This window comes from Labrus bergylta, chromosome 6 (assembly GCF_963930695.1).
Source record: "Labrus bergylta chromosome 6, fLabBer1.1, whole genome shotgun sequence".
In the NCBI taxonomy this organism is placed as follows: domain Eukaryota; kingdom Metazoa; phylum Chordata; class Actinopteri; order Labriformes; family Labridae; genus Labrus; species Labrus bergylta.
The window spans coordinates 8,777,569-8,921,747 of record NC_089200.1 but is presented as its reverse complement, the minus strand read 5'-3'; the positions used below and the strand labels follow the sequence as shown (position 1 = coordinate 8,921,747).

At 40.3% G+C, this 144,179-nt stretch overlaps 1 protein-coding gene across 1 annotated transcript; it reads left to right on the top strand.

The window, feature by feature from the left end:
* The first annotated feature begins 25,472 nt into the window (after positions 1-25,472).
* On the top strand, positions 25,473-89,107 carry LOC109986579 (BMP/retinoic acid-inducible neural-specific protein 3). Its single transcript, XM_020637291.3, has 9 exons — positions 25,473-26,256; positions 50,030-50,395; positions 67,035-67,225; positions 70,449-70,639; positions 77,509-77,614; positions 78,299-78,535; positions 81,099-81,321; positions 86,122-86,464; positions 87,789-89,107. The coding sequence occupies exons 2-9, from the start codon at positions 50,172-50,174 to the stop codon at positions 88,557-88,559; spliced, it is 2,286 nt and encodes a 761-aa protein (XP_020492947.1). The 5' UTR covers positions 25,473-26,256; positions 50,030-50,171; the 3' UTR covers positions 88,560-89,107.
* Positions 89,108-144,179: the final 55,072 nt, after the last annotated feature.

Here is a 144,179-nt window from a genome sequence, read left to right as displayed (position 1 = left end):
CATCTACAATAGAACAGCAACGACAAAATGAAATATTACTCGATGGTATCTCGCATTTTGTGTCAGTTTGCTACAGCGCCCAGTGGGATACATCTCAGTGGAGGAAGACAGCCAATCACACTAATCAGAGTTTGTTTGTTGGTGGTCATGTGATGCTTCAACATCAAACTCTTCAAGATGGCAGACAAGGGATTGATTCTAAACTGTTGGAAACCATTGCAAAAAATTGAGTACAATAGATAAGGTCACAAAATTATTATTTTTTAAAGATTATGTTTGTGCCTTTTTTGGAGAGACAGGAAAGTGGACAGTGTTGGTAATTGGATCGAGAGAGTAGGGAAAGAAGATAACAAACCACAACTCGGATTCGAACTTGGGGAAGCCCGCTCCGAGGACCACAAACTCTGAACGTGGGGCGTGCAAAATAAACCACTCAACCAGTGGCGCCGCACAAACTTACTTTTGGAAAAACTCGCCATTTAAAAATCGAAGAGATCCTTGCAAGATCTTGTTTAAGATTATGGAAGATTATGAAAATGTTCTCAGGCTTTCTTGAGTTTTGAGTATGCCAGAACGTAGAGTTAGAGCTTGAATGGCAATGAATGGCATTGCTTTAAAAAAAAAAAAAAAAAAGGGACTCAATAATACAGAGCCTTTTCTGTGTGAACAAATCTCTGAACTCTTCGGCAATCTTCGTCTGATGTACGACATGTGCTTCAGGAAACAGACCTGAATTCCTCAGTAACTCCAGTGAAGCCATGCAGCGTTAAGCGTTAATCTACTTGCAGGCAAGACTTCCTCTTCTGTGTTGTATTTCACATCTGAAATGTACAGTTAGTTCCATTAATTATTTGTCCATTACATCCTGCATAGCGCCCCTTCATCTGTTGAGTCTCATTTCAAGTCAGGCTCACTTTAGCAGATTGATCCCGAAAAATGCACTAATTTGCATGTGATTTACCTGCAGTAAGGGATCCAATCCAATCCAACTTTATTTGTTAAGCACTTTAAAACAACCACAGTTGACCAAAGTGCTGTACAGAAGAATAAATAAAATACGCAACATGCAATAAGCGATAATTAAGTTTACAGAATAAACAACATCATTATGCAGATTTGTCAAAAGTCAAGCTCTGCTGGGTCTGTCCTCAAGAAGAGCAGAACAATACTGGAATTTTTGTTGAATGGAGGTCGGATCAATAATTTCTGAAACTTTTCAGGCAGTCAGTGAGTCTAAATGTGATTTGCTTTCATGTCACAGCGTCAAGCAGATGTGTTGAAATGTTTAATCAATATTAGATTATATTGTTGGCTTCATTTTATGCACATATCTGTCTACAGAGACAAATAAATAAGAATACTGTTGATGAGAGCTCATATGTCATAAGCAAAAAAAAAAATGTTTTGGCTGTGGTGTGTGTTTGACTTCCGGTGTTCCTGGATCCAGCCTCAAGTGGATACTCGACGCACTGCGGGGCTTTGCACTTCCGTATTGGCTACGGTTTTCAAGACCGGAGGTTGCTGCTTGATCTACACCAGGGATGTCAGACATACGGCCCGTGGGCTGTGTCCGGCCCGACAACAGGTTTCATCTGGCCCGCGAGACATTTTGGGAAGAAGGAAATGTATTGAAAAATATTTTGAGATTTTTTTTTATATTTGTAATACGTATTTTCCCCAAATTGTAAAATGAGCAACGTAAAGGTTGATATCATGAGACGAATATTAATTAAACGGGGCACTTTGAACGATCTTCTCAGCAGGGAGTATCACGAGCTGCTCCTGCATTACGCTGGTAATACATCACATCAGAAAACAGGCTGAACACCTAAAAGAGGTGACACAGAATGCAATTTCAAGAGAGATCGAAGGAGCAATATTTCTTTAGTTTAATTTGCTCACAAGTTGCCAGAATTTTATCAAAGCTACGGGACTTAACCGCTGCACTGCGCGCGCATCACGACGGTCTTCAGTTCTGTGCACACTTCTTTCCAGTTTCTCCTGTCTTCACTGATGTAAAACAAAAGTTTTGGCTGATAATAACAAAGCTTCCTATGGAGTGAGCCACAAAGAGCAGCTTGTGCAAATAAAAAACAATCATCTCCGCCATGCGTAACGGCCAAGACCGTCTCCACACATCCAGACTAAGTGTAGGCTGCGGACACTGGCATTGAGCCTGATGCATCTCCCGACTTATTTTACCTCTGGTTATTGTGGAAACAGTAAATTAAAATGAATATTAACTGATTTTATCTACAGATGGTTCATTTTTAGGTCACCCAGAGGTGAACTTGTTGTGTTGATCACCTAAAAGTTTCAGCGCAACATCACTTCTAAATGCAGTTGCCTGCTGTTGCACCTTTATCACCATCTTTCATCAGACCGTAAAAATATAACTGTTACTGAACATTTAGTTCTTATCCAAAAACGATATCACGCACAGGCTGCCAGATCATACAGAGGTCCGCTGGTTTAACCGAGGAGCAGCATTAAAATGCTTCCTTGAATTACGCAGGGAGATGGCACAGATTCATGGCGCATAAAAAGTCAGTGACAGAGTTAGATCACGATAGTGCGGACACGTCGAAGAGCGGACTGCCAGACTCCGTTCAGACTCCGTGCACTCCACACGGAGCTGATCAGACTGCTGCGCAATGCTGAAGGATCAATTCAAGTCTTTTGGTTTGGAAACATGTTATTATTTTATAATGCCTCATACTAAAATACCTGAAGATGCATCAAAGACACTCGTGAGCAGGTTTTATCTGTAATGAACCTTAACGAGTGTAAACTGTGCTGTGGCCTGACACACACAGATCTAAAGTCTCTCTCTCTCTCTCTCTCTCTCTCTAATGCACTGATCCCAGGGCAGGTAGAATAACCTGTGTCAAAGTTTCTATAACCTTGAACAGCAATATTAAAACATAATATAATAATCTCAAACAAAACATAATTATTGATATTTTCTTCTGTGATGTGGTAAATTTAAATGTTTCCATGTGCCAACATGCAGTTTGCAATGATAGTTAACCCCTCTGCTTAATGTTAATGTTAAAGTTTTCTATACAATCATACATTAGCCTATATATCCATATAAAATTAGTCCAGCCCACTTGAGGTCTCATTTGAACAAATCCGGCCCCCGACCCAATAGAACTTTGACATCCCTGGTCTACACCAAAGCTTGTTGATATGTGATTGGTCAATACAGCTGAAACAACAAATTTACTACAAATGGTAACCAGAACACCACACATGCTAAAAAAAAAAAAAATCACACAACCTGTTTTCAGATTCTTATGTAGAATTTGTAAAAAGAGATTAAGTTTGAACCAACAACAAATGAAAGATGATGGATCTACGTCTGACAGCCTGAAAGGAAGACTGTAATCACACATCATGAGGTGCATCTGTTGGAGTTTTGCTTGGTAAACAGGTGTTTTCTCTTGTTTGGGCTGATTAAAGCTCATAGCGTTGAAGACATGGCACAGACAGCGCTACACTGACATCTTCCCCAATGTGTTCATTGTCATTTTTTCAGGCAGGAAAACGTATGCCAGGTTCATATTACAATCTTTTTAAACAATTTATTTGTTGGGCTTTTTGTGCCTTTATTCTAGAGATAGGAGAGTGAAGAGTCGGAAATCAGGGACAGAGAGCTTGGGGAATAACATGCGGGTAAGGAGCCAGAGGCTGGATTTGAACCCTGGCCGCCCGCCTGGAGGACTACAGCCTCCATACATGGGGCGCGCACTAACCACTGTGCTAACGGCCCCTATATTACAAGATTTTTTATCACATGTTATGTCGTCATAACTTGTAAAGTCATGTAATATGTTTCTGAGCAATCATTACTTACCTTTTCTTTTTTTTTAAATGTTATCGATACATCAATGAAACTAATGCCTTTTTTCAATGCTTTCTCTCACCTTTAGTTAATTGCTTTCTTAAACCAACTTACAATCTATTGTTCTTTGGACAAAGATACATTTTTAAGAAAACATTTCTGTGTTGTTGAAAAAATTATTCTCCATCCTTGCCTGCGGAAATTACTTCATTTTATTTATTTTTTTTAATTCAAATGACCTGCTGAGCACTGACTAAAAAGTTATGCAAGAAAAAGCTGTCGGATTATTATTTTCTTGGACCCGTCCCAAACGCACACTGCCAATTTTCTCTACAGCTTTATACCAAATTGTTTTCTCCTTTACAGAAAACTAAGTTCATATTAGTTCCTCTCTGGGAGATGCATCGGGAACCTGAACAATGACACGTGTCCAGTTTACAGCAGACTATGTGAGCTCCAAAATTATACATATTCATCATCTAGATGCTATTTTAACTCGTCCTGCATTATTTGATCCCCATTTCATTTTATGCAATGCTTTATTTATGGCCAACATCAAGCCTAGCAGAGATCTAACCAGCCTGAAATGAGAAATCCAGTCTGGGCCATTATTATGACATACTGTGAAGCTAAAACATGCTGGTACTGTCTTCCAGATTAAAGGATCTTGTAAAAAAAAAAAAAAATAGATACAGTGGCAGCCCCTCTGCAACTCACTCTCTGCTATGACTTTACTTGCATTTCAGAACAGGCCTTATGAATATTTGATGTGGGTCCCAGGGGAAAGCTTTGACATCAGCAAAGCAATCAGACAATGGCCACTTGTTTACTCACAGCTGGCCAGAAGAAGAGACAAGAACAGACCCCTTTTTTACATACCCATCAAATTCAGTTTAAAATACATATTACACCCGGCTGCCTTCTGTGCTCTCTTTGCTGTTAACGTGCATTGAGTGACATTTGCACAGGCTTGTGACTATGGCCCGGGTCAAAAACTACTTGCAAATCAATCTCACTTTTGTAAAAAATCTGTGTGCACTGCGTGATGGCAGGGATTTACTGCACCGGCACAATTAAGACGGTGTCAGCAAAGGCGACGGGTTGTCAATCACCTAAGAATGTAATAAAGTGACTTTCAGATACATTCCTGTTACTGTCAGAATCTAATTGAATCACTCCATGACACGCTCAAATATTATGACACTTAAAACAAAGAATGTTTTCCAGAAAGTGGATATCGATGTTGAAATTTCGGCACTGAGGCTTTTCAGTTGCAAGTATTTTGTCCTCATGTTCCATGTGCCTGAATATTCCTTGTAATATAAAACAACCCCCCCCCCCACCACCGAAACACAGTCTGTGGATCTTTACAGCAGGGTGACCCCTCTCCTCTTCAGGGGGAACACGATAAAGAGAGGCAAACAACTTAAACGTGTTTTTAAAATCACAGACAGAGCAGAGAAGCAGAGAAAATGAAATTGTATATGTATGTTTTTATGACTTATTTATGAAGTAGATCGAGCTCTATCCAGGGCTTACAGTTAAAATCAAATGGAGTGAACAGATGTATTTATCTCACAAGACAGAATATTCGTAGGCTAGAAAAATGTAAAGACAATACTTTTTTTGCAGCACTGCAACACCAACATACATTTGAATATTCTTGAACTCGAGTGTAATTTTTGAGCGATATAACCAGGACTGAGCATACATCCATTCATCAGTTAATAATTCATTATGGGTGTTAACATTTATAGAGTGGACATTGATTTGTAAAATGATTATCATAACCTTTTAAAGGTGTAAAATGTAGATTTCTTTCAATAAAACATCTTTGGTAATTAAAAAACGGACTAAACCCATGTTATATAGTTGTTGAGTATTCACATTACGTTAAATAATTCCAAACGGTAACAAAGCCAGAGAAATCCTTTCTTTAATCGTTGTAATGCCCCTCTGTAGTGGCAATCGCCATCACAGAGCTGTCATAACAGACATGACATGTTTATCGTTGCCATGGAAACACCAGATGTTACGTCAAAACCCCCAATTTATAGCCATAAGATATTTTGGAAAATTTTTTTGACAAGAAACTTTTGAAGACATGTTTTGGGGAGCTCTGACAATTATTGAAACTGCGGCTGAAAAGGAGGAGGATATGTGACCTTTAGATGATCCACTCATATATTAAAGGAATACTTCACCCATTTGCATTAAGCTTTGCACCATTCGAAACCTCGTAGTATTTTTGAATGGTCTTGCATCCCGCCCTCATTTTCCCCTGAGATAGCAAAGATCCTTATTTCCTTTCCTGAAAAGGAGCTTCTGATCACACAAAAATGCTTGGTAGCTATGCTAACAGGCTCTATAGAGAAAGCTGAGAAAGACTGACAATGGCGGAAAGTATCTTTCAAATTCAAACTGATATGGATGAAGGGGACTTTGAATGATTTGTGCTGGAATCGGATGTTGGTGGCTATCTCAATGAGCCGCAATATAGCCACAAGCAGTTGAGGCTGATGGTGTGGCCTGCGGTGCTGTGCATTCTGGGAGTTGTTGTCTTTCATCCACATGAGCCAGAAAGACACTTTCTGCCTTTTCTCGGTCAAGAAGGCACCAGCTTCAAAATGTATTGCACATTTTCTACTACATGTATGACCCAATGTCAATACAGATTCATGTTTCAAACGGTGAAGTATCCCTTTTAAGGCTCAAACTAATATTAGTCCAATAAATAGGTTTTATTTCCTTGCAGCAATGTTTCATTATATAACAAATCTTATTAGGCATAGTATAGAAAATATTGACTAGCGTGGCATTAAGCAAGTTTAAAAAAACTCAAAGAATCATTATAACAAATACATTCACAGAGCAATCTTTAAGCCTCCCAAAGACCTGAGAGGTTGTGGTATTTCTGGAAAAATTAAGAGGTGTTAAAGAGGCAACACTTTAATTTATACAATCAGACTGAAAGTGTGCATGTCAGAGGATTCACTGGCTCCTACTGTCATCCTCCACTTGAATGTTGGCAACAACACAGAGGCAGGAATAAAACAAACTGGAGAGATAAAGACCCCATAGATTTCTGTCCCTTCCAGTCCTGTCCTCCCTCGGCCTCCGTGTCTGAGCGATGGCTCTCAGTAACTTATGTGACGGCGGAGTTATCGCCGTGATTGATGGAGCCCCAAAGGAATCGATAGCGTGCGTGCCTGAGAAGAGGGGGAAAATGCCTACATATTTCAGAGCCATTAACTGACCACAGTTACCATACTCTGGGCAATGTTTCTCAATTTGACCTGCCTCTTCGTATCAGGAGAGAGGCTGGATATGAAAAATTAAAGAGTCAGATATGGAAAGGTGCATGTGCGCCGCTTCTGCTCTCCGGTGAAATGGTCCAGGCCGAGCAGCACAGGCTGCCCGTCTGTTTCTGCAGGTCAAAGGAGATTTGTTAACAGCGCCGGCTAGATCTACCATCCCATTTAAGTGATAGTGTTTACAGGCAGGGTAGATGATTTATGACCTTGCCTCCCACGATCGTATATCGCTCTCCAATTTCTGAGGTAGCACATGTAAAGCAAAGTCAATTAAATGATTCGGTGACACGGTGTTTTATCAGAGGGGGCACCGATGCGAGTAGCACTACCTTGGTCAGTCATTTGACCTTTAATTATCTTCCCTCAAAACTGGATTAGATAAAGCGTTGCACCCAATGAAAACATGTTGTTATCTATCCTTTCAATTACCCAAGTCCCTTGATGAAGGGAGAGGGAGATTACATTTGAAAGGGCAGGAAAAAAAAGGTCTGGCACTGCCCGTGAGTGAAAGATAGTGTTATTTCAAATTCAATGATTTTCTCAAAGGCGGTATTCACTCGTATCTTACCGTTGTTAACCCTTTCTCATGTTTTTTCCATTCTGAAACATGTGTATGCTATAGCCTCCTTTTCAAAATTGTTTTCCATTATGCATAATCCCAACATACATGTATCTTATAGCTGTTCTTTACTCATGATTCATGTCGCATAACATGATCTTAATCAGAATGTGTTACGGGTGCAAGCTAACTAGTGCTAATGCTAGCATGCTAAAACGCTCATAATGATGATGGCTGTGTCCAAAATTGTGAACATTCGTACGATTCATATCAAGTAATATGTCACAATGAGTATGGCGTGCGTTCCAAAGTTCATAGCATGCAATGTTATCTCTTGATGTTTACTAGATGGGTCATCATTATTATAGTCATGAATTTATAAATATATTTTCCTGGTTTAAATCCACCGTTGCTTTGTTAAAGGAGATTGGCGGCTGTGGCTCAAATGGTAGAATCGTCACCTCTCAACCAGAAGGTCGAGGGTTCGATCCCCAGCTGAGCTGATGTGTCCTTGGGCAAGACATATTCCAATAAAGCATTTTAACTGTGTATTTTTACATCAAAATAACAGTTTTTTCTCTTCCTGTAAAAACATTTCAAATTTCTGATGAACTCAATCAAAGTCATCCCAACGTTATGTCCCACCTTCTGTCTTGTGATTGGTTCTATCCCCTTTCAGTACAAAATATGTCAAGGCATGGCAGTTAGATACTTTCAAAGTTCTGTTTCAATGGGACGTTAAAGTTGTTGTGGATTTTTCTGTTTCTGAAAGATCTCAAGTCAAAGTCTTTTGTCTTTGTGTATTTTATTGCATATAGTAAAGAGTTCTTTTGCAAAAGGGGTAATCAGCTACAAAAGTAACATCAGTCACAAGTGCATCAAAGATTCCCGGGGCAGTCCAGGTTGCAGAGCATATTTATACATTCACAGGGTGTAGGTATATTGCATATAAATGAGTAATACATCGTCATTGGTTTCAGCTTGCCCTAGTGGCTATGCCTTCTGCCATTTTGCCTGGTGATTTATCTCGGCAAGCATCTTTCTATAAAGGTACCTGGTACGGTGGAACACCAACAGAAACTCCTTTGTCAGGAGGGCACTGATTTGGCAGGGGAGTCTCAAAAATTCCACACACAAATGCAGAGAGGTTCACAAATGACAACAGTTTGTAAATGCAGACTGAACAGTTTATATATTTGTGGATTTCTATTACATATATACAAAACTATAAATATTTGTGTGTGAATCAGAAACACATTTGTGAATCTTATTTTTGTATTTGTGGATTTGTTTTACATTCATATAGAATGACATATATTTGTGTGTGCATTGAAATACATTTGTGAATCCTTCTGTGTGCATTTGTGAATATCGAGACTGATCTAACTCCATAAATGAGGAGCGTACCTGTTGAAGATGCAGACCAAGGCCATACAGAGAAACAGTTTTTAATTGCTAAATGACGCACAAACATCGAAGTCTTTTATGTTTAAATGGGGACGACAGACAGACAGAATTTTTCACTCCAAAGTTCACTAGTCGTACTCACGCTTCATGAAGCCAGCCAGAAAGTGGCAAACAATTCAAAGTAACCAAACTGTATAACTGTAACAACAAGTTTTTTAAATGATCAGAAATGTTTAAAATGACAACATTTTTGTATTAGTAATGGATGTTATTGTTGTTGAAGTCTCTTTAGGAACAGATGGTCATGCTAGCTTATCCAACGAATGGATCAGAATGCAAATACATGTCTGATAAAGCACAGGGCCCGTAGTTTAGTATGTTGTTAATGGTATGTTAACGTTAAGATTAGTATGCCGTATGTTGTAAATTGAATTTCATCACATCAAATTAGAATATTTTGTGTTGACAAAACTAGCCACTTGTGTGGCAACTTCCTTTCAAATCTGACAGGACCTGGAAGCCCCCATGAGCCATGATACTAAAAAATTAATCTGAGCACTTTTTTAGAAAGTAATGCCCTTGTAAACAAAATGAACCAAGCAGATGAGAGGTGCAATAAGGGCATTTCCCATCGACACTGAATAATTATTGACACAATAGACACGTATGAAGCAGAATATTTCCTCCTTGGCTTTGTCATGTCTTTTTCGAGACTCGAGCAGCTGGGGTTCTATTAATTAACTTGGCATTAGCAATGTTTGGTTTTTGTTCAGCGCCGAGTGCACCGAGGTGCTTTAGGACTGTTAAATTAGCGTTCGGAAGCAGGGGAATATACTCGCACCAGATTCAGGGAAAATTACAGCCAGTTAAACCACGAGGGAAGACGGCTCTTCTGGAAGCTCTCTGTTATTTAACATGACTGTCAATCACTGTTTCTAAAGGGCCTCTAAATCCCTTGTCTATAGTGGGGATAAACGCCAGGGGTTGGCGACAGCTCTGTTTCTCGGTAAATATTTTCCAAAACCCTGGGAAACAGATGTCCAACAATCAAAGTCTAAATCGCTGTTGATGGGTGAAAGTGTGTCTTGAAAGCAAGCCAAATCACCGCTGCTCAGTGGGCCGATGAAAGCGTTTAACTAGGAGTTGAAAAGAAACTCACTTACTGTATGTTCCTGAGGGAGGCGGTTGTATATAAACTGACATTGAGTTTAGACTTCAGAGTAAAAAAAAAATAATTCAAGCAATGAATTTTTCTTGCTTTCGAGCTGATGACCATGTATTTTTTTTTTAAAGAATTCTATTTAAGTTCCAGTACTCCTCCAAGGATTCAATTCATAGTCATTTAATTAAACTTTGTGCATTTGAAGGTTACCTAATCTTTCAGCAGCTTGAGAAGTCACCAAACTTTCAGCAGCCATGTTTTTCCATCTGGTGCAAGCTTATATGTTCTTGGACTTAAATCTAAACAAAGATGCTGTCTGTCACTTAAATGAATGTCATGAAAGTGATCACCTAGATGTGCAGCTCATTTCAGATACAAAGAGCTCCACAGTGACTTTCCCTTAATGGTCTTTCTGCCAGTACATCTTTACTGTATTGATTCACCCTTAAAGCTTTTTTTTTTTTTTTTTTTCAGCATTAGGGTGTTTAATCAACAAACACGCTCTTAAAAAAACCCTTATGTACAAACTGAAGATGGACACAGTTAGTGACTGGCTACTAAGGATGCAATAATAGTCAGCCCACAGCTTAATACATTTTTTTTGGTGACACTGTTCCAGTTTTTGGTTTGGCTATGTTTTAATGGGGTGGGGGTGGGTACTCTTTAAGGACCCAAAAATGTGATTTATGTCCAAAGTTGCAATTTAAAATACAAACATAATGCAACAGGCTACATTTAAATGCAAAGGAAGCTAAGAGCAGCCTGTTTAATATTTACACAATTATTTGATTTAAACCGTCCCTCATCTCTGACAAGGCACATAGCCAATCAAAGTTTAGGATTTTTCGGCTGCCAAGCAGATTAGGGTGGTTCTGGTCCGCCCCGACTCCGCCCCTGGTACATTGCTATTATCATTTAGCCGGCCAGGTTGCACATTCATCTGCTGGAGCACATTGAAAACATGCAAGATCACATACGCTGCGCTCGTTTAGTCCTGCTGACATGATGATGTCTGCCCATGGCTGGTTCACTGCAAGCTTTGTTCACATAGTGCCTCTGTGCTCTTACCGGTTAACCTGTCAATCAAACATGTTCACCGGCCTGCCCACTCTAGGAAGGATTTGACACTAAAGGATGTATCTCCAAACACCCTTTCTACCTCCTTTTTGAATTATGAAGACAGACTTTTGACAGCAAAAACTATATATATTGTATGACTCCTTTTTGAACTTGAAACTGAAACAAGCCCCATGCAGAGATATAACACAGAATTCTTGCCTTTCTCGGTTGTATATTGTCAAGAAATTAGAGTTCATAAATTATTATAATGAGTTTTGTGAATTAAATTTGTTGTGGGTTTCTACTTTTTAAATTTGCCATTTAAAACTTGAGTTGCTTTATGCATAAAACACAGAATGTAGAGAAGATTGTGAGTGTTGCAATACGAGCTTGTTAACATAGTTATGTAACCCTACAGTAAAAAAACAACAACAACATCAATGCACAAAGCAAAGAAAGTAAAAGTCATGGTTTGATAAAAACTGTTTTGAAGCTGGAAAGCGTTATACCCCAAATTAGGTCTGTTTTTTTTTTTTCTGTCTGTATGTGGTATCCATGAGCGAAGCCCTAATGAATAAAAGTCAGAAAAAGGAGAGAGTGGCTTTTGCTATAAGGCCAAAAAATGCAAATCCATTCGGCTAAGCTCGACTGTAATGGAAGTAATTAATTTGTGCAGACAGATATAAGGGTATTATGGTAATGTTTTACAAAAAAAAAAATCAATTTCTCTGCATAATGTTGGAAGCGCCGTTTTTTTAGTTTTTTTTTTAGGAATACTCCAACAGGAAAAGCCAGGTTTTTGTCATGCTTTTAATTTGTGTGTTTAATCAGGGGTCATAGTCTGCAGCAGAAAGTCATCAGCTTTCTCATGGTGTTGTACACACATTGAGATCACACAGTCGTCCTGCAGGTTGCTTATATATTCCTTTTTATTATTTACCTTTTTTTCCCGTGTGCTTTTATTGGATACTTAAGAATTCTCTTTTTTAGAAAGATAAATGCCTTTCATGGCACGGACTCTTACCTAGCGTCAAGCAGAGAGCATGTCTCACTCTATCATCTGCACGGGGAGTTCTGATGTGATACCTGTCTGCCTCTTTACCAGTACAACAAATACAAAAGGGGGAGGAAATCAGTTTCAAGTAAAGAACTTCCTCTGGTTCTACTTGTACTAGTTACTTGTTCTTAAGTTAAGTTTACTTGTATAGTACGTTTAAAAACAGCCTCAGCATTTTTAAGTATTATGAGCTAGGTTTTAGCTCATTTCAAAGGCCGGGTCAGTCTGGTCGTCTAGGTTACCTGTTCACAGTTCTCACTGGTTGAACAAGTAAACACTTGAACATAAAAACAGAAGCTTGTTACCTGTCTAGAGTTTTCTTACGTTGTACTGGTTAAGCCCCGCATACACTGTTACGATTGTAGAAAAGTCGTGTAAAAAATATCAGCTCACACTGCACGTTTGAATCGGCGCTCAATGACGATCAATGGACAAAGCGAGACTTTTTAAGTTTTAAGGAGTTCTTTATGTGAGTAGGATTTTGGTAGCCTGTTCAGAGTCCTCTCTGGTTCTACTAGTTGCCATCTGTCCAAACCATTACTGTGGACGTTGTTAAATCTTTACAGGGAAACAGTAAGTATCTGAAAATAGGCCCTATTATTAATTACTCAAATGAGTACATACACACACATCTTCTAGTCCATGCTTCGGTGAGCAGTGTGATGTGCTTCACAGATAAAATCAAAGCCAGAGATTTGGACATTTTTACTGACTGAGGAAGATTCAACTGTGGACTGGGCAGCAGCCTGCTCATCGCTGATAAATTAACTGTGGACAACACAGTGCCAAACCCATCACCGCTTCGACAGCTTAAGTAGTGGTAGGTGTAATAAATGATTCAGTAGTCCCAAGAAGTAGGGTGTCAATTTGTAATGTCCTCCAAATGCCCAGCCACCCCTGCCTACAGCCACAGAGCTTACAGATTTGTCTGAAACCAGCTGTAAATTTTATTTTAATGGTGCGGCACCTTTCGCTGAGTCATGCACTTTCCCCCTTTTTTCTCTGCTTTTCCTCGCTCCTCTCCGCTCCTTTCGACGCTGTCACAAAACAGTCTTTCTCTTGGCCTCGTATTATCTCTGTCAGCAGAGGGCCCATGGATCTATCAGGCCAAGCTGGGAAATACAGATAGTGACAGGGGTAATGTGGACCGGGTCACTTCACATGCCTTAACTTGTCCCTTCATCCAAAGCTCAATCCTCGGCAAACCACAGGTTGAGAATTTATCTTTAAGACTTCCACTCAGCTTTGTGTCATTTGTTTACCCTCTTGAAGGCGAAACAAAAGGTTGGATAAGAAGAGTACACAGAGGATAAAAAGACGAGGGAAAATGCATTTCATCTTTTACTCTCCTTTGTGGAATAAAAATTCTGATCTGGGTTCTGGTCAGGGCGAGAAAAACCTCTGCCTTCAGAAACTGATAAAACAGAAACATGATCACATTCTTGAGTCATTTCTGGGGCTGAGCCACATGTCTATGGGGTGGGGCCTAAGCAGGTCTCGATCCACCACCACTGCTATCTTCCTGATGTTACAGTCTAAGTGAGTGAAACCCCCACTTTCATTGATTTTTATGGTCTTGGTCTCATCTCGGTCTTTATCACTAAATGTCTTGGTCTTGACTCGGTCTCACCCTGCGTTGGTCTTGGTCTTGGTCTTGGTCTTGACTCGGTCTCGATCCCGAAATGACTTGGTCTTGTCTCGGTCTTGGTCTTTATTCGATCGCAATCCCTTAGTATCTTGGTGTTGTCTCAGTTTTGGAGCACTCTGGTGTCGGGCATGTCTTGGTCTCTGTTAGTGTTAAACTAGCATTGACCATGACATGTCTTTAAATATTACAGAAAACAAACAGCAGGAATGTCAGGAGCGTTGATTAACTGAGCAGGGAATGGTAATGGAAAGCTCTATTGGGCCTGATTAATACAGTCAAAAGTTTTTAAGGTAGAGCAGCTAATGAGGAATCCTGCGCTTGTTACTGCAAAAACTACCACTAATGGTTGGACAGGGCTTTAATTGCACAAAGGATGGTTCAATCTGTAAGGTTAGTATTGATTTCTGCAGGACTAAGGCCTGGTGAAGACTCTCCCTGGCAAGTGAAAAGAGAAACAGGGACTGTACCAAAGAAGGAATGTGTCCATCCAGCCTTATGCTCTAGTTCATATGTCCTACAGTGTGAAAAGAAATGTAAATATTAGGCTGACCTCTAACAGCAGACACATATTAAATAAGGGCTGTGGGCTACAAACTTAATTGGGACATCCCTTATGAAGAGGGGTGTGTTAATGGTAGGATATTATTACGCTGTTTTTTGCTCACGGTTGATTTTTTATGCTTTTGGGAAGATGAGTCATCTCTTATGTAAACTGTGTTTAAAGACTGACTTGGGTGGATCATTTGGCGATTTACTGATGGTACTGATGTATTCAAAATAAAATCAGCTGCTATGTGGAGCCCTTGTGAAAGTTTTTATTTTTCAAGATTTCTTTTTGGGCTTTTTTGCCTTTATTTGAGAGATAGGGCAGTGGATAGAGTTGGAAATCAGGGAGAGAGAGAGTAGGGAATGACATGACAGCAGAGGAGACACAGAGCAGTTTATGTCACATTAACATTGGCTTCATTTCTATAGACCTGGAGGTCGCAGAGGTCAATTTGTTTTGTTGACACGTGTTACATCACTTACTCATCATGACTTTTCCCTTGTGTTTTTGATGCCCTTAGTCTGCTGTATAAAAAAGTGAAACCAAAATAATTTCCCCAACTATACACAAGGAGCCTAAAAGAACCTAATTGTGGCCATTACTTTTTCAATAGTTTGACCTAAAGAAGATTGACTCGTATTAGGAGCCAATCCCAAGTGGCCACTTGAGAAACTGCGGTTTTGGGCAATTCCACATTGAACCCTGAAAGTTGCTGCTTGTTTGGGAGAGAGTCCATTAGGCTTCTGGCCATAAATACGCAAAATACAGTTGTAGTTTTACTCTTTTTGTTAGTTTCAGTGTGGAATAAAAGCATTTGCTATAGGAACAGGTACAGTAAGGTACAGGCTAGTGAAGACGCACATCGGCTGCCATTCTCAGAACCCATCACCCATCATCATCTTTCATCGTCTGATAGAGGATGCTTCAAGAAACAGAAGTGAATTACTCAGTAATTCCGGCACAGCAACGTAAACGCAGTCATTTCTTGGTCCATATAACATTCCTGAGTAGTGCCTGTTCATCTGTTTAGTCTAAGTTCAAAAGCGTAAGTTATAATGCTGCTTCAGTGGTAAGAGCGTGGAAAAAAGAAAATGTTTTCTTGTGATTTACTGGCAATTAACTTGGGAATTAAAGTCGCATAAATGACAACATCATGGCGCAGAAATACAAATTTTAAAGAAATAAAAAGTCCAGCCTTGTCAGGTCTGTCTTCAAGTGGAGAAGGAAAATTTTTTTTTTTTTAAATGCTCGTACGTACTGTATGTTGAATGGAGGTCGGATCTGATGCTTTTCAGGGAGTCTGGGAATCTAAATGCCGATCGGCTGATTTGTGAGTCAATGTTTTGATCTAGAAAAGATTGTAAGCCTCACTTTGATGCCGACATCTGTTTATAAGGACAAATAAATCAAAGGCAGAATACTGTCGATGGAAGCTGGTAAGTCATCAAGGCTGTTGACGTTCTGCCTGTTTTCTTGCTGTCCACAGACACTGTTTCTCCTGCATACACCAAAGTCTGGTCAATGGTCAATACAGCTCAACCTACAAATGTACCCCCCCCCCCACCGAAAACTTCACATGCTGACAGTCAAGACCCCCGTGTACAGATTCTATGTATGTATTTCTATGTGGCACAATAGCGATAAGTGCAAGAGTAACCTTTAAACTTCACCTCAAGGGACTGTTGTCGAGTCGGGAGACCTTCCGTCCCATGTCTGGAGAAAAATTGTGTGTTTGTTATTTTCTGTCAGTGCACACACACCACCCCCGAGTAGTAATAGTGTTGATATGAGTTCCCTCGTACAGAGACAAGCACCGACTGTTGTATCGAGAAGAGGGGGCTGTGTATGCGGGGATGGCCATGGGGGAGTTTTCACTTTCATCAACGAGGTCAGCCTCTCAGCAAGAGCTTGTTGCTGCCTAGTTGTTTATCTGCAATACATCACTGGTGATGGATGGGTAATGGAGAAGCCATAGCCTTCTCATTCACAGCACTGTATCATTTCTGATGAATCTCTGAGCGATCTGTTCATTGGGTTTCAATGATAGGCTTCCTACATGCCAGCATACCCATGCTATAAAAAAAAAAAAAAAAAAAGGCACATTGGTCCATCCATGCCTGTCCTCTCAATTTCCCAATTTCTTTCCGGAAGAGAAGTGATTGACAAAGTCTGCACTGCTGGAGTGTGTCACTTTACAGATACACATTCAAGCTGTACTGCTGATCACAAGGGTTACATTTCAATGTTTTAAACTAGGCCTGATAAAACAACATATTACATTCCAGCAACTGGGGAGCAGCTGCATCGGGGAGTTCTTTGTCAAATGTTTAATACAGCTCTGTTTTGTTGGGGAACACAACAGCTAGAAGGGAGCAGTAGTACGTTCAGTGTCTAACCTAAGGGCACTAAGCCGTAGCTGATGTTCAAGTATTTCCTCTTTTTTTCCTGAGCCTTTTCAGGGATTTCGTGGCATAACCTTTTTGTCATGAATTTGGTTCTGTCACTGCAAAAAGAAAATACGACTTGAATTTTGAGTTGCAACTCAAACCTTTACTTAATCCCTCTAAGCATGCACTTCTTATTGTAAAAAGAAAAAAATGAACAGGTCAATATAATGGATCCAAGTCAGTGTTGTAAGTATGGAAATTAATGAGGTTATTTTCAGGTCTGGACAAATTTGAAAAGGAGGAGAGAGTTTGGAGAAATGTCTGTTCCCAGACTTTAGGCTTTGTTCAGTTTTCTTTGCAAACGCATTTAGAGGAAGAAGATTTACTCTATTCAAGTGGAAAGAGTAAGTGGAAATTCAACTTTCCACTCTGTTGTTGAACATGCTGCAGACACACAGGCTGATACACACATACATGCACATACACATACTAATGCAGTCTATTCCATGCAGTAATTTTTCTATTTATTATTATTGTTTCCATGGACACGCTGCATAAAGACCACTTGACTTTAGATGCCGTGAAAATTGAAAAACTTTACTTTATCAACTCATTGTCATTACATGTTAATGACACTATACAACACAGTGGGAACGATTATATAAAACAATGCATTTGATCTGTTAAAATTAAATGATACCTTCATACTAAAGTTCTTCATTAGCTGTTTTATTGCAGGTGGCAAACAGCTTTCCAGTGCACTATTGCCACAGTAGTAAAGTTAGCATTGGCAATAATACACTGTCAGACTTTCTAACTATAAGTGTTGATTAAACAGCACCAAAGCGTAAATCAAAGCATCTGATGTTAATTTAAAACGTCCTAATATAAACCTGATACAGTCATGTTAAAGCTCCTGTGAGGAACTTTCTGTTTGTGTAGATTTTGGCGCCCCCCTGTAGCCAAAGTGATACATCTTGGTCTCTGTTGATACGGTGTAAGTAGTGTTTTTTTTTTTTTAACACAATTCTCATCCTACTTTATTTTCGCTTGGGAAAATGTAGACAAAGATCATTCGAAGCTGTTTCAGAAGTTAAAGATAACAATATTTGAATAGTAAATATTTAAATGGATGGTTTGGAACGTAGAGGAATCTGTATTAATTTAGCTCTTTTTCACAACAATATTAAAAACCCCTCAGAAGAGGTTTAAGGGTGACATTTACAAAAATGTTCTCACATAATATCTAGCAATTACTTGTCTGATGTTGTGTGATTTAGACCATTTTTAACTTGGGAAAGTGTGAAATGATTTTACTGAAAAATCCAAAGGAACTCTGGACAGCTTATTCAGAAGAAAACTCACTGTATCAGTGTTTGATAGGAAATATGATCTGTGTTTACTGAAGGGTAGACAAAGCAGCTTACTTCCTCATCCCCCTCTGCAGATGTTTTATCAATCCAACAATCCCTCCGAATTAGCGGCCACACTGTTAAGCACTGACGCCGCCACACCGTGATAAATATCTGAAATGAAAACACTGATCGCTATCACAGTATTACTGTTGATGCTTCGAGCTGAAAACAAGGTTATCTCACCTTTATCACTCCGCCTTTGGTATCTACTTAATTCCTCTTCTCATCAGGGTCAACATTAAAGCCTCGTATTGGCCATTATACAAAGTGTTGTTTATGGTATTATAAGTACTAAAGAGGGATGCATTTGGGAGCTGGTAATGATATTATGAGGAGTTCCAGTAGATGAAAACATTAACCCTGAAGACTCTCATTAAGTCTATTGCAGCATGCGGTAAGAACAGGAGTCAATGGGGTTGTTCTTGAGATTTTGCCGTGTTCAATCAGGGTAAATAATCATGATTGCAGCGTGACTCCTTAAGAAGTCAAGAGGGGGAGCAGCAGAATTTGCTTTGTGACGAGACAAAAAAAAAAAAGTTTAAATATCCCCTCTGAGCTTTTCAAAAGTTCCCTCTGTTCATAAGCTTTTTGTCCTGTCTATGCAGTGATAAGCACACATCATAATAAACAGGGTGTGATACTGCTGGCAGTGGCTTATACTCTAATACAGAGAATCTGTAGTGCAGCAATGGATAGAAGGTAACACAAGATAGCTTGAGGAAATCAGTATGAAGTATCCATCCCCTGCACCAAATAATCCCCGCTGTTTTAAATATGGAATAGATAACCGCTGGTCTGATGGCATTCTGGGGGAATGATAGAGGGCAAAATGGAGCCAAAATGAATGGGCTCTTGGTTGAACAGATCTAAATTCATTTCACAGGCCCAACGAAATGGAGTTTTCTGAATCTACTGTCCTCCATGGCTGCCTGAGGGATATTGGAGACGGGGAAGGTCAAACTAGAGGGGGGGGGGGGGTTTGGCTTGTGTGTGACTGTAGAGGAATTGCAGAACCCTGACATTCAGCTATATACAGTAAGATCCTCTGAGGTGGAGCTTAAATTGGGTCGGAAAGAAAAATCCTGTTGTGTATTAAAGGGAGTGTGGTCAAAAGTGTTAAGTCAAACATGTATTTGAGTATAGGGTTGAACTGGTCAATGGTCCACAATGCACTTTTGCGGTGAGCGACATAATTTTGCTTCTTTTATTTTTTCTCCAGCCAGCCAGTGGCTATATTCCATGACTACGTTTTCAGAAAATGATGTGGGATCCAGGGTTGAAAAAGAAATGAAAAAGTAACATTGCTGTTCATTTATTTATTTATTTATTTGGACGCAACTACTCTCCCTTGGGTCCACTTAGACTTTTATGTTATAGAGAAATATAAAGCTGGAAGAATGAGTCTTAAAATCTGCAACCAAAATGATAACCAAAGAAATGGAAATTATTCTGAATATGTTGGAACAACCAGCAAGCAGAATGATACAGAGACTTTTGTTACCTACATGTATTTTAACCCACTGTAACTCCACACCATCCCTGCTGTGCTCTCAACTAAAATTGTTTCATTGTTTACTGGCAAACTGCAATTATATGGCTGTGATAAACACTTGATTCTGATTGGCCAGCAACGGTCTTCTAGGGAAGCAGCTCTAATCACAGAATCTGAAGGACTAACTGTAATCATATCAATCGGCAGAAAGAGGTGCAGTTAATTTGACGTTGGTCTGTTTACTGTTGGAAAAGCAAAAAGGAGAGCATAACAACAGGAAATAGGGTAGAAAGGGACCGCAGATGTAAGCTAGCTCAAAGCTAAATATGGTGCAATCATCAATTGGCAACCTAAGTCTTTTAAATGTTATACATGGTCCCTTTACAAATAAATAATATACAATAAAAAGGAACCAAAAGTGGACACAAAGATGGAGAAATCGATGAAACAGAACTAGCCTGTTCCAACATAATGGAACGTGCTATGGGATTCATTTGCTGGCGTTTGAAGATAAACAATAAAATATGAACAGACTTCAGCATTGATGAGGAAGAAAAAAAATAAATCAGTTGCTACTCTGATTCATGCCGATCTGTTCACCTTGTCTCACTTCAATGTTCAATTTAATTTAAGTAATTAGTGCTAGGTTTGCAAGTTTTAAAGAGCCCATATTATGCCCTTTTTTTCGTACATTTAATCTATGTACCTACTTTTGTACGTTCACAATAGCTGCTCCTCCTTGCTCCCTCTCCGCTCTGAGTCCGTCAGCTACACTCTGTTGAGCCCACACTGTTAGACCCCATGTGGGCCAAGTCTGCTCTGATTGGTCTGCCGATCCGCTCTGTCGTTATTGGTCAGTTGCTCAGCACGCTCTCGGAAATTTCAACATGAGCTGCTGGGCTTGCCACAACGAGCCAATGGGCTTAGATCAGCGATCTCACACTGACAATGACGTCACACTGACAATTTTTTATCGAGGGGGGCTAGAACCGAGTGTTACATGCAGCTAATGCTACAGCTAACAGGAGGACGTAGGAGAAGCCGCGTTTCCACGGACTTTGAATTTTTGCACATAGATGTGCCTAAACATGCACAGGACACTTGGAAAACACACTAAAGAGCATATAAAACCAGAAAAAAAGCATAATATGGGACCTTTAAGATGTCCACTTGTCAAGTGGGCTTGTCAAGATCAGCTAGCAAACAAAGGTGAACCGAGAGATCAGGACATCCAAACAAAAGCATCTGAAACTCACTTAATTCTGACCCAATTTTCATGAAATTCAGTTTGTTTAAAAACTGGATAATTTGAACATAAAACAGCTCAAACGTTTGACTTGTGGTTACTCTGATCAGTTATGTGCCTAAACATTACAAATACTTCAAAACTAGAAAATGCAAGCACCCATCTATGAAGATGCTAAATGAGTTAGCAGAATATTTAGATTTCAGATTTTATTTAGTTTCTACCCAACATGTATAGTGTTATAAAGCCACTCTAATTGTAAAAATAATTAAATGATTTCATTAAAAAATGACTTTTTGGTCCCCAGACTCGATGTTCATCCTGTCAGTTCATCCACACATCTTTGGATAACAGCACTTCTAAATACTAGACAGTTGCCATTACGATAACAATCTCACCAATATTATAAATCCTTTAAGTTTAACTTCATTAATTCACATTAGACCCTGACACATGCAGCAAGGAGATGGATTTTGTGTGATCGATGGTGGTAGGGCAGTCTGGGCTAAAATGCCACAGGATTTTTTTTTTTTGTGTTCAAGTCCAAACCTGCATAAAAGTCAAAAAAACATCCCCCCCTGAAAAAAAAAAAAAGGTTATATCTCTGACACAGGGAAGACACTGGCATGGACGTTATCTCCTTTGTGAGCAGGAGCCTGGCATTAGAGAATGAAGAATGACACTGAAAAAGGCCAAATATCACACTTAGCCCTCCCCTTATAGAGGAACATTTCCTGCACCCGTCAAGACGGTGCGAGTGGCAGAGCTGAAAATGAATGTGATTCTCTCCAGACACTCCCAGGTCCTCTAATGAGACTGTGCTTAAGGTGTAAATTAGTTACACAGCCCCGCTCATCACAGACACTGGAGCAGCACATCCACTGGGCTGCTCCACTTCCAGCAGACATGATGGAGATCCATTTCATGAACATCACTCATTAATATGCTAATGGAGGTCATTAATGGTTGATAGCGGAATTAATGGAATTACAGTACTAAGCAGGTCATGGCCAGGAAGAGAGGGATACAGTTTCAAACAGAAAGCCCTTTCAACGTACAAAAGAAAAGGATTTCTATGGAGCAAAGTTTGGAGTGTTTTTGTTGTCGAACAAAAATAGAATATGAAGTGCTTTGTGATTATTATGTTTACTGTTACATGAGGAGGGCTCTCTTGCAAACAGTATTCATCCAATCAAGCGTTTAAGTAGCATATCATCTCAAATTTAAACTTTGATAAACCCAGGAGCTCTGAACAGTAAGAGGCTGGTTATTCAGCACCATGGACAGCTCCACATCCACCACCTTATCAGCATCAACAAGCTCCACACATCTATCTGAAGGGGGTTTATTGTGAATGATAGATGGATTCTGAAGGCAACAACGGTGTTGCTATTCTAATTTAGTGCACAAATGGATGGATGCGCTTTAAAGGAAATGGTTAAATTAATGACATTTTTTCAAACAAGTTGTCACTTTTCGCAGCACCGTCCTGATCGGAATTGACAGATAGGAATATTAAAACCCGGTTCGTGTCACAGAGAATACGGCACCAATCTCTGCTGGGACGCGACATAAATCAACTTCAGAAGCAGGGACGGCCACAGCGCAACACAGCATACTAAATGGACACTGGAAACATGCAGGGGAACTGGGTTAATTAACACCACTATGAGGCTGCTGTGCTTGTAGAATTCCAAGGGGCTGATTGCTTACCGCAGATTAATTTCTGCTGTTTCCGAGTGGATTTAGTTCCTTTTCTTTAGTCCCAGCGGATCTCAGGGGTTGAAAAATTACCCACAGACACCACCCACATTGTACTGTATATGAAACACCAACGTAACCATTAATAAGCAACATGGTTCAGCGTTTATGAGGACTGATAACATCTTCAGTTACATGAAAGTACTGGATGCCGTCAGTAGGGCATTTTGCTTGGACTATTTGTAATTTTTGATCCTTTGTACATGAAAGTAAAAAACGAGTCTCAATCCATATTACAATACATTGAAATTAAACTCTCTTGATACCTTTTTAATGAATCAAGCTTAGTTAGCAAATGTGTGACAAGAATTACCCAGTAATTTCACAGCTCTTTAGCCATTGTGTTGACCACTGATATCCAATGTCCCTGACAGGACTTTATTTGGGATCGTTGCTGATCAAGTTTTGGCTTATGCTGTTGAACTTTTTGTTGAGGGACATTAGCCTCACGACAATACAACACTAGAAATAAAAAAATAAAAAGAGCAGCCCATGCAGGGGAATGTCCAAAAAATAAGCACATTGTATAATACAGCAAATATTGACCTTCTAAAAAAGTATATTCGTTTATGAACTCAATATTTGGCCATGGTTCCTTGTTGCATGAAATACTGCTTCATTGCTGGGTAATATCAGCCTATGGCACTGCTGAGTTGTTATGAAAGCACAGGTAGCTTCGATAGCGGCCTTCAACTCGACTGTTTTGTTATGTCTGGTGTCTCTCATCATCTTGAAAATACCCCTTATATTATCTTTATTATATACCTACAATATATAAGACCTTCCACTTTCAGTCTATTATAAAACATTGAATGTCAATCAGACACGTTGTAAATGCCCCTGTCTTGACTTATTCCTCATTTCAACCACCTAATTGTATATTGGTCTGTAAAAAATGTCTTCATTTAGTTTGAACAGCGTTTGTGAGGTTTTTGTGTGTGTGTTTAGGACTATGGATGAAATGTTGCTAATCCCGGTATATTTCCATTGATGCATACTGTACAGCTGATATGTTGGTTAATGTTCACTGATGACAAAACAGGAGTTCATATGCTAAGGGCTGCACTTCGCTGTAAGACAAAAAGCCAGGCAGAAAGGTCATGCCTGCCTGTGGCCATCAGACTTTATAACTCCTCCCTTTGAGAGTCAGACACTTGGACATTGGACCTTTAACCTGGACTTATTTATTTAACCTTGAAACTGTGCAATCTGTCTGCAAACCGGTAAAAATGTTGTTAATATTGAGCCTTATCAGTACACCATGCAATATCTGTTTAACACAGTTCATTGTGTTTATTCATGATTGTAAATATTGTTGTTATATTTAAGTCACTGCACTTAGTACATAGCTTATTAATCTTATTGCTTATTTTATTATCTCTATTCCATTTTATTTTTACATCTCAAATTATTTCTATGCTTCCTACTTCTGTATTGTGTCTTAGAGCAAAGGTAACAACCACATTTCCCCCTGGGATTAATAAAGTATTTCTGATTCTGGTTCTCAATGTCCATCAACGTATCATCAATTGTGCCTTCACAAATGCCCTACAAAAACAAACAAATGTAACTTCCTATCCCTAAAGTTAGGAAAATGTATTTCCACTCAGATTCATGTGGATACCTTAGGAGACTCAAGGCTTTGGTATGATATGCACATTTACTATTTCAAGCCACATTTTAAAGTCAGTATTAACTATTTAAAGACATGTTTAACCATCAGGGTGTTTAAAACCTCCTAACACTGGGAAATGTTCACATCTCTGGGGATATTTAAATTTAGTTTCACAAGTCTTTTACTTAAAAAAAACCCCTCTTTTTTACTCTTTATGCATAATGATTATCCATTTCCTGTGGAGCAGTTAGATCCCTCCTGACCAGTTCAAACCCTACATGCTCCATGGCTCTGGTTTTGATCAGTGCCACCTGAAATGAAATCAGGTGCCTGGGCGTACAGTTTAACAGCGCTGATCCCTGTAACTGTAATGTGTGCTGTCATAGTCATTATGAAAGCGCCAACATCCATTCATTCACTCAGTGGCTTCACGGTCTCTCTGCTGCATGGTGATTTGAGCAGAGCTTCCTGTGCAGAGCCGCTTAATGACTCATGGTTCATGCATAGGCATGCTCCACTAGACAAAACCTAGGAGGATTCAGCTTCTTTTTTTTTTTCTTTTTTGCTCAACACCTTCTCTCCTCTGACTAATGTGACAGCTGAGACAGAAAAGGACTTCAGTGTTGACGTCCTCTCTCCGGGCGCTTTCTCTGGACCAGCCTGCCAGGTTATCCGAGTTATTCAATTACTGCCATTGCCCATGTCTTTATAAATAACTGCGACATTAAACGAACTATATTGGGGCATAAAGTTAATGAGAAGACTCCCATTTCGCTTAGTGCACAGCCTCACTTAAAGTGAGAAGGAAGAGTGTGAATAAAAAAAAAAAGTCGCGTGTTATCATTCTCTCCACGTCGTCTACCTTATTCTACCCCGCTTTGGCAGCTATTACAGAGGGCTTCTTGTGTCTTAAACATGTGACTAAAAGAGAGAGAGAGAGTGGTGAGAGAGAGAGAGAGAGAGGGGCAGAGGGGAGAGCTGAGGCGCTCATGCCTGTTATCTGCTGCCGGGCGCCTACACTTTCTACAGGATCGGGCTCCTGCGCTCCTCCACACACACACACACACACAAACACACACACACACTGTCACTGATGCGGAGTAGGCGGGTCGTGTTGTTGGGTTGGAATTCATAACGGGATTTTTAACCATCTCGGTGGGGCGGTTGTCCGCGTCCCCCTGTAGCCGCATTCCGTCGCATCTGTCCCGACGCTGGACCCCGCCGCTTTCTGGCTGCAACAAATTGCGCAAACGCGTCTTTTTAATCCTCTAATCGACAGCCCCTTTGCGCTCCTTGAGTCTCTCTCTCTTCTCCTCCTCCTCCTCCTCCTTCTCATCTCTCTCGCTCCTCTTGACTACATCTCCTGCTGGATGATTTCATTTTGTTAACTCATTATCCTCACAAAGGTCAAAGCTTCTAGGAACGTTGAATTGCAGCTGGGATAAGGCGACTTTTTCACCCGCAAGACAAAGTGAAAGTTTCTCGCTGGTGCGGCGGATTGGTCCGGAGCAGCCTTCACCACCCTTCACTTTTTTTTTTTTTTTTTTTTTCCTTTTTTTTTTTGTAACGTCTTACCGGATCCCTGAGTGTGTACTGAGTGTTTTTGGAGTGCTTGTTATTTTGTCCCCCTTCACGGAGTTGCTGCTGATTAACTGTGCCATGAGTTCCTCTACAATTAAATTACAGGGCACCGAGAATGGGAAATACTGAGTTAAACTTTATCTGCTGTTCCAAACCGCGGTGAGTTCTTGTAATTATGTGTTTGTTTGTTTTTCCACTGTGAAATGTCAATATGTGATTACATATTAGAATTCCTACATAAATGTATAACCATCCTGTTGACATGTGCTGCTTATTTCTCTTGAAAAAACACATACCTGCAGTGTACTTGACCTGGATAGCGTTCCAAAAACAAATGTGCTGCGCTGTGACATGTGTGTAATGCTTCCTGAAACTCACACACACACACACACACACACACACACACACACACACACACACACACACACACACACACACACACACACACACACACACACACACACACACACACCTGCACAAGTATGACAACAGACTAAAACAGGCAAACTCTATTTACTGTCGCCTCAAGGAGAGCGAACACAATATTGCTTTTCATGCCTTGTCAGTACATATATGGGCACAATCAGACTCACCTCCTTTGCTTTCTCACTGCCTTCTCCCTCCCTTTCCCTGCACACACACTGCCACCCTTTATCTGCCTCCTCCAACAAACATCTCTAATCTATATTCCTTAGGGTGTATTGGCATTCTAGCCTGTAGAGGATCAGATCTCTAACACTGATGTGTGCACAGTGCACGCTTCGCCAAGCAGCAGCGAGGCAGAAAAAGCCTGCTCGCTTTCAGCCTGGGAAGAAAAAAAAGAAAAAGAAAAAAAAGGGAAAACAGTCCCACTGATTTCATAATTATACATTTCACCCTTTAGCATCACCCTCAAAGACAGCACATGAGTCAGGGCAGCCGTATGGGAGCGTCAGCAGAGGCTCTGATAATGAGCCAAATGCCCTCGAAGCATACAAATAACATTTAAAATGCAATCACGCTGGCCCAAGGGCACCCTGGCATAGGTGTTATTTGTAATATTTAAGAAGTAAGTTAATATTTATGCAGTATCTTAGAAAACATAGCAGAGGCAGGAAGGTGGTTTTGTAGCTGAGCTTACACTGTGGAGAAGAAAAAAAAAAACAGTGCTGTAATTCTCAATGCCACTCGCCACTGTCAGGCAGAAGTGCCAGAGCCTCAGACGGTTTATAGGGCCACAACAGGGCCACTGTTCAGCGGCTGTCCTCATCTATCCTGGGAGACTGGTGAACCCGAGCGTGTCTGGGCCTGAAAGGCACACTGTCTCCTCCCATGAAAAGAGAGATTTCTCTCCCTGTGTCGCTCACCTGCGCCACAAAAAGGGGAAGTTAACAGCTCAACACATTTCTACTTTTCTCCCTGTTAGGATGTCCAGCCAGGGAGAGACGCTTTTGTGTGACTACTTTTATGGTAGATTTACCCGTTTTTGTGCAGGTGTCAATGAGGAGACCATCTGTCTGTCGTGGAGGAGAAGCTGAGCTTTAAAGTCAAGAGTACCAACCACTCTGCAACAATGCCCTTGGCAAACATTATTTTCTCTTAGTTTCTTTGAATGGTACAGCAGTATGTGCTCAAGCACCACTATCTGCTTCTAGAAACCTTACATCTGTGTACAACCAGGCACTAAAAAACAGACAAAAGGCATCACTGTCACATTGAAAAAAGACCCATATATGTTTGGTTATAAAAGAGTTAGGTTACTCTTCAATGTTTCTCTAAAAGTTTCCAAATGGATCGACCATTTTCGGTTCTGGTTCCACATACAGTACATCCTAGAATGGGACAGCAACAGAGGAGCATGTAGAAAGAAAATAGATACTGTAAAATACAATGTCTTATATTCAAGCTTTCCTCATAAAGGGCTGTGGTAAACATAATCAGCTGAGATCAAAAGTAATCGAAGATGTGCTGTAAAATCTTTACAAATAAAAGGATTGGTGCTGACTAAAAGCAACGCTACAATTCTACAATTCACTTAGCAGGCGCTTTTATCCACAGCAATGAACATCAGCGAGTAAGAACAACACAAGCAAGGAAATAGAGAGGAAGGAAACAATGTCAGTAAGTGCAAAAAACTGACTGCATCAACAGCTGTTCTTGAGAGTTCTAATTAGCATCAAAACCATCCTAAATATCATTATCATCATCATCGCTTTCAAGAATTAAGTGCGTAGGTCTTCATGAAAGAGCTGGGTCTTTAGTTTTTTTCTTAAAGGTGCCAAGGGGCTCTGCAGCTGTCGTCATTTTAGGATTATTGAACTCAAGTTATTAAGGTGTTTTGGTGTATTGAAAACAGGTTTTTATGAATATTATGGTGCATTTATTTAATTTAATCATAATACCTGTTGTGCAATGTGTTTTTTTGATATTGTAATGCTGTGTGTTTTGATTACACTGGACGTGTACAGGCCCGACAAGAGTTGAAAGTAAGCAAAAGAAACACCAGCGTCGTGCTCTGTAGAAAGGCTAAATTGCATTGTACCTTTCTTAGAAATTCAAAACAGACATTCAAAGAGGCTACTTGGGGTCATCTATACGTGTCTTAACTAACTCCAACAGGAGGAATTACATGCCTGAGAGGGCGCCTTGTTCTTACGGTTTAGTGTTGGGTGCCTGATTGGTCCAGATCAGGCATTGTTAGTAGGTGTGACGGGTGAGGAGAAAATGGGAGACATGGGAGGAATTGTGCCTCTCTCCTCCCACACTCACTGTAAACACACCACAAGGGAATGAGGAGACTCTGCGGAGTGAGAATGTAGTTTCAGTTTGACACACAATGTTTCTCTGGTGCTGCAGCTTCCTATGGGGGAAAGGGGGAGGGGGAAAGGGGGGGGGGGGGGGTGTAAAGCTAACAAGTGTTCCGACTTAATGAATGAGGGCCCTCGCTGCAGTATATTTGATCATACCAGCTATTTGCTTGGAAGTGGGAGTCAGAGGAGGGAGGTAAAAAATGAAGTCTGAATTAAGTAGATAAGGGGCGTAGAGAGAGAGAGAGAAAGAAACGGAGTATAAAGCGAAGAAGAGGGAAAAAAGATTGACTGACTGTGCAGTTTTTTGGTGGTATTTTGGAGGTCAAGATTTGCCAGAATGTGCCTGTTATTTCATGATAATGAGCGAAAGCGTGGGGTTTGACTTCAATCTGAAATGATGGAGCATACTGGGTGCGAGGGCGAGAGCAGCGGAAAGATGAGAAGATGAGAAAAAAAGAAAAAAAAGGAGGAGAAGATCATGAAAAGAGGAAAAAATGTCTCATTGAGGGATTTGGGACCGACTAGGGCATTAAAATAGAATCTCTCAGATTAAGTGCGACTGGGGCATTAAAGCAAAATCTCTTTGAGGCAACTGGTAATTGAATGTTGAGTCTGAAGATACTGTATAAAAGCCCTCTCTTTCTCACACACACACACACACATGCAGACACACGCAGACACACACACACACACACACGCAGACACACACACACAGACACACACACACACACACGGGCAGACTCAAGATTTTGAGCTCTTATGACAAATTTGCAGTCAGTTACAAAAAGTAACATACAATATTTAATTATATATTTTACTTTTTAAAGGAAGTGAAGACATTCATTCATAGACAAACCATACAGTCGACATGGCAATGCTATATTTCCATTGAAATGTACCTCAGCTTTAAATGCCCATAAGGGGGGTAAAGTGGCTTCTGGGACCTAGTCGCATGGGGGGAGGAGGGCCCTTGGAGTTTAGCAAAAACACGATCCATCCTAATTTTAAGCAGCAATGACCAAATTGTATTTGACACCTAAATACTCACAGTTAATTCTTCAAGCAACAACAAAAAATTTTTTTTGATGTTTTGGTTCTTGAGTAAGATGGACCCTGTTTCAAAATGTGAGCCCCCTCTTCTTAAAAATTATATATTTTTTTTTGTAATACTATGTAAGCGGGTTCAGAGGACGCTAATGTTAGCCAGGAGGCTAGCGCTAAAACAACTGATCAAATGTGCATAAATTGATTTGAATCATATCCTAGCTGGGACCCATTCACTCTGCCTTTTAAGGGCACAACCATTTCTGTTGACAAGCCTGCTACTAATAACATAATTATTGTCATGAAAATCCCAGTAGAAACTCTGTTTAGTGCACACTTGTGAGGTTGTGATTTCCACATGGATGTTATGGATTAAGTGGTTTAACCCTAAATGTAGTCCTTATCCCCCGGAGCTATACCTTTTGTTATATCTCTAAGGTGTGTTACTCTATCAATCTCATATTTCACGACTTTGGATCAGTTTGTTCTCTATGACCCCACATAGGTGTCCTGTGATTATTATTATTATTATGTTTTACACGACTGTCTACTGTATTGAAGAACCCCAGTCAAAAACATCATAATGTAAATGGATAGATGCCAAGGGAAACATGAACTCAGTACATGGTTTAAAGTATTACAGAATATTAAGGGGGGTTTGGGGCAATCAGTCTTTGAGTCATTTTAAGGGCATCAGACAAAGATGCAAATATGTGTCATAGAACTATTACATAATATATAACTATTTAAGTATAGAAACAAGTTCACATTTTGCTAAAGTGGTAAACCCTAGCATTAATTTATCTTTGTGCTTCAGTCAGTAGTCCTAGAATTATATACCATGGACACGTAGGACGGCCGTTACTGTAAAACCTGGTGTATAGGACGCACTTTTTTAAGACATATTTGTCCATCTAAAAAGTTGGCTGCGTGCTGTATACCAGTGTGACCAGTATACCAGTATAAAATGCAGACAAACGTGCAGTCATAATTGAGAGAGCAGCCCCCACCATCCCACACTGCATGGGACCTGAAATGTTTGAAAAGACACCTCCATTCATTATTGCTTGAAAACTGTGGAGAAACATAGCGATGCAGTCCAGGCTGGCAGCGCCGCTTTTTTTAAACATATTTTTCGCCCTTATTAACTCAAAATCATTTTTCTGCTAGGTCACATTAATCGTGCAATCGGAACCCCCAAAATGGTTCTTTTTGTTTTGTAACGTGTACCCAGCTTAAGGGGCTACAAAAGGGTGACAAATTGTGAATTAAAGAAATCAATGGCCTTTCACATTCTTAATAAATACACAGCCTGTCACAGCACCTGAAGTCTCATCTCTCTGATAATCACCAATTATGTTGTTGTGAAAACTCCATCAGCGGATCAGGTTCAAGTGTCCTCTTTTCCTGAACAAGTACACAAAGCTGCATACAGCTAGTGTACACCAATCTTTCATAGCCCACATAGTGTGCAAAAGGTTGAGCTTCAATAATACGACATAACAAAAAAAAAGACTGTTTTGAAAACATACATCTGCTAGACACCCACTGCGACATTTAAAGGATGTGAAGTGAAAGTGGTCGGACATAACGTCTAATTTGTTTCAGTTGATGGCATTCAAGAAGCCGGTATAAAAGCAGAAGACACGCACAAAATAAAGCAGTCGACGGGAATAGCAAGGGAAGAAATGTGGCCCCTTTAATTTAAGAGGCACCTTTGTCCCTGTTTGCACAAGGCCACCAGCAGAAGAGCTCTGTTTGTATTTTACTCTGATTTATAGAAGCTTCACTCCCTGTATTCTCTCGGCCGCTCGATGATATGCAGCCATAAAAAAAAAAAAAAAAAAGCAAGCATGAAGTTTACAGTCTGTAAAGCCATCATTAAGGGGAATTTTGCCACTGTTTGCTTTCAACTCGAGTTTTTAATGTACAATAGCTTCCAATGAATTAATGCAACATCCCTTGTACATTAAAAATGGCACACTTAACTTGCCTAAGTCAACACGTGTACAAACATATAGACACTGATAGAGACCAAGAGCTGAGTAAAGGATTGAATCTGTCTAAATAATTAATCACACACGCTGCACCAGCCATTGAGTAGAGGGAAAAACACACTTGGAAAATAGCCTGACACGCTCTTACATAAACAGTTCCTGCATGCACTCACACAACTCTGATGCTCGTCAGCTGTTGAAAATTGAGATTTCATTGAAACAATTAACATGGAATTGATTGGGTTGCTGCATAGACTGTATAACACATGGATGTATGCTCAGTGACGTCAGGCATTGGTTTCCTGAAGTGGAGTTCTGAAGCCCGATGATGGAGGTTTCCATGTTGGAAATGTTGGGGGCGGCTGTGGCTCAGTTGGTAAAGTCGGTCGTCTCTCAACCAGAAGGTTGGGTGTTGGATCCCCAGCTCCTGCAGCTACATGTCCGATGTGTCCTTGGGCAAGACACTTAACCCCAAATTGTATGAGTGTGTATATATATTTCCAATGGTCACCTAACATAGCAGTCTCTACCATCAGTGTGTGGGTAGGAGTGACATGTGGTGTCAAGTGCTTTGAGTAGTCAGAAGACTAGAAAATACCATCTCAAGTCCATTAAGTCAAGTCAAATTAACGTTTGGTCAGCATAGAAACAGTTAAAGAGGTGGAGCTGACACAAGCTCCTCTTGGAACTCACCTGCCTGTCAGTCAGATAAGCCACACAACTCATTATGCCCAAGTCTTAGGCTTAATGAAATCATAAAGGATATGTTATGAAAATAATTCAGTTAATAATACAGTGTGAACCAATTGAAAATGAGCTTTTCAGACCAAAATCGTTTGGAACCAGGCTGTATCGATGTCTTTTTCTGCTGTCAAAATGGGCATTTTAACATGGGACTTAAAAGGACATCCAGCACTTGTGCAGCCAGCCTCAAGTGGACAGTTGAGTAACTGCAGTTTTTTTTTTTGCCCTTCAGTATAGGCGTCTGTTCTTTTTTAGGTTGCTATTTAGTTTGGTGGCCTTTTTCATCTTTGCACAATAGACTGTGCAACACAATGATTCACATACTTTTTTTTTCTACTGGGCCCCCCTTGAAATGAAAATGAATGAAAATCTTTTCAAACCCGCCCACCCTTCGCCATACACATAAACATAACGACATAAACTAAACTCACTGTCAGTCAAGCATTTTGCGAAAAAAATTCTTGTATTTTTAGAATTCATCCCAAACACAGTCTGCAAAAAGTACAGAACAGCAGATTCAGTGTGACAATGAACTGAAAGAAACTAACAAGCAGCTTTTACAGAGGAAGCATTTTAAATCCTGCAACAAGAAACTTTCAAATTTGCAATATGTACCAACAGTAATGTATTTTTTTACCTGAATCTGTGAAGATGATCAACTACCTCAAAATGAAAATAAATGATGAAAGTCTTTCCAGATTTATACATCCAGTCCTGCAATCATTTCTATGACTAGTGTGGGCTTGTTGTGTGCTTCAGATCTTCTCAAGTCTGTTCATTTCCAATGTCCAGCTTTGATCTGTGTTTGTTGATTGGAGCAACTGCAGAGAAAACTTTCTCACACAGGTAAGTTGTGTCAGAATTCATTACACACTGTTGTACAGTTGAAGTCAAGGGCAAGATATGACTCATGACAACTACTAAAACAAAGACAAGAAAATAAATCTGGTGTAGATATATTGTCAACCTCATGTTTACCTGGAAGTCCTCTCACACAATATGCCATGCTTTGATAGCAGTGCAGAATGGTGCAAAGGGTATTATTTTTTATCTAGCCTTGCCTATGCCCCCAGTCATAACCCCAGGCCCCCCTCTAGGGGCCAAGTGCCTCACTTTGTGACTCTTTAGTATAACACAAGTTGACTTTGCAACAATAAATAATCATTGGTTTTTGAACATCCTATGAAGCATTTTGCGAATGCCATCTTTTTTGGAACAAGTGACTATATTTGGACGATTGGGCCAACACTGATTGTTATGTCTCTATCCTTGCTGATGACATGATGCCATGGTGGCACTTTTTCAACAGCTGGCAACATACTAAAGGTTACTCATCTTTGCTTTTATTTCACTGAAAATGTTCACATTTTCAAAACATCATGTTGTATTACAGAAGACTTGAGACTAGAAATTGAGTGCATAAACTAATAAGACAAATGTTTGCTGTGGTAATAATGTGAGGAGCTTGTGAGTGTTTATCTCATATTCACCTCTAGTTTCTAACAATGAGATCAATGTAGTCGCCCCCTGCTGGTCATTTTTCCTGTTGACTTCACTTTTTAAACCAGATGGTGTGTCCACCTTTTTATTAGAAGTATCTGGTGTAAGGCGACTGGGCTCATTTCTTTCCATCTATCCTCCATAATGAATTGTCACTGTATTAAAAAAAAGGAGGGTTTGCAGTGTTTGTTATCAGTTTATTGCTTCCTCCTCCAGCCAAATGTTCCTCTTTCTTTTGTGAGAGGAAGGATTTGTTTCCCTGATCTGTTTCCAAGCTGGCCGTGGAGATGTTTGCTGGAGAGTTTCTGTGCTCTAACGAACTACTGTATTTTGTAGACAGTGGTAGATGGATTAAAGGGGATTTTACAAAGACAGAGTTTATGCTCTGACGTATGCTTCCTAAAAAGACAAGTCTACTGAACCCCGACTGCACTACCGTAAAGAGTCCCAGAGTGCATTTGAGGCAGTAACACTGGCCGGTTTATTGGCTTATCTGCTTTCTGGCTCCCCTGTTGATCAGCTGCTGCTGTATAAGAGGGAGAAAGCAGAAATTCTGGACCGTTTGGAATTCTTTTCAACAAGCAAACTTTAACACACAACCATAGTAGCCATGCATACAGTGTATATCGATCTAAAGTCTGGAGTTGTGACTCAGCCATCTTTGTCAACATAAACCATTTTTTAATGGCTTGGTACTTTATAACTTTTGAGAATGTAATTAGAATTGCCAATTAACATTGGACATGATGACAAGTTTCAGGATGCCACTGGACCTGGGCCTGGATCAGAGTACACTTGACCCCACATTTTGGTTGATTGGATCAGTGTTAACACAAACTTACCATACTCAGGTAATGTACTCGAGCTCACTTACTTATATACAGAAGTAGTCTTGGGCACAATTCATGTGTACTCGAGTAAGGTCCACAAGGGGTGTTAACACAACGGTGCTCAAACAAGGAAGTAGGACGCTACATGACGTAATTCTTATAGGCTCCTGTAGCTTCGGGCACATTTTGTCCTCTGTGCTGCACGGTAGATGTGAAAGTAGGAAGAGGGTCATTACGGGTGTCTTAGAAATAACCCAAAAATCCACAGTGAGCAGGATGGACTCTGCTTCTTGCCAGATTTGCGAACCAATTATGGGCATACTGCCACTTGCTGTATCGGACTGTGTACATACACAAGTGTACTCAGGCATGGAACGATGTTACTATTGTGAACACTGACCAGAGGTTGAGAGGGGGCTGGGGAGCAATTGTGAAAACACCTCAATACAGAGTAAAAAAAAGCTGCTGTCTTGGTGTCTGTTATCAACACATCCTCATATAAATGCATACATTTTGGGTTTCTCATCCTATGAATGGCCAATGTTTTGTCATCCCTCGCTTGCTAAATCAGGGGTTTAAGAAAGCTAAATCTTAGCCATTAGAATGAGGTCTAAAAATACAGAAGCTCCCTATACCGTAGTGTACATCATTATAGTTGGAGTCCATGTAAATAACTAATATAAATAAGTTTATTTGCTGAGTGACTAACTTCACTTAAACTCATTTACATACAAAGAGGATTATAGGAGATAAGGAATATTGCAGCCAAAATGCAAATCATAGTTTAAGCTAAAATTCAGAGTGATAAAGCGGGAATTATTAAGAAAAAAACAGAGTTAATGTGCGTGAAATTATGCTTCAGAGTGTTCACTTAGTAAATCAAAAGTTGGACTGTAGACCACAGAGCTACATTTTTAATAAATATGTCTCTGGTGATGAAGGGAGAATCTTCAAACACCATCTCGAGGAGGCTCACAGGTACATTTAGCAGTCTACACAGCAACACCTGTACCACAGTTTGTGCAGAAAAAAAACACACACCCTCACACACACTTTAATTTGACCTTCCCTGCAGCAGCTCAGCACTGCTAGGTCCTGAATTATTGCTTTGAGTCTTCATGTCTGCTGTTAGATATGCATGTTTGTAGATGTGTGTGTTTGTGCATGTGTGTAAGCACTTAGTGACATTTTCTGTCTTTCATTGTCTGCTTCCCAGGACACCACGGGAGCTCATCCTTTGTATTTGTTTGCAAGGCAGCCGGATGAGTGCATCTGGCAGTCACATATTATAATTTCACAAAGGCCGTGTTTTACCGCTGACGCTGGTATGAGAGGCATTGTTGACAGTTGTTGGGGGAAAGATAACTGGGTTAATTAGGGCCAAAAACCTCATTAGTCAGCACGGAGGGGAAGATGTAAAGTTTAACAGTTCCTGTTTCCTTACTTTGAGGATGGTTTTGGGGTTGGCTCGGGGACGGGTTACAAAGCTGATCCTGTTTCTCATGAAATGTTTTAATTAAACCCTCCAACCTCTCGTTTATATCTTTTCTTCTACTGTCATTTCCCTCAAATAGCCTTTTTTCACACTTGCACTCCTGAAAATGCATAGAACATTTTAGCAGCCTGCCCCTGAATTATTCTAGAGTTGCTTTTTCACATGTCCCTCACAGTGGGAAGTTTTCAGACGGGAGAGGTATTCAGGGTCTGAGGGGGCGAGCCATGTAGTAAAAAAGAATGTGCGGTGATTGAGGATGAGCGAGAGAGTCCACAATATGATGACAGTTTTAGCCTCAATATCAATGCTGGACAAATTCGCAGCTGAGAGCAGTGGATAAAAAAAAACTGGGGAACAGAAAACTTAATGAAGCAGTTTCATATCATGCATGAAGATCACATCTTGCAGACATTAAGGTACTTAAGGTTATGTAAGAAGAGGGCTCGAGTGTGAGAGATCATAAAAAGAGACATATACATTTGCATATTCGCAGTGCCAGAAATGGGGAACAGAAGGTCCCAACGGTTGAAGGATGAAATCACCCCCTCCCACTCCTTTGCAGGGAATTCTTCTGTATGTGAAAAGCATCAGCATGCCCAGCCTTATCATAAAATATTTACTAGGGGGGCTGGAAGGAAAATTCTATGTAAAGTCTGGGTCTAACTTTGTCTGCTTGTTTTCACACATGCAGCTCAACCCGGAAATCTTTAGACATTTAAAGGAGTTTGGTGAATGTGGGAATGGGACTTGATTGCGAGAGATCATAAAACGAGAGACTCATTTCAATTTGCATACTGGCAGTGCCCACAGAGAGATGCTGTTTGGAAGCTTCCAATTGTGGATAAGGACACACACTTGTACATATCTACACACACATACACTCAGGTGGGTGACCATTACAGCTGGCACCCTACAATAAGTGAGCAGATGTTTGGGGGTGCCGAATGCTCTCTTTTGTGCCGGTCTCCAATGGAAACGGCTGCTGAAATTCTCAAGAAAGATTAGGCTTGGGAGTTCCCACATCTCATCAAGCTTACAGTATCCTCTGAAACACAGGGTGAGACTCAAGATCCAACTCCGCAGTCAGTAGCAAGGCCTGTTTATCTGGAGGAAACATGTAGTTCTGGAAGTTCCACAAAAGTTACCGGAAGTGCTGCAGCAAAGCCCGAAAGATTTTGTGGAGACAGATAAAAATCTATTCATCACAAACAAAGCAGATTAGTACCAGAGGCCCATAAATGAAAGCGTGTTTCGGATGTTCTCTTTAGTAAAATCAATTAAGATATTAACTCAGAGTGGCGACAACTGCCAATTTTGTTAATTCAGCTCAAGAACTCTTAATCAATCACATCCTTTGAAAACAAGAGCAGAAGAATGTCAAGAATATCAGCACTCGTGCCTTCGAGGAAATTATCTCTTTTCCTGAGTGACACATTTGCAAACACTTTATTTCACCCCCCTCCCCCCCAGAGGCTGTTCATTTACGAGACTGTAACAGCAGTATCAGAGGAGGACGTGATGTTTTTCATAGTGTGAATGCGTCCTTTTTGATCATTCGGATGAAAAGCAGAATCACAAAGAGAGTTGTCATCTCACACAGAGGTTCCAAATAGCCAGAGGACATGGCCCACACTGTGTATGTGTCATACCTTAATGTAACCACCAGTAAGCCTCATAATGGAAAATGTCTGACTGGCTGTTTTATTTGCTTTTTTAACATCATGCCTCAGGGAAGAACATTGTGAGATTTGACTAAGCTTTGAGTATGTTGTCCTATTTCTTTGACTACCAGTCTTAACATGAACTCTGTTTTACATGGAAGTAATGTTTGATGTACAGATGAGAACTCTGAATGAACCTGTTGAGTTGACTTGTCCAAGTCTCTTCAGGATTCATGATCAAGGCATACTGGACCATTAGTTTGTCCTATAGTTACTAAAATGTAAAGTTTAGTTCTTACCTGCACAGTGAAAGCCTTTGGAAATACAGAGCTTGAGAGTCTTCTGGGGTGGAAGTCAGGGGCAAGTCCTGTGTGTGCTTGACTCACGCATTGCACCTAAAAGGTAAAGACAGAGTGTGAAACTATAGTGGGCTTATTTTTGAATTGTTCAAAGACTATAAACTTCTGGATGTTTTGAGAAGTGAAGCTAACGAAGAAGTGTCTTAAACCTGCATTCTTATTAAGGCCAGCAGGGGGGAACTACGCTGGTAAAAAGACGTAATTTTGTATGAAACCAGGTGCAAAATTTTTCCTAATTCTGACTTGATTTACTACCTAAGTAAAACTTTATGATGATGATGATGATGATGATGATTTTACTCAGTAGCTAGTTTTAAGTCTTTTTTAAGCATGTTGTTTAGTTTGATCCAAAGTATAAAAAAAGATGGTTACGCATGTAATGCTTCAGAGCGTCACCGACTTGAGTGACACAACACCACTAAAGTGACCTGTAAGCCATGTTGGAGTCATAATAATGGATAGCCACTCTCATGTTGAGTTATTTTTTTATTTCTTCCAAAATGCAGAAACTGAGGTTTCAGAAGAAGGATTCACAAACTGTGTTGTAGTACTCGAAAAAGGCCGGTCACAAGGCTACTTTTTCAAGGTCTTGTCCCGGTATCGGAAGCATTTAAATTATCTGTAAACTTGTATAACATGCTCACTGCATCTTAATCTGTATATTATTAGTATAGCATGCTCACTGCATCTTAATCTGTATATTATTAGTATAGCATGCTCACTGCATCTTAATCTGTATATTATAATCCTAAGAACACACTTATTTTGTAGCATTACTTATTTATAGCATTTATTTATATTTATTGCATCCCATTAATCCAGCCATCCAGATATACCTCATAATTCACTTCTTTTGGCTACATCTGTAAATTTTGCAATTACTGTACATAGCACAGACTCTTGCACTCAATTACTGTACATAGCACAGACTATTGCACTTTCTGCTTATTTGCACTTCTGGTGAGATGCCAAACCTCATTTCGTTACTCTATACTTGTATATGTGTAATGACAATAAAGTTGAATCTCAATCTCAATCTCAATCTCAATCTCAATCTCATCTCTCAATCTCAATCTCATTTTTTACTCTATCTTGTCTCGGTCTTAGACTGGACGGACTCCGGAATTAAAATCAAAACCAGACCACCACTGACAGTCTACTTTTTTACTGTGATTAGAAGGAGAATGCCTCTTTGGAGACAAAACAAATAACTTCAATTCATTCAGAATTAGATTTTTTTCCCCCGCTTATGGCCGCAACCTTCCCGGTGTTACAGTCTACTCAGATTCGCCTGATCCCTAAATGTCTTGGCCTTGGCAATTATATGATGGCACACCATTTAAACATATCTACTTATCCTACCTGCTTAAACGGCAAATAGCTAACCACAGAATGTTAGTGTTGTATTTTCAGTTCCACATAACTTTATCTAACCCTGCCGACTACAACACAGGGCTGCTGGCCTACAAGAGTGACTTTTGGACCACATGGGGTTAAAAACAAAAATGAGTCAGGGAGTTAGGGACTCAAGATGAGAAAGGAGACAAACCCCCCTAAAATGGGGTTCTTTGTACAGAATGGTTTGCTGGTAGCAACCAAACCACCAGGTGGGTATATCAGGAGTAAGTCTAGGGCTGCAGCCCCAAGACTTGTGGGCCCAAGTTATACTACCTAAGATTGTAAACTTTGGTATTGTAGGCTGTAAATTTGTACTTTTAACCTACATCATGTTATATTATTTACATCACCCAACTTAACTAGCCAAACAACAAGCTGCTTTCCAACCCTTACCTAGTACTGACCATGGCCTTGTTTCCAACAAATAATCATAGGACAACCCATTTGTAGGCACCAACTGCCCTGTAGTCTTTAAAAAAAGTAATTGATTGATGTCTTTGGGTTTTGGGGACTATAAGTATCTTTCTGGAAGAAGATGTTCAAAGCTTCTGATAATGCCCACATTGTGCCACCACCACCACATAATGCTGCCTTGCTAATTGGTAAGACAAGGTCCTCATGAAGTATATTTATATTTGATGCTAAATGATGCAGGAAATACCTGTCCAAGTAAGATTATACATATATATATATATATATATATATATATATATATATATATATAAAGCATATAAGACAGTCTTTACTCTTCAGTCAAAAAGCTAATGGTGTCAGGAAAAAAAGAAAGAAGCTGAGACACAGACAGCACTTCTCTCTCCACCATTGATCTTCTGGGCCTTTTGGTCAAGTAATGACGAGACATTAAACCTTGCAAATGATGGAAGTCATCATGGACAAGTTGTTAAGCATTTCTGCAGCTGAACTATTTGATATTCAGTGGTGCTTACTGAATATGGCCTGCCATTATGACGGGCAGTGGGTGTAAAAATGTTGTAGAGTTTGATCCACTGTTGGCTGTGCTTCACTCGAATGGCCATTTGTTAAACACACTTCTCCCTCCATGGAAAAGGCCGAAAAAAAGAGAGACCTCTGAGAGCGATCTTTCTCCCTTGCAGAAATAAACACGACCTTGCCATGTAGTGTCATTTATTTAAAGATAAGTTATAATGTCTGTGCTTCTCTTACGCTCAAACAAACGTCATATTTCTCTTCTCCAAATGTGTTGAACTTTTTTTTTTTTTCAGCCTATGGAAGAAGAATTGGATGTCATATGACAAGGCTGAGGCGATTGGAGAAATTGTCAGCCAACATGTGCAACCATAGACAGCAATGTTATAAACCTTGAGGGCCAATAACAGATGTTTCCAGAGAGCAGGAAATAATGCTTCTGAAGGCTCAAACAGTTTTTAATTTAACTTAACATCATGATTACCTTGGTGCTTGGAGAGTATGTCTGGCATAATTTAGAGGGAGCTTATGAAAACCTTCATAAAAAAAAAACAGTCACTTGATAGCTTGAAACTACATGCTTGATTGGTAAAAGGGCTGTATTTGCTGTTTGATGCTTCATCTCGCCTTTCACAGATATTATTCTTAGCATTTGCCTATTCAGGGAATGTGAGTCCTCATTACATTCATGTGTGAGAAACTCTATTCCTCCCAATCATTTGCACTCCCTTCACAATCCCATTGAGAGGACCTCACAGGAACAAACAGAGCTTTCATTTTATACAGAGGATCCAAACAGCCCCGGGTTATTGCTAGCCCACGTTGTGCAAAATCATATTTGAGTGGATCCACTGGAGCTCCGGCGTATGTCTACTCCTGAAATTGAAAATTCCTGCTTGCTGTATCACCAAACATTTGATTTGTTGTTTCTAGATTATGTGGCTCCTTCCTGCCTCAAGGAGGAGCATTTTTTCACAGTGATGAAAAGCAGTATTTGCATGAGGTTGGAAATGTGACAAAATGGCCTTGTAAAGTGAAAATGGCATGTATCTGATAACACCCAGGCAGCCGATGACAAAGACTTAGTGGATGGCTTTGTTCGGGAGATAATGTGATTATAAGGCTGGCACAGACCTGTCAGAAAACAATGAATGTTTACAGGCAGGACTGTCACATCAAGTGTGTGAAAAAAACATGGAGTATGTGAGTCAGTGGGCTTTGGAGGCATTTCAGAAAAAAAAAATGGAGAAGCAGAGAGTGGGTGGTTTGAGGAAGGAGAGACAAAAGAAAATGACAAAGATGGGTGAGAGCGCAGGGAAAACACAAGGCGGTGAGCAACAGGGAAGAGAGTGAGCCCAGAGTTTTCCTGCCTCAGCTTTTTGGACAGCTGCCTGTTGGATGATAGGATTAAAGAGTCTTTTAATATGACCTCTGCACTCTTTTTTGATATTAACACGCCACCCGCTCCCCTCTGAGAGAGGTCGCTGTATACACAACATGTACCATGTAAATCAAGTCAGTGCCCACCTATAAAATTCAGAGTCAAAGTGAAAGCGTTTGGATTCAGTTAACAAAAGATGCACTTGTAGCATTTTTGTGGCCAAGTCAGTTGCAGAGTGCGCATGTTCTTATCAGCCCTTTTCAGTGCTTCAGTCCCACGCTGGCTCCACTGAAACTGTCTTGCCTTTGTTACTACGACTGAAAACGGGAACAAAGGTGCCATCACTTTGTCCCCCCATTACCCCCCCCCCCCCCCCTCCACGACATTCAGATTGAAGATGAAACGCCACAGAGGCGTAAATTTAGCAGCTTGAAACGTCAGTCTGAATACGGCTATTATCAAGCGAGTTCTCCCTACTAAACTGTTGAATACAAAATGTTGGCTGCTGGCTCAATGTGTCCATCAAGCATTATCTAGCTTTCTTTTTTTTTTTTTTTTTACATGGTGTTAAAATCATTAACTGTAGTACTAATAGCACAGGGCCTAATTTCTCTACAGTAATTCACCATGATTGAAGCTGTCACATTGAATCAGAATCTTGAATACAGTTTGTTCAAAGGAAAATAACAGAAAAATGTTTATGTAATCAAATATAACAGGTAAACTAGTCCTGGTTTTTATCTGGACAAAACCTACAGTATGAAAACGTTTATTTACAACATTTACAAGGTAGTCTTAATAAATTTGTTTTGCAATAGAATGCTGTTTTGCTTCAGTGACAAAGTTGATAAAGTATATACGGCATTAGGACTGGAAAAAGCTAAGGTTTATGTCCCTATAAAATATCTCACCAAATAACATTATTTTATCAAACATTAAATATTTAAACTAAAGTTACTGTAAATATATTTTAGTTTGTGTGGAGTTTGGCGCCCTCTGTGGAAAAAACATGTAGTGCGAGTTCCTCACAAAAGCAATGGTAATCCAGAATTTATAATCATGAACTCTCCTTTTTGGGTCATCAGTTTTCCATGGGAAAAAGTGGTTAAAAGTGAGCTGGATTACCTGACCCTTGGTGGAAATGTTTTTTTTCCAAATCTGGATCATTCTTACCCTGATTAAACCTTCTGACCAACTGCGCCCAGAATTTAAAAGGGATTTATAGCAATTCAAGCATAAAGCATATCTTTCCACAAATCTATACAAGTAATTTATATGCCTAGACATAACTCAGTAGTTTGATTGACTATCAGTTGCAACCATTTCTCAAGTCAAATAATGTTTGTGTTGATTGATTGATTGGACATGCTAATGATTGTTGCATGTCCAATCAATCAATCAACACATATTTGACATAACGTGTTAAGAAACATCAGGCTACATTTAATAAATAAAAAGTGGTCCAACGGTCTACAGTGCACCCTAATTGAATTGCTTTTATTTTAACTGAATGTTAGACACTTATCATATTTCTGTTAGCTTCCTTGACTGCAGAGCATTATGGCACCTTTACTGTCATATTTTGAGTTGGCCACAGCTGGCCAGGCTGCCATGTCTGAAGCGTGATGAGTGAGAATGTGTTGCATTTTATCACAACTTATTTTCAAACCTGACTCTAAACGACAGTAAGACACAACTTTGTGTGTGTTCTGACAAACTCTGACACCACAGTGTAACTCAGTACGCTGTGTGGCCCTCTGGAAGGATGAAAGAGGAAAGTTTGATGTGCAAGCATGGCAGAAGATAACAGAAAAGATGGGAAGACAGCGGTCCTCTGTCTCTGTGCCAATAAAGAATTCAACGCTGCTGGAGCGAGAGCAGAGATTGCTGAAGGACTCGTTGGCGGTTTGACTGCATGAACAACAAAAGAAAGTTAGACAAGACATTGGGAGATTTTGCACCATTTCAGTATAACTCTATTCATGCCCTCTTGTTACTCTTAGATGCTGATCACAGTTGTACCAAATCACTGCCTACACATGATGCTTTAAATGGTATAAAGTTTGATAAATATTTCTTTATCTGCAAACTTAGACTTTGATCTGAAACAGATGGGTATTTAGGTAATATAGGGACTAAACTAAAAACTCCATACATGTTGCATTGACATTATAGCAGCAGATTTCTTTCTTTATTTTTTTTTACATTTAAAGAGTTTTGCACATGGCTATAGTCAAATGGCTGCAAATTCATGGTAACAAAATGTCAACAAGATTCACATTGACATCAGGATTCTTTCAGCCACATGTAGCATCTCAAGAATTGAGAAGAAATCGAGATGACAACGCCTAAACCCAACAGGAAAGTCAGACTTAAAGAACTCTTAATATAGTGTCAGTCCAATACAACTCCAACATTGTTTCCGTACAGAAAGATTGCACCAAAGTACTTTAAAACCTGTGTTTTGTAATTGTAAGTTAAAAAAACTGGAATAAAGGTCAAGTTGGTAAAAAAAAAAAGCAAGCAGTGGAAATGGTACAGCAGCTGGGTGCTATGAGTGGGAATTACTTTAAAATACAAATCCTCTAACCTCTACAATAGCTCCATCTCTTCTAGCTGTCTCTACAGAGTTTGATCCATTCAGCCTTTTATGTGCATTACGTGAGAGAAGATGAGCTAAGATAGAACTGTATTAATCCCTAAGGAAAATCTTGAAGCTTTTGGCTGACATTTTCGGTGCAAAATATCAGCACAAAAGAACAAATTCTGAAGCATGTCCATTTGTGTTTTGGAGTAGGAACAAGAGGTTTTTTGGTTTCCCAGTGTTATAATTTAAATGCTTCTTCTTCAACACTCGTTAGGGTGGAGAATTTTTTCGGAGTACAGAGTACCAAATAAAACCAACACTCCAGGAACCTGGTTGAGAGCTCCACTTTTCTCTTTACTTAGAATTAGGAGCCAAAGATGCTTTCAGTACAAATCTTCACATTAAAGGGGTCTGCATGCGGCAGAAAGCAGGCTACGTGTTCTTCTTCTGCTGTTGGTTTTTAACGGTGGTTTGCATCCAAGGTTTTGCATTACCGCCAACAACTGGAAAGTGCTCCCCGTTTGTGACATCTCCCTTTCTATAGTGCAGACAGTATTGTCTGAGTTTTCCCAAGTCCTTCCCTAAGTTAGACATCATACTCTTACCCTGTTATGTCTACATAGTCCAGAAATCTTTGAGCAGCATCCAACGCCATTTTGAATCAGAAGGCTGCTTGTTCTTCTTCTTCTTTGGGTTTTATTGGCAGCTGGCATCCACAAAGTTGCATTACTGCCATCTGCTGGATTTATCTATCCCTCATATTTCTAAATCCTCCATAACAGACTTGTTCCCAAAAGATATTTAAACAAGCACGTCCGGCCTCTCCCTCTTTCACCACACTCCTATATACTTTTTAAATATCTTTTTACTCGTCCCTCTCTCTCCATTTCTGACATCATGCTCTGCCTATGTGTTAAATACTTTCTACATTTAATAAATACATGTTCAGAAAGCTTCTTGGATCAAACTACAATTTAAATACTTTGTGGTCACACCACATTGCTGCATAAAAAAAGGTCAAATTCAACAAACTATCAAAGCTTAAAAACATAATTGACAACAATATGTCCACTAAGGCATCAAAATGAACAACTTGAAGGGATCTTTAAGCTAGAGTCGAGTGTGAACAATGGTGGGAAATGTTGTTTTGTGTCATCATTCAAGTGATTTTTTTACATTTGGAAATGAGCATACCAGACCTCAGCTACTGAATCTTTATCTCTGCTCGAGGCTATCTTAACATTAAGACATGTGCTAGCGTAACAAGCCCTCTCCCCATCTTCCAGTCAAGTTGTGCACTAATGTAGGTGATAAAAGCCTAGAATAATAAAAATATAAAAGTTTTCACTAGGCTGCATTGATTTGTTCTTGTTTTTTGTCCACTAATTGAAAAAATAGAGTGAAGATTGAATCTACTAAATAACAGAAAAACATTTAAATGCATGAACAGATACTCTTTCACACATTGGGGTCAGACGAGCAGTGTCAGCAACGTCAGACTGAAATGAATTGCCAAATCAACTCATCAAAACTACTGAGGCTCAGATTTCCCTGGAGCTTAGACTTTCAACAATCTACATTTTCCTCTAACTTTTTCTGTAAATGAACAAAAAAACAGTATAACAAAAAATCAATTTTTATTTGTGTGTTGCTGCTGTTCATACCCACCTCCAGCTGTTGTGCACTCTCCACATGCTTCCTGCTGCTTTGTCTGAGAGTCGTGATTGTTGAAACCCACACACACGTGCAAACACACCTACACACCTACATACACACACACAGAGCCGTATGGCTGAGTTAACTTGACAGATTGTCATCAGAATACTGTAATGGGACTCAAACTCGCCCCCCCCCCCCTTCCCAATACCGTAACACCAACACACACACAGCAAAGGATTGTGTCACTGCAGGGGAGATGATTGACAGAGCTTGAGATGATGATGGAGACTAATGTGAGCTCTGGACAACAGTCTGAACAGCATGTCTTCTGATAAAACGCAGCTACCAAGTTTTTTCTTTTTTCTGTCTAAGTGCGTGAGTGTTATTCTCTCTGGGTTTGCCTGTTAGTACTGTTCTTAAATGAATCCGCAATGTAACTGTAAAGTGACACAGCAATTCATTACACAGTTAAAGGTTTAATTCACAGCAGTCCTTCACAGCAAATACCTTGCTGTAAAAATCATCCATCAACTATTTGAACAGTAAAGGAGCAGTAATTATTAGTCTAGACTTTTGTATGAGCATATCTTTGAAAATCACAAAGTGAGCATTACTTATCGTCTCTGCTAAACTTTTCCCATTTAACAGAAATTAACTTCTCGTCTGGTGTAGAAAAACCCGAGCTCGCAAGACGCAATGACTCAAAACTAATGTGAATTTCTAAGCTGTACAAAAAAAGAGAGCTTGATTGTCCTCTTTCTGAAGGAAGACCGATTCACAGCACATCACCTGTGATGTGCTGCGACTTTCTTTTATTTCATTGTGATATTTATTCCCAACAGACCTTGGAAAGTTTGAATTTTTAATAGTGTAGAACTGCGACTTAATATTACTTTTGTTATTATGTAATTTTGTTATTATGTAATAGCTCATATTTTATTTTCACCTTTCATGTTGTCAATCTGTGAAACATATCGAGTAGATTTGCATGATTTGCAATACAAAAAACTCCTTATTTATTTTATTTACAGTATCTTACTGTATACTGGTGTCAGTGAAAACCCCTCACTTCAGCCTAAAACGGTTTGTTTCAGCCGCCGTCTCTTTAAGAACCCTTTCCCCATGTGCCCACTTTATTCTGATTGGCCAGCCTTCCGAGGGCAGAACACTGTAGGGCTGCCAGTGGAGGGCTGCTCTCCAGTATTGGGAGAAGAGAGCCTATGAGGTTTAAAGGGTGAATGTGGAGGCTTGAAGCTATCTCTTGAAAGTCTTGGTTTCATATCAGTTACTATCTGGTGATTTGCAGAACAAACTGTTTAGCGCCCTCTGCAGACTTACCCTGGGATTACTACAACAAATCAAAGCTGAAACGTTGCCCTCGTTTAGAATGTGCATCCTGCTCTGTAACACACAATTTAGTAGTCCCAACAATGATATGATTTATTTTTCCTGTGTACTTTAGTATTTAGTATTTTAAGGGTTTTGTATTTTATGTCTAAAATTAATCCTCCTGTGACATAAGTTTTGGGTTGTGTTGATTTTTAAAAAAAACCCTGTGGACAAAGCTGGACACTCTTTGCTCTTTGCTGATCTCGTCCAGCAAACAGAGTCCGACACTATGGTGACCATTCCTCGCTACGTGTAGTTTGACATATTCAAAATATCAACAAAGAAAAAAAAAAAAACTGGCAAACGGAAAACATAATAAAGCAGTTTAATTACATGCATGAAAGATTGCACGCAGTATACAGTCTACGGTTAACGCCAGGAATACAAAGGAGAAATCCTCCCTGCATATTATCCCATATGCTCTTTTGTAAAGCTTCTCGAGATAACACATATGTTATGAATTGGCGCTTTACAAATAATGAATGATTGGTTGTGTGCCGATTGCAGGATCTAAATGTCATCAGACCCTCCCACACCTTCATGGAGAAATTTTCTAGAATATTTCCTGCTGCATTCGCTCACACTGATTCACACATTTACTAAGGGACATGCAGGAAAATTCAAGCAAAGGTTGCAATAAAAAATGTGGCTGTTTGCAATAAGGTTGAATGCATCTCGCCCCAAAAAAACACTGTTAGTTTTCAGGACTTTTGTGCATGTATAAAAGCACCAATATAAAAAACAATTAAGGAATGATAAAGATAATCTCTGATGGTCTCATTTGTTTTTGTAAGTCCTATAGAGGTCTACTTCATAACCAGCTAAAAGCAGCATTACATTTAGAGTGGATAATAAACCTATTTTCATTAACTCTATAAATAGTCTGTCAAATGGATTCATATTTCAGCATCCTGAGTTTCTTGAGCCTCAGGGCATGCATCAGGGAATCAAACATATAGGCTGAATTCTGTTCAGTTGGTATTGGTGTTATCCTGTTCTACATAAAGTAAAAAAATCCAATATTTCTCTCTGATTTATTGCCAGTGAATGTGGATAGATCTGGAGCGATGCTAAGTGCACAATCTGTGAAGTTTTACCCAATCAGAGCTTTTGGAGCTGTGTGGCTCAAACAGCAGTGAGGCTGTCCATCAGTCTGGGGCTCAGTGGCTCGGGCTCTCTGGCTCTTCTTGTCACATAATGAAGTGTCTTTGATCAAGACACTAAACCCCAGTTTCATCCCAATGACTAGTCCAGTGCTGGCACGCCTGGTAATAGGAAATTCCAGTAATGTGACGTATGCAAAAGTAAAAAAAAAAACATACTGAAGGTGTGAATAATAGCCTTAGATTAAGGACTGTCAGTGTTTACACGTTGATGGCAATGCGATTAAGGTCCTAGATTATTGCATTATTTTTTTAATCATATTGATCACATACTTTTTTTGTCCCTTAAGGCACACCATAGTTAAGCCACCACACAGACAGAGGTGTCCCCTTGTAGTCAGAGTGACAGAAAAATAATGACATCGCCACACCTTGGAATGGCTAATTTCACTTGAAATAAAGATGGCTAGACGGCTCAGTTGATGAGTCAAAAGTAATATCCACCCCGTGGCGTCAAACATTATGGACCTGTTTTTCAAGATTTTCATTTACTTTTCATTTTGTAAAAAGTTAATTTATTTTGTGGTTAACCTTCGGTCTCCCACAAGTTTCTTTTTCTGATTAAAACTGTGATTAATCAAGATGAAGTTCCCTTTTTAAATACAACCCAAGCCTGAATGTTTTCTCTTTACTAACATGTTGAACAAAATTGAGAAAAGCAGAAGATCTTCATATTTAAGGAGCTGCAGCTGGAGAATGTTTGCCATCTTTCTTTGATAAATGATCTCCATGATCAATTAACTTCCCTTCAATTCACGAGTGATTAATGTAAGAATCATTCCAACACAAAGGGATCGTGTTGAAATGATCCATCTGTGTAATGAAATCTCTTCAAACACTGGAGAATACAAGCATCTTTGTCTGTCTGCCACACGGAGCTGTTAAAGTTTGAAGTATTGTCGGCTTTATGGTCGCCTCCCTCGCTGTCTTTATGCTGGTTGTGGGTGTTTGTTTGTATCCTTATGTCTGTGTTTGCGCTCTCCTTCAGGTGTTCGGGGGGCGTTGAGGTGATGCAGGTCCCCCGGTCATCCCAGTGGAGGAGCCAGCTAATAAAGAGTGGCTTTCACTGCTGAACACCCCCACCTTCACCATCGCCACCCCTCACCCCCTCCTCGCGCCCTCCATCTCTGATGGCTCTATGGGGCGTCATCAGCCTCAGCCTTCACTGCTGGGTGTGTTTACGGTCTGTGGTTACGGCAGCTGCAGCGGCAACAACCAGCCTCCCCAATGACAAGGCCGGGGGCCCCTTGGACTGGCTCCTGTCGGATAAAGGGCCGTTCCACCACTCCCCAGAGTACATCGACTTTGTGGAGAAGAACCGGCAAGGCTTCTCCACCAGATACAAGATATACAGGTTAGTACTGTAAAGACTGCAGGAAGGGGAGACGCAGTTATTTTACTTCTCATATGAATGACACATCTCCCACAAGCCACATCAAACAGTCTGCAGGGTTGTTTTCTGAAATGTTTGCTGCATCCAAATAAAGACCACACAGAGGGGCGGTGGTTAGTGCGCACGTCACTTGTATGGGGGTGTAGTTCTCCAAGCGGGCGACCCAGGTTCAAATCCGACCTGTGGCTCCTTTCCCGCATATCATTCCCCAATCTCTCTCTCCTTTATTTCTGACTCTATCCGCTGTCTCGTCTTGTTCATGACAAAAGTCTCTGTGGTCATTTAACAGAGTATTATGACAATATAATTATTTTATTGTGTTGAACAAACACAAAAAAAAAAAAAAAAATGGCCCAACTTTTTTTGAGAATTTGAGAACATTGCAGTGTTTTTTTCACATCATTTTGAGAAATCAGGAAACGGAGCTCCACCAATCCTGAACAAACTCAACAACTCTGACTGTTAGCAAGAATACTAACCAGACATGTTCAGACAGAGTAATACTGGTGAATCAGAAAAGAGTTTTAGCAAGCATAAATAATGAATACAATCACAGCTGCCCAAACACTGGGGACTATAATTACTGGTATTTTAATTATAAGCATGATTGAAATGATTATTTTGTATGAAATAACAACTTGGAGTGGTCAGCACTTGAAGGAGTCAGACTTACATTTAATACAATAATTGAGCTTTCTATTACTGTAAAGCTCTTAATCTGTTACATTTTTAAGTCAAGCCCTAACACTCAGCTGACATACATCCATACATTCTGCTTTACCTTAACAATTATAAAACTATTAACTTTGATTTACCGTAATAAAGAGTAAATAAAATACATTTATAGGCTTCCATTGCACCCACACATGTTTTCTTTATGTGTCTTGTATTTGTAAATTGTGTGTGAAATAAAATGTAAAAAATGTCCTCAAGATCCCAACTTATTTATCTCATTATCTCGAGATGACAGTGCTGGTTTTTGGAGTGATAACCAGTTTATTTGTAGAGATCTCAAGAAAATGGCTGACATGAAGTTATTATCATTAGAAAACCAGCGTTGGTTGTAATCCAGAGATAACAAGTTAATCATTCAAAATCTTGAGGAAACAATTTAAATTCCCCGTTATCAAAGGAAAATTAAGTCAAATCAAATGTGCTGATGCATGTGCACTTAAAGGGCGTCTGCTCAAACAAATTAGATATGCCTTTTTATTAACAGGACAGTGGATAGAGACAGATGGTATCCGCTTGGAGGACTCTGTACCTATGGGTGGCCTAACAGCGAGGCCAACCGTTGACCCAGATAAACTTAGCTTTTAATACCGTTAACCAATTACAGTGTAAAAGTTGATTTGGAGGAAATTATTCTGTATAGAGATTTTGCAATTTGAATCTTGTGTCGTAAGCATCATTCTTGGATGTTAACTACTGCCTGTTTCCATCATTGCCAGGTATTTCTGGTTAACCTATTACCACTCAGTTGTTTCTCATTCAAAGATGTGCATTAAAAACATGAACATATAACATTTGAACATATCCTTACCTGATGTTACATTATTCTCTGAGTCTTAAGAAATGCACCGTAGTCTGCAAATCAGTTGAAGCTGAATTAAATGATAGGAACGAGATAAGAAGGGAATGAACTCACATCTGCTTGGATTGAATTATCTTGCAAATGTACATCTGATGTAATTTAGGACAAGGTCATTCCAAGGGCATTTCAACACGTACGGGATGAAGGGATTTGATCCTTGTCAGTGTGACAGCTTCAACTGCAAAGGATTGTTTTTTTGCAGCGCATTTGTTTTACCCTGCTTCCATTTTTTATTGTGACATCAAAATGCTGTGAGGGAGAAAATGAAACATCACATTTGTGCACACACACTGGCCAATATGCTCTCTGAAAAAGCCTGTTCATGGTTATTTAGTAGGCAGGCTGGATTATTTGCCCTGTGCTGTCATGCTGAAAAGGTTCCTCGCTGCCAGTGTTCACAAGATTTCTGGCACTTTCCTCGACAGAATCATGATGCATTTCATGCGGACATGTTGCTATCAGCAGGCTGTACGTCACGTTCTTCTGCCTTTCCAAAGCCCTCAGGGGAGTCTACCGATCAGGTGGTCAGCTGAATTATGGTGATTAGCGCTGGAAAAAAATGATGATTTGTGGTGACAGCAACACAGTCTGAGGTATCGGCATGAGAACGAATTAGCGGAGATTGTGTCATGAATCATATCCTTCGTCATTAAGGGGGCGGATGTTGTCTGGGCTTCAGGAAATAGATGGACAGGGTTCCTGACATCTATGGATCGCTGCAAGGATGCTTTATGGCGTCTGCGAGCGTCTGCTGCATTAGAGCTTTTTTAATATTTCCTTCTCTGGCAAAAAGGCAGCGATCCGTCGGAGCCGAGCTGCATGGGCAGCAAGATTAATAGTCTTATCATGTGGCCAAGTGATTAGTGAGCTCTTAGTACTTATTACTCTGCATTATCACAGAATCCCCTGAGAGGGTTTTGTCAGCTGCAAGGTTGTGTTTGAGGCTCTCTAGATTACCACAATGCGGCGTTGATTAATTGTGATGATATTAAAAGGAAAAACTAACCTAAAAAGTAAATAGCTTGTAAATCTTCCCCAAATTGAAATTCTCTTGGACTCGCTCCCAAATCCAGACCAGAAAGGACTCTTGACAAAGACAGGAGGGAAGCAGCTGTGTGAGGACGCTTGTGCTCATATGTTTTGGAAATAAACAGCTCTCGTTCAGTGCTGTGGTGTTGTTTTGGGGGGGTGGGATGCGATGATGTTTTTTGGGTGCACACACCTGGAGCTGGCTCATGAAAAATGCATTTGGGCTGTTTTATTAAAGAAACTAGGCCCACTGCCATATTGTCTCGAGAGGACCACGTCACGCAAAGTTCGAAAAAAAACTCAAAAACTCTTGCGTAATGTTTAATTTCATAGCTATGCTCAAACATTTTCTCCACTCATCACCACGGGACAAATCAAGGCTGATGTTTCCCTTTTGGGCTGTTTCATTTGAATAAGTAGATGAGTGACTTGAGCTGCTGAAAAAAAAAAGTTTTGCCATATATAGGATACCACATAAGTTTAGAAACTGATATTTATACATATTTAAAATGGTGAAAATGAATATGCTCTCTGACATCTCAATGCATCAGTGAATAGTCTGCTTTTAAGTCTAATTTTGAGTTGGTTTGAAAAAAAAAAACAAGGTTTTTGCTAGCTTGCCTTTTGGATTCTTTGATTTTAATGAGCAACATCCGATCAAAGAATCAGTAAACATGATTCAAACTCAGAACCAACAGCTTTCTATATTTGATGCTGTGGGGACATCCAAAATGTGTGTTTACTGAGAATTGAGGTTTGATTACCAGTTTGGAGAGAAGTTAGAGGATGGGGAAAAATAAAATTGAACTCCTTTGATTTACTTTGTGATTGATGCACTTTTCCATTCTGCAATTAGGTTCATTACAGGTGATGCTTACAGTCATCAATGCATCCTGTAAAAGAGAGGGACTTCTGCAAATCAGGACATACTAGTGTTTTATAGATACTTGTGGGCACTCGGGACACAGAGCTTGAAAACAGGACGGCGAAGTAATTGCAAAATATCACGTCCATAAGTTATTTACTCCAGGTATATTATTGCCTTGAACCGTAAGTGGAAAGTCAGATTTATGGACTCTATGTATCCAGATGCATAAACTTTTTAGATTCAGGCACTTTCTCCAGGCGAAACCTCAACAAAAAAGTTTTTTAAAGAAGAGTGTATCAGTTGATAGATTAACTTTGCTGGAAAGCATCACCGTGCATCAATATAATGTCTTAAAACAATAGGACTCAAATACAAAAATGACAATTAGTTTATTCTGGCAACCACACCATGCAGGACCCGCCCACCCGTAGAGTTAACTTGATCAAAAGAAAGCAGCTCATGTTCAATCATGTTGGATATAAGAGCCACTTCAGGCAGAGTGAACAACAGCAGATTTCCTAAACCCCAGGGGAGTCTGCAGGTGCTCTGAAGAGGGTTGAGGTTAGTGTTTTAGATCAAACTCCCTCAGCGCTGCTTCTCAACATCCCGCTGCTACACTCTCACTGATGTTCATTGTCTGCTCTCTTCTACCGCAATTCCCTCGGAGATTTTGGCAACTTGAAGTTGCTCCTGGTGGTAAACAGGCTGTTGAAGGAACTCTTAAATAAATTGTAGTTCTTCCCACCTTCAGGCACATTTCCTCAGCCGCTGTTTAAAATAGCAGGAAGTGTATTGGTCTCTTCACTTCCTTGTTTTTGAAGTCTAATGAGACACAAAATTAGACAGTCTTCCTTGAATTGGCTCGATTAATTACTCACTTTTTCTTTTTTTTTTAAACTAAAGTTCTCAATTTTATTCTATTGGTTTACGCCTCAGGCCTCAGAGGTTTTTGCAGTTTCTCTCTAGTTGAGCTGTTTCACTGAACTATTCATTCACTAAAGATTATAAATGTGTAACAGTGGTTGTTAATGGAGGGAAACGGCATTACACAACAGCGGCTCTACTTCCTTAGAACTCTCAGGATGGTCAATCTTACACAACAGCTGCGGATTAATTTCTACCAATGCTCCATTGAGAGCACACTGACGCACCGGATCCTGGTGCACTACGGCAGCAGCTCTGTTGCTGACAGGAAGGCCCTACAGAGCGGTTATCAATGCAGCACAGACGATCACAAACACACACATCTGCCTGCCCCGGATGACATCTACACCTCCCGTTGCCCATACGCAAGACATCCTGCATCCTCAAGGACACACCTCACCCTTGCCCACCGCCTGTTTGACCCCCCGCACTACAGATCAATCAAAGCACGCATCGATAGACTCAAGAACAGTTTCCTCCCTGAAGCCGTCACCATGCTGAGCACTGCTCGAATGTCAAGATAGACGATCGCAGTGCAAACCTTTTAATCTAAACAAGTGCAATACTGTGAGAGGCTTACTGTCACAAGTGCAGTAATGCTGTTCTTAACTGCTACCTCAAGAATACGTTTGTTCTGTGAATACCTGTTCTTTTGTGAGTGTAGGCATGATGCGTGTGTGTGTGTGTTTGGGATAGTATGTGTGCGTGTGTGTGTCGGAGGTAGTGTGTGTATCTATGTCTGTATGGGATTTACTATTTTACATTTTCAGATCATATTTTACCTAATTAACATTTTACTGTTTTTTTTTTAATATTTATTTTTGGGCTTTTTGGGCCTTCGTTGGAGAGATAGGACAGTGGACAGAGTTGGAAATCAGGGAGAGAGAGAGAGAGAGAGAGAGAGAGAGAGAGAGTGAGGACGGACATGCGGGAAAGGAGCCACAGGTCGGATTGGAACCCAGCTTGCTCGCCTGTAGGACCGTAGCCTCTGTACGCACCAACCACTTTTCCACCAGCGCCCCATGTTTTTATCCTACATTTTGAGCTCCACTCAGACGGTGCAACATCATTTAGTTTATACACCTGTAAAATGACAATAAACTTTCATTTAGTTTCTAGTTTCCCCTTTTATTCCCCTTAAAAAAAACATTCATAGCAGACAGTGTCATTTCGTCGGCTGGTCTGTCCGGTTGGATCATCTGACTTCCTTCTGTAGCATTACTTTATACTGTGTAGTTATGTGCTTCAGATCTATATTTAAAGGAAACAATTCAGACATTAATGCTCCCTCAAAAGATGTACAGACATCACTTAAATGAATAAATAATGTTCATTGCTGTTTGAGAGTCATCTTCCTTATTGTAGAAAAGAGGACAGAGGAGATTCGAAGTGACTGTGTTATTGTCTTGTCTGGTCTTCTTCATTGGTAGCCTGCATCTCTGTTAAATCCTAATAAATGCTCCGGTAACGGGAGAAGATAGATTACCAGAAGCAACGCTTTGAGTTACAGCGTTCACGCTACCTTAGCAATGATTGAGTCAGAATTCCACATTGAGTTATCCCCTCTCCTCTGTTTGTCTCGTCTTACTGATTACATTTGAAATACATCATAGAGGGTCTTGTGTTTTTGTGGCTGTCAGTGAGAGTGTTCTGGCGATTCACTGGAGAGCAAACGGTTGCTTCCAACGCAAACACAATGTGGGCCTTCCTGCTCAGCCACCTGTCCACAGGAAACAGTGCCAAGGGAAGGCTGCCATGTTCACTAGGGTGAAGGCAGGAGTGTTGACATGTATTTGGTGGTGTTCTCAACATATTGCATTTGAATAATACATGTCATTATTTTTCATGGATTAAGATTGCTTTATAAATATTATTTAACTGTGAAAAATCCCCTATGCCCAAATAAATGCTTCATGCCAGAAAATAGGCACAGTTTCTTTTTAGAAATGTTAGGGATGCTCCAATCTAATAAAAAATAGACACAAAGAGCATATGTTCAGAATTTTAAATGTCACATATTTTGCAAAATACACTTTCCATGTTTTTCACTAATATGTGTCTCTAGTCTGTCTACTAAACCCCCAGTTATTAGAAAAGTCCATCCTCTCCATCTTTTGCCTGCTCCACTTTTCAGAAAATGTGTGCTCCCTTCATGACATCACAAAGGGCAGTAACCCCTCCCCCAGGTGGGTGACTCTCCCACAGCTAGGTGTTTGTTCTGCCCTCTGAGTCTGCCTTCTCACCGTAAACAATCGGACATGGAGCGAGAAAGTCCGAGCCACCCAAGCCCTTCCAGAGAGGGGGCGTGGTCAGACACAGCTCATTTACATATTTAAAGGTACAGACACAGAAACAGCCTGTTCTGAGCAGGGCTGAAAGAGAGGGGTTTAAAGGCAGGATCAAATACAGGATCAGAGAAACTTCACAGACATGTTTTGGGGAGCTCTGAGAATTATTTAAACTTGTTGAAAAGGAGGCTAATAAGTGACCTTTTAATAAGCATTATCAGATAAATATTCAGCTAAACTTAAATGATCAAAAGTGAAAATAAGTTAGTTAAGCCAATTATTATTCAAGAGCCCATATTATACTCGTTCTCCTTTCATGTAGTCAGTCTCTGACACCTATAGAGTAGCTTTGCATGAATTGTCGTTCAAAAAGACCTCTCTTCAGCCGTTGTCTCTTGTAGGCGTACCTGCTTTCTTCTGATTGGCCAGATCTCTGGAAGCCTTCCAGTGGGCAGACGCTGCAGGGATGTGAAAAGAGAGCCTATGAGGTTTAAACGGCCTACATAGAGGCTTGAAGCTGTTTAGTGAAATTCTTGGTTTTAAATCAAGGAACCATGGCGTGATTTGAAGAACAAGCCGCTTAATGCCCTCTGCAGTCTCGTCCTGGGATTACTCCCAGAGTCAATTTCAAAATGGGGATCAGCATGAAAGTCAACTTAGAAGGAAATAATGAGGTTTAGTGATGCATTAACGCAAAAGTAGCAATTGAATGTTTTTACTCTTTAAGGCATAGCACACTGTAGACACTTAAAATTCAGTTAGATAAAACACTCTGTAGGGACTGTGGGGGCCAATCTTAAGGTTTGGACTACCGCCAAAGAGTCACAAGATAAATCAGGAGGTTGTGAGAAGATTAATGAGGAAGGAGAGAAGAGGAGTTCTGCTCCCCATGTTTTTATTCATATTCTTGACTTGACTTTTTATTTGAAGTATTGGATAATTTGACCTCTCTGCATCCTGCAAACGTTTCATTTGTGTCCATTAGAGGAGGTGAGATCATTCTCACAACTCAGAAATGATCTCAGCTATAGACACCACTTTTTATAGCAAAAATAGGATTGTTTTAATCTGTGACAGTAATGCTGAGTTTATGCTCTAAAAACTGAAATTGTCAAACTGCAGGATTTTGCACTTCTGCGTCGCTTTCATTTTTCAACACTGGAGGTTGCTGCTTTGTCAGAAGCTCCAAAGTTTGCGAACAGCTGATTCAATCTTTTTAAAAATGTAAGGCAACTGGTGGTGAGGATTTTTCCTAATATGATCCTGATTAAATTCAAATCCAACACCATCTTTTAGCAATACTGGACTTACACTAAACAACATTTCAAGGGATTCCAAAGTCAATGACAAATGTCCAAAACTGGAAATAGTTTTTGGCGCTCTCTTGATCTCTGGATTGTTTGTGTAAGGTGATCATGAAACTCAATCCGAACTGTTTAAAAGCAGTCTTAGCATTAGGTTGAAGGGACATGCGGATCATCTGGAATTTTGAAAAGAAGGAGAAACTGGTGGAGTCATAAAGAGAGCAAGAATGCCTGTTTAAGTGTCCTCCCCCATTCAGGTGATTCAGTCTCTATTCTTACATATTTTAGATTTAATGTTCTATTTTCTTTCCAAATTAACTTTGAGTTAAAACCAATATGTTTGCCTCCAATGTTCATACAAAATAAATATTCAGGAACAACATAAGCATATTGCAATTCACTTCCTTCTTTCCTTCCTCAAACTATCTACCAATGAAGTTGAGGAATTTTTGAGCCTCTTTGAATTCAGAGAGAGAAAACAGAAGCAACTTTAAAAAAAAACTTTGCTTCATGATAGGATCCAGAGAGTTGAACTGATGTACCTTTAGCAAACAGGAGCAATGCAATTGATAATAATAATGACTGAGCTGGTTGTTGGGAGGATTGCAGCCCGTTAAAATCAACTCCGTGGTGAAACCCATTTTCATTTCCTCCTCTCCTCGCAGGACGAACTATTTGGCCTATAGGGGTTTAAGATAAGGCCAGGCTAGCTTATCACAGTCAACGATAACTGAGGAAACGAACGACGGCGGGGATTTGCGAATACTCTCTCTGTACCTGTTCTCCCTCTCCCTCCCTCGCTCGCTCTCCCTCCCTGTGTATTCCTCTTTTTCCACAGAACGTGCTGCGGCTTTGAACTAGTGCTTTCACGCTGCAAAGTGGAACTCGAGAGACACAGTGTCCCATTTGAAGAGGTCATTTATTTGTATGGCATGAAATGAGGTGAAGATTAATAGCTATACTCGATGTATCTGAGCCAGAGATTAGTCAAAGCCTTTGTCTGAAAACTACGGTGTCAGCAAAAAGGTCAGTGGGTACAACATATCCATTTAACATCATTATGTTTATTTTACACACTCCGGGTAGAGTTTCTGCTTAACATTGTGTGAAAGAGTGTCTTGTTTTGCGATAATGTAGCAAAAATTGAAATCGATAACGCACTCCAAATCTGTGCCACAAACTCGTTCTAACGTGTGTGCATCACTTTGAATTGGAGATGGATTCACGCTCTGTATCATTCAAACATCTGGGTGTTCGAGCTTTCCTCATTACTCCTGGTTTAATGTGATATATACCCTTTCAAAAGGCCACACTCCCTCCATCCATCATCTGCCGCCAAGGTTGCTCAACCCTGTTCTGATTACAGCAGTCAGGGCTTTTTTAGTGTGGCGAGAGAGAAGTGCAACATTTGACAGATAGTACACGCAGCCGACAAGTTTTACAGATTTTGTTTCTTTCTGTCACACACAAAACACACAAAAAAAGAATTCTTCTTCATGCGGTTGTGTTCTCTGTCCTGCATTGTGTGATGAACCAAGCATTCAAACATTCACTTTGGGCTCCACCTAGGGTGACCATATGTCCCACTTGTGTGATGGTTGTGCACATAATTAAATTGTTTTCTGTTCACCAGTATGTTCTTCTCTTTCGTTGATATCATTAATATGTCAAACTACACCATAGCGTCAGGCTTGGCATGCTTTGTCCACCATTTCTGCAGTGTTATTTTACTTAATGTCCTGCCTCCTGAGACCCCCTCCTGTCCTAAAAGGAAAGTCTCCCACTGTGAGGTGAAAGTGCTGACCGAGCAGCAACCTCCTGTGTTGAAAAATGAAGCCGGCGCGCAAGTGCAATAACCTGCAGTTCTTCAAGTGTCCACTTGAGGCTGGCTGCAGAATCAACAGACTTCACATACACACCCATTCAAAAACGTTTGCAGCCTGGTACAAAGAATGGATGAGGTCTGATTCGCTCGTGTTTTAATCGAATTTGAATGTTTTGATAACTCGTCCCTTTGGAAGGATAATGGTTATTCCTGGTTTGTAGCTGACCTGATTGACTGACAGGCACGGTGTAACAGTTCGTCAAGAGGCTTTAAAAACCCACCTCAGCTCCAGCTCTTCGCTTGTCGTTAGGTCGACTGAAAGTAAGACCGAGACAACATTTCCAGCATTGCAACAGCCATTGATGGGACTCCAAAGCCCCCTGCACTAACAGATGGTTGACATCACTGAGGCTTTGCCAATTCATAGTTACAGTCTATGACGCAAACAGGCAACTCAGGAAGATTTTAAAGGCAGTCTGCTGGACATTTTCAGGAGTGCATGTGTAAAAACCCCTGCAAAGAATTACTAAAATCCGCTTGTGTTGGAAATTGGATAAAACGCTACAACTCTTAGGCACATGATGAAAGCTACGAGTCAGAATAATAACATGGTGAGCTTTTATTATGTAGCTCACCCGTGCTTATTATCTACGTGGTATAGGCTATATTTAGGAGCTCTCAAATTTTAGTAATATAATTCAAAGGAAAACCAAACAACAACCTATCACGGGACAGGATAATGCAAACCGACAACGATACATGGGGGTGCGTCCCTCATGTCTGCAGGGCACCAGTAGAGGGCGCCCATGTCAACACAAAACCGCATCTCCAGTAGAAAAACAATTCTCATATATCACCAACAGTATTCACAATATTAAAGTAGTAAAATAAGAGAGAATAGTGGGAAATAATGGCACATATCTTTAACACTGCCACATTCAGTGATTTTATAAGTTCCGGTTCTGGTGGACGTAAATAAATGATACCTGTCATTGTTGCCGTTCCTTTCAATGAAGCACCAGGAGGTAGCCTTTCAAATCACTTTTGAAAATGTTCTTTGAAAAGGCTGAAGGCTCTTTGAGGGGATGTTTTTCCCGTGCCTTTTATTCTCGTATGAGCGTGATTATGTGAGTAAATTGGGGGCAGAGCCAGGCGGATTGCACACACACACACACACACACAAAAAAAAAAATTGGCACAACACTCCTGTTGCCTTCCCTGAGAAATTTCAAAGTAATCACAAGCGATCTATTATAATTACAACTGCGATATCTGTCTGTAGCTTCATAACTGTCTCTTTATACATTCATTACCATGCAGATTGTGATGGAAGGAAAGTGCTCTCAGAAATAAACACAATCTCTCCACTGGCCCCATCAGACTTTTTTTCTTTTTTTTTTTTTTTAAACATCAAAGATAGTCGTGCTCTTCAAACGGTGTCTGAGTTCTTCAAGTATCTTTTTAATTAGTGCAAGTTACAGATGCTGAAATAGGTTACATCTCAATAGGTGGCATGTATTTGATTTTCCCCAAAAAAACTCTTAACTAATGATTTTAAATTATAACAAGCCCACACATAATGAAATGGACTTCATATTCCGTGGAAGTTGTTATCACTTATTTATAGTGATGAGTTTCACTGGACCTGAAAAAAGATGGCGATATATGTGAGCAGAAGTTGTATTTGGAGAAGAAAAAAAAGAAAGAAGTGAAGCTGGCATTGTTATGGAGTATCTTTTAACGGCGTCTCTTCTCAATTTCTTGGAGGTCATGTCCTTCCCCTTCTTTGTGTGTCGGCTTGACTGAATCCTGAAAAGAAGAACTGAATCAAAGAGCCTTAGAATGTATTAGAGACACTAGGACTGCATCTTACAGTCACACAGGAGTCCTGCAGCTTCGCCCCCTGCCCCAGGGCTCAGTTGGTAGAGTCGGTCGTCTCTCAACCGGAAGGTCGAGGGTTCGGTCCCCAGCTCCTGTCCGATGCTGTGCAAGCTCAAGGCCATATATCATTTATCCTAATTTGTATATTTAGGCTTCCACATGTAATGTAATATGTCCAACAATAGGTGTATCTCACAGGGAAAATACAAAGAGTATATGTGCAAATTAGGGCCTGACCTGGAGACTCAGTGTCTAATTGTCAAAAGCATATTAGTTATCCCAGTTAACCTCACACAGGTGCTCAGCATATGGACAAATATTCCCATCTTTAAGTATCTTCATTTGTTTTTTTTTTATCTAAAGTATTGCTTTTTTACATCGAATGTTTGTGCTTAATGATCAGTGCTGGATGTGACCTCAGATGGAACAAATGTAACACATGATTAAAAATGTAATTGGATGACTTAAGTGTCGGCAGTGTGGGTGTATTCGTAAATGCCAGATGTGACATTAATGCTTCCCTGGAGACATTTAATGACAAACGTGAGATTGAAGGTAACTCCGGAAACAACACTTCTCAAATAATCGAACCTCCAGCTTTTTCTTTTACCCTTCTGCATTTAATGATTGGAGAACGAGTCATCATGGCATAATTAAGCTCCTGATTGACAACAGGTTTAGACACCCACATATTTTATTGAGCTAACAGTATGTGCCACGGTGTTTCAGGGGTAATTATAACCTGCAGAACCCACAGCATCCGTGTGTACTGTGTCCCAACCATGTTGCTCATTCTGTCTTAGTCGATGCTCATGCTTCCACAGCATGTGCCGCAGTCCAACTCTGGTGTGTCCTAGAGCAGTGGTTCTCAACTGGTGGGTCGGGGCCCAGAGGTGGGTCGCGGAGCCATTTTCAGTGTGTGCCTGGAAAAAAAAAACGTCTGGAAAAAAAAGTCTGTGAAGCGCTTTATAAACATGTTGGTTTTGTTCAGTTTCTTTTTTTTTTTTCAGTAAACAAATCTGATTGGTCCAAAAAAATATCAGAAATTTGGGGTTGTGATTTGTCACGGAGGACTTGGTGGTGTGTCCTGAGGCTAGACGAGTTGCGAACCACTGTCCTTGAATCACTCTGCTCTGCTGCGCTCCAAATACACACCAAGTCTTTTTTTTTGAAGTGCTTTCAGTTGAAGCTGAAAGTAGCAGGTCTAACAGGACAGGAAGTCAGACACGGGAACACATAGAGCATCGGATCCATTTAGAAATAAAGCACTATGCACAGACTCCCCGTAGCATATCTCATCAGAAAAATCATCATTCCGTGTGCAGCGGGCGTGTCGCTCACTTAGAGCGTAACACCAGGAAGGTTGCGGCGGTAACCGGGGGATGAAAATTAAAAGTTATGGATGAAGTGAAGTTATTCCTTCTTTTAGAAAGGAGCTTTTTCCTTCTAATCATAGTCATGCTGTGGAAAAGTTGCTTATCAGTGGTGGTCTTGACCAGTCTTGTTTTGAATTCAGAGTCCACCCAGTCTGAGACCGAGACAAGACGGAGTTAAAATGCTTTTGGAACCAAGACGAGACCTTCAAAAATTGGTCTAGATAGAGAGATGGATACTTTACTAATCCTTTGCAGGAAATGTCACCGTCACATCAGCAATCACAGTCAAGACGCGACATAAAAACTGAATAAATACCATTTAGGCACTTGGGACCACTTATCATAATGCATTTTACAAGATCCTCAGCTGGAGATTAGGTAGTTGTCACAGAGTTGAAGATGTTCAAAATGCATTTATTTTAACCTGTTACTTCTCTTCCATGATGGCTTTAAGATTAAAAATGAAATATGCATGCTGTTCATTAGAAATGCCACAAGAAGTTCTAATGCAACAGGTGTCATCAGACTCTGATCTTTGTATTGCTAAAATCTGATTGCTCAGTAGAAATACATTACAGCACTTTGTTGTCACAGGATGTTAACATCTTAAAGGGCTTTAAACCCAAAGTAAAGGTGGAGATCTGAAATTCTTGAGCTGAACGCTCACATCTAAGAGCATATTTTCTGTAGAGCTAGCTGTTCTGACCCTGCATTTTTGATCTTGTGCTAAGTCGTATAGAGTTTGGCCGTCGGTTCTTTTATCCAATTTGTCATGACAGCAGGTTAGCAGCGGTCAGACTGTAACTTTTAGCCTGGCCGGCTCGGGGCAAACGAAAACCCTTTAATCCAAATTTGTTGAATTTTTCTTTTTGGGAGGTGCTGAGCTGAAAAAAAAAAAAACAGGCACTGCAACTGACAGAGTATGGGTCTGTGTGGAGGCAATGCTGGAAACTGTGTGTGTATGTTTGGAATTATGTTACCACGGAAACATGAGCTATCTGTTTGGAGGACATAATCAAAGAAACAAAAGGAGAGAGGCGTTTCAACATGGATCGAACCGTGTTGATATCTCTTCAAACGTTGATTTGAACAGTTTCAGTGGTTGTAATTTAACTCTTTTTTCCTCATAATGATTTAGAACAACTTTTGACACCATTTAGTTTTCAATATTGCCTCTTTAGCCCTGTTGGTTACATAACCCACACAACTGTTTTGGTCTCAGTCAGACCAACCACTACTATTCTAACACTTGGATTGATTACCATAATACTTGACAAAGGTTTACTGTATGTATGGTTCCCAGGACATGTATCCTACTGAACTGAGCATGCTCAGAGGCCAAGTAAATCGACTCCAAACCACATTACTTTGAGAAATTCGACTTCAGTCAGATTAACATGTCCAGTTTTAGCCGGACTTACACAATTAATCATCTTTTTCTAACTGCATTTAAAAGGTATTGATTCATAGTTTTCTTCTTTCAACATTATTCTGCCTGTTCTTATAGAGGCTTCGAAAGTGCTTTGTATTCCAGTTACTACTGTACTACTATAATGTTGACCAGAAAGAAAGAAATTGTGTTTTAGTTTCTTTGATTTAACTTTCCTCTGAGGCGGAACAACAAATAAAAAAAAGGAAATGTGTTGCGATGCTACAACACAGAAGATGCACTGTTCTGAGAATCAAAATCACTTATTCAGCCTCCCTCTTTCAGTTGACTTGTTTGACTTTGCAAAGCTATTCAGAAGACGGATGCGACGCTCACCTCTCCTCACAAAACACAGTTTTCTCCTAAAATGTGCACCTCTTCCCAAATGTCAGACAAGCAGCCCATGAAAGTCTGATTTTAATTCACACCATGGCGTCTCTGTTAAGCTGAGTGTGGAGCTGCAGGTCACGCAGAACACTAAAGTATTTCTGAAGGACACTTCACATGGCAATCTTCCACTAAACACCTTGAACTTTTGCCGGTAGTATAACTTTATATATGAGTCAAAGCACTGCTGAATGCAATATCAGTTTAAAGAGCTCTGCCTTGGGCACACTTGCTCAAAGAAAACTAGAAAGAATGCGTGCAGGGTGCCAGGCTGGTCTTTGTTGATTCAACATCCATATCCTTTGGTTCCTCAAGTTTTTGTTTCAGTGCAGCTTGCTTTGCGGGCTTTGGCATTCCTATTTTTCTCCCCTTCTCATAATAAATATTTTCATTTTTTTACATGAAAGTAGAGTACCACAGTGGATTTAAAGCTGTAAGAGGGAGATAGGCAGCAGGAAGAAAGCCCTTCCTTTACAGTATTCAAAGCTTTATTAAAATTCTGCTCCCTTCCTGCTGCCTGGCCCGGCATCCTGTAATCACTGTAAAGCTGTCAGATGCAATCAAATACGAACATGTCCAAATGCATTATGATCATGAAGCATAAGGGATTGCTCTAAACACAGACTATAATGGTTGAGGTCAGACATATTAGGTGGCTTCTTTCCTCCCCTATTCTCTTCGTCTTTCTTTATCAAGTACAGGCTGTGTGGGCATGGTGTGCAGGAATCCTTACATTGCAAAAGCAAAGAATATGAATTAAATTATCCTCTGATTTTATCCTCTCTCTCTCTCGTGTTATTCCTCTTCTCTGTGTCTTTCTTCCTGTAATTTATTCCACTTAGATTGCCAGCCTTAGGCAAACTGATGTTGCTATGTGTTAGAGGCGGCACAGGTTGAATTTGCAGGCCAACGAGTTTACTAAGTCAAGACTTCATTTGTGCATATTCATTGACTAACACAAATCCTTGAGTATAATTTTTCATAAATTAAAAGACTTCATGGGTTTAGAAGTTTCAGTTGCTCAACTTGTGAAGGGTCGAAGCAAAAAAGTGAACAAATAGTTCTCTGACAATAAAAGAACAAATATTTAAACATGAAAAATTATGAAACTACAGTTAGGAAAAACATCAAACAGCAAAGCACAATCTTGTCCTCCACTTGTGCTTAATGGTGCTTCATTGTGGTGCTTTCTAATTCACAAGTCCTTCGTGTGAACTCGAGTGGAAAGAGGTTGGAGGTGTGTCGCTGGAGGAGAGCGGAGGCTTCAGAATAGCGGAGGTGTCGCCAAACAACAGTTTGTTTTGGTTACATGCTGGTGCTCAACGGTACGACAGAGGATTAGGGCCACGTTAATTTATATATATATTTTTTTTAATTTCAAGATTAAAGTCGTAAATGGTTGGTCTCGAACTCGTTAATTTACGAGATTATTCCTGTACATTTACGAGTTTAATCTCGTAAATTTACGATTTGAGAATAAAGTCGTAAATTTACGACTTTAATCTCGAAATAAAAAATAAAAAATGTAACTTGGCCCTAATCCTCCGTCGTACAACGGCGACATCTACTGTATCAAAAAGTTGCACATTATTCCTTTAAAGGCCCTTTTCCCACTTCCATTACAGAATTGTTAAAAAAATAAAATAATTCTTTACTGATATTTTATGTGTGGTCTTTCTCCTGTGATTTCTGCAGGGAGTTTGGGAGATGGAAGGTGAACAACCTGGCCGTAGAAAGGAGGGATTTCTTGGCGTCTCCGTTACCTCTGACCCCTGAGTTCATCAGGAACATTCGACTCCTGGGCCGTCGGCCCACCACCCAGATGATCACTGACAACCTGATCAGGAAGTATGGGACACACTTCCTGTTGTCAGCCACGCTGGGAGGTAAACAGCAACAATATGATTATACCATAAAACAGTTAATGTGATGTTGTTAAGATGAGTTAAAGCGGTATGCATGGACCGCTTGTGTCCACCAACAAGCCTTGTGTTTATTCACAAAGCAGTGCAGCCATTCATTTTTTTATTCATGCCAGCAATTCTGAGTCAGCAGGTGTTCAGTTTCTAACAACAAATAAAGGCATCAAAGTAACAAAAGGTTCCTGTTTTCACATTGATGAAGACAAACACAGATTGTAGGCATTGAGATAATTGGGTTTCATTGTGTGAAAAAATCAGTCTTTGGATGATTCTTTGTAATATTTTAACTGATTATCCTTAATAGTCATGCTTACTCAATACTGCAAACCATATTCAATCCGCAGCTCCTGCAGCAACATGTCCGATGTGTCCTTGGGCAAGACACTTAACCCCAAGTTGCTCCAGCTGCTTCGTTGGAGGCAACTTAACGTGATTAGTGACTTCTGATGGTCACTTTACATACCAGCCTCTGCCATCAGTGTGTGAATGTGTAGGTGTGACCTGCAGTGCAAAAGCACTTTGAGTATTTGAAAAAGACTAGAAAAGCGCTACATAAGCTCAAATCCATTTACCATATGGCTAATGGGATCTCACGCATACTAATAATTAAGGAGAAGTATTGTTTCCAGTGTGAAGCGTATTATCTTTATTGTACAGCAGTATGAAGAAGAAAAATGTGCTTTAAGGAATGACTCCTCTCCCAGATGATGTAGTGTTTAGTAAAGTATACAATTTGCCCCAATAAAAGCTTTTAGAATTTGCTCTCCCGGCTGTTGTATATGGAAAGCAGATGGACATGGCACAATAACTCAGCTTCAGTAAGTAACTGAATAAAACATCACAGCCAAATAAAATACCACAGACAGCACAGAAACCACCCTTCAGAAATAAATGAATTCATGTAAAAGCTTGTGTACTGTTAGCCTGCCACTCCCGGTCTCAGTTAAACCACCCTTTTTTTGGGCGGGGTGGGGTTTCGGCGGCGTGATGAATGAACGTGCATTAATGGCACTCTGAGTGAAAAGAAAAAGTCATGTAAGATGCCAGAGAGGGTGCAGGTAAGTATGGCAGCGCAGATTTGCTTTTTACAGAGCAACACTTGTCAATTACTTTGGACCTGACTCCTGGCTTAGGAAAGGTCGCTGTTGTGAGTGGCTGCATGTAATGCAACCGTAGCAGCTGCCGGAGCCGATGCAGCCGCGCACTCTGGCCCTCAGCCAGCACTTAGTGGTATGAAGAGAGGAGAATGAGGAGTTTGCGTTGGGTGGCTGCCAGAGATATGCCTCTGTGGTTCTGAATGGATTGCCTCTGTGTGCAGAAACATATGGACTTAATGAAATTAATAAATAGATTGTGTTATTAAGAGGGTGCCCTTCAGCAGCGGAGGAAGAAAAAGGCAGTGGGCAGAGAAATGGCCCCCGAAGCATTAACGCTGCATTATGATGAGAAATATGATGTGCAGTGTCTTGGGGACTCTTAAGCAGTGCAGCTCCGCGGCTTCTGCACTTATGAAGTGCTGATTGCTGTGATCACCGGCTACTGAGAGAGGGTGACGTGGCTTCTCCTAATTGTGGTCAAGTGTCTCTGTGCTTCAGGGGCTCCTGAAAGGCTGCTTCTGTGCTCTTAAACACCTGGAATTCTGTGTGCATGTTTGTGTTTCTCCAGGAGCAGAGCAGCTGTTTGGTTTAAAATGATCTCAGAAAGGAAGATTTATTAGTATAATTTAAAGCTAAAAGAGGCAGCAAGGGGCCATGTGCCGCCATGGTGCCGAACGCAGATTCTCAGACTTCATGTGCAGAAAATCCAAGTGAGAGATCTGAGAGTCGTTGGCTTTTAAAAAAAAAAAAATGTATCGACATGTGGTTTGTGGGAATTGCAATGCATTACATGAAAGAAGCTAACGTCAGCACTCAAGAAGCTAAAAAGTGAGGTCGTGATTTAAAGCATTCAAAGTGGAGTCATATTCAGTATATATTTAACTTGTGCCCTTTTTTGCTTGTTTTGTGGTCTAGAGCAGTGGTTCCCAAAGTGTGGGTACGGGATCCCCTAAGGGGTTGCGAGCCACCAAGATGGGGGTCTTGAGATGCCTTTGAAAAAAAAACCGAATATTTAAAAACGAAAAATAAAGTAATTCAGTAATTCTCTGTACACTGAGAATTACTTCACTGCCACTGTATTGTGAGGGCACAAGGTGTGTCGCCTGTAGCTGCCTCAGGTTCAGCCAGCATAATCACATGGTGTATTGAAGGTGTGTTAAATACATATGGTCAAAATAATCTTAAATATGTGTAAAAAATACACACCAAGATGAACACACCTGTTTGTTTGTCTATTAATTAGGTTTTGCTTACTCAGTGTTTAGGTCTATACATGGAGATACTTTTTTTCTGCTTCTAGCCTTTCTGACAATAATTTACTATATGAATAATTGGATGGTTTTTCAGCTGGTTTAGTAGTATTAGTGTGTATGCTTGGCTATTTGTTACTTATATACCTTAACCACCTCCAGGGAAAGTGGGGTTTCCCCAGTCTCTGTACCTTTATTCTGGGGTTCACCGGCTGAAAAGTTTGGGAAGCCCTGGTCTAGAGGACTTCAAAAAGTTTTGGAATTGCTTCAGTCGAGGCCCGCAGCTGTGACACAGCATGTAATGACGAGTTTAATCTTTTGGTGCCCAATCTAAGAACGCCAAGAAAGGTGCTGTTGTTGCCACTGACAGGCTCAGATTGTTATAGAACCGTCTGACAACATCTCAAAAACATAAATGCTACAAAGATGGAGCTTTTTGTTAAGGTAAGAGACATGTTTTAATCCAAAGCAGTGGTTATTTCGCTCTCCAAAGCCAGCGTCAGATTGACAAATGTCAGAATTTTACCTTAAGGCGTTGAACTTGTCCACTGCTGTTTCAACCTTTGTTTGTTCTGTTCTGTTGTTTTGGATCCGAGATAACCCTTCAGAAATCTAGGGCCACACAACAATCTGGATGTATGATTCAGTGGTTACAGCACTGGCTGCCAGCAGAGCAATCTACTGGAACAATTTTAAAACATTTTGTACCCATTGGTCACTTAGACCTCGGAATAAGTACAAATTGTCCCTGGACAGCCGTAGATAATGTGTCCACCCTCTGTTTCAAAAAGCACAGGAACATATCAAATAAATTCCACTAAATGTCATGTTTCCGTGCAGGAGAAGAGGCCTTAACGATATTTGTGGACAAGAGGAAACTGAGTAAGAAAGCCGAGGTGAGCGATTACTCGGGGAACTCCTCCACTGTGACCCTGGAAGCTCTGCACCAGCTGGCTGCCTCCTACTTCATCGACAGGGAGAGCACCCTGCGCAAGCTGCACCACATCCAGATCGCCTCCACTGCCATCAAGGTAACGCCTTCATGTCTCTATTGCTGGGTTCTTACAGAATACTTTTTCCCTAAGCCCCCGCCCTCCCCACCCTTCAACATACACATCAACAGCAGGCAGCAGGCAAGACAGGCACCTAGGGTTTACAAACATTAACCACAGCAGGGACTATAACTGTAGGAAACTTCCCTATGAGGGCCCCATCTGACAGTGCACATTGTTGCAATTGTGTAACAGTTTTCCTGTGAAACTTCCTGTGAAGCTTGTAAATTAAAGTCATCATTGGTGTCAGATTATTTATGACATATTGGTAATGAATGCTGGTTGGTGGGGCCCCCTGTGAGTTTTTGCTTTGGGCTAGGCCTGGGCGATATGACAAAAAATGTTATCACGATATAAAACGCCATATCAGTCGATATCGTCTTATCGCCCAGGCCTACTTTGGGCCCCAACAGACTCTAGAGTCACCACTGCATATCAACATACTGACACACTGTCAGTCATGTATTTTGCTAACAAAGTCCTTTATTTTATTATGTATCTGAAACATTGTCTGCAAAAAGTACAGAATAGTAACTTCAGTGTGCTACAAGAAATTGAAAAAACTAACAAACAGCTTTTACAGAGGAGGCATTGACAAGTTATTTTGTACAGAGAAACTTCCACATTGTCTCATTGCTTAACAATACATCTTTTAAATCTGCGTCTCTGAAGATGAACAAATTAAATAAAGGTAAATATAAATCATGAAAATCTTTTCAGATCGATACTTCAAGCCCAGTTTGGGCTTGTTTTGTGCTACAGATCTTCTCAAGTCTGGGTTGCAGCTGTGAGTCTTCCACTCTTAGTTCATTTTTAAAGTCCAGCTGTGATCTGTGTTTGGTGTTGATTGGTTCAACTGCAGAAAAACCTTTCTCAAACAGGTAGGATGTGTCAAAAGGAAGGAGTGTGGCTCTCTTCATTACACACTGTCGTACAGGTGAAGCCGAGGGCAAGATATGACTCATCATATTTTCTTTGTTTTAGTAGTTGTACAGTAGCATCTTGTGTAGATTCATGATTAGCATCTCATTCACCTGGAAGTCCTCCCACAAAATCTGCCACGCTTTCCTAGCAGTGCAGAACGATGTTCACTGTTTTGATTCAGCCGTATTGCATCAAGATGACGATGTAATAAAGTTGACGTTTACTGATGGAATTACACCGGAGCTGGTTTGAAAAATATGAAAAAGAAATGTCCTCGACTAGAAGAAAAGGGATTTTCTTTCTTTGTACAGCAGACTGAGTGCTGTTATTCTAAGAAGCCTGTAATCACAAACCAAAAAACCCTGTGCTCCTGTCGACTCTGTTATAAAATGTCAGTCTGACTTTGGCTGTAAACTAAAAAGGATGTTTTTTTGTGCACTACATATTCAGAAAGCAAAGTACATAACACAATAAGTACCATAACACATAAGCCGATATCAAATGATATCTGATAGAGATATATTAATTAAGTAGTATGAATTGTCCATAAACAAGGATTAATAAGGGCATCTAATGACAACATTTTAAGATTCAACAGAATTGTCATGCAGTTGTCAGCAGGCGATGGGTTATAAAAAGATAATAGGAGTATTGCATTAAAATGTTGGGCAACACTTTAAATTGAGGTCACAATTATTCACTATTAACTAGAAAACATAAGTCGCAGGTATATAAGACGCACTCTGTTTTTGAAGGTCACAGAGAGAAAAACGCTGACACCTCACAATAAGAACCTTCTATTCCCTGTTCCAAGGCTGCTATAGCCAATAAGAGCCTAAGTAGAAACAGGACTTTATATTTCTCTCATCCAGATGAAGATTGGGAACCATGGGGGGAAATTTTGAAGCAATCCATGCATGCGTTAGTATTTCTATGACTCTAATGTATTTTTGCATTGCGGTGAAAAGCTTCTCTTAGAGGCACAGATGAAGGCTTTTTTGTTGTTAACCTTCTTCTTGTTACATACAAGAATCAGCAATGAAATTAAAGTGGAAGATGAGGCTTTTATCATCCTGCTTGTTATGAGAGCCGATGATCCGCCGTAGCAAGCACATTGCGTCTGGAGGAAGCTCTGTGATGAGCCCATATGGCGGGCGGGGGGGGGGGGGGGGGGGGATAAATAAATCTTGTGAAAGGCGACTCGTGACAGCTTCTGCCTCCGGTTGTCACCTTCAGGCAGTGTGGGGTTAATAGGGCTTTGGAGGGTAGGAGGAGTATGACCCCTTATTTCTCCCTTTTCGCTATTCGTCTGAACACAGTTTGTAGTCGGCCTGTGAAGTGTGGCTTTCCCTGCTGGAGCGGAACATGAATCAGTCTCCCTGTACTTATATCAAAGCCCTGTCCTCGCTCTACATTGTGTTCAGGGAGGGCTGGGTTTTTCTTCTCTGCAGCTAAGGTGGGCACATCAGAAGGGCAGAGGCAGATGCTTTTGTATGTGTCATTTCTTGGGAATTAGGTTTTTTTTTTTTTTCTGTAGCTACAGAGAGGAGGAGAAGGAGATGGAATGCGCTTTCATGCTCCAAAGACAGTCATAGGGCGTAACTGACAGGTAGGAAGTGGAAAGAGTACAGACTCACCTCCATCACCACTGGAATGTGAGGCAAAAGAAACATATTCCTCCACATTTCTGCTTCATTTCCACAGGGTGTTGACCCACACAGCAGCAGAACAGATACACCTAAGCTGTGCTCTGCATGGAGTTGAAATTGAACTGGTTGAGGAATAAAGAGGTAGGTCTGGCAAGCCAAAGGCCCTCCTGCTGCCTGCATGCAAAGGAGAAATTGGAGCTCATTTTGGATTTAAAAAAAAAAGCCTGTTACCGTTGGCTGTGGAAACCTGGGCTTTCTTAAAGAAGTCACGGACGAGCGAAGAGCCTGGGGTTTCTGATCAACTTGTTTGCACAAAGAGTAATGATTTCAGCTGTTGGAGAGCATCAGGGAGCATTTTCGGTACAATTTGAGAATTTCCTGGGCTGAATCGAAGGCGATAACCCCAAACAAACTCGGGCCATATTTGCCGGCCTGTCTGCACGCCGTGATGAACAAGGCGGCGGACTTCAGCGGGGGAACAGCAGGAGTCTCTGGTTTCATATTTCATCTTGCAGACAGCCTCTCGATTGTATTGTGATTTCATTTTGTGTTCCCTGGTATATGAATCGATCAGTTGTTGCCTGGACTATTGCAAAGTGGAAAGACGGCTAACTTGATCATCTTTGATCACTCAAACCAAACTTTATAACAACAGGCATAGAGACACCAAGTACGGACAAAGTAAAATAGTGCAAGACTGTCATGGCAATACATTATAGACAGATGAAAATCTGAATGCCATACACACATTTTTAGGGGCTGGTGAAAATGAAAGGCTTGGGAGGATTTCCTGGTTAAATACATTTTACATTGTAAGCACATTGTGACTGTGAGCGTTGGTCGTGGGTCATTATCGATTAAGTCGTACACTGTGAGCTAACATTCTGCCACACATTTGATACAAACCTACAGTGTATGCGGGGCTTAAGGCACAACGGTAGTGACAGTCGTCTTTTAATTGAAAGGTTTGGGGTTTGATACCCTGCTCCTGCAGTCCACATGTGGAAGTGTCCTTGGGCAAGACGCTGAACTCCAACTAGCTCCCGGTGACTCCGAGCTGTGCGTGAATGCATACTCTATAAATGGGATGAGTTAAAACTTATGGGCACGGTTCTACTTCCTCTGCCACCAGTGTTTGAATGAGTGAATGTGACATGTAGTGTAAAAGTGCTTTGGTCAGAAGACTAGAGAAATGCTATAGAGGTCATTTGTTGTTATTATCACCATGCCCTCTTGAGCCTTGTTTATTTGTTTGTTTTATTTCAAAAAGAACAAACAACTTGAAGAACTTTTACAACCACATTTGTCTTTTTTAAGCTAATTAGCTTGCTAGCTGTATAATCTGCATACAAAGGTGAGACGATTGAAAGAAATTCATCATACACACTCATTAAGGCACATACACACAAGACAAGTCGCCACCAAGTGGTCTTGAAAAATGAAGCCAATGCGGAAGTGCAAAATCCTGTAGTTCCTTGAGTGTCCACTTGAGTCAGTGAGAGACTAACAGGAGTGGAGTTATGATTCTAAATCAGAGGCGATTTGGAAGTGGGTGTAAGCAATGGAGATGTAAAACAGGTGGGTTTACCAGGGTGTACCCTGCACTATGCACCCCTGCAGAAGTTGCTTTTGTCCTCTCATTTGCTAGACCATTTAACTTTGATGTACAAGCCGAGGTTTGAAGATGAAAACTTGAGATTTTCAATTTTACCTTTCAACATGAGTCTCTGCGAAAATATAATAGCTGTGATTCATGCTGTTGTTAGGTCTTTTATGTTGCAGTTTGAATAGTTTAATACCGAATCTGGAGCGAAATGTTCAGATGTTTTTTTTACCAAAGTGCCCTGAAGAAGTCTTGGTGAACCTCTCACCTGTTCTAAACACACAACAGCTTTCATAGTTGACCTTTTCCACAAGAAAAAAAAATAAATCTAAAGCATTTCTCCAAGTTTTCTTCTGATGATTCACTGTGTCGAGTTCAATGCCCTTTGAGACCTTGAAGTACTCCAAATGTCAATCATCTGACATTGTCAAGTCAGTAAATAAATCCCACTTTGAGAATCCCCCACGCATTGATGCATTTACTCTTTTAACTTTTTAAAAAACGTGAACATGTGTCAGGCAGTGTGCCTACTGCCCTCTACTGGCCAAAATTGCTCAGTGCAGCATTCAGAAACACTAAAAAACGAGGTTAGAAGAGGTTAAAGTCTGAAAATATTTTGAATTCAGAGGCTGTCAGGCTTTATGATGATGCATGTGTGCAGTAACGATCGAAACTCTCTTCTTCCTGGTCTTGTGTTGCTTCCACTCTGCTGTTTGAATGAGTCTACTTTAAGCACAGTAACACCTGGGTTAGAGGGTCACGTCATGAAGAAGGAAACACACCAACTTGGAAGAGCTCGTGTGCTTTTTCCCCCTCACACAGCAACATGCCACAATACAGGTGGCCAATAATGCCCTATTAAGTATTTTTAATATACCAGAATGCACGTACAGTGATAAGCAGCTGCTATGCAAAGCGGAAATTGAATGCTCTGCTCATCAGTCAGTGTTTTGCCATATGGCATATCATCTGGCATATCAAATAATTCTTTATATGGATTCAATATTCATGCAGCCTGAAAAACCTGGGTTTGTATCTCATTTCCTCACTCTCATATCAGCATTCAAATCCCTCATGACGGAAACAAGGGATTTATAATGCGATAGAAATATTATAGTCTTTGAATTGCACTCAAATTATCTTTCATTTTCCTTTTCCCATTCACAGATATTTATTCTTCCGCTCACAAACCCCCCCCATTTTTTCCTTTGGATTAGGCTTGTGATTAAAGAGCCCCATGCTGTGTTTTCACTTCCCTGCAGCAACGGCCTCCATATGAGCGCTCAAGCCCCGTCAGCCCCTCTATGATTGTGTTACTGATCGACTGACCCTCATTGTCTCGCCTCATCCATCTGTCACTTTGCACCAACTGTCCTCTGACAAGCCTGACCAGGACAAATCACCGAACAAAATATGGTGTCCCAGCACCACAAAGGGAGAAAAATGAGAATCGGTTAGATGCTTCCCAATGCCGTGTCACAGCAAGAGAAAAGAGAGAGCTGAAATAAGTTCTTCTTCTTGCAAATGAAGAGGGAGGGAGACAAAAAAAAAAGAAAAAAGGATGCTTTGCTGGAGCTGCTTTGTGGCAAAGGTCAATCGAAGCGTCGTCCATCAGTGACTAGACAAAAAAAAGAAACTGTTTAGCATTCTTGCAGAAAAGTGCAGCAAAGCACTCTTACAGCAATTTAGAGGAAATAAATTAGCTTACCCCAGTTTTTTCTCTTTCTCTCACAAGTACAATTGATTATGGAGGAACTGCTTTATTTAAAGAAAGCATAAAAAGGCACTTTCACTTGACAAAAAGGACATGTTTCGTATATAATCAAAAACATTTATGAATCTGTCTCAGAGAAACATATAGAGAAAGGACACAGGGACATATACTCTGTAATAGAGGCTTAAAGAAATATTGTACACATATGATTCCTTTAAGGTATCTCTCACAGTATCAGACTAATTTATCACAAAGATAGTAAATCTGGCAAATGGCATTATTTAATTACATCTATTGCAAAACACAAATAAAATGTTATGCTATCTGCAACTCTGTCTTGGCAGTCCCATGTCTGAAAAGTTCAAGGTAATGACAGCGATATTAATGCCAATAACTGATGATGCACTTGGAAAATGAAAAGGTGCACCATTAGCCGACTGGTTAGTGCGCACCCCATGTATGGAGACCATTGACCTCCAAGCGGGCGGCCCGGGTTTGAATCCGACCTGTTGTTCCTTTCCTGCATGTCATTCCCCACTCTCTCTGATTTTCTGAATCTATCAACTGTCCTGTCTCTAAATAAAGACCCCAAAAAAGGCCCAAATAAACCTTTTAAACAAATGAAAGTGTTATGGCCTTAAAGGTTTGTTAGTGGACCCAAAAGCAAAACCGGAAAACAGGGTGGTGGGTAAAGGGGTATTTATTGACGTGAGGCTCTGTGTGAGGCACAGAAAGATTAGAAAAAATAACTCAAGTGGACTTTGCTTTACGAAAGTATGTCATCATCGTCTGGTACTGAGGTGTAATTCTGTCCTTCTTTATCCATGTTACATGACAAAAGATCCCCTTCATATGACTTCCCTTTAAACTAACTTTAAGTTCGATAAATATGTGTAATTCAACATTGCATTTGCTCGTGAAAGCATGCTGTGAACTTTTTTTATGTGTTGTTGTCCAGGTGACAGAGACCCGCACAGGTCCTCTTGGATGCAGTAACTATGACAACCTTGATTCTGTCAGCTCTGTGCTGGTTCAGAGCCCTGAAAATAAAGTCCAGCTTCAAGGTATGTTGGCTTATTTAATCTGTTTTATCGTGAATGTTTTTAAAGACGACATATTATCCCCCTTTTCCAGCTTTTCAAACAGTCTCATGTGGTCTAAATGAAACATCTGTGCTGTGCTTTGGTCAAAATATAACATGAATCAAGCACCAGAGGAGGTTTTTGACCCTGTATAAACCAGCTCTCTCAGAACGCTCCGTTTTGGTGTGTGTGTCTCTTTAAATGCAATGAGCTCCCCCTCAACCAGTGACCCGATGGTGCCGACACGAGCTCAGCTTTGAGCTTCCATGGCAACTCGTCGCCATGCCCCCTGGGAAAAACATCGCTGCCGGAGACAACACAGGAGGGGAGGGGATTTTTTTAACCAGAATCCCACTGTGACATCACAAGGGGAGCAATAGCGAACCTTATGCAGACCACAAACAAAGGACTGGATGGGTTTATTTCACATTGTGTGGTTCAGTAGACACTCAGGTTACCCAAATATATGTTCAAAAACACTGTACAAGTGGATTTTTCACAATATGTCCCGTTTAAAGATAAAAAAAAAATCTTCTGAGAAATATGAGCACATGACATTCAATAAAGTCTTAAAATCTGTATATTTAAACAAGTCATGCATTGTACACTGTCACGCCTCAAGTTTGCAGTTTGATGGTAGCACTAAAAACCAGTTTGGTTTCACAGGTTTGCAGCTGATCCTTCCAGTCTACCTGAGAGAAGGTTTCGTGCAGGCTGCTCTCAGCTACATAGCCTGTAATGGAGAGGGCGAATTCGTCTGCAAGGACAGCGACTGCTGGTGCAGCTGTGACCCCAAGTATCCGGAGTGCAACTGCCCTTATATGGACATCCAAGCCATGGAGGAGAGCCTGGAGAGGATCACAGAGACGTGGGGGATGCTTTATAAAGAGTTTGAAGAATCAGGTATGAAAGGCTTCTGGAAAATAACAGAGGCTTTCTTCTTTCCCACATTGCATGCTTCATCCTTAATGCAAGAAGATCTAACTTTCAGAATATGAATCATTTATATGAGAGGAAGAGGGGATGAATTCAAGTGTTTTATCTCCACCGTTAAATCTGAGTGTGGATCCTATATGTGTGATCCTCCCTGTTCTATGATTTATAGTTGGACTATAATTGCTGGCTGTGAATCCTGGGTCCTGGCACACTATCTGCATGAAGCATATTAACACGGCAAAAGTACCGAATTAAAAATCAACAGTTTTTCGGCTCAGGTAGTTTACAATATGTCCAGAGCAGATTAATCTGCTATAAAGCCCATTTATTGCCGGCCCAGTTTTTCATATCACCCGGGATATGGAATTCGAGTGGAAGCTCCAAGCATAATGTTTGGTTATTAGTGCTGTGCTCGCTCAACCTGCCTTCACCATTATTACTCAGGTGAAATCAAAATGGACGTCTTTTTTTTTTTATTCCATAGACAGATTTAGCTGAAATATCTCTCTAAGTGCAATTACTTGCAAAGTTTATGTTTTAATAGCCGGGTGCGAAGCGAGTGCAGGAACGTGCTGAGAATGCAGACGCTCACAAGTGTCATAAATGTGTCCTTCAGCGAGGGGTATCACACACTTCTAGCCAGCTGCTTTATCTGCAGAGGAAGATCAATTGACACGAATTGAGATTCAATAAGACTTTTCCACTGACACATTCCTATTGTTAAACATCAAGTTAATGAATGCTTTTGGTTCCTTAAAACAACTTTTGTTCTCATTGCAGCCACTGTCTTCTCCACAGGGAAAGGTTTGAGATTAAACTCATTTTCACCTTCCATGTTGTGTGTCTGGAAAATCTTTAGAGTTTTGCAGCAGGAAATGAAGCTCAAGCAAAGGAGATTTTTTTTTCCATCGCTTGCTCATAATGCTGTTTAATTATGGTGCGCTCTAATTGATAACTCCTTTGTGTGAATGTGAGTGGAGAGGGGTTGGAGGTGTGTTGCTGGAGGAGAGCGGAGGATTCAGAATAGTGGAGGTTTCTCCAAACAGCTTGTTTGTTTTGGTTTCATGCTGGTGCTCAAGGGCGACACTTAGTGAATCAAAAAGTCACACATCCTTCCTTTAAGGGAGAAAAAAATATTAGATGCTCATGATAGTAATACATTGATTACTGCTGTGGTTATATTATATAACTGGTGCTATATTCAGCTATATGCTATATTTTTTTTCTCAAACAATTTTTGAGATACCTTTTTGAGATACCTTTTTCAAAACACCACCAGCTGCTGCCTCCAAACCAGGTACTCCTCATTCCTGAACCAATAGAACAAGCTGCCAAGGTCTCTCCAATTCAAAGTCTCCTTCAAATGCAGCTCAGCAAAACAGCCTCTGCCTCTAACTGAAAACACAGCTGGTTCCCCCTCTGTGATTTTATAGTATCATCTACTCAACTCAGTATGCACTGGTCACTTTAACTGCATGAAAGTGATCCTTGTCAAGTCATTACATCAGGGATTATCTTATTGCCACATTTTATGTATGAAATGATTCTCATTATTTAAGAAATAAATGGTCACAAAGAAAATGTGACCATTTACTGAGAAGTATAATACATATTATATGTATAAATATTATAAAGCTCCTAGAAAATGTAAGTGATGGAACTAAGCATAAACATATACAGTACATGTTCCTATTAGACATTGAGACATGATATAGACCGTAGGTTCCCAAAGTGGGGGTCGCAAGAAACAGAGAGGACGGGTCACAAGATTGTTTCTAAAAACATGTAAAAATGAAACTTTTCTTCAAATTTGATATTTTACCCATTGTTGTGAAAATATAGACAAAAAAAGTAATTTAAGAGATGACTTGTGTGCCAGGGACAGTAGGGGTCCCATGTCTTTCGAACCTTATTTCGAGGGTCGCCAGCAGAACCCTGGATATAGACACACGACAGAAAAAATCAGAGTGATATTATGACTGTTGACAATATGTTTAATATTGGATTGGACAGTTTTTTTTATTTTCCCCAAGGGGCAATTTGGTTTGCAACAGAAGTCCACACATCCAATACACATCTTCAATAGCTGCGCAAAGACATAAATACATCCATTTGATACATAACGCCAATGGATGTCGTCATGATAGACGGGAGGTGAGGTAAGAGACACACAGTCCCAACAGTCCACAGTTTAAGTGTAATGGCAACAGTGCCTAGAGCTTATTTAAAAACCCAACTACTGATGGGACAAATGGCCTTAGTTTGATTTTGCCCTGCTAGTGTAAGTTAACGTCCTCCATGTGGGCAGAAGTCTACACGCTGAACAAAGATGGGGGTGAGGGTCTTCCAAGACGGTCTTTGCCTTTTCCCATTAAGTGGCTTGTACTTGAAAAACATGGCGAGCATCATTCAAGTCAATGCCAACAATCTTTTGGCAAAGTTTAACAACAGGGTATTTTATCAATTTCAATATCAATCTAATGCTGAAATGATGCTCATGTGGTCAAATATCCCTTTTCTGTTGTTATAGATGAATTCAAGGGGTTCTATGGGAGGCTGCCGCAGAACTATTTCCTGAACGTGTCAACCATCCAACACTTGTGGTCCATGGACAACATGTTCCAGTGGAGATACGAACAGCTGGAGAACAGCATGCAGGTCCTGTCCAGACGAGCCCACAGAGTCATCTTCAAGCTCTTCAGTCTGAGTAAAAGGTGTCACCGACAGCCGCAGGTCCATCTGCCAAGAGAACGGTGAGCAAAACTGCTTACATCAGAAACTTATAAAACATGTCTTGATCAAGAATTACTTTGAGTAAATCTTCTGCAGCCAACATTTTTTTTACATCAAGGGAGTCTTTTCTGGTCTGGTTTCCCTATTGCATATTTCTCTTTCTGGTTCATATATATCCTCATTGGAGTTGAAAGGTTCTGGTATTTGAGGAGCAAATCAAAACTGTACAAGGAGTCACAGCCTGCAGTTCTCTCTATAGACCAATTTCAGGGATGTAGGTGGAAGTAAAAGAGCTGCCGTTGCTGAAGTGGAATTTCACACACCCTTGAAATACTCCATCAGTGTATGTTAAGTAATTTTTTATCTCTTACGTTCAGCTTTCCTAGAAATAGGTACATCCTGCTGGATGTTGAAAAGCAATGAAATGATAGGTATTTACATTAAAGTGCAATTTGTCAACCAGTTTTGCAGACACACAACTGTTCACATGAAGATAAGCATGAATTACCTTACCTAGCCTACATTACAGTCTCAGTGCCTCGACACTTAACCTTGAATTTTTAAATCAACAAGTCACTGCCCCATTAAATGTTTAATAAGCTTCATGAAATCTGCAATGAAACAATGACATCTTTATTTATTTGTATTCCATTTGACTTCATACTCCAGCTTGAAAGCTGATTATCTGGGATTGTTTTAAGGAAAAAGATAGAAGAAACAATCGAACATTTGGTTCTGTTTATGAACTGATGTGTTTTCAAATTGGTTACTTCAAGGAAGTTTCACATACCACAGATGCTTATGAGTCATAGACTGAACAGGAAGTGGATTTAGTCACAGTGTCCCATTGGTATGTGGATATCAATCTTGATTCCTCTTTGGTTGCCGTCGCCATCTTGACATTTGGAGGCAAATGTCTGAGGTTGGAGCTGGATATGCGCAAGAGGTTGGAAAATCACATTTGTCAAAGCCATTCAACCTATGCCTTTGGCTTATTTATGTTACATCCTACAGAATGTGTTCCTATTCGTGGTGCTAGCTGACAAGAGTTACAGTATAAATAATAAGAAGCTTTGAGAGGTTGAGGAACGTGGTAAACTTGGACACTGACACTGTGGAGTGAGCCTCAAGGCGCCAGTGAAGGAACTGCCGTTTGGAACTGGTTGTTTTTCACTTGAAGTTTGTGCCATAGCCAGTTTCAGAATAATTTTTAAACTGAAATATCACTGACTTTTTTTTGAGAGCAAACAGTTTGATTTGCTCTCAAAAAAAACAACAATTGTTCTGTTCTAAAAAAAAAAGAGTTTTCTGATCTGCAACAAAAGGTCAAGGTCTGACGTATGCCACAAAAGACAAATTTGGTTTGTGATGTTTTTTGAAAAACAAAATCACAAATACTGGCTTCAAACAAGCATCCACTTTGACCTCATGAATGTCTTTGCTACTGAGAGAGGACAGTATTTATACACATACCAAAAAGAAGTCACTTTACAGGCGTAATTCATGTTGAGTGTTTGGCCAATGTTATTTGTAAGGCGAGGACAGTTCCTGAATTTCACTCTCCTAAGAGTGACTGAAATTCTCATTGACTTAGGCTACCTATCTCCATCAGCGAGGCAGATTACCACCCGTCGATGTTGCACAGTGTTGATATTGACCGAGCGTCCACAGTGATGGCGGTGATTCTGGAGAGAACAACACATGAATCAACCTGCAGATTGATCTATACAGTGCACTCCGTTCAATGTCCAGTCTCTCGTTCTCTGTTTCTTTCTTCTTCTCTCAGCGTACCCCACCGTCTCATTCCCTCCACCAACTTGCCAAAGCACACATTAATCACTGATCCATGCAGCTGATATTCCCACCCACTCGCCAGGAAATGGAGTGGGAGCGTCATCGCCCTCATCCAGGCGGTGTTTATCTATATTATTACAGCAGAATCAACTGTGAAGCCTTCCCTTTCTTTTCCGTCTTCACGGAAATCTCCATACCCGGCGGAAAGAGATTGAAAGTGGGATGAGTGTCAGTTTGCCTGCGAGACAAACGGAAGCTCTTGAGAAACCCTTTGCTCTGCCTTTAACATCCTGTGTGAGACACTTGAGATGGATGAGAGATAGAAGATTGATTTTGCTTCCTTGGGGCTACTTTTCCAACAATTATGAGCGGATAAGCCAGTCGAAGCAGCAGCCGGCTTGGCTTTTATTAGGCGCGTAATGATAAGACTGAACAGAACAATCTGTGCTCAAACTTAAGTCATTAGACGTAATGATGCACATTGTCATTTAAGTGATGATTTCAGTACTTCTGTTTTAATCAGCTGAGAAAATTATTTTTTCATTGGTGCTGGCTGTTTGTTTCATGGCCACCAGGATATGTTCTCAAGGAAATCTCTCATCTTTGACTTCTGAGACAGAGGAATTACGATTTCTGTATAAAACTGTGAAATAGATTTTTAATGAGCTCAGGACATAAGATTGGACTCATTTCATTGTTACAACCTCAAACTGTTTCATTTGCATTCAATGGTAAAAAAGAAAAAGTGTCCAGAAGGCGTGATTAAAGCATTTGATGAGCGAGGAGGTTCCTGGTTTGTAACCCCGCCGGACAGGAGCCTCTCTGTGTACTCCGGCTTCCTCCCACAGTCCAAAGACATGCTTCTAAGTTAATTGGAGACTCTAAAATTGCCCGTAGGTGTGAATGTGAGTGTAGCTGGTTGACAGGCGAACAGTCCAGGATGTACCCCGCCTCCTGCCCAATGGCAGCGAGGATAGGCTCCAGCGCCCCGCGATCTCGAACGGGGAAAAAGCGGTATAGATAACAGATGGATGTTTATTGTTTTTGCTTGCTCGCATTTTTATTGATTGACAGTTATATTAAATATTTAGTTAACCAAAAGATTTTAGATTGTGAGCTGTTGTGCTCTTTTTATGAGCTTGTTGATTGCTGTTACAACCATTGTAACAATCATTGAATTATTTTTTATACTCTTGTAGTTATCCAAGGTGTTTTGTTTGGATGCAGAAAAAAATCATTGTAAGACAAAAGCAGAAATTCTGATTTTGTTGTTGTTGAGAATTCTGTTTGAATATTTTAGTTTTTACTCATATCAGCTAGGTAATCAGCATACTCTAAGCCTGGACCATGGTGATTTTCTGTAACCTATGGCGGGCTGCACATAGACATTATGTTTCTGCCTTCAACAATCACTTAAAGGTTGTATGTTTTGGGTGCCTAAACTTCAGGTCAGAAAGATGTAAGCTCTTTAGTTCACAGGAGATACTGCTCTTCTGCATGGGTTTAATCAAGCCCATACATTTTCAGAAGTCCCTTAATCCTTGTGAATTTCCTACAGTTTCCCCTCTATAAAAAAGCTTTACAGAGGGAGGACCATAAGTGTTGCTTTACAGGCTTTTTACAAGAAAGTTAAAACAGTGTATTCTGCCAACTTCATTTTCAAAACACAGTTTTACCTGCACCTTTAAAAGTAGCCCAGAATAAGAGTTGCAGGGCACAGGAGGACTGTACATAATCACACCAGGGAACTAACAGTACAACAGCAGTCTTGACTTGGTGACTGCTTTGTGCTGCTGAAGCTGTCAGAGGTGAAATGCCTTGCCCACAGGTAGCCGGTGATGGAAAGGCGGAGTCCTTTCAGTTCATTTCCCATGACTGCTTTTTTTTTCCATTTGGAGGGTTTAATGATATTCAAATCTAGGATTTTCACGACTCAGACCTGCTTCCCGCTGCCAAGCACACAATAAAGGTTGAGATTCTGGGGGAAAGGTTGCCCCAAATGTAATCCAACAAACATTTTCATATTAGCATAAAGTTTACCACAATACCGTCTCATCAAAGAAAAAGGTTTCTTTCTGAAAGGAAAGCCAGCGGTATGTTCTGTGAATTTCTTCTCTTCAGCAAGCAAAGAGGATAAGAGGCATAAAGGGATCACAGTCAAGAAAGTGCTACAGACGGGGAATCAAACTCTACCCCACATGGGGGAATTATATGTGCATCCAAGCGTCAGTTACCCTGCGGCTGCAGAGCACTTCTAATATTTATGTCACAAACTGATCAAAGACAATTTTCTCTCTCTCATGCCTTCCTTCTTCTCTTCCTTCCTTTCTTCCGTCCTTCCTCTCTTCTTCAAACAATAGTGTTTATGTTTTTTGCATGTGTTAACATACATGCATCAGACACTTGGAATACACAGGAATCTTACGCCTGACTGACTCAATAACAGGAAGATGTTCCTTCAAACCTTTTCCACTTGAGCTTAAGATCATTACCCTGTAAGAAATATAGACTGTGGCGTTTGTTGCTGTGACATTTCAATAAGATACTAATGATTTTTTTATGCCACAAATCCAGAGAGTAAAGTCATTTTAAGATTCTGAAGCTGCATCTGGAAAAGGAGTCTTTATATTTATACAAAAACACATCTTATCGTCGAGCAATAGCCTGTCATTATAAACACTGAGCACTGAAAAATAATAATATAATAAGTAAAAATTAAGCAAAAATGTTTTGCTTAAATGTGATATTTTCCAGAATTAACTTGTGACTTTCATTGGTTGATGGAATTTGTCGGGAAAAGTGGTTAAAAAAGAGATTTGAAAGAAGCATGCACATATCTACAGCATTCCAATCATTTCGATCTTACCTGACATGCTGATTGTGCCCAATGTTTTAATAAAGTAGCTTTCTACACACACATCCTGGACTTACAAACGCAGCTACAAATGAAACAACTTATTTTATGAGCCCTGGTCGATTACCACCTTTATCGCCTTTTTTCTCTTGTTCTCCCATCCCCGCTGCAGGCGTCAGTCCTACTGGCTGAATCACTTTCAGTCTCTCCTGTACTGCTCGGAGAACAACCAGCTCGGGTCCTTCTCTGAAGAGCTCCACAGCTGCAGCTGCCGTTACGACCACAGCCCCTGTCAGCTGCCACCCCCCTGCTCTGTTGGGGAAGGCTCTGCTTGTGCAGCATGTGCACCGGACAACCACACCCGCTGTGGGAGCTGCAACCCGGGCTTTGCCCTGACCCAGGGGGGCTGCAGGCCCATGGTGGCAGACACTTCGGAAAACTACCTGGGATTCGAGACAGACCTCCAGGACTTGGAGCTGGGCTACCTACTGCAGAGAGCTGACCGCAGGCTAGAGGTATTTTTCTTTTAGCCTTTGTTAAATCCTGTCAGACTGACCAAGACCTGAGCTGTCTTTCACAGCACTAGCCTTGGGGAAAAAAACTCACTCATGGGAGCTATGCTGAATAACAAAGTATTTCCCTTCTTTCCACTGAGGAACTAAATAGATCTGCCCAATGACTTAGCTCGTACCATCTTTTAGATGTTGTGTACATATGAAGCAGTTATGTTTTATAAAGGATTTTGAATTGGCAATGTGTCTGGAGCTGGCATGTTATTTTGACGAAGTCCTTACCACCACCAACTCTCAATGCAGAGTTACAATGTTGTATTCTTTCAGCTTCTTTGGGTTCAGTAAACAATGATATATGGTGAGCCAGCCAAATGTTGATTTAATTTTGCCTTAGATGATCCCCAATGTTACTCAGCTGCGAGATATGGTTGAAAGCTTTGAAAACAAGTCATGGGCTGAGATTTTGTTTTCAGTCAAGCTACAAAAAAAGGGAGATAAAATTGTTCTCTATGTAGGTAATTATCAATTTATACTTCTTGTTAATTTACCTTTCCCCCCACCTTCCTTTTGTACTTCAGTGAATGTTGGTTCTACAATGTAAGTGTCCTGTTTGAATTAATGATTAATTAATATAACAAGATAAAATGTTCTGACATGGCACCAACAAATGATAACACTATTTGGACCAATGGTAAATGACAACTATGTTTATTTTTGTTGTGCCAAGATAATCTTACTTTAACCATAGACTATAAAACATGGATGTAGTCTCAGTGACATCACCCATTGGCTTTCTGAAACAATGTTTTCAAGCAAAAAAATGCTGGTCACCATACTGGAAATGCTATCTCCACTTAACTGTCAGTCTTTTTTTTATTAATATACTTAGAGTTAAGCGGCCAAGTTATAAAAAAATCACTCCTTGCACAGTGCAAAAAAATAAATTAGCTATTTATACCAAATCTTTGTTTTGTACCTGGCTGTTAACATTTTTAACCCCTTTGTAAAAAAATAAACATAGATGTTAATGAGGATGCCTTGGCTCCTGGAGAAAGCCTCAAGTGGACACTCAAGGGACTACAATTTTTTTTTGCACTTTGGCACTTGTGGGCCGGTGATTACACGACTTGCAATGTCCATGTTGACATGTGCCTGGTTCTACTTTTGCACTGTCCCTTTTTACATGTCAGGCCCCTCTGCAAAAGGCATTAACATAGACCTCTCAGAATGAATCAGTATATTCCACGGCAACTTGTTTAGATAAAAAAACAAATTAACTTCATCTTCTAAATATTTATACTGCTTTCATGTCTTCTTTGTCTGATAGGTCCATGCAATTTTCATCAGTAATGACATGCGACTGAACAGCTGGTTTGACCCGTCATGGAGAAAAAGGATGCTGCTGACGCTGAAGAGCAACAAGTACAAGTCCAACATGGTCCACATGCTGCTTGGAATATCCCTCCAGATCTGCCTTACAAAGAACAGCACCCTTGAGCCTGTCCTTACTCTCTACATCAACCCCTTCGGAGGGAGCCACTCAGAGAGCTGGTACATCCCGGTTAATGAGAATAACTTTCCAGACTGGCAATCCACCAAGCTGGACCTTCCCTTTGAGTGTTATAACTGGACGCTGACGCTGGGCAACAAATGGAAGACATTCTTTGAAACCATTCACATCTATCTTCGGAGCAGGATAAAGACTCAAGACGGGGTGAATGACAGTGCTTACTATGAGCCTTTAGAAATGACAGATCCTGTGCGGAACCTGGGCTACATGAAGATCAACAGCATCCAGGTCTTTGGCTACAGCATGCACTTTGACCCGGAGGCAATCCGTGACTTGATTCTGCAGCTGGACTATCCTTACACCCAAGGTTCCCAAGACACAGCCATGCTGCAGCTCTTGGAAATCCGAGACCGGGTGAACCGGCTGTCTCCACCAGGTCAACAGAGATTGGATCTGTTCGCTTGTTTGCTGCGGCACCGGCTCAAACTGACTGCCAGCGAGGTGGTTCGCATACATACCTCCTTACAGGCCTTCAGCTCACGTCTGCCCAATTCAGTGGATTACGAGACCACCAAGCTGTGCAGTTAACAGCTGCTTGAACAGAGATCTTGACTGCCTCAAGAAGAAATCCAGAACAAAGATTTAATCGTGCCCATTGTGAGGCCGACGCTTACAGCTGTCCTGTCTCTATGGATTACCAAACTGTATGGTGAATCAGGAGAGAACCAGCTGTAGACAGCCGAAGAATGTACTTATGTGGTTGTTTTGGTTTCTGTTTTGTGGCACTACCTTCAGTGCTCTGTCATAAAGACTGAGGTGAATCAGCAAGAAAATGCACAACTATTTCACAATAACAAACTCTGTCACAAAATAATTCTATCTAAAAATTCTGATACCACCACATAAACGTTGAACCATCATGTTTCAATATGAATCTGCTCATTTATACTGTAAGTACCTGATGCCAACTGAATGGACATTATATGGAAAAAAAAAAGTACAGTCTATTTGTTTGTAATTTTTATATGTTATTTTGCTTCAGTAACAGTGCACTTTCCATGAAGACCAGATTAAAGTGGTGTGAGTCAAGATTTTGTAGATAAATTGATATTAAAACATTATGTTATAACAGATAACAGCTGTTGGAATTGTTCATTTGAAAATACGCTTTTGAAGTTTCGACGGATTAATCAGGACAATTACCTTCCGAGTCATTGATTTCTGCCATCTTGGAATTTAACAGAAATGTGCAGAAGACATTTTGATTAGAGCATAAACTTTACATTTCAATATGCATGATTAAAAAAGCTCAATTTTTGTACTCTGTACACACTGGCAGGTCACATCAACAAGGTTATATAAATGTATTTATCTAGAGACTGCCCTTTGCCTCTTAGTTACTGTAAACATTAGAAAAACAACAATGGCAATACAACTTATAGCTGCCATTTACTCCCCTGGTGTGGTTAAGATAAATGAAAATAAAGACTACATTTCAATCATAAATTATTTTTCCAAGACAAGGGAATCAGTTTGTTCTTGAAAAGGGGAACAAACAAATGTCCTTGCAATCAAAATCTAACACACAGAATGTTTATAGCACAATTAAGTCAAGCTACGTTCATTGTTCGATAAGGCCATTTAATTTAACTACTGACTCATCCTATAACACAAGCATCAGGGAGGATCCTTTTATCGACTGAAGTATGTAAATCAACAGGCAATCAATGCAACAGGAGGTTACAAACACCCTCTTTCAGTTAGTTACCGTTGGACCTTCAACTGGTTGGCCCATTACGTCCAAAATCAAACAATCGACAAACAAGTTAATTGGGAAATTGGTTGTTTGTCCGACAGTGAAAACTTTACAGCTCTGTACAGTTAATACAGTCTTGCTCTTGGACTCACCATGATGATACCCTCACCAATGCCATTCAAAGCCCAGTTCAGGAGCTGTGGAGCATGCACAGAACAGAGGTGCATATATGATAGTGTAAATCCACCCTCAACCACATTATCTAGGTGTGGTAGTCCAACTTTGGGAAATTAATCTATTATTTCCGTTGGATTAACATTTTCGCTTTTTGACTTCGGTTTTGAACCCACAGCAGGTGTGATGAGGACTATAGCCTCCGTATGCAACTTAACTGCTATGCTATGGTGCCCCTACATGCTTTTTAAGGGTCCAAATTCACTTAACTAACATGGTTAACTACTTTTTGTACATTTAAACATGCAGAGTTGTACACAATACAAACAAAAGTATCAACGGGAGTAAAGAAAGGAGGTTAGCAACAGTGCATGGCATAAATCCAGACGCAAGGGTCCTTGAGTTCAGGTTTTAAACCATATTTTAATCTTAATCTGTTTTCCCAGTAATACTTTATCACACATTTTCAAGTCTTTCTAGTCATACAACAGATACATGAATTTGGTGCTGACTTGACCTGCTGTGTCATGGCTTATGTCTCACTCATGCTATGCAACTGCACACTGAGGTTTTTTTTCCACTCCTTCTTACACTTAAATAGACAGCTATGCTTGTACCCTGGACAGTGAGCTTTGTCAAACACACCTTGATTGCACAGCAGTGCTGGGGCTGAACACATCCAGTTTAGACACTGACAGAGGACAGCAGCTGTTCCTATTGTGTTGCTGACGTGCTGTTTCGGCTGCATGGCCAGCAACGACAAGGTGATTGGACCAAGTACCAATTAGGCTCAGGCAGCACACCGCACTTTATGTCCAACTCAAGTGCATGGCAGCTCAAAAAACCATTGTTAAACTGTGGCTGCAAGACAGCTTGTGTGAGCTTCATTCAGTGTCAAGACTGGGAAGAAAAGAAAAAGCACACAAAAGCTTGTCCTTCACAAAGAGTCCATCGTGTACTAACAGTGAGTTGTTGTGTTTCTCTATTCTTATACAATCTGGGTCCTGACTTCAAGGTCACGCTGAATATAGACTACCATAACTACTCAAATGTACTGCATACGAGATGATTTTTAATGTCAACAGTCTTTCGAGACTGTATGTTTTGGGGCAAATGTTTTTTTTTTTTTTACCATTGGAAGGCGCCAATCTCCTTAATTTCACAGATAGCCGTTGTTAAAGCAAGAATGTGCGACTTTTCTATCCAGTAGATGTCGCCCCTGAGCACCGGAATGAAAGCTAAACAAACTGCTGTTTGGCGACACCTCCTCCATACTGAAACCTCCGTTCTGCTTCAGCGACACACCTCCAACCCATTTCCCCTTGCGTTCACAAGAGTGAGTTATCAAATGGAACGCAACATAATTAAAGAGCTCCAGTAAGCACAAGCGGTGGACAAAATTGTCCTTGGCTCTAGCTTGCTAAAAACTGTGGCCTTTATTGTTGTGTTAGCAGGCAAATGTTAGCACACTTTAGTTAGCTTGTAGCTTCACATTGCATGTAAATTGACACGGAATGACAGAGATCTAAAGACACTTATATGACATCCAAATAATCAGTGAGTATGTTCTTCTTTTCTCTAGTCCTCGACTAAAACAGCTTTATACTCAAGGTCGTCCTGTCCATGTCAACACATCCAGTGGGACTCGCACTTCTCACTCATCGTAGACAGTCATGACTCAGAGTTATATAAAATAGGATATACTTAATTTTTACTATATTCATGTGTAAAATGTTACACATTCTTTCTTTGAAGTTTCAGATGTCGAACACTGCTCTAAAACCTTTTTTTTCCCCTGCTGCTTTTAAAAAAAATATTTTCTCAAAAATCTCAGTGCAAAACCACAAAAGTGAGGTAAGTGAGCTGTTATGTTTATTATCTACAGAACTTGCAGTTATAATCGATGCAAATTTGTGACCAAGCTAACAAGTGTGTTTGTAAGTCTGTTTTTTGTGGCTTTGTGGCTTTGTGGCTTATGATGTTGGTAAATGGTGGCAGGTTTCATCCTTTACAGCATCAGCAGGTTGCAGATAGATTCATGAATGCTGGATCACATCAGCAATCATCACACCACAATAAGGGCCCGTATCCTCTAAGGCCTCAGTTCCAGGTCAAATGAGCTGATGACGGAGGCTGCTAAGTGCCCATCAGTATTAGCTAATCCCATTCATACACATTCACACACCGCTTACGAAGCAGAAAGAGCAACTTGGAGATAAGTGCCTTGCCCAAGGAGACATCAACATGTGAAGAGCGTCAGGACGCTGGTAGATATTAAAGTGGTTAGAGGGGACCTCATTTAATTTTTTCCTCGAGCCCCAACATACTCTAGAATCGCCACTGTTGGTCAATAAACACATTTTTAATGTAATATAGCAAGATGCAGTTTAGATACCCGGACAGGTCAGCTGAGGAAGATGTCATAAACCAGGCCTTTTCAACTAGCGGTCCCCTGGATATGGCCTGTTTTCAATTTTCTGTGGCGAGAGGCTTCCAGTGTGGTAAGTCTGCAATATGATGAATAATACAAAGCTAATAACGGACACACAGTGTTTCACACACACACACATACTTTAACCTGGACCCCACCCAGGTTAATTAACAGTAGCCCAAGTCAATTTTGCGATACACAATAATATATTTATTTATTTTCCAGGAAATTACATGGGCCGTGATCAATTAATAAGTGTGCACTCCCTGCTCGGTCTGCCCCTCCCACTCCTGCTCAAGGTGACAGACACACGGCTGAAAAACACCAACATTACCTCCCCTCCTACGATGTAAATTGTGAACATTACTATGCTGGTTTTGATGGTTTTGATTCACCACATAAAAAAATAAAAAATACAAATCTTTGTTCTTATGTTGATTTTGACTTTCCTCATAAAGCCTCCTCACACATGGTCAGTTTATATGACTTTAACTAAAACAAGAAAACGTTCGACATCAAAAACCTGGTCCTCTTCCTACAAATTTGGAATGAATTAATGGGGGTAACAAATTATTATTTTAAACAAGGGTTTGTTGCAACCTAAGAACCAGGTTGTAAACATTGCAAAGTGATGGAAACACACTGTGCATTTAACACTGAACTGAACCTAAGGACCAATCAGCATCCGAGTCTAAAAGTACAGTAAACTGCAGACTTCCAAGGCTAGCTTTGCAGGTTCTGTTTAAGTCTTGGACAGGCTAATTATCTATTATTATTTTTCATTAAGTTAAGTATACCAGTGTGTTCTGATTATTCTAAAATTAATTGCTGGTGTTAAACAGATTCATAAACATTTTTGACTTGTATTTGGGTCACTGATTTGATGCTTCTGTACCTCTGTAGATTAGGTCAAAGATTCAATCTGCACCCTTAATGTCAGGTGTAGGATGCCTCCTCTAATCTGTTAACATGCACATGTGCCTGAGTGACCCTGCAGAACAACAAGGGAAGTCAAGCACCTGTGAAGGTTAGCAGTCATCACCTCAATTTGTCTGCTCCTCCTTTCAACTCCAACTCATGTCAAAAGCTTTGTTGGACAAGGGCTGTACATGGATGAGTGGTGTTTGATGAGATGCGTGAGTGGGGGAATGTATTACTAAATGTCAGCATGTCTTTTCCCGGATACAGCCGTGTCAATTATGTGGCGGAGATGAGTGCTTCACCACAGCGTAAGAAGAGCAGCTCTGTTAGGAAGAGCGAGACGGCACTTTTGACTGTGTGACTGCTGTGACTTTGGGCATTTAGTGACCTTAAAGTTGTAACAAACATATTCTCTTACAGCTGGTAAGCAAAGCCTTAGGTTGTTAAACTCTATCATAACTCTGTGCATAGGGGTAAAGGATCACATAACAGGAACCTGCAGAGAAACCCCCCCACTTACTTTACCCCAGCATCAAAAAAATAATTAATCATCTGCACAGTAATTAGGGATATGGATGGGCTTTTTCAAAGAAAAATGGAACTGGAGGACTGGAAAGTCATTCTGCCCTCCCTGTAGTACATGTTCCTCCTCCAGCAAAATAAAAAAGATCCCAAGGTAGCATAGCCATAATTATGATGTTTAACAGCACTCTGCTCATTGTGCAATTACCCTACTCGGTTCTAAAAACCCGTGCTGCAGAGGCAGCTAGCCATAATAGATCATGGCGAGCTTGTAAATAGCTCCATTTTTTTTTATATTCCACCAGCAGCCTCCAGTATGGCAGTGCGAGTGGGTGGAAAGAGGCAAGCTTTGATTAGAGATGCTCTAACCTTTAGTAATCTGTCAATCAAACATATCAGAGGAAAGAAAAGCTCAAATGATTCTCTGCAAATCTGCATCGTTAAATTCTTAGCTTGAAAATGATTCATTTTAGTTTGTGTTGTTATCCTACTTTGACACAAGAAGACGAGGCAGGAGATTAATACCTTGGGCGGTTTAGGGAAAATTAATAACTTCATTCAATGCTGGAAACTAAAAAAGACAGAAAATATCATAAGGAAAACATAGATAATAAGAGCAACATTGAATAAAATTACATACAACAGACTAATATAAAAAAAGAGACATTGCAGAATGATGAACCCTTTTCACAAGGTTCCCTTAAGTGTGGTCACAACACTCAGCTTCTGACGGTTTGTCGCATTCTGTAACGATGTATGTAAACTGAGCTGTTAAAATTACTAGGGTGGGGTGGAGGGGTTAATAAAGTTTAGATAAAAAATGACTGAATAACTGCAGAGTGGTTGCTAGTCCAAGTGATACCTAGCTGACTCAGGAAGCTTCTGCCACTTTGTTTCCTGCAGTAATTACTGCTCAATTTAAATGGACTTGAGCTTATATAGTGTTTTTCTAGTCTTCCGACTACTCAAAGCGCTTTTATACCACATGTCACACCCACCCATTCATTCCCTTTCACACACTGATGGTAGTGATCGCTATGTAGTATCATCCATCAGAAGTAACTAATCCATTCATACACCACCACTGAAGCAGCGGGAGCAATTCAGGGGTAAGTGTCTTGCACCAGGGATCGAACCCTCAACCTTCCGGTTCCGTTGAGAGGCGACGACTCTACCAACTGAGCCACAGCCGATTACAGATACTCACACCTGTTACAACAACTCCAGGAGACCCTGTATCCCTGAGTGGAGATCATACTGGGACTATTTTGGTATTTGACAGAGTCAGAAAATCAACAAACATATTTGTACAAGATGTTAGAGGCCTGACTTCTTCTAAAATCCATTCCAGAGAAAATCTGCTTGTCCAGATCTATACGTCTTGTATTTTCTTTTGGCAGGAAGATTAAATCTCAGTGTCAGTATGGATGTACTGTAGCAAAGTGTAAGGCTTCAGCCTTCATACAGACCAAACTTTTCCTCCCCGGGGACCCGACAGTGGAACGAAACAGAGAACAGGAGGAGGAGGCAAAAGGTAACTGTCGCCCGCCAATAAATCAATACGTTCCTTTATTACTTCAGAGAACAAAAGGCTCTGCACCAAGATCGATTGCACCGCTGAGGAGCCTCCAATAAGATAAAAATATATAAATAAATAAATCCTCCTGGCATTTGGCTGCTCTGTCCCCACGACCAGATCAGCATCAATTTATTACCAATGTGATGGTTTCCGCCTGATGTGTTTTTGTATAAGCACAAATCAATCCAGAGTTTATTAGCTGCTATGATATATTGTAAAATGACATTACTCAGGGTGCCAGATGAATGCCATTCATTAGGAAGTAAGGCTGCATCGACGACTGTGAATGTGCAGGGAATAAGAGACCGTCTCTAGGATGAGCATAAAGCAGTTTTGGTGTACGGTGTAAACTAATTTTGATTGTGTGTAATGTTAATTTCAGTATTAATCATGAATAGTTTAGAAGATGTAGGCTCGTTATTTTGGTACGAAAACCAATTTCAATGAGGAAAACATCACAGAAAGCATCCCCATATTCAGACAGACAGACAGACAGACAGACAGGCAGAGGGCTAACATACTTGCACATCTGTTTTTACATAAATTCAGCCCACGTTTAATAATGCATGGTAAGACAGGTACAGTTCTGCATTTAAAGTTCTATGACAACCCGTCAAGTTACCTAAAGTTATGTTTTGTTTCTCTAAATATATTTTAGTATTATTATTTCCTGTTTTATTTTTTACTTACCCATGTCTCTGTCTTTCAGATCCTGCTCCTCTGGTTTTCCCGCCTTGTGCTCCCCCAACCCTGATAGTGCACACCTGTGTCTCATTATCCCCTGATTGTCTGTGTATATATGCTGCATTCATGTGCTCTCTTCTGACTTCAGTGAGTTCGTGTAATTTCCGTTTGGAAAGACGGAGTGGTGTAACAACAACAACAAACAGCGTGGATGCGTTGTATGTGTGGAATGCAACTGTTAAAAGTTAAATTTGAGCAAAAATTGATGTGCAATACATGAATCAATATAAATTATGTTAGCATGAACAAAACAAATTTTTCCCCCCATGTGATGACTATTCTGACGTCAAGTGGGGCATCTAATTATTTTCCGACTTTCCGAGTTGTGCAGTGAGCAGGTGTTCGTGTGCATTTTATAACTTGGAAACTTGTTTGTCCGACACCACATGAATGCAGCATTTATCTCCGCAAGTCCTCCCTCATGTTGCCAGTTCATTCTGTGCTCCTTGTGTCGCCTCGTTTATTTTTTTTTCCTTCCTGTGTTTTTTTAATTTGTCTGCCTTTTTGATTTTGCCTTTTATGTCTCCATTTTGGATTTGTCTGCGCCACTGATTTGCTTACCTCTGTACCTGGACTGTTTCATAAACTCTGCCCTTTATTGGTATCCCACCTGGTGGGAGCCTGCCTTTTGGGGTCCTTTTGTTCTGTTTGTCTGCTGAAACAATTATTAGAAATTAACAACCAGTTTGTCCGGATGAGGGTTATCTGGATAGTTGGAGGACAATCGGACGCACTGTGAAAAATACTCCCATTGGAGGGAAAAATGGTGATACCATATGCAGCAATAGGTTCTAAAATGCTACTCTCTTTTTGGTAAAAAAAACAAAGGTGTAAGCTAAATTAGCTTCTTTTTTTTGGTAATGATCCCACTGAGAACGAGAATTGACATACTTGCCCAGGTGTATTCACCATGTATCCAACAAAGATGTAAAGCAAGCCTTGCAAAGCTTAGCTTGATCTTACATTTTGGTCAAAAGAAGCTAGCTACACACTAAAAATTGTTTGTGCTGTTTCGATTAAGTTGACCAAACTTCTTTCAGCTATATACTTTATTCCTCTGGTCATGTTGCCCCTGGTTCTTCTCTGTTGCCATGGTTGCCACTAGTTTGTCTCTGTTGCCATGCTGGTTGGTGTCCGAGGAATCGTTATTGGTGTGCCAGAGCAGGAAAATCTTCCCATAGTAGCAGATTAAAAAACTACTAGAAGATAAATCTACGCTGCTGTGAAAAGATCATTAACCAGCTCTCCAATGATTCTTTTTCTTAACTGAGTATTGAATATATAATATTTAGACTCTGTCAGAGGTTAAAAATAGAATGAGTCCTCCTCTTAAAGTCTGTCTTGCAGTATGAAGTTTCTCTCTTAGTCAAACCACATATTGTGAAGTGAAAAGCATGACATCATCAGCATAGAGGATGAGACACTGACATAAACACAACTTCTACTTAGTATTGGGAATATCCTTAAAAACAGCACATTGATTTATTAAAGAAACTGTTCAGACAATCCAAAATACAAATATATTTAATCAGAAACTTTGCTTATAAAACATCAAAGACACATTTGTAATTTTAGATCTTCGCTTCAGCTAATTTTATACCCCTGCATTTGAAGTCTGCTGGGTTTAGTAGAAATCTGCATGCTATAATGATACTACTGTATGTATTATATTAGCTGCATCCTAGTGTGTAATATTGCACAGGACCAACATGTAATGCTCATGCAGTTGTGTTTAAATGCCCTTAAGTGCTTTTAAAAAATGATAAGGTTGTATGCACAAACATGCATTTATTCTCGTCTCTTAGTGTCTGGTACGAGGTGGGGGAAACCACACAGCTGATTAGAGTTGATGAACCCTGTTGAATTGGCGAGTATGTGGAACATTGGGTCATTTGCATTGAGTCCCCAGGGTCCACATGGCAGTGAATACAGAAAATAAAACAAGGATTATAAGACGGATTGGGAAAGAGAGCGCGAGACACATTTTTCCTGCATATTCATCCCCATAAATTAAACATCGTATTCAATCCTCTGAATAAACTCATGCAGCTTGAGTTTGTTGCTGCTGCTGCTGCTGTTAATCAGCACATGTGATAGTCAGACTTTAATATTAATATGCAAACCCTTCTGGTCTGCAAACATGCATTCAGAGATGAGATGTGAGACACACAACAGGAGGACACACAAGAATGCGAACAGGCTTAATGGGATAATTGGATGTGAAACTGTCATTCCACCTGGTGAGTGACTGTTTGAAAGAGGTGAGCGGCTAGACGGCTACAAAAAAAAGCCAACCTAATCAGCCTGGCCCACTGAGAGCCATTTTATGCTGCAACATCAATTACAAAAGAATTGCTTTAGGGATCCTCTGGCCAGGCTTTCCAATGCATCACTTATTAGACAATCCTTTGCTGTGACATGTACTCATCAGAGGATTGAGGCACCGCCGCTAGACAAGGTCATTTATGAATTATTTGGATTATGTGTCACATTTTTACGAATGTGATGCCTCACAGTCGATATGTGAGTCTGTCTGTCTGTTAAGGGAGTGGAGTGTGAAATCAGAACTATTTCTTTTCAATATAACTCAGGCCTTACAGTGCAGTGATGCTTCAATAAAGTAGTACCTACTTAATGCTCATCCAGCATCAAACTAGGCCTTAGATTATGGTATTCAAATTGAATTTGGTGTTATAAATTGGGCTCATTGTGTTAAATTTCAGGAATGAAAAAATGAGTGGATGTACTTTGTATAAAAGAGGAAATCAGCTGTGAAAAGAGTTTGATGGAAATTAAATGGCTGTTCATTTTTCAAACTATGGTTAGGTATATTTAATACAGCTGGAATTCCAGTAAAATCAGGAATAAAGGGGTTGGATTAACAAACTAAAATGTCTGATGGCAAATTGGCCTCTGTAGCAAAATTGAGCTCATATGTAACAAATTAAAAGCAGTTTAAGGTTTGATTAAAAGCAGTTTAAGGAAGGTTAGTATAATTTTTTGAATTATTAATCCTTGAGGGAAACTCTTATTTTACACTCTGTTATTGAGAGACATGCTTCTCACACACATAGGCCGGAATGACACACATGCACAAACAGGACCTGTGGACATGCATTAGTGGAGAGATGTCAGAGTGGGGTTGCTAAACACTGCTACGCAGGGATGATCAGGTCGTGGGTTCGGTGCCTTGCTCAAGGGAACCTTGGCCGTGCTCGGGAGATGCCCTGGCACCTCTCCAGCTACCAGCCCATCTTCAATATTATGCTCCACATCTGGACTCGAGCAGGTGAACCTCCGGCTCCCAACCCAAGTCCCTATGGACTGAGCTACTGCCGACCCCAATGTATAAGATGTATGGATCAAAAGAATGAGGGGGTATCGCTCTCTAAATGTTTCCAAATATTTCTGAGGAATCTTAGTATTGTATTACATTGAACGTTAGAAAATGCATATATTTCAAGCTAGAAGTACATAATCCATTTAATTCACATTTTACTGTGCCTTCATACCGTTCCAGGTTTCAATTGTCCATTGTCTTTTCAGTTGCTGATTAACAGAGAAGCAGAGAACGATAGCTATGTTTCAAACTGCCCTTGCTATATGGGGTTTGCTAATCTGAAACAAAACATTTTAGCATCATAGCAGCATAGAGCGTCGCGCCCTGAGCGTGACATCACAAGAAAATACATAAATATTACAACTGAATTATTAGTACATTTTGGATTGGTATACGCCCTATGCAGCCACTGTCCCCCTGCCTTTGCTGGCAAGTGTTTGCCTTATTCCTGGTAAATGACTGCATGCTTGTGTGCATCCATGTGAGTCTTTGTGTGCAAGCACACTCATACAGTTACGGCTGTATAATACTACTTAGGGTCAAGGGTACCTCCCAGGTATTTATTTGCTGTACAGACAAAAATAAGAAAAACATATCATGGCTCTCCTGTCCTGGAAGTTTTAGCAAGCTACTGCATGAAGGCAACTGATTCATACGAGGATCTATTTTGTTTAGGATACGATATGTGGGGCTTATTCTTATAATGCTCCCGATGAGAGTTTTTTTTTCTCTCCTTTGACCCCCCCCCCCATCTGTTCATGGACACAAGTTTAATAGAAGGAGTGTAGAAATCAATAACATATTACACGATGATCATGGGATTCAATCAGGTTTCCCTCCTCTGTTATCACAAATTATTATGTGATAATATAAGTCACTATTATATTGTTCTGACTGTATTACACGTCTCCCATCTATGTGATGCATTGATGATGACGATTGTGATTACCTTCTTTTTAGAGATTTAATGCCAAAATTATTCGTAATCAAATAATTACATTATATTACATGTTCCAGTATACCAATTTTGAAATCAGAGATAATTCAATCACTTCAGGGACAAACAGGTCTTAACATCCTCAAAGAAGCTCTATTTTTGTGTGTTTGTTGAAATAAAAAGCTCCTTTTTCTTTTAAAGGCATGCGCACTTCAAATCCCAAGCAGTGTGGAGTGCTCAGAAATGATCATTAGGAGCCTCAGTGGCACTTGAAATGTCGCAGTTGACATGCACAGGATGCTGCTCCTCACAACCTCACGGTAGTATGCGTCAGCAATCAGAGGCAGAAGATGGGTACCGAACAGGCGGGATAATTAAGGTTGAACCAACAAACATAATCAACGCTCAATCAGGAGGTATTGTGGCAAACAGCTCTGCGTGAAGAACCTTGTGGTAATTCTGTGTATCCACGGAAAGTGAATGGTGCTGAGGCGTCTGCATTCAAATGAGACTGCAGGGTTTTTGCACACAGTATTTTACCATAGTGACAAAAGTTAGCACTTCTTCTTCTGAAGAAGTCTGCATTCAAGCTTTGACCAAATTTTTGATTTTTGGAGTTCTTGGAATTGTAAGTATTACACCATGATTTAATGCACAAATAAAGATGGATAGGCTCTACATTTGTTTCCATAGAAATTTCATGCAACAACACTATCAAAGTGAATGGAAGATGATGCTACAATCAATCAATCAATCAATCAATCATTATTTGTATAGCTCCAATTCATAACAAGTGTTACCTGGAGACGCTTTACAGAAGAGCATATGGGATAATAGCAGAAAATTATTTTTCCTTTGTATTCCTCGCGTTCCTGTTGTCCACACTTCCTTGCTGCTGAGGTGGAGGTCGGAGCATGCCGTGTATGGATGAGGACAGCAGTGGTTGTGGGGATGAAACAGTCCATTGGTGGTGGCTGCAGTGCTTGGGCTTTAAAAAATAAGCCCATTTAGACATTTTGCGCAAGTGTCTTTTAACTATTATGTTCGGTTGCTACAAAATTTAAAACAAATTGTTGTTAAGTTATGTGTAAGAATACTTATCTCATTGTATAGGAATGAGAGGGCTTTGTCCTGTGAGCTTAATTTCACCAGCTGCTGTCCCTGTATTATGAACTGATTGCCAGTAGTATAACATTTAGAAGCAGTAATAATGACATCAGTGCACATTGCATTTGGGTATCCTACTGGTATGAAAAATTCAAATTGAACTCAAATGAATAATTTCTTTATTTCAAAAGAAGAACTGGACGCAGACAAATACAGAACGAAAACAACAACGATTAAATGCAGAGCTGACTAAAATATGCTGCTACAGTGGATCTGTCCTGATTTGATTAAATCATTTTTGAATAGACCAACGATCTGAAGTGTGGTGCCTCTGCATGACTGGCAAAGTGAGTCAAATGACCTGACAGCCTTTCAATAGATCATCTCATGGACCTTGTTGTCTTTTCCAATCTCAATACAAATGACATGGAGCCAGTTATGCAAGGAGGGAAATACAGACCCATTGAAAACACATTTGTCTCGGGCATCCAAAAAAATCAAACAAATACAAAAAAGTTCAAACATTCAAACAAGCCGACCCCCCCTCCCCCTCCCCTGAACTCTCCCCCTTTTTCTTTTAGCTTGACTTTCCTTGCTAGTAGAGGCGGGGAGGCTTTAATTATAGAATGTTATCGTAGTAATCCTTTTTTCTTCATAAACAAAAGTCAAATGCTGTAAAAGGTGCTTTAGAGAGAGGGATGTTTTATTGATTGAAAAGAGAGATTAGAAATTAATGACCCATGTGTCCCAGATTGAATAATCAATTTCAATTAATATCAATTTCACAGTGCAGCTGCTCGATAACAGTTCTTCAGATCTGCATTGGTGACGTCCATTTGTCAGCCTCTCGGGGGGAACACACCTAGAGAGAACGCAGGGACCGGAATAAGGGCATATGGCAGAGTTGCATGTCTTCCAACCTGTTCCTCCAATGACCATCTTGGTGTTGTTTAATCTTCAATCCTAGACTGCATGAATATTGGATTTAGCCACTGTAACGTTACCCATTAGTTTTTTTTCCCGCTATGTTTTTAAAGCGCCAGGCATGACAACATTTGGATGACTTGGTGATGCTGGAGAGGAGCGAGGATTTGGCAAACAGTCTATAGCCAGTGGCTAATTCATTAACTGGCTAATCAGCTAGTTAGCTTTATGGTTTCCCACAGAATGAGATTGAAATTGTGATGGTAGCTAACCAGGACTGTTCATTTTGTCAGATTTAAGGAGCTAAGAGAGCTTGAGAAAGTCAACAAACTCACTGCTTGATCCCCCCCCACTTTCTCCTGTCACAGAGAGACTTAAAAACAATCCTTCTTCACATCACAACTGCCTGCCTCATTTCCTGTTGGGAAAAGCCAAGCACAATCCCGAGTTCCCTGCAAAGGGTATGGAAAAGAAATCCATGCATTAGGGATGTAACAGAACCTTAAGATACAGTTTAACATCAATAACAATAAGAAGAATTTAAATTGTGGGGAAAACACAAGTGGGTGGATGAAAGACGTGCACAAGCTTCAACTCATGCAGAATAAAGCTGGACGCCTGGCACTGCACTTTTCATAGTGGATGAGCATCCATGGTATGCATCATGCTCTTTCATGGCTTAAAGTGGAGGATAAACTTTTAAGCACTCTCCTTGCCTTTTGCAATATATATGCACAATGAAAAACGTAAAAAGCCTATACTCAAAGATCTCATGTCTCAACAGACATAGTCATATTACCAGTTCTGTACTGGGCTAACACTCAATGGAATATGTTGCCTGTTGTATGTCCCCTGAAAAGATCTACCAGTAAAAAACAATCTTTGAAAAAGAGCTTTAAAAAAAATTTGGAAGTAAATGATAACTACAATATTTTCTATTTTATGATGTATTTAGAACTGGAGACGATGAATAATAAATTAAACTGGGCATTTGGGTAAGACTATGTGATGATTCAGCTCTCTGTTGTCTCTTCATGAATCATATGTATTGTTACACAGAAAGATAGATACTTTATTAATCCTTTGCAGGAAATTATACCATCACAGCAGCAACTGCAATCACAGTCAAGACAAAAACAATAGAGTAGTAGTCCGTGGTCGCAACTAATGGTCCATGGAAAATAAACTTTAAAGTAACCTATATTATAGATTTGCTTTGAAAATATCAAAGAGGCATCAACAACAGACTAGAGGTTAAGTTATGTATCTGATTTAGGTGAGTCAGCACCTAGCAGACAGCTTGTGGCATGTCCCTGTCAATCACAGCCGCCATGTCGCTGACTATGTGCTGAACTTTAAAGATTGAATGGAATTTTAACCAACAAGTAAGATTTGACCTATTACCCCCCATGAATATAAAAGTGAGTCACTGACCCAAACTTTTCAGTTCTTCCGGGAAACATGTTTCATTCCACTCTAAATTTGGGTACTTTATTATGGGGTCTAATGGAGATCAACTCACTTTTGGAGCAAGCCTCAAGTGGCCAATGAAGGAACTGCAGTTTTTGGTGCTTATGCTTCAACAAAAAGCACAGATATATAGCATTGAGCTTATCCCTCCAATGACCTAAAGCTGACTTACCCCTTGTTTTATATTCAGAGAGAAAAATATGAGCAGCACATATTGATGCCGAGCAGGGAGCCAAAAACTTGGAGGAGCTGAGTGAGAGAACTCAGTGTTCCTATTTGGCCTTGAATACAAAATCATCCATCATTTAAGTCTTATTGGAGATGACAATGATGAGGTGCTTGAGCGTGAGCAAATGGCTGTATGTGTGCCTGCAACATGCTGCAGAGAGGTAACAATCTCCCCCGAGAAGTGAGAGTGATATTTTGAATTCAAATTGAACGGATGGGGTGATTGCTCATCGAGAAGAGAATAGTGACATCTCAATAGGCATGCCCTTATCAGGAAAATAATAAGGCTATTTTCATGACCCAAATTAGAAACGTGGACTGTCAGATGAGAGAAAAAAAAAAAAAAAGGTCTGAACCAATTGAACCAAAGAAGATGCTTATTAGAAAAGTACAATTTGCATATATTGCATGTCAGACATATTGACATGCAAAATGTCAAAAACTAAATCAAAAAGGCCTTTCTAGTGTATCTGCTGAAATTGCTCCTTGATCAGAGCGAGTTTGACAGAATGGTGACGCTATGGGAACTGGTGGAAATAAATCATTGCTGAGACATTCATAGGACCTAGCAGCAGTGCATGTTTTCCTTCTAGACTGGTTTCAACAGAAAACAAGTACATGAACAAAAAGGAACACTTGCATGCATTCGCAGATGGCTGCAAATAGCAACACTAAAAGTAACAGTGCTATCCTTTCAAAACAATTAATCAACAATGTATTTCACAGAATCAGCACTTGGACACTGTCTTCTGACTCTAGGTCATGGTTTCAGACCACACTGGTGTAGCAGTGCAGCACTTATTTAAAGATGAACCTGAAAGTTAAATAATTAAAAGCACATCAATTTGAATTAATTTGGTTCCCAAATCTCGGCTCTATGACATGGGATGTTTGCTCTGGCTTTTTTTTTAACAATTTCCTGACCACTCATTTTGGATTACGGACACTGTACGTTCTGTTAAGACCCCCGGTCCCTTGCCTGGTATTAGACGGCAAACAGGAGCGGAGCCGACTATCATACTAGCCGCTTAGCCAATATCTGCCTGCAGTAACGGTTGATTGTGCTAAAAACAACTGGCGTAACCGGTCCAAAGATGATCCCGTCTTAGCATGCTGATGACGTTAAGAAGTTGCTCGACTTTACTGACAGAGGAGGTTTCTGCTCTCAGGCTGCAGCAATAAAGCATCCTGGACCTGGTCGAGGAGGTGAAGGCTCTGCAGGATGCGGAGAAGGAAAAAGGACAAGCACTGGTCAGAATTGCTTTACATTGTTAATATAGACTTCAATATTTCCCAATTGTATTTTCTGAAAATAAACAGTTTTGAGGTATGACGATCAATAAATCATGTGGTTCACGAAGTATTCACAGTTGTTTAATTTTGCATCTATATGAGACTTAAATAAAGGTTTATACAGTTGCTTCTCTGTTTCTTACTATCGCCCATCAGAACCTTTTAACTGGCTTTGGATAAATTGCTCAGCTTGCCAGAGCTCATAATTCATCAGGAATCAGTGAATAATCTGCTCAATCCAGCATGCTGCAGCCTGGTGACTTTCTACAGTAAAAGGTTTGGTTGTCAGGCCTCAGCTGAAGTTTCTCAACAGTCATTACAGTGGTTAACTTAAGAGTGCACAGAGAAGACACTCATGACGGATCAGACCTGTCTCTGATGGCTTCAAATCGCCTGGCAGATTCCTGACAACCTCTCTTTGAGATGCGAGCTGTAGGGCCCGTAATGTCAAGTGCCTTTGACACTTAAGACAAATGATGCTCTCAGCCCACGTTCGAGAATATTAGAACACCACAGATGGATGTGTGGCAGGCTGGTGGCTGCACAGACGCACAGGAATCTAAATAGAGCTGTTATCATCATCGCCATCATCATCACGTTCAAGTCCACTGATTCCTAAAAGAAAAAAAAAAGTGAGGGTGCAGGGTGGTTTGAGAGCCTTATCGTCTGTGCAGTCACTGGCGCCTTTCAAAAACCTACAAGCATTAATTAAGAATCCATTATGAGCCCAAATCCATCAGAAATGTGGACATTATGCAGAGTGACACTCCATTATTGGAGCCTACATCGTGCTTTGTATGCAAGAAGTGTAACTATTTCTTGTGGGTTTATGCAAAAAGAGCAGCAAAGCCATCTGTTTGGTAGCGGTGTGGGACGCAGAGTGAATATTGATAAGGACACCACTGTTCTTGGTAATGTGTTAGCTTGCAGCTCCATCTGATAAGCCAAACAGCAGGATATCATGTAACTTATGTAATAACTATCAATCTGACACAAACAGGTACAGCGTTAGTGTCTCCTGCAGGGAATCCTGCAGATCCTTTGAAGACGAATGTAGCTAAATTACATTCTGTTTGGTTTAAAGAGACTTATTTCAAGGGAGATTTACTGCAGGCCTTGCTATGCTACAGTCAAAGACAATAGATATCTGTGTGGGCAGGCATTGGCTTTGGATAGTCAAAGAGATGGAACATAAAACAATTGCTTGGACCTCTTATTATTATTGTTATATACTCTTATATGTTATTTTGAATGTGTGAGATTCGAGCACCAAATTCTGAATTTGCTCAGGTTTTTTAAATGCAATTCTTATGTTTCAATGGGACTCAGTTTTGCATGATGTCTGCAGGAGGATGTTGAATAGAGAACCAGCAGAACCTGTCAAAAGGCTTCAGGGTCAAACCTTGATAGGATTCTGTAATCAAAGGACAAGTTCATTTCAGTGATTATATATACACTGTACATCAACTCTGAATTTGAATAGTTACAGGGTCTGATTGAGTCATTTATAAATCAGTAGAGAGGTCAAATGAAAGGAGCACAGCCCTGAGACAGTCCAAACACATGCTTTCTAAGGTCGCACAGCTTTTCTCTTATCTTCATCTTCAGCTTTCATACCAAAAATCAAACAGGCAGCAGAAAACGGCAGAGAAACAAGATTCATCTCAAATCCCCCTAAGCCTTTATCGAATAAATGCTCTCACACAATGAACCCGGCGCACCGGAACAGATGTAAACAAGGACTCCTCACACAGTACACATACAGTAGAGGCACACACTAAAATAGACACAAGTCAAAATCTACAAAGGAAGCAGTGAAAAACAGCCCTGCAGATACAGAATTGTGTTTCACCATAGGCCTGCAGCTAAACATGAGTTTCTTTTTCATTTAATTCAATGATCATTGGATCATTAATCATCCTTTTTTTTATAGATATAAATTTAAAAAATTACTGCTGGTTATGCTTCAAGCTTGAAGTGATGTTCTTCGGATTTGAGAATCTATAGTTGAACATATTTTTTGTTTTCTTGGGCATTTTGGTGAGCTCCATCCACTTTAGGGTGTCTTCACACCTGGACCTTTTTGAGAAGTTCTTCCAAAACAAGAGGGCGTTGGCCCCTTGGCCTGGTCCTTTTGTACATATGTGAACACAGCAATCGTACTCTGATGTGGAACAAAACAAATCGCCTGGAAGAAATGGTCTCAGCTTGTTTCCAATCAAACCCTGGAGCGGTTCGTTTGCAGTGAGAACGCAGTCGACACAGAACAAAAATTGTTCGTCTCATCACACTCCAGTTACAGTGGTAGGCTATAAGCAGCGGCAGCAGTAGTCGTGGTAAAGATGCAGTCATTAGCAATTTCGATTAACACTTATAATGGGCGTAAATATTGGGATAGGCCAACGTTTCTCATTGTCATCCAGTTCAACATCAGCAGAGCATCATGGGAATCCACAACATCTACTGGTTCAAAACAACTCGTATAATCCCTAGAATTTATATCCAGTGGTTGAACCAGGGGAATTTGACCTTCTCATCACTAGGACCTCCTCTTTTGAGAAGCTGCCTCCCATACCCTCCTACATCTTGCTGTCAGTTTCTCTGCCAACACTGCTAACAGGTGTTATGCTTTAAAGGGTGACCGTGTTCACTGGCGACCTTCAGCAAAAGTATGACAAAAAGCACTCAGTACTCATGAATGCCTCTAATGAAAACTAAACAAAGAAGCATTCCTGAAGAGTTTTTGTTTTGTTTTCAACTGGCATTAGGCTCAAAGCATCCAGTTATCAGGGTCACACCTGAACTGTAACACCAGCAGAGTGTAGAAAGCACCTCTCGTTCAAGTGCTGATTCACATGTTTGTTAACTTATGTCTTATCTTCAAGAGGTGTCAAACACGTGACAGATGTGATCACCTGCCCAAATGTCAATGAGATTATAGACCCTGGAATGCTGTAAGTCAGCCCATGGTTCAATTTGTTGGTAGGGTAACTGGCTAACTAGCGTCTTGGATTCGTACCACAATAAAACGAGCAAAAAATACCCATGGCAATTGTTTACCTACACACTGAGGAAAGGAGGCTGTGACATAATGGCATAATGGACTTTCCTGTGTTGGTGTGTGCTGTGGCCCATCAGTGTGAACACATAAAGACCCAAAGAGAAAATGCAGCGATGAATAATTTAATCGTCTGAATCAGAACAAAGCAAGCTAGCTATAGGTGTGAAAACACCCATATACATCAGGGTCAAAGCTCTGGGGAGCTTTGCGAAACAGTTGTGTGATTTCCCATCAAAGCAACAGTTGAATACATTTGGGAAGCTTAGGTTTCATATATGATCAGAGGCAGCAGCTGTGTTTACAAGGCAGGGTGCAGAGCAAAGTGTGAAGGAAAAATGCTCATTTAACAATGAATGTAGGCATGTTGTGGCAGGTCACTGGGAGGTACCAGAAAACAAATACGATTTTTTTTTTTAAACAAAACAAACAGTAGTCATTTGTAAGACTGTTAAAAAAATAATGAATTCACATTTAGAAACAGCACCATTATAGTGGCACAATGCTTTCCCATTAAAAGGATCCTACCCTGCATTCACATGCTCATTGGGGGGTCCCATTTCCCAAATTGAGAAATCATTCTTCTGAACTCAGTATGTTCACTTTCTTTTAGAAGTTACTTGTTAACATGGAAACTGCAGAGAAGATTTGTTGAATTTGACTGCTCAGAATCCCTCTTGTTGGGTGGTAACTACAATGTCCTAATTTAAGGGCTGCATCCATCAAAGGGCACATTCGAAGACAGGATATGTTACAGCCGCAGGGGTCAAAGGATGTCCCATTTTGAAGGCTCCTTCAAATGCGGCTGACAAACGCGCCCTTCTTTCCATTCTAATGAAGGATCGGTTCCGTGCAAACATAGCCAAAGATTCCTTGCACACGTTTTTTTACACATTTGTATTTAAATGCTTTTGAATCTGAAGTCTCAATTATGAATTAGAATACATTACCCAATTGCAGACAAAGACTGAGTTAAAGAGAAAAAAAGTGGCATTTCAATTCATGCAGACAAAGTTATTGGAGAAAGTACAAAAAAATACAAAACACAAGCTATGTTGCTCCAGAGGGATTTGACGAACCCAGACATGATGGCACTTCACTCAATGACCTATCCAGGAAAGTGAATGTTTGTGTAATCTGAATAGAGATGGGGCTGATCCGATCTCACATCGGTATCGTGTCCGATTTTGATGTAATTTACACATCGGACATCGGACTGACGGCGCCGTTCCACGTCACTGACCAAGAAAGATGGTTGGGCACTTTAAACATCTCACTTTGAAGATGTTCAGACTGAGCTGTAAGAAGTGTCCACAAATCGTCTCCATGACGACGTTCAGACGAGATGGAACAGCTCCGTCTTTATGATGTAAAGTTAAATTCTCACACTTCAGTTTGAAAAATTTCATTTGAAAAACCTGACAGTTGTTGCTGCTTCCTGTTTGTATGTGAAGCCAGCAGAATACAATGCAATGTCCGGTTTACTACAGCGTTGTGTAGCCTCACACATAATGCCAACAACAACAATAAAACTATTGGTTATGATATGAAAAATATTGTAATCAGTATTGGTGTATCGGAATCGGATCGGAACTGAAATAAAGTGGATTGGTGCATCTCTAATTGTGAATTGACAAAAATGATCCAGTGTCCAACCCCCTTCAACAATGTAATATCTGCTTTGTTTCCTGTCTGGTCACAATGTCAGGTGTACTCCAATATCCTGCATTAACATTCAATACCCTGCACGCCCATCTGCTCCCACAACCTCCTCCCATGAGCTCTGCAAACTTCTCACCTCTTAGCATGAAGTAGAGAAAGCATGCTCAATGTTGGCTTTAGAGATTCAATTCAGGGATATTCAATGTGAACATGGGATCTGCCCACTCTTACTTAGAACCTTCTAAAAATATTACTTAAAATATTCAACAATAGTCTAACTCGTTATGACATTTGTTTATTGGCTAATTTGTCTGTTGAAAGACATCAAATGCTGCTCATTAGTATCGTCGAAAACAAACGTTCTCAGGGAAAACGTGAGCTGCCGAGTCTACATGTAATGTCAGGATGTCTGGAGTATTGTGATTGCTTTTAGAATTACTGACCCTGTTGAAGCCTGATTAAAGTAAATTGCTCCCCAGCGTGCCATGAACAAGCCTGACAGATTGCACGGCTACATACATTCACAGTTTACGCCTACAGAGCCGAGTGTGAATGAATACCTCTGTGGGTGCTGCCGAGAGGGACTGCAGATGAGGGCTAATGTGAAAGCTATCCATCATGTTTTGATCACTGTATATTCTTTGAGAGAGCACTCAACGGGAACTGAAGATAAACTGCTGGAAAGCCCACAAAATCTCTTTTGGAGCCTTGAAGGATTTTCTTGAAAGATGAGAGATTATTCAATGTTGAAAAGTAATGTTCTAAAAATACACTTAGCAGTTTGCCATTTGTGTTTATTCTTGTTGTTTCACCTGCATGGCCCACACACACACACACACACACACCAAATTCCATCTACACTCACAGAGAACATCCTCAGCTCAACTCTGAGCATTCATGCAAATTCACAGAGAATCCCCTCTCTCGAATAAGAGAGGGAGCATTATGCACAGACTGAGTGAATAAAAACAAGTGCAAATCTGATCATTTGATCGGGCTGGAGTAATGTGACGGTCATTAAATATTCAGGGGCTGTGTCCTCTATTTCTCAGCTCAGAACTCGTGTGAACATCCTCGCCACAGTGGTCTGTCTCTTGCAATAATATCCACTCAATTAAATCCCACCATGCACGAAGATGGCTGCTTGTTTTATGCATAATTTGTAACAAGACATACAAGGCGGATAGTAAAAGCACAGAAACACACTTTAGATCATGAACAACAATTTGAAATATTTACTCCTGCAAGAAAAAAATAAGTGAATATTCACTGTTTGGTTTATGTCGTTATAATGCTGTTACATTTTGTAAATTAAACACCTCCCTGTGATGTTATTCATAAACAGCAAAGCCAACACATTTCCCCCCAAAGAAACTTGCAAAGAATTAGCAAAAACAAGGAAATTAAGTTGGAGGTAAATAGTCCCTGAAGGTAGACAAAACCCAGCTACAGTGACGCCTCTGCTGCCTTTAAAAGATAATGAAGAAGAATTCAGCAGCATTGCTCCTACGCTCCTCAGAGATGCTTCTGCATTAATATTCTGTCCTCGTTCTTTCACTAGCTGTCGTTACATGCACTTTTTTTTTTTTTTTTCATTTAGATTGGATTTATTGTAATTGAATATTTCTGGCTTACATGGGATGCAATCTTATATGTTCTGGTGTGTAAATGCACCGATGAATTTAATCAAAAACAGTGTGACATGTACAAAAGGGAACCACACAGCATCCATTTATCATGAACTGATGAAGCAATATCTCCGTGGCATGTCTGATAAGCCTCCTCAAGATGTATGTGTATTGCGCAGATGTTTTTCAAATGGAGAAGTTGCCTTTTTATTGTGTTTCAATAGCTTAAAACAACATCACTTATCATGACATATTCACTGTATAGTGTAGATCAAGTATTTGGGAGTCCTCTGGGATGAGTCTGCCATTTTGATTAATCGCACTATGTCAGGGGTCGGCAAGTAAGTTGGCTTTGGGCAAACATTTTTCTAAGCAACTAGATAGCCGGAACATAATCAGAGGTTGATTTATGAAGTGGATTTATTGAAATAATGCAGCTGGAACTTGCAACAGACTGTTAGTCAGAAATAAAAAGCCACATGTGTGATGGTGTCTGGGTTTTGCTGTGCATGAAATATTACAATTGTGTGTCTTTATTCATCAATGAAAGTGTGAGATTGAAATACCTGTATGTTCACTATTGGCCTATTTGAGTGCTAAAATATTATCGTTGACCAGAGTTTTCTTTTACCTGACAACATCTTAAAAAATAGCCAACCCTTGTTTCAGGTGTATTCTGAGAATGACAGACTGCTTTTTTTTTTTTTTTTTTTTAACACACCGGCATCAGAGGCTTCAGTTTTGACATGACCGCTGCCCCTCAGTCGATGCATTGACGGGAGGGACATACAGACAGCAAACCATTCTCTCTCTCTCTCTCTCTCTCTCTCTGATGAGACTCTTGGTTTGGCTGCAGCTTGATAACAAACCTCCCCACACAATGCTCACCTGTTGTGATAACAGAATTGTAAGGGAACATTTTCACTTGTGTTGCACTGAGCATCCAAAGGTTCAGTTAAGACAAAAAAAATTACAAGGCGTTTTCGAAACCATACCCACATTTTGCAAATCAGTACGCACCACTCTCCGATTTGTGGGGACGGTTCACTAAACTGTGTGCAAAGATTTGCATTGGGAATCCGTGCACACAGTTTGCAATTTTGTGAGCTCAGTGAGATCTGTGTCCTTCTAGTGTAGGAAATTTATGAACACAGGTTGGGCAGCCCGTTTACTGTATGTGTGAGAAACAAGGTTTGAGTTGACCTTCTCCTCAATGTATGCATGCCTGACATGCAGGACATCCAAACAATCGTGGCAGATGGGAGATACTAGTTTCACATCAAGTAAGCACTAAGCCTGTCGTTTTGTATTCTGTTGCCAAATTGTATTGTACAATTAGTTTTTAACACTGTCTTTGGAATTCTTGTTGTAGGCAAAGGGCTAAAGAGGAGGTGATTCTGGTGATAACTGCTGCTGCTGCGACGGTGCTCTGTTTCAGCACCAGGCGCTGTCCACTCTGCAGCGCTGCTCACACTGTGTTTCTGTGGTAAAATGTTTGTGTATGTCACTGATTGTCATGGTGGTGTTGTTAGGAAAATATTTAAATATATTAAAGTCACAATCACAGTAATCTTGCGAGCCAGATATTATTCTTGGCCCAGGAGCCAGTGTCAACGCTTGCTCTAAATAAAAATTTGAGCAGTATCCATTAAAACGAAAAATTGTGAATTCTTTATTGTTTGTCAATGGCTTTCCACCGACTGTAAATATTAATAGATGAAGCCTGAGTGATGTCAGTCAATGTGTTACGGCAGGGTGCTCTGGAGGCTCTTCTGCAGCAGCTGCCATACTGGAAATGCTGTCTCAGACTAACTTTCAGTCAACCTAACGACAGACTGAGAGCTGGAGATGAGGCGGGTTTTAAGTTTTATGACCAACCGTTACATCACGCCCACCTGTCAGTCATGTCAACTAAGCGCCTATCTATGCATAACATGCATCGTTCAAAAAAATCAACATGGGGCCGTTTAAAAAATAAATCCACCCCGGTACAATGTGTGCCCATGAAGAAAATAATTAATCAGACCTATTTTGTTTTTTGTACCAGTTGTTTTTTTTATTTATGCTGTTAAAACATATTTGTTTATCTGTCATGTCTATGTGACTTCCTGTGTTCCTGGAGCCAGCCTCAAGTGGAAACTAGACAAATTGCAGGATTCTGCACTTTTGCATCGGCTTCATTTTTCAAGACCGGAGGTTGCTGCTTGGATTTTTCCTTTTTTTTAAATACCTTTTTTCTTTGCTTTTTTATACTAAATCCCCCCATTTTATATGTAATGTCTGATATCCAGTTAACCTCGTTGTGGTTTTGTTTGACCTTTTGTATGTCTTCACGGCTGTAGTTTTCATACAAGCCATAACACATCACCCACACTCATGCTTTTATGTTTTCTTTATGTGCCTGGCATTTGTAGTTATGAATAAATGTTTAATGATGATGTTTCTGAAATGCTCATTACAATACTTTGAATATAAGATACAGTACATGAAAACCCAACGCCTCACTTAGTTGGTACATGAATGTGAACATGGATAGTATAGTCATATATAGTAAACTCATGTATTTAGGATCCTTTTAAAAACAGTCTCAGTACACTTGAATTTTTTTCTGATCATCTAATTCGTATCAAGATTAAGCAAATTTAGAGCTCGACTTGCAAAAGGTCGATAGCCATCAAGCTTAACGTTGCTCTCGGTAGTTACAGTGAATTGCATGATGCACGTAAACGCAGGAACCTGTGCGTTATACAAGTGTTAAATCCTTTTATTACTTATGGGTTCGAGATGAACTCTTCGGCCCTTTGAAAAGGCCATCGAGAGAAGAAAATAATGGCCTCTTATTTCTATACTATTCAGTGTCTTTATTCGTTGTCATCATGAGTCTGGGCTCCACTTTGTGTAGCGAAGCTTTCTTTCAACCGTTCAGGACCTTGAAGTGTCCTCGAGCAAGACAGTGAATCTCTGTAGCAGCTCTTATGTGGCTTTTGTCTCAAAACAACCCTAGACCTCTGCAGCCATGTGGAAGGGGACAGGAATAAAGGTAAAAATATCTGCAAGGACCAATACTCTCATCTCCCTTCTTCCTCTCCATCCATTCATGTTGGTCCAATTTTAGGATTCAACTCTCTTCTTTTATTTCAAAAAGTATGATAAACGAAGTCCCTAAAGAGGGTACAGCGAATGAAAAATAATGGCTATAAGAAAGTGTGTTCTTGTATAACCTACAGAATGAAATCTACAGGAAAAAGTGTTATTTTAATTAAATTATTTTTTTTAATGCACCTTATTGCACTCTTTCTGCATCAGGGGCGTCATGCAAGCCAACGTTCTGGGGGGGGGGCTTAGTTAGAGTTGGGTTAAGGGGTCCTTCTCGGGGAAAAAAAAATGGAAGAATGTTGCTATTGTCTGCATTTCAGAATGGGATTATTTTCCCGATCAGTCTGACAGTCTGAGGAAACCTCAGTTAAATGAAAAATACTTGCTTGGGCTCCAGCCCCCCCCAGTTTGAATGTGCACGGCGCCTCTGTTCTGCACGGACCTCAAGGTATTGACATAATCAATAGAACACAATGCATTAAGATGCATGACTAACTCGTGTAGTACTCCGTAACATCAACCCACACAACATGTCCTGCAACACAACGATGGAAGCTCTAACTCCATCAAGCACGTCAGTTTAATGAGGAACCTTTGGCACAGTTCTAATAAAGACAGTTGCTAATTGATGCAAGGCAAAACATACATTTCCTGTGAATGTCAGAAGGAAATAGGCAAGGATAAAAATGTTCACAGACATAACTTTTTGAAATATAATAAATATTTAGGTTTGTTTAAGACAACTTTGACTCTTCTCGCTATATTTGCCTTCCGCTGACACATTTTTGAAATCTACGATCTTAACACTCTAATCAAAGTTCAATCATCGCTCCTTCCCGTCATGACAAGTTTTTTTTTTTGCAGTTCAAAAACACATCTCATTTAGACTGGAAGCTGCCCCAGATGCAACGATTTTAAAGGATGATTGACTTCACGGAGGCCGGAAACTTGATGACCTACATTGAGGTTGAACTCCCTTCCTTCCGGTTTGTCTGAAACTTCACCAAGTTCATTTCCCGCATGTGAACACTTCCTTCTTCTGATGTATTATGCAAATTCAACTGATCTGCAGTACTGACTTGTCAGGCCGTTGTCTGAAATGAACTAGGATATGACAGATAGATATTCATGTGAAGGGAAGAACATGTTCACTGGTATGTCAGAAGCGCTAACATGACAGTTTGTTAGCTGCCTGATCTGTTGCACGTGGAAGAATTCAAGTAAGCAAAGTGTTCCTCTTGGATAATACACACCTGTTAACCATCCCCCATCCATCGGCATGGCTGCAAATTAAAGTTGCACTTCAAAATATAAGAATATCAGAAAAACAGATCTATCATGGATTCAGTTGTACACATTCTCAAGTGGTTATTTGGATCTGATGTTTTCGAGATGTCATTCTGTCAGTGGCGAGATCTCAAAGAAGAATAAAAGATTGAGTTTCTAAGAAGGTTTAGCTGTCCGTATATTTGACAAACACAGACATATCCCTACCATCCAGTGCTGGACTGAAGGTTTGGTGACTCAAGTCGAGTTTTGAGTCTGAGTCGAGTCTTGATTCCTTCGTTTTCATGTGTGCAAGGACCACACCAAACCATATGCGTTTTAGATATTTAGTGATAGATCATATGAAAGAAGAGACAGATGAATGTATGTTCAGGTAATGATTATGATGGAAGAGGATTTTGTCAGCTGGCTGGTCTGGAAAGATGGACTGACTGCAGAGCAGCTGTCTCAAGCCTAATTCTGGCCGAGCTGATCACAGCCCAGACTGAGCCTAGAATCAGACGAACGAGATGGAGGGATAAGGAAGGAGGGAGAATGGATGAGAGGAAGGGAAGGGAGGCTGGGTCGATAAACGGAGACAAACGGTGTGGCGTGGGATGGCTCAGTATAAGTAGGCTTAGGTAACTGAAAGTGTGGTTTGGGGCGTAGTCCTGGTCCCGAACCTGGATGAATATATATTACCTTCATGTAATGCACAGGTTGATTGTGCAGTGGTGGGTCGGCTGCAGCCAGTCTCCAATCAACTAAAAATTACCTGCAAACTACTCACTATTAATCAGGATTTTAAATTCTATGTCCCTGATAGCTCAATCCAGAGTGATCAGACTGCAATCCACACATCACCACGACACATGAACAAAACATGAACGTGCAAACAGGTAAACACACAAGTCCGAGTTGAGTCAGGACTCAAGTGCATTACTCACACCTTCCTTAGTAGATTAAGGTGTTTTTGTGTAGTAGTTTTATTGTGTGTGTGTGTGTGTACATAGTTATTCCAGTGCATGATTTGAAATTGAAACACGTGACCTTCGTTTTAAAACCATCTCTAGATACTATTCACATCTCCCTAACCAGAGTTTAGAAAGCTAGATCTAACTGGTGGTGTAGTGTGACTTAACCTACAAATAGGTTAATCAAACCAGCAAAACACTCCCTCCTTCTGTGGAGCTCAGCAGATATCAGGAGCATAATATTTAATCATTAGGAAATGCTAACCTCAAATCCCTAATTTGGGTGTAAGGGTTGTTTATTTATACGCATGAGTAGCTAATGTGGGTGCACAAATTGGTATTACATTCCCACTAATATGCAATTTGTGCTCCCAAATTAATCTATTGCTTGCCTTGAATTAACATCATCAAGTTATGTAGCAACAGAAAGTGAAGTAACAGGTTTGCAGTGGCTCTGGTCAATGTCTCTGGAGTCAGGTGTGTCACCTGTTACTTTCCAATAGTACACTGAGCTATGATATGGATTTAGAAGCTGTCAGTTTTTTGGTAAGCCTGAAGGGAACAAAATGTCTCTCTATCTAAGAAATGTGTCAACCCCTGACTGTGTCAGTGCTCTTCATGCTGCCTTGTATCTCTCCCTACTCAGGTTGGCTTCAGGTAGTAAGGGGCGGGGCCGGTCAGTTTGGTGTCATGCACCTTGGCTCTGAGTATTTAAGATGGCTTCTCAGTCTCTGTTGCTCTGTCTTGTCAACACTTTCTTTGGTTTGTGGTCTTTGTTTGGCCTCCACAACACATTTATCATTGCCATCACCACTTATTTACGGACTGAATATTCTTTTATTAGGAAATGTTGCTTTAGTTTTCTATAATGATTGCTTAATTTTACAACTGTGTGGCCTCCCTGTTTGTCCAGCGCTCTGAGCCTGAGTTGTGACAGTAATGATCATGCTATTTCAACACGATACTTTTCCGAGAAGATTATTCCTGAACTTTGATACTGTTAACGTAATCTGTTAGAATGACAGTCTGTTGTAATTGTAGAAGACAAGAGTTCAGCTACTCAGCCCTCGGCCTGCAGGTTCTTCCAGAAAGCTTTGCTGTGTTCAGCACTAAGTCTGAAGAAATATGGGTGGCATTTCTCGTATACCCTGGCACACTGAAAATAGTATTGCAGTGCAGAGTATGACTCATAACCAGACACACCTGCAATAACATAAAGAGAGAAAAAAACAAGTATTTATATGAGGCACTTTGAACCCAGAGCTCTTTATTGGGCTGTTTCAGAAATAAATGCTCAACACCAACGTTACTCCAACATATTAATTGCTGAAATTGATGAGAACAGCATTCCCGCTCTGCTTATTAAACAACATGCATACCCACTGTTATGGTGGACAGACTGATGCTCCCATGGAAGCATTCTGCATGGCTGCATTTTCTGATTCATTAACGCTGTGCAGCTCCAGAGCAGGTCACAGATTCTCAACAGTTAGGTCATCTTTTCACCCCTTAATGTCTGCTCTGCATGTCGAGACACAATAGATTTTCATAGGGTTGTACCTGACTCGGAAGATTTGTTGATCCAAATTTGGCCATTTGGCTTTTACTATAAATTCCTCTTTTCAATTCAGAACCTAAACAAAATACTTTATCAGCTTCCACAGATTATACACCTTACACCTCCTTTCCACTTGCATATGTGTCTCTAGATCAGTTAATGGACGCTACCGGCTAGCGTGTAACTCAATTAAGTGCATTTCTTTCTACATGGATAGAAACTTCATAGAAACTACCTGTAGCCATCGGGGAGAGGCTAATTTCACCTACTTTTTTGCCATAAAGTAGTTTGAGGAAGAGCATGTCGGCCCGTCACTTGTTACTGTGTGTGCATCGTCTTACCTTTCCATTGTCATTAACTCTCTGACCAACCCTAATAGCAAAGGGTTGACAGTTGCTTACCATCTAACATGGTACATGCTTATGCTGAAAAATCGTATGTGCATAATGGCGCCTTTTTAAAAATCAAATCTATTTGCATGCAGTAACGTCATTCAGAAACCCAGGTATATGTGGAAAATGCTTCAGCGTTGCTCATGTCCCAAAATGGCTAAACGTTTTTGACAAGGTGAAGAAGTTAAGCACTTCTGAGGCCGGCCTCTGACAATTCTAATCCCGGAGCCTTTCATACCTGAGTGTTTTCTCACCTTTCAGTGAATAATAATAGATTTGGCCAGAGATTCGTCCCTATGCTGGCAGAGCGCTCCAGAACAGAGGGGACAATGTTACACTGTTAACTTAGATAAAAAGGGGGGCAAGGGAAAACAGACGATATGCTACTGTATGACTGTGTGAATCCTCCCAAGTTTAGACCACAAGATAGATCACAAGTTTTGTTTATGTTAATTAAATCTGATCCTGCTTTAACAGTTACTCTATATCAATGTTATATGTAAAACAGTGGGGAAAAAGTTACATTGACTCCTGCAGCCATGAAAAATGTGACCTAATTAAAAGCTCTGCCATTAATGGGGCCTGAATGAGGCTGGGAGGTTGGCACAGGGCGGTCTCAGCCTGTTTGGGACTAATGCCTGGCCTGGCAGAGCGTTTGGACACTGGTGAGATCAGCTCCCGTTCCCTCTGCTGTAGAGATATTGCATTGACCCCTGCAGCCAACATCCCAAGATTACCTTGACATCTGCTGGGTGGGTTTCAAAAAGCTAATTAATCCCTGCTGACCTGGAGTTTGGCTGTCTGATCTAAAAGAAGCTCTAGTCTGGGGGTAAAAACCCACTTTAGGTCAGCTCAGAGCTCCTGCAGGACTTGGAAAAATGAAGCTTCACTTGGACAGCTATTTGGGAATTTCAGTTTATTCGACTACTTTTTATATAGAAAGTGTCAAATTTGTTGGTGAGCAGTTATCCCAACAACCAATCCTCTTCCACAATAGCCCACCTCACATTATAAAGTGTGATTTGTTTCCCAGCTTTGTCTCATGGCCTCTTCCAGCCCCGCTGAGAACCGCAAACATTAATATTCATGAATAATGTTATGCAAGAGAAAAAAAAGTAAGTAGAAAATTAATAAATAAACAGCAAACACATCAGCAATGTCACCCCTCCAAAAAAAGTGTTACAGGGCCCCTGATGGAGCTTGAGATTTGTCTTCCATGACATTTGTAATTGTTAGAGCATAAAAAAAAAAGATATTGAAGGCCTCAATGATATTTCCCAAAGTCCTCAAGGGAAGGGGATCTGCCCCTGTGGAGGGATAGTTACTGCAGGCTCGGGGAAGGGGAATTCTTGAAGATATTTGCAAATTTATTGCTCTAGTTTTGGAGCAGGTGAAGAGAGCCTTGGGCAAAATTAGGTTTATCTGAGCGATGTTTGTGCGGTAGTCTGAGGGGACCGGATAACCCTTTCCGTTTGTCATCGCACAGACGAGTGTGCTCAGCTGCTGCGCCGAGGGAAATTACTAGGTTGTTGTCTACATACAAAAATCCACCTTTGAAATGGGATGGGCCCCGGGCAAACATGTCAGACTTTCTTCTTTTTGCAGGGTGATGGAGAAAAATCTGGTGTTTGGCTCAAGTGAAGGTCAGACAAGGAGCAAACAAGAATATGATTTCTCCAACCTTTACTCTGTTTTCATGTAAACACTCTTGTTTACATTAAAGCATGTTTTTTAGACTTCTTATTCAAAGGAATAAAAAGAAAATCTGAGTTTTATTTGTGTACCAAAGGTGTAAAGGTAACACTTTATTTGTTCATTAAGTGTCTTTTGGTCAAAATTGACATTGTTAAGGATGTCTTCGATGTCTACAACTTGACATTAAACTGTCATAACCAAGCGGCAAACTCCAGTCTTCCAGTCAAAATCCTGCAGTTCCTCGGGTGTCCACTTGAGGCTGGCTCCAGGAACACCGTAGTCACAGACACACAACAGACAAAAAAGCTGTTTTTACTGCATAAATTAATATGTGTATAGTCTGATACAAAAAACAAACAAGTCTGATTAATTAAGGTCCTCAATCATTTTTTAAACGGCTCTGTTTTGATTTTATGAATAGGACATGTTATCCATAGTTAGGTGCGTAGCTGACCTGATTGACAGGTGGGCGCGACGTAGAAGTTTGTCAAGAAGTTTATAACCTGCCCAGGCTCCAGCTCTCAGCCTGTCGTTAGGTTGAGATGACATTTCCTGCTGATGAGCCTCTGGAGCCCCGTGCCATTAACAGATGACTGACGTCACTCAGGCTTCGTCCATTAATATGTATTATCTATGATCAGAACAGGTCTCAGTATGTTATATATATAATATATGTCCCATATAACACAAGGTTGTCATCATTTTAAGATCATACATCATAAAAACATACATTGGCTTTAAACAAACCACCACTGTCCTCATTCCTTCTCAGAGTTTTTAAACCCAACGCTTCCTTCCTTATCTCCCTGGTTTCTCAGCCTCTTATTCTCCATCGCCCTCCCAACAACCTCCAGCCTCCCTCTGTCCCCTCTCCTCCCTGAACCCATGAAGACCTCTGCTTCTGCTCTGCGCTCCCCTGAGACTTGCCCAAGCACTTGCTCATTCTCTATCTATAGTTCCCCCCCTTCCTCCCCCTTATATGAAATCACAACTGATACCCTTTGTCCTCCTGGTCTTGGATCTATTTCTTTCTCTGAAAGGGACAGCATAAGTGAGAGGAAGCCTTTTAAAATGTATGAAGGAAGGAAGGGGGGGGGGGCACTGAGGATGACTTCTGGGGCTCTTTACAAAGACTTGGAAACATGTTGCTCATCATAACAGTCAAAAAACTGACTGAAGAGAATAACATAGATGCGTCATACAGTTTATCATGACGTCTGAACCGAACTGCTGCTCATATGTTGGGTCCTATTGTCCAGCCTCTCATTTGAGAAGAATACAGCTCTGATGTGCTTCAGAGTAATTGCTCCAAAAAGGTAATAATATATACCTGGTGTCTGATTTGACAATTGTGAAATCCTGAAAGCCAAAGTGGCTTTTCCCCATCAACAATAAAGCTCTATTGTTGTCCCTGATATTGTTCTGTTCAGGTGTAATCATTCCGTGTCTGCAAAATAAAATCTAAGGAAGACGAGCGCTCGAAACAACAAAAGAAAGACTCTCTAATCCGTCTCTCTTTGTCCCCCTGCGGTTCTGTTTGTCATCACGGTGCTGATGAAACAAACACCATTTGTGATGAGTACACACGAGGTTAATGTCTCATGAAAAGTATTGGTTTCAGCGCTTCTCATAATCCTTGATCTGATTTTACGGATGAGCAGATTAATATATACTGCATTAGAAAAACAGCAAAAGGATTTTCCTCTGGTCCATGCAAAAAAAAAAAAAGTAATAACTCTAAATGTACCATGGCGACTTTTGGGATGTTTGCTGAGCTCAGAAGCACTGAGCCGTCTAATAACGTAGGAGAATTCATTAAGAGGCGAAACTACACAATGTGTGGTGGTGTTGTCATGTTAACGCTTGACATATTGCTGGACTAAAAATAGGATTCCAGCTGACTTGAATGCATGTGAATTCAATTGGACAAACTTCTATTCAGTGTTTAGAAGTATTGTGTGAAAGCCATTCTTTAGAGTACAATAACCTCAACAGTGTGACAGACTTATTTGTAAATGGTAAATAGACTTGAGCTTGTAAAGCACTTTCGTAGTCTCCTGACCATTCAAAACACTTTTACACTGCAGGTCACACCTACACATTCACACACTGATGGTAGAGGCTCCTATGTAAAGTGACCATCAGAAGTAACTAATCCCATTCATACACCGCCAGCGAAGCAGCGGGAGAAATTCGGGGTTAAGTGTCTTGCCCATTGTACATGTTGTTGCAGGAGCTGGGGATCGAACCCCCGACCTTCCAGTTGAAAGACAACTGACCCACAGGCGCACTCTCTTTCCTGAAGTTCAGACAGACCCCAGTGGTGAAACATAATTATGACAGTAACAGTAAGTATGACAGTAAGTATGCTGGTCTTGATTTTATAAACATAAATATCCACATTTACTTTCGATTTTTAGCTGGAAATATTGAGCATTTTAATCCACTCAGTACAAGACTTTGGTTTTAGACAAAAAAAAGAAGTTTTTGATTCATTATTTAAGACCATTGTTCTTCCTGTGAGAAATAATTTTAAATTGATTTTCATTGTTTAATTCATGCAACAAATGACAAAAGGGGACATAATGTTTAATCAGTGAAAGCACATTTTTACAGAAAGGTAGGACAACACAATTATTATTTATTTTATTTTGTATTCCATGGGTCTATGTTCACTTCACAAGAGTGAAAGTTAAGACAATATAATCTAAAAAAGTGAGCTAAATAAATGACCACAAGACAAAAAGAAGGTAATGTTGAAGCACTTTCAGTCATCCTAACGACAGACTGAGAGTTGGAGCTGAGGAGAGTTTGAAGCCTTCTGAAAAAAAAAAATTACACCGCACCCACCTGTCAATCATGTCATCAACGCGCCTAACTATGGATAACACCTATTGTTCATAAAATCAAAAAATGGATGCATTATAAAAAAAAATAAAAAAAATCACACCCCACACAGTGTGTTCCCATGAGGACAATAACTAATCAGACCTATTGGTATTTTGTTCCAGGCTGTAAAAATGTTTATTTATGCTGTAAAAACTGCGTACGTGACATCTGATTTTTTCTGGAGCCAGCCTCAAGTGGACACTCGATGAACTGCAGGATTTTGCACTTCCGTATTGGCTTCATTTATCAAGACCAGATGATGGTGCTGCTTGTTCTTATTGTTTTTTTTTTCAAAGTGTCAATACTCTTTAGAACATTTTTATTATTAACATCAAAGATACATCACCTTGGTTGATTTGAAGGCAGCTTACATTTGAGTGCTTCAGTGATAAAACTCCATGGTCAATTATTTTAATATAAAAAAAAGAGCAAAGGACAAATCTGCACCTTAGCATGACTGCATTAGCTTCTGCTAAAGTGGTGTAGATGCTTCCTGGGATACAGAAACAAAGGGAAAACATATAGTAGTGAATTTAAATCACGTATTTTTTTAAAGGTATGTAATCGGTATGCAAAAGGGGGATTTTTTCTACATATACAAATCAAATACACAGCCGGTGTAGTTTATGTAAGAAAAAAAGAAAAAAAATATGTTCCCTGAGTGTACATATGTGACTGGTTAGTAGAAATGGTCTAACATTCATTTTACAATGGTTGGTAAAGGCTTAGTTTCCTGCTTCTTATTAATTTGAGTGTGTGAAAAAAAAGGTTGGAGGTTTTCGCCAGAGGAATGTAATATAAAAGAGGTGACATTTAAATTAGAGCATTGATATACTCCGTCCACAGATTGCCTCCCTGCAGGTTACCTTGATGAAGGCTACAGTGTCACGACACACAGCGAGGGTAATGTCCCTGGCCTTGCTTGTACACTACACGCTCCGATGCACAAATAGACCACCGTGGCACACCTCTTAAAAGTCAGTGGGCATCCGAGTGTGTAATGATGCCAGGAGTGTGAGGCACTTTACAACCAACCCTTACCTTCACCCGCAACTGAGATTAATTGCACTTGATTGAGTATATCAGATGTGCTTCCGTTTCCTGCCTTCTCGTTTGGAACACCCCAGAATTTATTGAAAGACCTCCGCTTAGTCGATATATCTCAAGCCCTTATCTGAGAAAGTCTAATTAAGCTCCATTTCCATGGGTTTATATCTCCCTTTTCACCCCCTCTCACACCCACTGGCTGGATGCAACAAAAATCTATTAATGTGTTGACATGTGCTGGGCCGTCTCTCGTGTCAGTACATCGTAGACTTGAAGGCGACAGCACTAAATCACTTATATTGGGATTCCCTACGGTGACAATAGAAAGAGTACTAGTTCCTAAAAAACAATTTAACCTAGTTTGCATTAAAATCATGCACTCGTGATTACAGCTAAAAGCCAGTCCTTAAAGAAAACTCTACAGTGTCTTGGGCTTGTGTAGATAAGAACATTATATTGTACAAATAATTTTGTGCTTTCACCATTATATACCCCAAAATCTCAAGTTTATTGTGCTGAAAATCAAGACCCAACAAGTCCTCAACCTTATGTGACGAATGGTTTGATTGATAAAAGTGAAGACAGATCAGTCATGGTGTTGAAAACCAAAAAAAGAGGACCATGTGGTTTGTCTCCAGATCCATTTTTAGCTTAGTATGAAAGTACCTTGGTTCAGTCAATGTCACCTTTTACTTTCACTTTACACAAGGACTTCCAAGCCTCCAGTCAACTTTTAGAAATGACTCAATGTAATGCAACAGAAACACAGCAGTGATCTTTAAAATTTTCAAAGCATGCTCAACAGTGGTGCACGCTTGTTAGAAGAAAAACTTGATCGGATCAACTGATCCAGATAAAGACTTTAAAGGATATGAAATCTGGATAAGCAGACTTTTAAAAGCAGTTGTTCCTGACCTCTTTTCCTTGGAGCCCCCTCTACGCGTATCTAAGGAAAGCTCTTCCACACCCAGGACCTTAACCAAACACTGATGCATTGCTGTCGAAAATGTGCATACATTTCAATTGTATTTATTGTACAGTTTATTCTATTAATGTCTTACAATGTTAGACACTTAGGCTCAGTCCTAATATACTTCTTCTTGCTACTTTGTAATGACCCTACGTTCTGCACCTTGACATTTTAAAACAGGGTTTCCTGAATCTTAGTGGAAGAACTCGGCTTGAACGTTAGGGATAGTTGGCCCTTTAAAAGCAGAGTTTTACAGATTATGAGGAGGAAAGTTTGACGACTGCTGACATCATATAAGGGACTTGAAGGGTTCTCATGTTTCTGTTCATGGAGCTTGTTAGAATCAGTTATATCTGAACCATGCATGCTTCCATCGTGGTCAAACTAGGATAAGTATTGGAGATGCCTTTAAAAAATGGGCGGAGTATATAGCAGAAAAAGGATTCAAGACCGATGCAGAGCTGGCTAAACACTGAAGCTTCAGTGTTTGCGTCATGGCAACCTGTATGCACATCAACTCTGGGGGAGACAGCGCTCGTCAATGTTTTGAATTTGGACTGCAGTACTCTTTTTAAACACTAGGTGTGAGAGTTACATACTGCTCATTTAATAGGTTCATCTCCTGGATCAGGTTGATCAATCCAGTTTTTTCTTTGACATGTCTTTGTTTGAACAACCCAACAATGGTCCAACATATGATCCAATATGACATCTTTTAACTGGTTGCATTACTTTTGAACAATGGTGCCCTGGTGATATTTAACATGTTTAAAAACATTGTCACTTTTATTCATGTGGCATATCATTTTGATTTAAAAGCAGGTGCATGATGTATTTCACAAGAACGAACACATTGTTTAAAAGCTATGAAGAGGTCTGCTTCCAGTAAAAACATTTAGTCTTCAGAAGGAATCACATCGGACAGTGATTCCAGCTTTGGTTTTTCCCATCAGGGGGTCTGGGTCTTGTTTACCCCTCTAATCATTGACGCGTGTGCATTTCAGACTTGGAGAAGCTACACAGCCTTGAGAAAATCTGAGCTCATTAGTATTGTTTGTGCCTCCTCAGTCTGATGAGATTACCTACAAAAAGCATCTTGAGCAAAGTTCACTTGCATGTTACCAAGGCTACCAAGACCAAAATAAAGACAGTATGTAGAGATTGAGTGTATAGCCTCTAGCTGAGTTTCATGAAGGAAATCAGTTATTTATTATGCTGACTACACACACTTGAAGACTCACAGAAATTTTGTATTTTCCAAAGGTCTGACACCCTCACACACATAGAAGACACTTTGGCTTCAGACAATTCGCTTCTACAAACACTTGGCACCATTTAAAAAGTGTCTGATTCCTGTTGAGATCATTGCCAGCTTTTGAACACAGCTGACCTTGTGCACACACTGCTTTGTGTTGTCTGCCTCGTTTGAAGCTTTAACGTTCGCTGGGGTTGCATGTAAAGCTGGCCGCTGGCATCCCTTACTCTAAACGTCCATCTTTTTTTCCAGATGGCAGTAAGGTCGTCACAATACTAGAATGTGAAACTTTGATATTATAATAGACAAATCAAATGATTTCTCTAATGTGCAGTGTCTGAGTGTAATGCAAAGTTTTGCAGAGCCACTCCTTACAAACTGGCAGGTACTGTAGGGCCGGCCTATTCAACTGGCGGCCCAGGGCCAACTCTGCCCCACGGATGACATCAGACTGGTTCGCGGATCAGTTCTATTTACAATTTAAAAAAAAATATTTAAACAGGGAAAACTTTGTGAATGACTGTCATTGTTGTCACGGTAAACTGTTAAAAATAGCACAGCTCTCCTGTTTAATAGAACAGCTTTGGTCCTGTGTTTGCACACTGTACTGCTGTGGTGGGCTTGCTTGTCAGGCCCCCGGGTCCTTAGCTCTCTGAAAATTTGGCCCCCTGAACAACATAGTTGAATAACCCTGCTGTAGGGTCTGGGAAAGTTGGATGCAATTGCGAACCCCGAGTATCTGAAAGGTATCCCAGAGGGATAACAACTAAAATTGCAAGCGATTAAATAGGAGGGGACAAAAACACAAGAAGGTAAGCCAAACCAAAAGGCTCTCTTTTCCAAATAAAAACAAGACCAGAAACAAAACTGCCGAGCAGCTGAGAAGAAAGAGGAGACCCCAGAAACAGCTGAGACACAAAGGCCATCAGATAATTACAAAGAAAGAAAATAGGCTGGAAATTCCCAGCACCGACAAACTACACTTGAAGATCTGCTGGAAATTAAACACACAGAAAAAAGTCAAGTGGTGCTAATATGCAAAATCACACACTTCTAGAGGACACACGAAACACAGAGAGAACCTTTCACTATCTCTGATGGTGAGACAACGAGCCAGCACAGAGTGCTGCAACTCAAGGGTATACATATAACCTTAACACACCTGGACCAAATCAGGGCCAATCAGTCTCACACACACACACCTGACACTTCACTGGGATGATTACCTCCCCACACTCAATGAGGGACCAGTGTGATCTCCCTCACAGGTACAGCATAATGCCCACACCTACCTTTGTGTTTGTGCTTCAAAGAAGTTTTTGCACCTCTGTGAGAGATAACATTATTAAACAACCAATGCTGTCCTCTTTTTCCAGTATGGATACACTCAGATAAACACTCTGAGAGTGTATTAAGTGTGCTTCTACAGAGCATTACATAAAAAAGGCTGGATGCATTCATATGAGCTAAAATGAACCCAAAGTAAATCTCAAGATATACCGTGAGGGTTTTTGTGTGGGTGGGGCTAAGGTTGAAGATCACAGATGAATCCAAACAGATTTTTTCTTTCCACTTTCTTACCAACTCCCACGTAAATAACATGTCAAGGTGCACCCCTCACTATTAACGCTCTTTTTCTTCTTTTTTCCTTTCGTCTCCGGTTCTCCCCTCCTCCTCTCCGCTCCGCTCTGCTCTGAGGCCTGACTGACAGCCGGCTGTGTTCTTTCAGCCCCCTGCAGGTGGCTGGGGAGACAGGTGACCCATCTGCTGTGAAGCCCAGCATGGGCCGGTGATTTCATAAGGACACCTCACAGTGCCAATAGGTAGGAGAAAAATAATTCTGTCCTTCAGAATAAGTGACAGGGAAAGGAAAATAGAACAAGAGAAAAAAAAAAGGAGAAGTCTTTTGCTCAGACTAATCGGAGATGGAGCTGTCTGATAAAAGGATGCAAGTGATTTGCTTCTGAAGGCAAACTAATAAAGTCACACCGTTGGTCTTCGTGTTTCGAGCATGACTCCCAGTTGCTGTTAAAAGAATGCATTGATGAATGTCTACAAGTCTAAATATAAGTCAAATTTGATTGGCTGACGAGTAGAACAAAGCAACAAACTATTGATACTACTCAATTACATCAAATTGATCCTGCTGGGATACATTTGCTGCAGATTTATTCAGCCGCTCAACAACAAAGCTTGATCACTTGAAAGAATTAGATTAGATCAGCACATTGCCACAATTGTTTGTGGAGCCTCCATGAAATGTTTCTGCATGCACTATAAATGCTTCATTTCTAGTCAATACCACTGCAGAGTCTTTACTGCCTGCTCATAAAACAATGCATATTTGCAGAAACTTTCCCACATTCTCATGCATCATGTCAAGCCATTATTGGGCTCTATTTATAGTTGTGACGATGTGCTTGCTGCACTGTCAGTCTAATCCCAAGAGAAATGCTGGTAAAGCTTCTGCTGTCCTCACAGGGGACAGGTGCCAGGTAGATAGATGCGTTCACTTGCAGCTGTATGCAACAGCATCTCCCATTTAGAGGCGAGAACTGATGATGAGGTGCATTTAGAGAAAGGTGATTCTCAGTTCGTAGCCTTAGATGGATGTTCACTGTTCCCCCCACTGTCACCTCGAACCACCTCTGTGATGAATTATTCAGAGCTTACACACAAACCAAGTATGACAAAATGCATTTGCATGGAGGTGGGAGTGGCTCGGGGAAGGCAGTGCTGCAAGGTGGGAGCTCAGGGGACTCAGGGTGGGAGAATGCATTTTCAGGGCTGGAGCACAAAACAGTCCAAAGACATATGTTTTCTAGGACTTTCTTTGACAAAATAAGAACCCTAATAAAAACTACATTTGCACGCACATGACAAGTGATGAGAATTCTACATTTGAAATGGGTCAGATGTTGCAAAGTTGCTTCTGTAGCCTTTCCAAAGTGCAGCGCAGTCACAACACCCTGGAGTCGTTACGCCTTCAGATATTTACAGTATATTGATTCTGCAACAGCGCAATATTGGTGTCACAGTTTGTGAATTCACATTGCGCGACACAGTCAGACATGCGCACACACAAACACACAGCACTGCTCTCCCAGGCTGGTCCCAGTTTTCAGAGTCCTGGAGTACCTCTGTTAATACCGCCGAAGGCGGTATGGAGGTGGGATCACTTTTCCTCCCACTATGCTTTCGGTACATACATGTTGATGGTGAAACGCCTGAATAGGGTTTACATCTCACTTCAAACTTTTCAATACAGTAACATGTTCCGGTTTCACCTCAGTGTACGTTCTGTAATTCTACTGCCACATGCCATCATGTCATCAAACACTTCAAAAAGCCCAATATTATCCCAACAGGAAGTCCACTATTTTGCTTTCTTGTTGTAATTTGGGCTATTTTTGCCTTTTCACACCCCTTCTTTGACCATTTATTTAAAACATCGCAAAAGTAGTCAGCCTGCATAAAGACTTCAAAGATTAGGTAGTTTGTTTTTTAAAGAGGCTTGGCTGTGCAGCCTTTTACCGTCTCCATTATACCTGCTCTAAAGTATCAAAAGGGAGAGGCAACATATGACATCTCCTTACCTTCTCTTTTGCCCAAAACAAATCACAATGTCCTCACCTTGTCACCGCTTGCAGCTTTAATTTTTCTGTCTCCATCTTTATCCTCTTTTTTAAATCATCAAAGCACATTTTCAAGGAAGCTGAACAAGTGCCTGTTCTTGGAAATGTTGTGTTTTGTTGGTATCAAAATTGATGTATTCATGTGTACAGAAACCAGAAACACTTAATTAAGACTCTTTTTTTCCACTCGGCAAACACTGAAGGCTGGAGAGTTTCTGAGAAGCAGGAAGGTTAACTTGGCTATTTTCAGCTCAGAAGCTTTTCCTTCTGTGGTATGAGGCTAAAATCTCTGAATACAGTTGACGATCCTCACATAATCAAGGATGAAGCCTCATGGTATCACATACAAAGGTAGAGAAAAAGGTCAATATGGCGCTACTTGGCCAGAAGGAGAAAGTTATTATGTCTATCTGTTCTCTGAATTCAGTCATTTCACTGGTTTCAATGTGAAAGGTGGATAAATAACAACAAAGAAATGTTCTTTTTTGAGAGAGCAAAGTCATTTTTGTTTTGGTGTGTGTCTTGATTCGAAATGTGATGGGAACAATCGCTCCCCACCTGAGATCTCAGGCACCCCCAACCCATTGGGGCCTGGACCCCAGGTTGGGAACCAATGAACTAAGTCATATCAAAGTATTTACTATTTTTAACACAGTTGAAATAAAACGATAGGAATTTCTTTAAGGCCTCAGGTCCTCATGTTTTGGCACTGAACTTCTGTTTTCACCCTGGCATTGACAACATTTGACCATTTCAGATTTTCAGCTGTGTTGGGTCACGTGTTTATCTTTCTATATTTAAGATGGCGACTTAGATAAATTCACTTTCAAGTCTTGCGGAAAAGCATACTGGCTCGAAACATCACTTGTCAATAAATTCTTTAAACAGGAGCTCCATGGTGTGCGGATCTTTGTTAACTTATTTTCTTTTCATTTTTCTGGATCCAGCACCCACTGAGTGAGTTTTCAACATCTGCCATATTGTATGAATACATTTGTTTGGGAGTTACCTTGAATTTTTTTTTTTTTTTTTTTTTACTTTTTATTATAGTTACAAGAGAAACAGAAAGCACATGAACAAAACAAGGCAACCAGAGAGAGAACAGACAATCATCCGGATTGGAGAAAGAGAAAAGAAACAAATAAGCAAAAAGAAATGCATGAAAAATGAGAGTGGCTGTGATGACAATTTTTGATGATGAATATGATATGAATATAAGGGGGGAGAGGAAATAAATCAACAAATAGGTCATAATAAAATGGTGGCTAAAGACAATAATAATAATAATTGTAATAAGAAAAGATTAAATTTGATGGTAAGAGGAAAATAAATTCATAAATAAAATGTGATCCAGAAAGGAAACAAAAGAGAGAGAAAAAAAAAAGGTTGTGTGTCTTTGTGTACACAATGACATACCTTGATGGACACATTGCTCTTCTACACGCCTGTCTTATGAAATGGATGTGAAAATGTTTTTTTCTTTTATGAATAAATTTGTAAAATAAAAAGCAAAAACTGCCATCCATAGGAGTTTTGAACTTCTGCTAAAGACACTAATAATGTCCTGTAATACGAGCATTTAAGGTTATCAATCAGTTCTGTTCCACTTCTCAAAATTCAGTTAAACTGAAGGAAATGTTAGCTTCTCCCACTCACAATGACTCCACACACACAAAACAACCACCAACAAATCCTTCAAATTCGCAGATTACATGACACGCTTGGTATATCACTTTCAAATGTCAGCCGTGTTATTTTCAGGGTTACTGTTGGGGAAATAAATGTATTCCTCTTGATACACAACCACCTGCTTTTACCTCTGACATATGAAGCCTGCCAAGCATCTTAATGCTTCTCTTTGTTTTTAATAACTTTCTTAATGTATTCTCCGTGCAGAATGACTTCTGTTCGCTTGAGTCAGCAGATCAAAGGAAAAGAAGGATAATTCCACTCTCTGACTTTCCAGGACGAATCTTGTCAAGGGATTGTGTCCTTGCGGTGTGTGTGGCGAGTTCAGCCCTGATGAAATCCCTGTCAGCCGTGACACCTTATTCCCGGACAACCCCACAATCCCTCTGAATTGGAGGAAACACAAAGCCGTTATGAATTTGTCACCTCCCGCCACTTTATCTTGGACTGCAGGCAGTGTTTTCTTACAAAGCGGCACTGTGACTGCAAGCTGCGCTCAGCCAGGTTCCCCCCCCCAAAAAAAATAAACTAAAAGAGTGGTCTCAATGTTATCAGAAAATTATTCTGTACAGGACATAAGCCCTTCATATCTTCATATGTTGAAAGGCACTTTTCTTCCCAAGTCTGCACCATTTGGGTAAGCCCTCTTGCCCAATTAGGCATTTTTAAGCCTTTGAACATTTTGGACAAAAGGAAAGATGAGTGTTAAACGGGCTGATTACTCCGCTGTAATTATATGACTTTCAAAGAGCACGTCCACGTCTTCTTCTTTTTCCGTGAGCAGACAAAGTCAGAGAGGCAGAGCAGACACAGAGAACGGTCATTCAATCAGAAAAAAAAAAAAAAATCACTGCAGTGTTCTGCTTCTGTCTACGACAGCATATAGCTTTCCGACATCAGGACATAATGAGCTGAGACCTAACGACACCACTGGACGCTATGCTTTCAGACACCTCATTACCATGTCCTTGTTTTTCACAGATTCAATTAAGGCTGCAGCATTTTCTGCACATTGCTGCTCGGTATGTATTTCAATGTCTGCTACTTGGTTTCATATGTGCAAATGCAAGATGAGTGGTAAACATAAGAGGGGATTTAATGATAACTGAAGAAGAAAGAAAAAGATGATGATCAGTCTTTCCCCCTGTAAATATTAAAGCCCACTGTGGATGTGTAATAAGCTTGAGGGCCCTTGGGTATAATGAGCTGCAGAGACCCAAAAACACTCCTCTCCAGTTTATGTATCTTCCTCTTTGGAGAGATGCCTCACTCCTGATTCACTCAGTGAAAGTTAGATCTATATATTTAATATTACATTGCACAGGGGGCACAGGTAGCCTAGTGGTCCCTGGTTCAAATTCAACCTGTGTGGCTCCTTTCCGGCATGTCGTCCCCCACACTCTCTGTCCAACTCTATCCACTGTCTAGTCTCTAAATAAGACACTAAAAAGCCCTTAAATAAAAATTACATTGCTCACAAAAAAACCTTAAACCTTAACTCTACCAATATAATAATGTTCATGGCTACAGACTGGAGTCCATGGGCCCACCGAGAATAAACTATTATTGGAATTAACCATCACAGAATGTCGTTTGATTATTTATCCATTTAATTTATATGTAGGAAAAAAATTAAACAAACTCCTAGATTATTATTTGTTGAAAGTCTCGGTTCACTGGCATTGCGTAAAACCTGATCTTGCTGAAATCTGATGAGTTTTTCTTTTCAAACGGGCTTAAAGAGTAACTGCATACTCTAAAATTGGGGACCATGTTTCAAAATGACCTGGATGTAAAACATTTTTAACCAATTATATAAAGATATCTGGGACAACTTGATCGACAAAATCCTGAATAATAGAATAAATAAAACTTTAAGATATTGCATACAATAAACTGCTGAAGGGTTCCTCAGCCAGGATTAGATCCAAAACTCCCATAGTCCCACTCTACGCTCTGTTTTTTGTCTCCACTGACTCCATACTGACTTATTCAGCAAACTCTAGAGTTTAACTGTAGGTAGATGTGTCCCTAGTCTGTCTACAAACCCTGCGATTATGGTATAAACTTGTTTAATCATATATTTTATTGGGATGAAAATGAATAAAGATTTCAGTCCTCACCTGAGTGTGAACAGCTGCGTTTACTGTATATCTGGGACTGAAGTATTTCACACATCCTGAGCAGCCCAGATGCAGTGATGCTGGCATCTCTGTCTGAGGCCTCGCTAAACACATGGGTGGGAGCTTGTTACTCAGCCAAGTGTCTCTGTCTATGATGTGTTTTAACGCCAGCTGTAGGGAGTTACGCTCGGTCCAAACAGCTGTTTCTCGCGTGTCTGCTAAACTGTTCAATCAGGAGTATGTCAGGTGCAAATGTGCCTACACTTCAAAATGATAAGCACAGTACAATGTGAATAAAAAGCAAAGGTGGAAAGATACAACATAAAAATCCATAGTTGCTGTTGGATGTTCAGGTTTCTGTACTTATTAAAACTAGAATTAAAACTTCAAATCAAAACTAGGGCTTTCAGCTTTAATGCACTAATTGCAATCCATCAGAAAATGACGCATATGCATTTTTAAAATTACATTAATCAAGTGCTACTTTGTCACTTTAGGCACACCGTAGTTAAGTGATAGTATTGTATTCTGCAGCCTTAATGATGAAGGAAAAATGTGCAAACCACTGCAACTTTTGATTGATTTATTTCGCCTAGATGAAACATTTAAAGTCAAATGCACCTTGCAATGTCACTTTTTTTTTTTGCTGTTCACTGCAGCCATTTTCCTTTTCTCTTCCCAGAAGATTTATTTTGTGTCAACATGTTCACTTTTATGTAAACGTATTTTTGGGATTTTTTAGTGACTCAACTTCTAAATCAAATCAGTATTACAACACCATCCTGATTCTGTTACTAGCTAAATCTTGTATCCACAAATCTAAAGTGTCAAACAGTAAACCATCCTTTATTCAAATGAATTCAAACAACATGATTCTCTAAACCTGTGTGCAATGTTTGATATGTTAGTCAACTGAAGCTGAGACTTATATTTATTTTTGTTTGTATGACAGCTGTCAATAAAGACTCGGTAAAAAAAAAAAAAAAAAAACTCTGGATATTTAAATCTGGAACAAGTTCCTTTCTCTGCTGTTTAATTAATGTTTTAACTTTTGAAGTACCGGACGCATTTGTGTTTTTTCAAAATAAAAGTTTTTTTTTTTTTTTTTTTTTTATCCAAACAGGAAGAAAATTAACATTGAATTGAGAGAGTAGAACATACAAAATAAAAGCAAAACAAGCTGTTTTGAAATGTTAAAAATTGGAATTTAAAAATACAAAATTGGATTAAGTAGCGACATTTAGCAATTAATTGCGATTAAAAAAATAAACAACTGACAGCCATAATTAAAACATATCTGCATGTCCACGTTGGAAATTAATTAGTTTAACTAAATTAGTTATTGGATATTTTAGGAGTTTGATGGCTAGAGAAATCATCCTTACGTTGACTTCCTGTTACAACAGTCGGTTCTATAACCCAGATCTCCTGCTTTGAGCTGAAACTGGGGATACTTGTTGTCTCAATGTCACTTGTGATGTCCTCACCTTCATAGTGGGATCAGCAGAAGGTAATGTGTGCAGAGGGGACCATCTGGCCGGGCTGACTGGGAGCCGTCAACTTGCAGCTCAGGCCAAGTGACCTTGGCAGGGACTGGACCTGGAAGAGGCGAGATGGCACTAATGTAACACTGGGACCCTGGAGATCAGTAACACAGACAAGCATACATTTTAACCAGGAGGAAAATAGAGTTCAGCAACCTGAGCGAGGTTCCATTTACAGAAATATCCACAATGACAAAAGAGATAAGTTGTGAATAATCTTTAATAAAGGCTTTTTGCCCGGGATGCTCTTTTGTAAAACATGATGTATTAAAAAAACTAAAAGGAATGGTTTAAGCATATTCAACCAATATTGTTTAATGGAGCCTGGGATTGAAAAATAATCACATTATCCTTGCCTTCAGTGGACTTTGCTTTGAGAAAAATAACCCTTTATTTTTGAATTCCTGCCTCCCTCTTAAAACAGAAAAAACGCTCACAAATGTGTTTTTTTTTAACGTCCAGAGGGCTCCTGAAATATCTGTGCCAAGAAGGGAGCCAAGGCCAGGGTGAGTATGAAAATGAGATTATTTTAAAGTCTTCAACATCAGGCTATTTTTTCTTCAAAGGCGATCAGTTTAAAAAATAAAAATGTCTCCAAGGCTTGCATCCGGCCTTCCATGTGCTGTATAATTTTTTGTTGTTGTTAGCAAACAGTCTGTGACTTTGCCCTACCAACTGAGGATTTGGAAAACTGAAAAGCCGTCAAGTCACATGTCTGAGGAAGTGTCCAATTCCAGCTTCCAAAACCAAAGCATGCAGAGTTTTGGGTGACATTTCTCTGACGGTCTGAAGCCTCAAGAACACAAAGCCCTGCCCCATTCTTCTCTCAGAGCAAACAATTTGCAGGCGTCTGCAGCGTCCAGTCAACTCGAACGATCCCCGTGATTCCCTGAAGGAAACACTCCAGCTGAAATGGAGCGCTGTGTTTCATGGACTGTGTCCTAATGACTGATGACATTTTCCCAGATACCTCCAAAACACGACCCCTAGCTAATCTGGAACGCCGCCTTAATGTTTATTTCTCGCCCCGTCGTGAACAAAGTCACATGTTGACCTTTTCATCTCGATGCTTCATATTACACTCAGTCTGCAGTTTACAAGTTGGAAAAGTCGTTATTGTTGCTTTCAGATCCTAAAAGTCAAAAATTATTATTACAATCAGCTGCTTATTTGTGAACTTTTGTCTATTTTTCATTTTAAATTTATAATTTTTTTTTTAGATGTTTTTTGTGTGTGCCCGGGCCCTAATTAATAAAATAACATGACATTTTCCAGGCTGTTGAAAATCATGCTGACATGTCTAATATCTAACATTTAACCAAAGTGCATTGGGCTACACCTTTCAACACAGCCCTGACTTTTCATAATGAATTGTAGCAGCCGCTCTTTACTTTTCACCTGTACAAGCTGGGTCTGCACCCTCGCTTCACAGGCATTTGAAGAGGACGGGCTCATCCATAAAGACAGCTGTCTTCAGCCAACAATTAGCAAACGTGAGTGTCAAGGTCATTTACATATCTCTGTCAAAATACCGAACAATGATGGCCACTTTGACTTAAAAAGTCATTAACTTCACACAGGATGCAATTACAGCGGATCAATTTTGCTCGGGCCTCTGACAGCGAGTGTCTGCCGGTCCCCCCTGATGGCCAGAGATAGATCTGACTGGGAGGCTAATGGCTCCAGCGGCTCTCGCACAGCAGTCGAGTGTCTACTCCAGGACTCCCCAAGGGCCCACAAGCATTTGTTTGGCTGTTTATCTTAATGAAAAAAGGTTAATGTAGTGATATTTAAACAACAGAGGTGACAAACAGCTCACATGTCAAGTGCTTGAAACGCTTCCTTGCGGGGGAGATTTCTCTTGAAGTGTGAATGTAAGTGTGAGACGATGATGAGGTCAGAGGCTCGCTCAGATGTTTTGTCTGAGGATGTGTTTCATTTCCAGATCGCTGTAAGCACATTACAAGATACGCTGTTTGTAGAGTACGGAGGCTTGTTAAACATTTTGGTTCAGGGAAGATTTCTGGCTTTCTCCATCTTTATATTCCCAGTCCTCCAGACAGACACATTATTCTCAGCATATTGGAGGAGAAACTAGAGATGGGATTTGGAGAAGGAAGGGAATCAAACTGTGGGCCAAAAAACTGAAACCAACTTAACTTCATTTAAATATAGAAAAACTGTTCTTATGAAGACACAATTAAGGGGGTGCCTGTAGCCTGGTGGTTGGTGCACACTCTCCATGTACAGAGGCTAAAGTCCTCCAAGTGGGCGGCCCTGATTTGAATCCGACCTGTTGCTCCTTTCCCCGTCATGTCATTCCTCACTCTCTTTCTACCTTGTTTCTGACTCTTCCCAGCGCTTTTCTAGTCTTCTGGCGACTCAATGGGATATTACAACACAGCTCACACCTACCCATTAAAGGCAGGGTTGGTCATTTTTAAAAAACTAGCATGATTTTGAAAGTAGCATTCCCTCAGTGCTCCGTCTACACCCACCCCCCTCCCCTCTGTGCTCCCTCTAAAGCCCCGCCCCCTCACTTACATACTCGAGCGCCGTTGCTCCAGAAGTGGACCTCAGCTCATCTCTTTCATTGTGTAGAAACTACGTCATCGGCGACGTGCTTTGAGTGTGGTCTAGTGCACGCAAGAGGTAGAGAATGAGCAGGGGGAGGGCGCCTGATTGGTTTATCCGATTGGTACCTCGTGGCAGACATTGGTCAACGTTTTTACAGGCTTACAACTGCTACAGAAGACATGTTTTGTTTGTTCCCTTTTCAGAGAACATGAGTTATTAATTTCTGTCATCACCTAAAGACAATTTCAACCAAAATCTTAAAAAGTGGATCTGGAGAAACTTACCAACCCTGCCTTTAACACCCCCACAAATAGCACTGTAAATGAACACAGCCTGTAGTAATGTAGCGTCCTCTTACATTGACATATGTCATGGCACGCCCCCTTGATCTGCCGATGATTTGGGCTAAATTAATTCAGCTCAAAGGCCACAACTGTAACCTGTCACACAGCAGCGATGCTAAGAAACTAAATTAGCACATCTTAATTAAACGGTTTTAATTTACATTAATTAAAATAAGTAAATTCTTAATAAAATTTCCATTATTTGTTAACAAGCAAACGAATGAATATACAATCCGTTACATCTGTGAGAATTTGAGCTCCTTGACTTGGAGAATGGTGTGCAAGCCGCCGTTGACCTTTAAGGTGTACATGTTTGAAGGCATAAAATAAACTTCTTCCCAGTTTGCATAACTAAAAACCTTATAGCACTTTCTGTTCATTTATTTCAAATGAGCATAAACATGAATGGCTGTATTTGCACATAACAAACTCTGTATTAAATCTTTCTTCGTGGTCTTAACGCTACAAATTTGACCTGTTCCATCAAATAAAACGTGTGAACGCTAGACTCAAACTTGACAATAGCTCTGTAGTCTAAAGGAACGCTGCCATTTTTCCTGTCAAGATCAACAACAGGGATGCTGTTTTTGCATGCTTTGCACCACAAAGGGCAGGTCTGTTCATTTCAGCGTCCACGTCAAGTCACTTTGACTAAAAATCTCAAAATCGCCTCAGGGCATGTTGTATCATACAAGTTGCAAACATTTCGTAAGGTGCTGTCAACTTGGGTTTATAATTTGTCATTTGGAGGGACTTGTTACAGCAATGAGGCTAAAGATGATGAATCTGGACAATCCTTCAAGTGTCTCTGAAGTGGGTGGTTATTTTTTATCTGTCTGAGGCTAATTTAAGTTAACCCAGAATACTAAAAAAGCCTGCAGCTGTACAAAATCAGAACCAATGAATTCCTTGTTACAGTGTTGGTCTTTGTATCTGGCACCTCCTGACTCAGATTTCAGAAGCATTTCTTTGTGTGTGTGTTTGTGTGTGACGTCCCTGCTTCCCCCTCGTGCAGAGCCACAAACAAATCTCTACCTTTTTGTCCTTTGCTGCTTCTCATTGGATTTGTTAACCAATTGTGTCGACAGTGTAAGGATTCTTGGCATAAAGAATGATGGATTCATGTAATCCTTTTACAATTGCTTATTTGCATAGTTGTGAAGCCTGGCAACATGAATCATTATGCAAACAGCTCTGCGGATAAATGTCTCTTGTTCATCGTCATTGTCGTCTAATTGTGATCTCGAGACATCTATCGGGGTTGTGTTATTGGAGAGGTACTTTGTCAGCCCATGTCATCACCTGATGCTTCAGGTAAGCGCATAACAACTGAAAAAAAAAAAAGACACAGTGACACCGCACAAACACATTCCGGCATAATTCAGAGACTTCTTTTTCAAGAGGAGCCGTTTCATTAGGATTTCAATTCCCTCACAGCCAAACAAATGAATTGCGTTCGGAGATATTAAATTAATTGTGCGACTGGCTATGGGCTGCTGTGCAGGGCGAGCTCTGCTGTCACAGTGAAAATGTAATTTATGCAGCGCAAATGAAGAGGAATTACCATGCCATGATTCTAACACCCAGAACTGAAAAGAACATGTTGCGCTCACAGCAACCCCACACTTTCTGAAAAAAAAAAAAGAAGAATAATCAAGCAGCCCCCAATGCTGCATTACACACTCGATGCAACGTGGAGCCGCTTTCCTTTTTAATGTTTAATGCAAGTTTGGATCCAAATGTTTGATTTCCAATTCATGTGTGGTGTTCTCTGAGAAATGCACTTTGAAATAGTTCAGGGAATCTGTATAAATTTCGAAAGATGTTGGACGGGGATCTTTATTAATAGGGAGATGTCACAGATAAAATGTATTATATTACCATGTTTTATCATTTATTATCAAGTTTGTTGCAATGTTATCATTTTGAATATGGTGGGGCTCTGATCGCCTAGCGGTAATGTTACGCACCCCATGTACGGAGGCTTTAGTCCTCGTCGCAGCCGCCTTGGGTTCGAACCCGCTCGGCTCTTTGACCCAAAAGGGCCAAAAAAAATACAGTGTAAAACAATTTCTGAGTAAATGTAATCAAATACAGAAGTTTTGACCAATCAAATGAAGCCATATTACACTCGTGTTGAGGTTTGGTGATCATCTTCTACTTTAATGCTACTAGAGATCATTAATGGGGTTATGTTGTAGAAAGGGTAAATACAGACTTTTCACTCGTGTGTGCACTTTTTTAGGCCCCCACTTGTGCTTATATACCAGGAGATTTTTTTTGTAATAAGCTCATTTTTTAATGATTACTTTTCAAATGTTACACATATTTAGGTAGGTCATTCAATAATTTTTCCTTTAACGTTCTCTTTTTTTTTTTGTGTCTGCAACTGACACATAAAGACGAAAAACTGCAGTCAATGGACACTAACAAATGTAAAAATGTGATTCAAAAAGAGACGGATGGTTTTATTTGTCCTCAATTGGAAGAAAAAAAACCCACTAATGCTGAAACAGGGAGAGAAACAGGACAGAGTTTTGACATAGACTAACACAATGTTGGATTTGGCAGTTTACAAGTATTTAGATAACCATAAAAAAAATAAACATGGACTGTTTTCAACCTTATCCTTGTAATAACTGGCACTCTCTTTTTACCCTCCTTGTGCTATTTCTGATACAGAATGTTAATGCCGTTGGCCACCGGCTCGTGGACTACATAGAGAAGCGCACACACACACCCAGATCTTAGCCGCCAACTTGATCAACGCCACCTGCCAGCTGCCCTCACAAGAAGCAACTCCTCGTGACAAATTGCATCAATAAACACACAAGCAAACACTGCTGACTTCTTATAATGGAAACACTTGGATTGCAGGTTTGCATCCATGCATCTCTTCGGAGAGAAAAATGTGTCTCAGGGGGGAGTAGAGAGGGGAAGGGGGGGGGGGGGGTGCACGAGGGACACAAGTGTCAAACTACACATTTAGAATGAGTAATGGAGGAAGAGGCCTGTAAAGCCTTCACTGACCTTTAGGTGTTCATACACAATGTGCATAACAAAGACGGGGCACAACATGCCGGCTTTAATTGCTCCAAAGCAGACAATATTTTTTCCTGTAGATGTCAGTGAAAACCGGAGAAAATATGAAATAAGTACCGCATGATAAATACAAATGAGGAGGAGGGGTTGTTTGTGATTGGAGGGTGCTGAAAGGTGGCCAGATTTTGGGGGGAAAGTGAGAATATTAATAGGACTGTCGATGTTTTCTGGCTTTGCTCTCAATATGACAAGGTCAGGTTGTGTTGCCTGGCACTCCTGAAGACGAAATGCTTTTTTTTTTTGTCTTTTTCTCGGATGGAGCAGCTTATATAAATCCTGTGTACGTCCCTTTTGTTTCTGCTCAACTACAGCTGTCACATGGGAGCGGATTGATTGCACATTATCTTTGATTCTCCCGCTCTCTTGTCATTTTAAAGTCAGAGATCAAAACCGAGATGGTGCACAACAATGACAGTGATCTGCTTCGACCTATCAAAAGCTTCAAAAGCTGTCTGTGAAAGGCTGCCCTGGTGCCACACACACACACACACACACACACACACACACACACACACTCAGTCATCCAGTTGACCCAGTTCTCCTGCACTCTGGTGGCAAACACTGTGACGGCATAATTCATTCTGAGGCTGAAATCCTTTCTTGATCGATGGAGCCATCAACGGTCAAGTTCAATGTTGCAACCTCTGCTCCCGCCGTCTATAATGTTGCCAGTTTGTCCTGTGCTAATTGGCACTATTCAGTTCATAAATCACCTTAAAAAAAAAAAAAAAAGAAAATCTCCAAGTCGCCCCGATTCTCCGAGGTTTATGCGCTGCATTCCAAATGTCCTGAACTCCTCATTAGAGAGGAAATACACTTTCTCCGGCAGTTATTGTAAGTCATCAGACTGAAGACACAAGGGGTTTTTTTAGGGGGGGGGGGGCTATTAAAAGTTCGGCGGAATATTTCTTTTATGGTCACTTCCTGTGCTGCCCCTTTATTTTCACCGCATTTAGAGTTCAGAGAGGATAAGAAAAAAAGAGACGACGAATGACAGAGAACAAATCCCACTCCAAAAGCAGGAGGATGTAAAGGGGGTTCATTTGTTGTTCTACTGATGCAGCGCACGCACATAATTCATTAAACAACATCATTGACATCCTCTCAGCCGCTGAATGTAAATGAGAAGTGCCTCGGCACTACAGAGAGCCTTTAGAACCAATAAGCCAATGCATGAGTGACCCCATTTTTAACTCTGACACTAGAACATCATTTCAGACTCCTAATGGAAAAACATCAATGCCACATGAAAAGCCTGACACCGTCATAAAAACTCACTTACTTTTTTTTTTATTATTAAATTTGCATTGTGTGGAGATCCCTGGCTGTGCAAACGATCGTTCCTTTCCAGCTGCAGTTTGTCTTTTAATTACCATCTCCCTAGAATGACTTGAGACAATTTGCCTTGAGGGGACCTGTGAGTGTTAGCGTAGGTTAACCATTATTTCAGTAGTTGTGATAATATTTCTTTTAGTCACTGAAATGTACGGATGCAAAGTCTCAGCGCAGCAGGATGGAAGTGGAGTGGGTGGCAGCTCTTGCTGGCGGTGGTGATGGAGATGGAGCTTATTATAGTAAATAATTATAGTAAATAATAAGCTCATTAAATGGCTGAAATGTTTTTAAAAGCTATTATCTGCCCCATTTCCCTTTAATTAGCCAACTGTCTCAGAGACCTGCACGCGCAGCTTACACAAGATTTACTTTTTTTTTTTTTTTTGTTGTCAGGCGACAACAGAAAGTTGAGTGAAGCTAATCCAACATAATGGTAATGCTAACGCTTTGACAGGTGAAATAAACTGGGGCATTAGTCACTCGGGAGGCAAAAAAAACAACAAAAAAAAACACTTAGAGGCCAAGATATACGAGGCCTTGTGCCTGGTGATAAACATGTTCCTGGTGAGATTTGAAGCAAATGTGTTTGTCATTACGACAGCTTTCCAAGAGGTTCAAATGGGAGAAAAATGACGCCGCCAATGCTTTCAACCTCGATTTTATTTTCCCCCAGGAGAATATCAAAAGAGATGACGTTTAACAGGGGAAAAATATTTTTAGAAAGAGCTTAAAGAAATACCTTATTACACATAATACCAGTGTCTTAACAAATAGGATACGTTGGGCTGCAAACATGATCATATACAGAAATAGATAAATGGATAACTTGACAGGTTGTGTCAATAACTCTTATTATTGTTTATTATTGTTGTCGTAATTTTTGCACAGGTTTGCATTCTTATATCTGCTAATATGGTTGTTTTATATTTGAATATCATGCTTA

Excerpts from the sequence above, each read along its gene's own strand:
- LOC109986579 (XM_020637291.3), top strand. The coding sequence starts at position 50,172 with ATGGCTCTATGGGGCGTCATCAGCCTCAGCCTTCACTGCTGGGTGTGT. Across the intron at positions 70,640-77,508 it reads TCGCCTCCACTGCCATCAAG|GTGACAGAGACCCGCACAGG; the intron begins GTAACGCCTTCA and ends GTTGTTGTCCAG. Across the intron at positions 78,536-81,098 it reads TAAAGAGTTTGAAGAATCAG|ATGAATTCAAGGGGTTCTAT; the intron begins GTATGAAAGGCT and ends CTGTTGTTATAG.